This window comes from Indicator indicator, chromosome 18, assembly GCF_027791375.1.
Source record: "Indicator indicator isolate 239-I01 chromosome 18, UM_Iind_1.1, whole genome shotgun sequence".
In the NCBI taxonomy this organism is placed as follows: Eukaryota; Metazoa; Chordata; class Aves; order Piciformes; family Indicatoridae; genus Indicator; species Indicator indicator.
This window is the reverse complement of record NC_072027.1, coordinates 5,736,479-5,846,026: the sequence shown is the minus strand read 5'-3', so window position 1 is coordinate 5,846,026 and position 109,548 is coordinate 5,736,479. Positions and strand designations below refer to the sequence as shown.

General features: G+C 45.3%; 4 protein-coding genes across 7 annotated transcripts; 1 reads left to right on the top strand and 3 right to left on the bottom strand.

The window, feature by feature from the left end:
- Nucleotides 1-627: 627 nt before the first annotated feature.
- Nucleotides 628-8,330, bottom strand: NIPAL4 (NIPA like domain containing 4). The gene is made up of 6 exons (XM_054389137.1): nt 8,294-8,330; nt 6,297-6,545; nt 3,642-3,698; nt 2,555-2,645; nt 1,329-1,489; nt 628-1,232 (listed from the first exon to the last, which is right to left on the bottom strand). Exons 1-6 carry the CDS (start codon nt 8,328-8,330, stop codon nt 628-630), a joined length of 1,200 nt encoding a protein of 399 aa, XP_054245112.1.
- A 9,510-nt stretch (nt 8,331-17,840) lies between these two features.
- Nucleotides 17,841-62,010, bottom strand: CYFIP2 (cytoplasmic FMR1 interacting protein 2). Of its 3 annotated transcripts, none has more exons than XM_054389315.1 (30): nt 61,894-62,010; nt 59,737-59,826; nt 59,579-59,656; nt 56,748-56,849; nt 55,575-55,756; nt 55,148-55,244; nt 54,329-54,457; nt 52,854-52,958; nt 49,743-49,834; nt 46,782-46,899; nt 45,841-45,960; nt 45,214-45,339; nt 44,095-44,261; nt 43,668-43,815; nt 43,217-43,370; nt 42,513-42,669; nt 41,667-41,763; nt 41,033-41,109; nt 40,058-40,166; nt 39,632-39,751; nt 38,779-38,978; nt 38,193-38,280; nt 29,551-29,694; nt 27,915-28,005; nt 27,103-27,233; nt 23,938-24,010; nt 23,330-23,424; nt 19,188-19,426; nt 18,574-18,721; nt 17,841-18,008 (listed from the first exon to the last, which is right to left on the bottom strand). In XM_054389315.1, exons 1-30 carry the CDS (start codon nt 62,008-62,010, stop codon nt 17,841-17,843), a joined length of 3,762 nt encoding a protein of 1,253 aa, XP_054245290.1. The 3 variants fall into 3 exon arrangements, with proteins under 3 accessions (XP_054245290.1, XP_054245291.1, XP_054245292.1); XM_054389316.1 differs by having other exon boundaries at nt 49,743-49,831; XM_054389317.1 differs by lacking the exon at nt 59,579-59,656.
- On the top strand, nt 35,573-37,363 carry FNDC9 (fibronectin type III domain containing 9). Its single transcript, XM_054389318.1, is given in 2 exon segments — nt 35,573-35,736; nt 36,694-37,363. Coding segments are annotated over 2 exon segments (834 nt in total).
- Nucleotides 62,011-74,353: 12,343 nt separating the features above from the next.
- Nucleotides 74,354-100,747, bottom strand: ITK (IL2 inducible T cell kinase). 2 transcript variants are annotated; one of them, XM_054388914.1, is made up of 17 exons: nt 100,577-100,747; nt 90,537-90,641; nt 87,486-87,567; nt 86,036-86,164; nt 85,370-85,410; nt 84,431-84,582; nt 83,905-83,970; nt 83,671-83,725; nt 81,233-81,312; nt 80,459-80,595; nt 79,422-79,496; nt 78,580-78,751; nt 77,642-77,858; nt 76,814-76,878; nt 76,612-76,730; nt 74,944-75,101; nt 74,354-74,425 (listed from the first exon to the last, which is right to left on the bottom strand). In XM_054388914.1, the coding sequence occupies exons 1-17, from the start codon at nt 100,745-100,747 to the stop codon at nt 74,354-74,356; spliced, it is 1,896 nt and encodes a 631-aa protein (XP_054244889.1). The 2 variants fall into 2 exon arrangements, with proteins under 2 accessions (XP_054244889.1, XP_054244890.1); XM_054388915.1 differs by having other exon boundaries at nt 85,361-85,410; nt 100,577-100,714.
- Nucleotides 100,748-109,548: the final 8,801 nt, after the last annotated feature.

Here is a 109,548-nt window from a genome sequence, read left to right as displayed (position 1 = left end):
GAAAAAAAAAAAAAAGACAAAAACTGATCAATTGTTCAGTCAGGGCTTGGAAGTAAACAGATCAATGGCCACCCAGGGGAAGGAGTGCAAGAATAAACATTAGTCCCAAGAATAAGAGATGGGAAGGGGCCTCAGAGAGGGGCTTTGCAACAAGAATATCATACTTCAAGATTTTAGTTTTCAGTGGCTGCATCCCAGTGAGGATTAAATATAAGTATGAGGAAAGATTTTTTTCACATTGAAGGTGATGGAGCGATGGAGCACTGGAACAGGCTACCCAGGGAGGTTGTGGAGTCTCCCTCTCTGGAAATATTCAAACCTCATATGGATGCATTCCTGTGTAGGCTGGTGTAGGTGATCCTGCTCTGGCAGGGGGGTTGGACTAGATGATCTTTTGAGGTCCCTTCTAGCCCCTGAAATTCTGTGATTCTGTGATACTCCTGCTGCTACACTGTGACTATGATCCAATTCTAAAGCCTAGAGAAAGACTTGGCTCGACTCAACCAAGCTTTAGATAAGCCTCTGTTGGTTTTTTTCCCCGCTTTTCCTATTTTAAATTGTTCACTACCATCTGGGATACTGACATCAAGCCTCTGCCCCAACCTCCAGAGCCTTGTGTATAATGTGCTAGGTGTAGATGATAAATACTTTGGGTTTATCCTCCGGGGCAATGCTGGAGTTGTCCACCTCTATCAGGATGTTCTTGTCGTCTCGGGTGGCCGGCACTTGCTGTACACTCTGAAGAACTTGTGGTAGATTCCATAAGCTGACATCCAGGTCTTTGAAGGCATGGAGCAGAAACACCCCCAAAATGATGGTGAGGAAGCCACAAACTGTCCCAATGATGTCAATTACAGTCATGGTGACCCACTCCTTAAAGAGGATGATGGAAGTTGTGATGACGATAGTGGTGAACAGCACATAGTAGATAGGAAACACCAAAGAGGTGTTGAAAATGTCCAGAGACTTATTGAGGTAGTTGATTTGTGTAGTGATGGATGCCACCAGGGTGATGACCAGGATCCATGTCAAAGGGTGCTGCAGAACAGGCTGGCCAGCAAAGAAGCCCTTGATGGCAATACCCAGGCCCTTGACTGAGGACACAGAGAAGGCACCAATAACGGAGCAGATGGTGAGGTAGATGAGGATGTTGCTTTGGCCATAGCGGGGTGCGAGGTAGAAGATCAGGAAGAGGCAAACAGCCAAGAGGATCGCAGCATAAGCAAGGAAACCTGGAAAAAAAAGGGAAGTCAGACAAAACTGAGTAGTGGGCATGGGGAACAGTGTGAACTACCCTGCCCCAGGAGAGAAAAACACGACCTGTGTACCTGGCTCTTTCAGCTTAGATAACATTTCATCCAGAGTGGTGACCTCCTCATCCTCTGGGGCATGTATGACCATCACAGTGCTGCCCACGAGGCTGAGCATGCAGCCCAACTTTCCCAGCAGGTTGAGTCGCTCTCCAAGCAAATATGAAGACAGGATGGCACTGCACAGGACAGAACAGCAGATGATGCTTTAAAGTTCTTTTAAGAAGGGACAGTAGCTAAAATAAGGTAAAAAATGCCTTCTTGTGATACAAGGACACAAATCCGGAGTAAATTTATTGATTCCAGTGTGTTAATACACAAACACATAGCTTCTGCTGACAGCTGAACCTGCAGAGATGCAAGTGTGACCTATAGATCACAGCTCATGTATCAGCAAGGTGAAAGAATGCTGAATGTGTTAGCACATCCTCAGAAATATTTTTAGGGTCTACAGATTCACTCATGAACTGTTGAGCATTGTGAAGCCTTTAGTGCCCGAGGAAGTTACTTCAGGGACCAGTGTAACAGAGGAAAAAACCTCAACCTAACAACAGAAGGACTAAACCACCAGAACTATTAACCCCCAGACAAACTCTGGAGGTACTGGGGGCTCTAGATAGGTCTTCAAAATTATTTAGCTATTGTCCAGAAAGTTTTGGGGCAAGACACCAGAGCAGTCCCAGCTCTCAGTTTGCTTACACATGTCACAATAACAGTCCTTCTATAAAACCTTCAGTACCTGCAGGTACACATATTTTGACAAGAATCTCCTCTTTAAAAATAAAACATATAAAATATGGTTCCAGCCTTTTTGGCAACAGCCAGAAGCATAAAGACACAACATCAGAGCAGCCTAGAAAAGAAAAGGCAAACAAAAGCCAAGTTTAAAAACAAGTCTGAAACGTTTGACTTTTAGATTGTTGGTGCAGTTTAGGAACAAAAACAAACAAAGAAATCAACCTTGGACTGGCTGAAGGGCTGGGAACAATAATTTAACCTGAAGTGTATGTGGCTGCTATCCACATGCAGCACTTCCAGAAGGGCACACTACTTAATCCAGTGCTTTCCAAAGATCCCCCCCAAAGGACAACAACTGTTAGAGTGGGGTTTGGCAAACACTCAGACATTTTTTTCCCCCTTTAGGCAGAATAAATCATACTAGCAGCATTTCCAAGTCTTTCTGTCTCACAAAACAAACAGGCAAACAGACAAAGCAAACTGCAAACTAGAGACACATAAATCACCTTATGAGCACGCTGAGAGCCCCCAGAGGTGTCACAATAGTTGCAGGAGCAAAGGCATAGGCGGCAAAGTTGGCAGCTTCCCCTCCACCCACTAAACAAACACAAGAAAAATAAATACCAGTGAGTTAAAGCATACTTTTTGTGTTTTCTCTTGTGGGCTTGCTAACCAGTAAGATGTCAATTAGAGAGTGGGTTTCATTGTGGGAGTTTCATGCTGCAGCTAAAGGGGGATGGGTAGTGGGTGAAAATCTCTCTAGTAGAAATGAATGCAAGCTGGGAGGCATTCCTGGAGCCCTGCACCCACATGGACAAGGGCTGGGGGTGCTAGGGCTTGGCCATGTCACAGCAGACACAAACAAACTCATTAAACCAGCCCAGCCAAGCAGCTGCAATGTATTTGGGTGATTAGTTGTGGGAGCTGTTGGGAAGTTGCTCCTCACCTACAAAATGTCTCCTTGGGGCTATGGAGTTTCCTTCTGGTTTAGCTGTCCCTGTTTTCTTGAGCAGTGAGTACTTTATGTGTTCTTATGGGCTGTGTTATGGTGGTTGTGGAGCAGGAGCTGCAAGGGCAAAGCAAGTTGGGGGCACCTTGAGCTGCTGCTGCAGCAGTGGGAGCCAGGAAAGGCTTCTCTTTGCCCTGCTCTGAGTCCAGCTTGAGAAGATACTGTACTGCTGCAGCATGGAAAGAAGGTTTGCTCTAAGGCAAAGCAAATTTTTCATAAGAAAGAATCTGCTACCAACATCTCCTTGCTATCTCCTTTGTGCTGCAGCAGTAACCTATCCTGGGGCACAGGAGGGAGGCTGTTTGCCCTGTGCCTGGGCCACAGGCAGAGCCAGCCAGCTGCTTTATTAAAATCTGGCTTTTCATGCTTTTGGTCAGCAAAAATCGAGCTAGCAAGTTCTACCAGGCTGGTGGTGCTGGAGATCCTGTATGGCTCAGTTCCTCCACTCTCCTTAAGGTACCTCTGATGATGAGGGGAAAACTTGCCAGAAAAAAAGACTTTAAGACACAAGATGCTGGACTCATTTCACACCTGACTTACAGGGACAGACCCTGGAAAAGCTGTAAGCCTAAGCTTTTACTTACTGGTTAACAATCCAGCCCACCAGAGCCAATCCTTTAGGTAGCCATGGCCTCCATCTCCTGGGGAAGCAAAGCACAAAGAGTTAACAACCATGGCCTTCAGAGTAAGAGATGAGAGAAGTCCTTTTGGAGAAGGAAAAATTGCAAGGGGAAGAATGTGACAATAAAAACTTCCTGGAAGGACAGAACACACAGATGTGCCATCCTACATGGAAATGACGGTGAGTCAAGGGATTAGCAAAAGCTGGCACTTAGGGCTGCACAATATGGGGAAAAAAAAGGACAAATATAGTGAAACCACTGCCACCCAGGATAAAACAACTGGGAATATCACCCACTGCCCTAAAGCCACAGAAGTTATCATCCTAGGGTGCAGCCTGCCTTGCTACAGCATGGACTGTGGGGCTATCCTTCAGCCCCAAGAGCTGTTCTCACTGGTTCTTCAGGGTGCATGAGCCCCTAAACCCAGCTCACCCCCAGCTGAGCTCCCATGGACTGCTCATATTTCATCTTGCATGCTCGACTTGCCTATTCCCTGTGGGGGGTGCTCCTGGAGCAGAGGGACAAATGATGGCAGAGACTGCTTTGTGCTGGATGCCCCCCATTGAAAGGCTGCTCCTTGGGATACTGCCACCCTGCATCCTGCCTGTGAGGATCCTGTGCTTCACCTAGCATTGAGCCAGCTTGCTGTGGAGTCTTCTGCATGGGTGCTAAGGTAAGGCAGAGAGTTTTTCAAACTCCAGCTGTAGTGGAGGTTGCAGCTGTGAAAGATGAAGTAGGGAGAGTGGTTGGTTGCTCTGTACAGGCACGTGGTGCATTAGTTTGTGTTGCTGTGAGGTTGTGGTGAAGGCTTCCTGTATCCTGTCTCAGAAGGTTCTTCTTTTGCTCCTTTTGTTTCATAGTGGCACATCATAAGGCTTCAACATGAACTGCCAGAAATCCTAATATGGAAACAGTCATTATGTGACTGAGGGTTTCTGATGAAAAATGATTCCTGGTGTGGCAACACTCAATATGTGCATCTAGAAGAGGAAGGATGGATATAGTGCTGGGAATTAATCTGTTAGACTTAAGGAGCCTGAACCGGGTGACACTGTGAACCCTGATTTTACTGGCTCATGTTTTTGATATATCTGCCCTGACTGGAGCTGTCAGCAACAGCAGTGTTTGACCTGCCTTGGAGAAAAGCGATGTGCTCAGATAGCAGGGGTGAAACACTCAGACTCAGTGATTAAAGGTCGAGATAGGGAAAGGGAGAATGAAAAGGTGGCCAGGAATTTGCTAGAATTCATCCTCCTCTGGTTTCTCAAGTTAACAAATGCTTGAGTTCAAATGTCATGCTTTGGCATTCCTCAAGATTGCTGACTTGTTTTGGGTTTGGTTTTGTTTTTGTTTGTTGTTTTTGTTTCTTTGTTGTTTTCTAAGAACCCCTTGTGTCAGCTGCAGTTTTCTGTCATTGATCTCTAATTCCTGGTTAAACATCCTGGAAAAAGAAGGGAGGAGTTTGCTTTTGTTCATTTCCTTGACTCTGTTGTGGGAGGAGTTCATGGAAGGAAGGAGAAAGACATCTACAACTGATGTTTCAGTGTGTACAGAGGGTGAAAAGCAAACCCATGTGAGTTTAGCAGCTGCATGCAGCCAGCTTAATGGCAGAAGATGGACTAGAGGCTGGACTGTGGCTCAGGTGCCTTTGGTAGCATTGCTGCCCAACTGCTGGTTGATTTTGGACAGGCACTTCATTACCTGCATAGTAAAGTAGAGACAGTGATACTGACTTCGTAGAATGATTTAAGAATTGTTCCTAGAGCTGGGAAGCAGAAGGATTTTAATTACCACTATTTTGGTTTGTAGTTATGCAAGTAGATCAGCTACCAGGCTGGATTTACACTGTTGCTAAAGTGAGTGTTTGCAGTGGTGATGGGATGTGTCCAATTCCACAGAGCAATTCTGCTGTAGGCAATGCTCCTCTATCATCTCCCATCCATGTATATGTGCACATAAACACAGGCCTTGCCCTAAGAGCTTGGTGCCAGAGGAAAGTTATCCACAATTGTTGAGCAACATGCCTCAGAAGTATCCTCTGTGCAAACCACAGGCAGGGTTGACACAGATCACCTGCGTGCAGCCCTGCATTAATAACTGGCTCTTACTGATGCAATTAAAGCACACAGGGCCTCATCCTCATCTCACTGACTTGGTGGTAAAGCTGCCTAGTGCATTAGTAAGGGCAAGACTGAGGTCATGGAGCTGTGCCCTTCTGCTCCAGTCTGTGGCACAGGGATCACTTGATCACTTGCATTTTTGTGCAAAGGGGCCAGTTTCAAAGAGCTTCCAACAGTCTCCTGGCCTCACACTTTCCCATGCAAGAGCTGTGACTGGCACAAATTCTTCTGGTGGGTGCACATCTGACCACACACTGCCTGTGGTTCATGATGGGACTGCTGCTTTCAGCTGAGTTCTTCGAATGCAGGGCTCTAAATGAGCTCCCCAGCTCTAGCACATCTTAGCATACATGTGGAAATGGTCTGTCTTACACTGCTGGTAGAAGGCTGATGTGTACCCAGAGGTGTACCCTTGCCATACAGGTGCTGGAGTCTGATTTGTGTGGTTCTGGGAACAGATGGACCTCCTCCCTCTTGCCGCCCACAAAAGCCTTACCTGCCCTAGTGCCTCCCTTCTCCACCAGCCGTAGCAGGCCCTTCTTCTTGAGGATGATGCTGCTTCCGATGAGGAAGCTGGAGAAAACAGCCAAGCCCAGGCCAATGTAGAATCCATAACTGCTTTCCAGCTGAGTTACCCAGAAGTGTTTGGAAGTCCCATTGTCCTGGACAAAGTCAGCTGGGTCAGCATCACCAATCACCTGGCACACAACCCGGTGGGAAAGGCATGAAAGGGTGACCAGAGACCCTGTGAGACCACCATGGAGATAAAACAGCATATTACTGACGTGACTATCAACAGTGCCTCTGTTGCTCTTTTTAGATGTCTCTTTGAATAGCTACCTATGCCGACACCCTAACAGCACATACCCATCAGCTCTCAAAAACTCAGGATACCTCTTTACTCTCATGTGGAAATGGCAAAGTGTTGAGAGATCGATCTGTGGAGCATGGTTCAAGCAGCTCGTTGACACTGAAAATATCTGCCAGTCTTATACACTGAGCTGGAAGGGAGTCACCATCCCTAAAGATGTTCAAAAAACCTGTAGACATGGCACTCTGGACATGGTTTTATGCCCATAGTGGGGTTAGGTTGATGGTTGGACTTGATGATCTTAGAAATCCCTTCCAAATGAAGCAATTGTATGATTTAATTGAAATGAGAACTACTGTAGTAAGTGTAAATTGAATTCCCAAATATCTACTTCAGTCTTTCCACCAAAGTCCAGTGTTATGAGTTTGAATTATGCCTTATCAACACTCAGCCTTGCTGATTCAAAGGCTTTGGTGTTTTCCAACCCTTTCATCTGCCAGCTTGTCTGTAGGTTTAAACTCTGGGTTTAATGTGAAGTGATGCCAGTACTTTGTAACTACATCCAGCTCTGTGTACAGAAGGGTGCCATGAGATTTTGGTGTAGGTTGAGCCTGTTGTCTTACAAGCAGTTTTACAGATGCTTCTGCTGCCTAATGGTTTTATTCTACCTATTTATAGAGTGCATGAATGCCCATAAAATATGCCAAGTCCTGCCAGCATGGAAGGACGAAAAGAAGGCAGAGTTTTCTGCTGTTAAAGGCACCAAGGTGTGCTGCTGTGTGTGGGTGGGAAAATTACTGAGTTTCTTCCTTCCCTCCTGCTTCTACCACACCCAGCACTCCTCCCTGTTGCAATCTTTACTCCAAGTGTAGTAAAGGCAGTGTGACTGCAGCAGTAGGGGATGGAACAGCCAGGTGGAGTGTTACAAAAGTCCCTTTGTACTAAAAGACTTTAATTTTCTGCCTGAAAGCAGGTAGGGATTATGGAGCAAGTGTCTGTGTCTCAGCAGGCAGGGGTATGCACCAGTGAAACTGGTCAGTGATGGTGGCCAGCAGCCTGTCTTTTCCTGAACTGAGAGACCACTTTAGAACTTCTGCAGTGTCCCCTGTGTATGTATCTGAGGATCTGGATCCAAACTTTTCCTAATGGAAAAAAAAAAAAGCAACCAGTGGCTTTCTAGATAAGTTTCCAGTGTTTCCCTAATAAGGTCTCTTTTCTAATGGCCAAACATCCTTGATGTGGAAATAACTCCTGGGGAACAGGGAGGACATACTGCCTCCTCCACTAGATAAAAGCTTCTGCAATGTGTTAGTGGGCACAAGCATAAAGCAGTGAGATTGGGGTGACTGCCCACTGGATTAGTTAATCTTTAACGGAAAAAAAATAGATTCTAGCTTCTCTCTAAGGCTGGCAGAGCCGGCTGTGTGTGTCTTATGGGTGAAGGAAGTTTTCCCATTCCCGTACAGACCTCAGAACTCGGAAAAGAAACGTCAAACCCAGAAAACCAGCAGCAATGGGGAACAGCCCAAAAGCTGGGCGGGGGAATGAGACTGAGGGGGGTTCCAGAGGAGTTAGCCCCGCAGCAGGGAGACCGGGCTGCCGCCTCCCTCCTGGGGACCCTTCCCGCCGGGCTGAGCCCCGGGGCTTGTCCCGCTCCCCTCGCCGTGCCGGGGTGCACCCACCGTTGCTGCAGCTGCTGTTCCCCTCCAGCGGCTCCATCTCGTTCGTCTTCCGGACGGCTCAAAGCATCGCGGCAGGGACCGAGGGCAGAAGCAGCTGCTGGCGGGCTGGGGCCGGGCTGTCCGCACACCTGCCCGCCCGGCTCCTCCTCCTCTGGGCTCGGCGCACGGGCAGCAGATGCCTGTCCAAGCCCTGCACGCTCCCATGAGTAAACCACCTCCCCCTGCGCCCCAGCCCCGGCTGCGGAGCTCCAGCCCCGGCTGCGGAGCTCCAGCCCCCGCTGCAGAGCCCCATTGCTGCCCTGGCCCTGCCCGCTCGGGGGCCGGAGGGGCAGAAGAGGGAGGGTGTGGTGGTAGCAGCAGCAGCGCGGGGTTCAAAACAGCTTTTGCACAGATCCGGGACGAGGCTCCCCTGGCTCAGCCCAGAAATTAATCTCTCTTCTGGAATGGCTTTTTAGACTTGGTGCAGGTGCTGTTGGAGCAGGAGGTTGTGCTTCTGGTTAGGTGGTGTGGGAGCCCAGTTGCAGTAGCTGAGCAGTGGGGTGCTGGATGTATGCTTAGTGTGCTGTGCGCTATGCAAAGCTGTGGACTTTGTATGTACGCAGAGTGTGGTGGAACAGAATTGAAAAGTAAACAAGAGAAATTAAATCTTGAATAGTATTTGTGCTCCTGAAGATATTTCCCCTTGCTCAAGGGGCTGTAACTGCAGTTGTGTAGGAAGGAGACATTTCAGAAAGTGTCCTAATAGGAAGGAAACATTTCAGAAAGTGTCCTATTGCTTCAGGAAGGGGTGTTTATTCTCCACTTAGCATTGTAACTGTGTGCCACAGGATGTAGGACTGAAAAGTCAAGAAACATCGATGTGTCTAAGGAAGATGGATTTATCCTAATGGAAGTGAGATTCCCAGCATCATGTACTTGCTGGACAAAGGCATGGTTCCTGCTGAAGGTTGCACCAAATTTCCCTGCTGATCCTTCCTGACTTTTGAATTGCAGTGGAAAAGGCCAGGCTCCTGGCAAAGGTGCACTTGGAAAAGAAATATCTACAGGAGATGAAAGTGTAATGCCAAGGGCATGCACCATAATATGTTGTGTAACACAGGGATAGAGGTCCAGGACACAATTTTGCCATCAGCACCTGTGGTTTAAAACATAGCTGCATCCATACTGAATTCCAGCCCTGAGAAAGTCAGCTGCAGTCTGTAGGTGCTTCCATCACTTAGACTGATTTTTTTTTATACCCTTTTATTTTGTAACTCTTTGGTTGGCAGGCCTCATCATAGCCCATACTATGGGCTGCAGCCAAAGCCTCTCTTGCTAAGAACAGTGTGTGAATGTTTTGGAGCTTGTTGCACACCAGTGTGCTCTGCCTTTGTCCCTACCCTCCTGTGCCAATGTCCTCCCTTCCTGTGTTTGTGCATGGTGAATGTGTGTATGTAGAAACCTACTGCTGATACAAGCCTGTTCCTCGCTGCAGGAGCCATTAGGCAGATTTTGCTGTAGGTCAGCAGAGATAACAGTAAATCAAATAACTTTGTCAGCAAGCCCATGTTTATAAGTAGAAATGAAATCTGGCATAGCACAATATAGAGGTAAGATCTGCAGGCTCTGAATGTGTCTGAAAATGTACTTCCCCCCCCATAAAATGTAAGCATTGCAGCATTGCTAGCACCATGTGGCTCCTTCACTCAGCACCTGATCCTATCTCTATCCAATTGTTTTCCCAGCAAATGAAATGTTTAAGTGCTTTGAGTCGTTGGATTGTAATCAGGTCTGTTCATCAGTCACAGACCTGTGGGTCACTGCCTGGGAGAGGCTGTGCCAGCCATATCCCATGTCCTCCCCTTTATCCCAGGAGCACTTTTTGGTCAAGCCAAATCATGTGGCAGCAGGTATTGATGCAGGAAATGAGATGTTTGCTAATTTACCAGGGGTCTGGGGGCAAATTTTGCTGCTGTTATATGTTAGGCAGGCAAAAGGCACCCTGAGGAAGACAAACGATGGAAGGATTTGGCCTTTAATTGGTAAATTTACTCACTGATGTTGGTTAAGAGTTACTCATGCAAATGTAAGGCTGATTGCAGAAACTGAAGTGATGGTGGTGGAGTGGGACAAGTGTTTGCAGCTTGCTGGAATTCGTGTCCCCTGTTCCCAGGCTGCTCTGCCTGCTCGCTTTGGTGCTCAGCAGTACTGTGGGGCTCTCCCCTTTGCTGGACCTCCTCCAACACCCCAAAGTCTTGCTTGTAGCTGGAGAATCCTGATGTTGATGTGGTTATTGGCAGCTAAACTGTGTCCAAAATAATTTCCAAGCTTTTGTGTGTGAGTGTTGTTGACATCTGTGCAGACAGCAGTTGTGTACAAAGAAGTGTTAGGGAGGGAGCCAATAGGGACTTGGGGTTAAACAGGTTAAACTTGGGGTTACAGCCACAGGAGAAGGGGTGATGCAGTCAAAAGCAAAAGGCATTTTGAACCACAGCTTTACTTTCATCTATCAGCTTGATTTCTGGAAGGAAAAGGCTAATGTGACCACATATGCTGGTGTTTACATATCCACCTTTATGCACAAAGATTTTTGGCCCCACAGACCACTTTTGCCAAATTTGACAAGGGGTGAGATCTCCAAAAGAAGCTCTCTTCAGTTTTGGGAAGAGTGGAGACATGACTAGAAGGAGGTCCCAAAAGGAGAGGACACTGCAGTGTGAGCTGTCTCTTCAGACACCAGGGCAGGAGCAGTTGTCACCACCGTGGGAGAAGCTTCAGGCAGATCTCACAATCAACCACGGGGTACAAGTGTGTCACGTATTTCTCTCTGGTGCAAGGGCTGTGGGGGTGTGGTGTATAAAATCCCAAAGTCACAGGAGTTGCATTTGATGGGTTTAGCAAGGCTGCATGTGGCAATATGGGAGGTGAAAGCCAGGTAGGATTGGCATGGAATTGCCTGCTATGCTTAGTCAAGGGCAAGTTGAGACTGACAACAATAAAACAGGGATGGAACCAATGCCTCCTTCATTGCTTCATATCCTCATTTTAATGGGAAGGCTGTAATTAAGGGAATTTGGCTCCAAGCTATGACCTCAAGGGTTGATACTGGCATCAGATGTTTCCTTAAAAATAACTCATCAGAAATCAGGGAGTCTTCTTTAGCAGCTCATCTTCTAACAATGTAGTTCCTCCTGAAATACTGGTTTCCAGGCCAAAAAACTTGACTGGAATCCAGGGGGTAGAGCAAGAGAGCTTTGCATGCATATAACCTCCTTAGCAACATCAAAAGGCTTTCCTTTCCCTTGCTCTTTGCTCATCTCTTCTGGTCTGGAAAAAAATGATGGAAAAATACTGGGTATCAATTGTCCAGTGTTACAAATAATGGTGGAAGTATCCTGCCAGTTGGTGATAGGAACGTTTGCCCTTGGATATTTGTTAGGCACCTGTCCTGTGGAAACTGAGGAAAAGTTGCAGTATTCAGCTATGGCTTTGGGTAGTTTGAGGGCTCCAAGGAGATGTTTACCTCTTCAAAGAGAAGGTAAAACTCTCTCTTTCTGACAATGACCTGATTGTGTAGGGGTTAAGGGAACTGCCTCATGTTCAGATGGTTGCAGCACTACATGAAAGGATGCTCAAAGCTTGAAGGGCTGGACTTTGTTGAGCAGACAGCTTTTAATTCAGTCTGTCTCATGGTAACCCTATCTGCAGTGGCTGAGGCTGTCATTTTGTGCTACAGGAGTTTAGACTGACACAGAGTTCCCAAGCCTGTCGCACCTCTGGTGGGTACCCAACCTTGGTGTACTGCCCTCCTTGTGCTAGTGCACATCTGTGGGTCTGTGCTGAGGGGCAGCTGAGTGATCCAAGGTCATTAGGCCATTAAACACACCCCAACTTGTTTCTCCAAAGGGTGGACAAATTTTTATCCAGATCAGTCCAGTGATCCAGGTCACTATGGCTCCATAAACCATGTATATTGGCAGAACAGGAGTGGTGGGTTGGTGATGGATAGGTGGTGTATGTTCAGAGGGCATGGGAGGCCTTAAGGCATCAGAGCAGCAGGGGGTGCCAGTGGAGAAACACAGTTATCAGCAGATCATTTGTTTGCAGACCTCTTATCTGCCAGGTGTTTGCATCAGAACTTTAAATGAAGCAAAACTTCATGTGAAAGGCACTCTTGGCTTGCAGAAGGGGTCACAAAAAAGGGTCATTTTGTTATGATTTTGAAAGAATAAAACAACCATTAATGAACTGCTCTTTGCACGGATGACGTGCCTATAATCTGAAGATGTAAACATATCTTAGAACAGATTGAGTTGGAAGGGACCTTAAAGATCATCTAGCTCCAACCCTCCTGCCATGGGGATGGACACCTCCCAATAGATCAGGTAGCTCAAAGCCTCATCCAGCCTAGTCTTAAACACTTAAACAGAAGCATGAGGAAAAAGAAAGTTGTGGGCCTCTGTTTTTAATGCTGGTCCCTTTGGGTTGGTTGTCAAAATTCAGACTTGGCCACTGATACTCAAAGCAAGTATTGCTGCTGCTGGCTCCAGGTGACACCATATAGCCTGTGAGCACTTGGCACTTCTTAGGGCTGTTTGTACTGGGGTGTCCATGAGTCAGCACATAAATAATTTTAAAAGAAAAAAGAGAAAAAAAAATCTTGACAGAGGAAAGGATGAAAACCAACCTGCCTAGTACCAGTGAGTCAGGGAGAAAAAGCCCTACTCTCCTCTGCTGTTCTGTTGCAGAAGCAGGTTGAAATCAGTCAATATTGGGCAACTTGCAGCCATCAGGCAAGCAGTCAGCCACAGCAGTATGTGGCACACAAAGCTGTTGGCACATCCCATGTCCAGGGACTTCAAGCATGTTGGAAAGAATAATAGAGCTGCCTTGTCATGGAGTAAAGTTCACTTCCAATTTTCTGTGAAGAATCACTGCAATTTCACTTCTTTTAAGCTAAGAAGCTGTTTCCATGAGGAAATCTTGGGAAGAAGCTATGAAAGGGAACATCAGTTACAGTTTTGTCTAGAGCTAATGAAACTTAGGTGGCTCCCACTTCCCTAGATCCATTTATTTCACCCTAATTCCTCAGATCCCCAAAGGTCTTTTTCCCCTTGATTCCCACTGCTCCTTCTGCAGTCAGCAACCATGGCTGCTCCTTCAATGTTCTTAACACAAATCTAAGAATGGTTTCAAATGAAAACTTGGGGGAAAAATAGCAAGGAGAGTCTCCTGGGAAAAAAAAAGTGGAATGGACAAGGCTGTGGTAACAAGAGGAAATTAGCTCCTCAGTTTAGCTTTGTTTTGAGTAGGGCCTGTCAAATGCTACTAAAAAGAACTGTCATTTCCCCTCCCCCAGCCCATTCATACTAAAATAAGCTTGCAAATGAAAATCTGTTGTGGAAGGATGTTTGTCTCCAAAATCAGTAACTTTTTGATAGGGAAATTTTCATTGATTGCTTTGGTGCTGGCCACAAAGCTTCACTTTTTATGTTTTATTTTTGGTTTTGGGGAAAAAATAAAAATAAATCAACAAATGCTGCCATTACTCCTTTTAGCTTTCTCTTTGCCAGATGCAATCAGAGGCTCTTTCCAAATAACAACTGCAATGACAATGACACCACAAGGTGAAGTCTGCCCATTTAATGAATGAGCCCAAGTTTTATTTCTCTTTATCACAAAAGTCATCCCACATTTGTTGTACACATTGTTGGTTGCTGTGTTATGGGACATACCACCATGTATCAGATGCTTTACTCTCACAGAAGCATTTCTAATGGGGATGGAAGCTTCTGTTAGCTAAATTTTTATAGAACAACAGAAAAGGGAAAAAAAAGAAAATCAAAATGTCATCTTCAGCTGCATATATAGCAAATATGGATCAAAAAGGTAACACAAATGTTATCAGCTCACGAGCGTTAAATATACCTCACCATAAATAAAATTCCTTGTACAAAATAACTCAAGCAGCTTTTCATACAAATATGGTACATTTGACAAGAGTTTTGGAGAATATTTTCTTGGTGGTTTTTTTTTTTTTTTTTTACACTTTCTTTTGTTCTCAAACACACATGAACCTACTGGACTGGATGAACGCAGGAGAAAAAGGACTAACATGTTGTTCAGTGCTAATAAGTGCTGTCAAGAGTTTAAAAGGAACACCACTGAAGTGCTGAGCTTCCCCTTTCTGTTGTATCATTGAAAATCAAGTGCAGCATCGTCCACCAAAGGCATGTTCTCTGCCAATAGTCACGTTTTATAATGTCAAAGCCAGAGGGAATGTGAAAATAACCTTGTCTTGACTTCATCCATGACACAGGCCATCCTTTCTCCCCCATGCAGTTCCTGCATTGAGCCAACAACTTGTCTTTGAAGTAGACATTCCAAGTGGTGGCTGGTGACTCCTGGGGGTTTTGGCAGACTACTTCAGAGTAAGCAGAAAAATAAGCAAGCCTGCTGCCAGTGGACTTAAAGTATCCAGAGAGGGGTCCACATTTCCCTAGGGAAAACTGTTAGGGAGCTGCGGATTGTAAAAGGCTGTAAAAATACAAGATTAAAGCATATCTGCAAGAAAGACACCCAAACTTGGCAGAAGGTCTGCAAGTGTGGAGAATATGCCTGACCCTGTGTCAATCTGTACTATTTAGCTCTACTATTACAAATTTGCTCCCTATTCCCATTAACATTTAAAAAAAGAGAAAAGGGGAAGAAAAAAAATCCTGTTTTCATGGACTTAAAGACCTAAGCCTGGACCTCTTTCTCATACACAGCCAAGGAGGGTTAGAGAACTGAAGCTAAAGACTATTTGTATCCTTTAGATAATAAAAGGACAAGAACATCAAATCTCAGAAATTAAGACCAGAAGATTATTCCTAGCTGATAATCTCATACTACTTGAGCAACAAGGCAAGACATCTGCATACACTCTACAGGCAAATGCATTTTCTTCATGCACTTTGGACGTTTTGCTTAAAACATTTCAGCCCTTGGAAACTGAAGGGATTTAACTTTTTCTCCCCCCCCCCCCCCGGCTCCCCCCCAGCAATTCTGAGGGCAACAAACAAAGATTTCATCTACTTGTTCTTTTGTGGGCATGCAACTGTGTTTTGCAGGCTTTCAGAGGCAAAATTACAGCAAAAGAATGCAGAGTGATATTCATGTTTAGGTAAAACATTCCATGATTCACTCCAGACTTAAACAGATGAAAAGAGGCATTTAAATTCACCTGATTATATCCTGTTTTGTCTAGGCAGCTAAGACTGGGCCATGTGGTACAGTTCATTCTTTTGTAGTAACTTCTTGCTCGTGCTGGTTTCTGAGAAGACTCCAACATCCCACAACATGTCAGACGCAGCAGGACATTTAATTTGTGCTGTGCCCAGAGGTGGCTCTGAGAGCCAGACAGGGACTTGTGCCACCTTTTCAGCAACCCTTTCATACCAAAATAACAAGCACTTACTATTTAGGTCAGGAAAAATAGGATCTTGGCTGGATCTATCTTCCTCATATCTTGTTTTACACAAAAAATAAAGTGCTTGATTCTCCTCTTCCTTTTAAAAAATATATATTTTTAGATACCCTCACTCCAGGAGTGTAGAAGTGTTGGAACATGATGGAAAAACAGAACTGATATCCTTAGTGTAAGAATAAATAGTGAGCAAGAGCCCTGCAGTGCCATTGAGTCCCAGATGCTCTTCTGCTGCTCTTTCTCATGCCATGAGGAAAAAAACTTGCCTTACCAGGCTGGGTCCTTCCTTGCTACTCAAAGATTTCATCCAGACTTCCTGAGATTTCATCTTACTTTCAGATTACTGTGCTGCACAATTTCCTCCCTGCAGTTTAAATGCCTGTCTTGGTAATTAAAGGAAACTCAAGGTGTGAAAACGTCCAGCACTTTTCACGTGTGGGGGATTCATTGATTATCAAGGGAGTAGGTGGGGAGTCTCTGGGAAATCTCTTGCTAACAGTAGGTTGCTGGCTGTTGTTTTCTGAGACAAAATACTTCAGCTGGGGCACTTCTACTAATTAAATAATGTGTTCCTTCTGAGAGAACAAATGCCCAGGCTCTGCCTTTTAAACATCTGTAACAGCAAGCAGTTTACAAGCATGATGAAATGCATGGAAGGGAAATATATATATTATCACATCTGTATATGGAACAGCAATTATCTGCTGGGACCTGGCTAAAGCTGAGAAATTACAATATTGCTAGTGGTGAGACTAGCATGATTTTCTCTTGGAGCATGAGGTTTGATCTGCTTTAACTTCAAGTACAAGCATTACTGTCACTTCAGTGACACAGCTGAGGGGAAGCAGGGAACACCGTGGGTTATGAAATCCTCCTTGAAGTTCTGACTGTGATTATTCTCATTATCATGGGATCTTAGGCTAGCTGAGTGGGAAAAGGAAACAAGAGTCTGAATGCTTTTAAACCTGGAAAACTGTGTATTTTTAAATGCTTATCCTGTATTTTACTTCTTCTAAACAGTATCAATCTCTGAGTTATGGGAAGTTTCCTAAGCCATGCTAAGAGGCACCATGCTCTAAAGAAAGATATTTGGTCACTGTGCCACTAGGAAATTGTCTAGAACAAGGGAAATTAACATCCCAGAACAGACGAAAATTACATAGCCAGCTCCTGTCCTTAGCTAACCATCAATTATGTCCAAGGTAACTACCCTTGCCTCCTGTCAGGAGCAATGATTCTTTCCACCCAAATTAATATATTGAAGAGCACATTCACATGAATGCAGCCTCTTCCCTAGTCCATCATAAACCTTGTTTAGTCCATAGAAGATGTGTCTTCAGGGGAGAACCCTTTGCATTAAAGTGGATGTCCTACAGCAGGGAAAAGCCAAGCCATTTTCTTTTTCTCCACCTCTCTGAAGTGCTGAGCATTTGGTGACTGCATCATTACAATTCTGAAACCCACGTGCCAAAGGTCCCCTTAACAGATGCTAGAAAGTCCAACGACATGGCAGAGAGCATGAAGCTAGCTCCAGCCTAGGCATGCAGCCATCCAAGACAAGCCCAACACGGCTCCTCTGTACCCATCACTTGATCCTCAAGCTGCTGGCACAGGAGTCATTTTGCCTTCATTCTTTCTTCCACCAGAAGAGTGAATCAGGGGCTGGGCTTCAGATCCTCCCGCTGGGTGGCTGGTGGCACATGTCACTGGGGGTGTTGATTTGCCCCATTGCTTTGTGTGGTGGGAGTGCATCCTCCACCAGGCCCCCCACGTTTGGGGCTGCAATATGGCTTCAGAGTGACGTGTTCAGTTGGATGAATCACAGGGACAAACCGGACCGCTGCATGGAAGAAAAGCACATTTCACCCACCCACGCCCACCCACCCCCAAGTCTGAAAGCTACAAGTACAACCGATCACAGGGATGGCACAGAAGAACATGCACTCAAACAGGGCCGGGTGGGAAGATGTGTCCTTGGGTGGAGTAGGCATACCCAGGCTTGCTCTGCTGCCAGGTTTCACACCATTGAGTTTACCCCTCCCAGCTGTTCTGGGTTCAGTCCCTTCTGCCTTCCCAACCCATGCAGGGTCAGTGTCCACACTAGCAGGTGGTGGCCAGCGACTGGTGGATTGGGGGCTGGAAGCAGCGCACGTGCTCCACCGTGGAACTGTCTGTTTCCACTGACTTCATGTACTTGTTCAGGATGGCAAAAATCTCGTTGTTTAGGATCTGATACTTCCTGATCCTGTCAGCCATCTTCTTCAAGGGCTGGAGGGATGGTGAAGGAGAAAAACAACAGATGAAGAGAGTTTTATATCACCTGATCAGCTAGAAAGTACCAGTGCCTCTGTCCTGCTGCTGGAAACCTCTGCTAAAGAAAAGCAGCTTTAACACGTGTTACAGATCCATTTAGTACCTCCCAGGGACCTGTGACTCACCTCATTGTAGGGTTTGATGATTCAAGATGGAGCATTAACAAGGTTAGTGAGTGGTCCTAAGTTAACCATTCTAAAGTCTAGACTCCCAGCTACTTATTGATAAAAGCCACTGAGATCACAGGATGGGTGCTGGAAATACCAGCTTCTCAGATCTAGCTGCCCAACCCCAGGAAGAAGGGAAAAGCTTTGGGAGGAAAAAAAGATTTGATTGTCAAGTCAATTAAAACTTTGGCCTCTCTGCTGAGACTGAAGATGGAAATCTCACAGTGAATGAGTTCAGTCTGGGTAAGATTTAACACCAGGCATGGTTGCCACTTACGAGATTGGTCAAAGCAAGACAGAAAACAGAGAAGTGTGCTTGTCTGAGCCCTTTGGGTTCTCATCCTTCAACTTACCACGTTTTTAATGATCTCATCCTTCCCATCCTGCCTCTGCACCTTCAGCAGGTGGTAGCAGAAGTCAAAGAGGTCAAAGCGCCGTTGCTGTCCAAGGAGAACAATGATAGAACAACCTGCCCAGTTCAGACCATCTCCAAAGCACTGCCTGGAAGGAGGACAAGGTGATGTGGTGGGGAGAGATGGGGAGAGGATAGAGTTAAGTAAGAGAAGTCCTACCAGAGCACCAGGAACTTTCCTTCATGAATTCCTAGAAAAGGAGTATACACCTAGAGAAAATTAACTTTGAAGCTGAGATGCAGAATTGTGAAGGGTGCACCACAGGGTAAGATGAGTTGAGGACTTAGCCTCTGACTTGGGTTATTGACCCATCTACTCATCTCCTTCTGCGCATCAACCTGGCATGTCCCTTTTCTTTGCTCTTTTCACCAGTTGTTCAGACAGAAGGCGCTCGGGGCATCTCTTTATGTCCATGCACAACCAAGTCCTTTCACCAAGGACCTATGTTCCCCCTCTACACTGGCTGAGGCTATCGCAGCATCCCAGGGGCTGGCTGGCTGGCCCCACAAGCTCGTGAGAAGCACTAACGGCAGGGGCGGCCGAAGGACACTCACTCTGCAGTGAACTCGTTGGTGCCCACGGGGATGCAGTACACAAACTGCATGGCACTCCAGAGCCGGTGGAACTCCACGCACTCGTCCACGTGCATGACGCCGTTGGTCGGGGGTGGCCCGCGCCAGATCGGGTCCTGCAGGTAGCTCCTAATCCGCGTCAGGATCACCTCGAACATGGACAGCCCGCAGCATAAACGCTCCTTGGTCAGCAAGTCACCCTCCCGAGCGATGGCTATTTGCTGAGGAGGAGGAGGAGGAGAACCAAAGAGAGAAGTGATGAAGTCATACAGCCGGATCCTCTCGCTGGACTTAACGCTTCCCAGTCTCCCTGGCTCTTTCAAAGTTCACACAGATCCCGTGCGAGGTCCAACCTTACCTCTGATGGCTGCTCCCATGGCACTCCCCACCAGAGAATACTCATCCCTCAGAGGGAAGAAGCCTTAGTGTTGTGCTCAATTGTATGACACCAAGCTAAGTAACTTTTGAAATAATAGCATGTACTTCAGAACCCAAAAGCTGAAGGCAAAGCTCTGATCAGAAATACTGATCCTTAATTCTGCTAGCACACTGTCCCGTTGGTGCTACTCAGCGTGGACGGGATTCATCTCATCATTTCTGCAGGTTATGAAAATAAGACAGGAGACAACAGGGACATTTTACTTCCCACAACATTGCCATCATCTCTTTGAAATGTAGGTAGTCTACAGCTTGCTTGATTTCTTTTGTAATTAGTATCAAAAAGCTCTGAGGAAGATGAGAAGCCACTGGAACCTTAATACTGGAAAACCTGTGGTTTATAAGAAAGCAGAATCATATATTTTTTTTCCAGATATGGAAGTTTCACGTGTGTGGAGAATTTCTGTGGTATCCCCTCTGAGATTTACACGTACAAATCTGGAGTGGCTCCCTTGGATGAAGCTCATTCAGCTTTTACACTAGAGAAAACTTAAGAGAATTAACTTCATTTCAGCCCCATTGCTCCCCCAGAGGAAAAAAAAAAAAAAAGGACATTTTAAATAAGCACACAGGGCTTCCCCCTGGCATGGAGCACTGACCCCATGCAGCCCACTGAGTGGAGGTGGGCTGTGAGCATGGAGGTTGCTGGCTGCCCTGATATCCTCTTAGCTGCCCCATTTCTCATCATTTCCAGCAGCATTGCTGACTTCTCTGGCAGTGCTGCCAAAAATAACACAGGAAATGGGAGCTGACTGCTGTTAGAGTCGTGCCCGTGGCTGTGGGAGGCTCTGGCTCTGCAGTGCTTGCCCCAGCACCCTGATCTCACAGCCTTCTATCCCTCTCACCACTTTAGCAGAGGCAAGCTTGACATTTACTGAGCCCCTGCCTATTCCAGAGGACTTCCTGGAGCTTTAAGTAGATTTTAAGCATTTGCTCCATTCCCTGTAATGCCTATAAACGTCGCAATTAATCATGATGGGGGCTCAGAGCATCTGCTGTTAACAGGCACACAGGTGTCCTGGATGGATGTTAGAACATGAATTATACTCAGTGTACTTGGGTCATCTTTATTCCCCTGTAAAAAACTGTGAGCATGCCTGCACAGCCCCTTTCCTGGTTGCTAGCTTATGCTGTCAGTAACCTAAAGCAGTTTGAGTTTGGTGGCTATTGAAATTGTGTTACGATTCCTGCTTGTGCCACAATTTTGAGGAAGTTCTGAGAACATTGGATCAGTTAATGTTCAACTAATAGCAAATATCAAGGGAAAGCTGCATTGCTGTACAGTGGCCAGATTAGGTTTGGGATCCCTAGATCTGTTAAACACAAGAACTAGATCACTGCTTTCACGGCACCCACTTGCATGTGATTGCTTAGCAAGTAAATATTTATTTTATCCAGCTTGTATCTATAGCTAAAGGTTGTGCACTTACTTTCTCCTCACCTGCTCCAAGCTCTAATGGGCACAGATTAGCATCTGCACACAGTAGGCTGTGATGGCAAAACAGGGACACAGTAGAAGTAAAGCCATTTCAAATATAGAGTAGGTGTTAGCATTATTGTTTGCTAAGACCTAGTGATAGAACAGATACTTTTCTACTAGTCCAATGACCTCAGTACGCTGTTTCTGAAGAAATCTTAATCTAGGCAGGGAGCTCTCTGTCTTTCTAAGGATTTACTGCATCTATGTGCATTCACAGGCAGACTTTGCTTCAAAATTCATCATCATCCTACCAGTCTTTGATATAGGATTATTGCTGTTGGGTAGATACCTATCATGGTGAAGGCAGCTGGACAGCTGTTAGTTTTGTAGCCAGATCTACCTCACAGTCTGGGGTCCCACTGATTTCTAAAATCAGGAGAGGAAGGGTGCTCTTGAGCTAAGGTGTCAAAAGATGCCACTGTTCTGGCTTAGCTGTTCCCTCTGTCACCCAAAGGGAAGGATCCCATTACTTTCAGTGAAAAAACCCAGACTCACCGAGGGCTTTTGAGAATCCTTACTAAAGAATCCTGTGATTGGCATTAAAAGGGACCAATCTGACTATGAACCACCTATTAAAGAGCTGCTTCTGCATTCCCAGTGTAAACCAATTATTTACAAAAACCACCAACAATTTTCCTGCCGTTGCACAAATCCAGATGTGCCATTCCTCTTTTACAGCTTCTTAACTGGTGAACTTCCAAGAACCATACCCAAAACCTGCAAAGACTGATAGATCCTCACCAACTTCAGCAGCCTCTGGCTCAGCCCTTCACAGCATTGTAGTTATATGAAATGCATAGGGCCACGTTTTGGGGGAGGCATCTAGTTGGCAACTTCTGCTCAGATTCTGGACAGTTGCTAAGAGGCACTTATGTGTTTTGCAGGAAAAAAATCCCATAATATGGCCTGTGTCCAAAACTGCATTTCCAAATGCATGTCCAAAACTGCATAAGGAGCAAGCTTAGAAGCTATGGAAGCACCTATAGAAAGCGACTCTTGTGTTCCTTTACATCTGAGCTCAAACAAGATCTGATACTCAACTGTACCTGTGTGATGAGTATGGGAAAAATTTACAGCAAAATTAACTTCCAGCAGGACATGAAATAACCTTTTGTTTTCATCATCACCATAACCATGGCAGGGATAAGCAACAAGTGGACTCTAATAGCAGATTTCAATGATGATTTTGCATGGAAAGAAGGAGAGAGAGAGACCAACACAAAGACACAAAAACACAGAGGTGAATTCTTTTTCCTCGAGTGTCTCTTTTAAAAAGCAGTCAATGGAAAATGAGAGAACTGTCTACAAAGTAAGACAAAGCCCTCAGTTAACTCAGCCAATTCCTTTGTTTCACATGATTTCAAGTGAAGCAAAGTTCAAAATGTCCTTCATCCATCAGAAAAACAACAACCCCCCCAAATTTCTACATGCCATAGATCTGTCACTTCATACAACTTAGCGTCCATTCCATTCCCTCAGCAGTAGATTACAGAAAAAGGGTGTGGATTCATTCAATGCTTTGAATCATTTTTATCCCAGCAACCCCACTAAGTAGCCAGTGGAAGTTTGGCTATTGACATCAATGGAGATCATATTTTGCCCCTTACATTACATCAGTCTATGGAGGTAATTTTAATGGTAGTCAATTTCTGCAGAGGAGATCTCTTCCAAGCTGATACCCATCTCAAGAAGATACTTAAATGAAGCTGTAATTTTAAGCATGTGCTGAAGCTCTAAGCATGTGCTAGGAGGGAAACCATTCTCAGATGTATTCCCTGACAGGGATGAGCTTCAAAAGGGACCACACTGCAGCCCTAAAATGGGATCACCACAAATGATGGCAACTGATTAAGTCAGGCACAGCCCTTCAAAGTTTCCCTTCAAACCATCCTAGCCATTCTCCAATTTTTTAAAATGGAGAAGGAGAGTTTTTCAGAGCTGGCTTCTAGCACACTTGCCTTGCCTTTCAGCTTCCCTGCCATCCCTCCAGACTGGAGGCACCAAGACACCATCTCTGGACCCGTTCACAAATTTCCCTTCAAAGCATCTGCTAAGGGAAGGATTCTGATTTTCTTGTCTGACTGATGTTTGGGGGAAAAAAAAAAAGGAAAGAAAAAAAAAAAAAGATCACTTTCCCAAGGCCAAAGAGGCCATCTGGGGACTGCTGTGAAGTTCCAAGAGCCATCCCTTTCAATGCAATCCTTACCTGCGGAGTGCCCAGCCTCTCTATTAAGGGAACCAGGTGAAGTGGGGCATACTTGGCTTCGAGACGCTTCATGCGCACCTCCAAGCGTTCTCCTTCTGTCAAGCGAGCAGCAAACAGTGAAATGAGAGGAGGAAGTGGAGACCTGCAATTTCCACCGAGTTTGCTCAGAGCTGCCCCCCAGCAACCGTCCAACCAGACTGGATCAGAGAGCCAAACCGACAGCAAATGAGGGAACCGGTGATGCGGAGAAGGGAGCGATGTGCGATTGCAGTATCAGCAGCAGCTTAATCACACATGTCCAAAAGCATGTTCCTGTTACTGATTGCTCCTGTTGAGATGGACATTTCATGCTGTCATTCTCCAAAGAGGCTGTGAAATGCCTGCAAAACCTTAAGGGAACCCCCAAACTGACTAAGCTTTCAGTCTGTGACTATGCTACAGAAAATGCACATAAATGGCGTTTGTTTCCACCTGATTTTTGGCTGTATCCACTGATCTGTTTCGAGGGGGAAGCAGGGCCAGAACTAATCCTCAACAGAAATGGGAGAGAAACAGCTTCTGGGCAGAGACCTCTGAGTCTGTCCACTGCTTCCCTCTCAGCTTCTTACCTTTGATGTAGACCCTGGGCAAAATATTTTGGAAGGGAGCAGCATGCAGCAAATCACAAACTTCTTCCTGGGACTGAGGCAGGAAGAAAGAAAGATAAAGTAAGTTAAAAAATACCTGTAGGGGGTTGAGTGAATGGCTCAGGGGCCTGGGCAACACTACAACAATTCATGTCTATGGCACCTATTCAAATCCAACCCAGCTTAGTAGTGACTCCAATGGTTTGAAGCTAAATGAAATGCAACTGGAAGAAATACCTCTCAATTTAAACCAGGAAGTTTCCTTAACTCAAGTAAGTTACTTCCTGCCTGTACAAGGCTAGAACTTTGTTTATATTCAGTCTCACTTACTAGCACTGCAAGCCAGAGAGGATAAGCAACATGGAGGTTTCAGTTTCATCTTATCCTGATGACTTCTTGCTGTTTACTTTTACAGTGTCCAGGTGGAAACTACCCTTTGACTTATTTTAGGATGTCTACATGTAAAATATACTGATGCATGGCTCTACTGCAAATAGATACATAACACATTGGTCTGAAATTATTTGGTTGTTCACGTGATGCTCTTAGCCAGGGCTATCACACCAGAATCCCACTAGGGTAGGCACCAGGGAGAATAATACAGAAGTCCAGAGAGGAATAACATCATGAGATGCCACCTGAGAGAACGCATGCTGATGCACTTGAGAAAAAATAATCCCAAACACAGATGCACAAGGAGGAAAAACCTAGAAATAGGTGGAGACTGAGGAGTGATGGCTGACAATACATTGTATACGAGTCTGCAATGGGAAACAGCAGCAAGGAAACCAAAGCTGTTTAACACAGAGGCATTGCGTCACAACAAGGCATTCGTTTGCTCCTACAGAAGTCTGCTCCTAGGACACACTTTCAGTTCTGAGCTTATTGTAGAGATTTAGACACACTTGAAAACAGGGCATGAGAGCGCAGCAAAAGATACTTGGGGGCCAGATGGCATGGGTCAGCTGGGTCTGTTTGGGATGCACAGGTGGGGACCCCACCTTCCAGCCAGGAGGGAGAGGACAGCGTAGCATGGAGCTGCAGGAGGCTGTACTGGCGCATGGATGCTGGAATGAGAGCAAGTTTGTGGGAGTGCAGTTTGTGACACAGTGCTGGAGGGACAGGAGCAGTCTTGGGGGTGCCTCCAAGGGCAGAGAGATGCTGATGCTGACAGAGTGTGCCTGTCACCTTGGTTACTTTGATTGCAAAACACTGTTTGTTCCCAGATTACTGTTCTTTCACTGCTGTTCCCCTCTGATAAGAGTATTTTCACCATCTGCAGCCTGCATTCACCTGGTATCTGTCCCCAAATTAGTCACCTTAGTAACAGATCTCCTCCTCAAGGCCCAGTATCTAGGAGTAAGAATTCTGCTTAGAAATGTACTCCCAATTAACCCCTCATTCCCCAAATGTAAACAATAGAAAGAGGGTAGAATGGAGCAGACCACCCATCTTCACTAGAGCTGTCTCTGCCAGCAAATGCCACCAGCCTTAGATCATTCTGACAGCTATGAAGACAACTGCACTGTAAAAGCAATAGCTCCTGCTGCATAAGAGCCCCATTAGAGGGACAATCTCATTACATGATGGCTCTACACATCCAACATCTTCCAGTGAGTGAGAACCAGTGCCTGCTGTGTGCAAAAAAGCTTTTACCTTCTGAATCTATTTCTGCGTGGAAAACAGGCAGAGAGGGAGAGACTTTGCCTGGCATGGAAAATAGATGTGGACTTTGATGGGCAGCCTTCCTAAAGGGACCCTCAAATTCCCACCATCTTCTTTTATTTTCTGCTATTCTAAATGTACTGCTGATGTACAGCTCCTGGGACTGAATGAACATTTTTGCATTGAAATGCAGGATTTCTATAAGAAATCACCATGGGTCCCTTAAGTGTCTATTTAAAGACGGGTCAGAAAAGGTGAATGCAGTACATCCAGCATAAAATCCAACACTGAGAATAGCAGAAAGCAGTGACAAAGCCACAAAAGGAACAGAAACTGCCAGCATATAGTTGGCAACTTTAGTCATTCTATAAAATAATGCCTAGCTGCTAGGTGATAAACATCTCTTTAGTTTTCTTCATCTTATGCAACTACTGCTCAGTGAATGTGTTTGATGCACTTTATCAGGAACTAAGAGTCTCTGTATCTGAGGTTAAAAGGCAAAGGCAGAAATATCCATTTTGATGACACACAGATTTTCACTTTTCCCTACACTCTGTAGTCAGTACAATTGGGAAGCTTTGAGCTTCCTTCTTGTTTTCTTCTGAACAAAACCTTCTGGCTTTGTTTGGAACTCTTACCTCATGCTAGGGAAGTCTTTCTGAAATATTTCTGCAAAAACTCAAAGAGCCCTCCTAAAACCATGATGACAGGAAACATGCATTTTTAATATAAAATTGTGGTGTTGAACACACCTCAGTTGGCTCCAGGCCAAACTGTGAGATAAATTCATTCAGAAGTAAATCTGTTGTGTGGGAACCTAGAAGCTAAGAAGACGTGTGGCACCGAGCCATAGCTTTTGCCCTATGCCAGAAGGGCATCACATGAGCTGAGAGACTTGTGCATGTGCTAAACACCTGTGTAGGGGGCAATACCAAGTTGTCATTCTAGCTAAGTTTTCAGTGAAGAGAAATCATAGGAAATATATCATCAGCTCTGCTGAGATTTCCTTCCTGTTGGATTGCCTTATCCTTATCACCACTAGAATCAATCAGTGTTTTTTTCATTGCACTGGCACCCCAAAAGAGCAAAGGGCTCAATCTGCTTCTCACTGTACAAATATGTGTATAGAAAAGTGTTGATTCCCGCCCCAGAGAGCTTACAATCTAGAAATAAGCTCCAGATGTTTTTATTTCTGAGAAGGACAAACAAGGGGTAGCTTTGGGTCCATGAATTAAATTTAGATCTTCCAGTATTCAGATTCTCTTTCAGCAATCCCAAATGTCAGTGACCAAGCACCAATGCATACCATCCCCATGGACATGCCCACAGACCTCAACGACACAGCCCCAGAGAGCCCCTGAGCACATGAGAAGCTGGAAAAGAACATTTCCCAAACTCTTCTGCTGGAGAACCCACTTCCACTTCTACTCTTGAGCTGGCAAATTCAAGTACGATCTGTTGGTACGGGGAGTTTTGCCTTACCAAAGCCTGCTCAATAAGGAGGCAGAAGAGAATGGCATTGCCCACTTCTCTCAGGCTCTGGAACACATCAGTCTTCAGCTCTGCATACTCAATGATGTCCTTCAGCTGATGGTGGAAAAACTCCAGGATACCTTAAAAGACAAGGAAGGATAGTCAGAAAAGTGAGAGCAGAATCACCCTCTGATAACTCGGGTGAAGAGAAAATCAGTGCCTGATGTTTCCTTAACTGCAGGCTAAGTGGACAGATGAAGACTGGCTTCGATGACAACCAGCACATGGTGCTTTCAGCAACCCTTGGGAAAAAGGCTGTAATTCATATGAAGTTGTTGATTTCCTCATCAGATGGGTAAAAAGAGATTTAAGACTGTAATGGATGCTTTGGTGGCAGCTCATATATATGTATTTATACCAGCCAGAGTCTCCCCATCCAGCTCAATGGCAGGCTGTAGTCACACTGAAAAAAAAAATCTTTGCATCAGCTGAATAGAGCTTTTGAAAAATATCAGTGAGTTCAAAACAGCAAGAGTTACAAAAATCCTGAAAACAAACCAGGACCTACCAGAAGACATTCCCTTATCAGCCATCTGTGTGTTCAAAGGGAAATTTCCAGCAGGAGAGTTCCTGAAAAAGTTTCCTATAGATGTTCCAGTGTCAACAGCAAAGCAGCTGGAAGTGTGTCTCAGCAAGCCCAGCTGCATGTTGTGCTGTTGTGCCAGGTGACAAACCTTGTTTAATAGCAAGTGCATGCCTGGGCAGATGCTGTACCAACATGGGGGTGAGCTCTTGCTCAAGTAACTATCTGCAGCACCTACCTGGAGAGCCATATTCATGTCTTGGCAAGCGGCATATCTTGGGCATCACTTCGATCAGAGTCTTCACATACTGCAGGATGGTGCCTTGTAGCTGCCAGAGACAAAGGCAGGTTAAACTGGAATGATGGCTTCTCCTGGCACTGGTTTTGAAAGAACCTGGTCATGGTTGGGTCTACATCTGACAGCACAGGGTGAAACATCAGCTGGAATCCAAGAACTTGCTTGATTTGGATTTGACTCAACTGTAAAATTCTGGTCAAGTATATGGAGTTAAGAGTGCTTTTACAGCTTCCTCCCAAATAATAAATCACAGCTGCATGGATTTTTTACTTCAAAATACAGCTTGCTGTGTTTGCATTGTTTGCAGATGAAATCCAAACAAGGCTCAGTCTTAGATCCATCTGGACTTGTGCTCCTAATGCAAAAAGCATTTCACTAGAGCTGCTAAAGGAGTCATTCCCCAGCACAGGAAATGCTGCTTCCACCTGAGGAATGGTCACTAGATACTCCAAGTTTAGAAACGAATTTATGTGCATGTAGTTTCTGCAGATCTGATGTTTTGAACTAATACAGACAAGAGCAAAGTGGATTTCATAGTTAAAAGAGCTCGCTGCCATTTGGTACACCTGCATCCTGTGGATACATTACAGGGGATTAGGCACTAAACACTATGTAGCCAAGCAAGATTTTTGTCTTTGTGCTGCGTGCTGTCTGATCTTGCACACCAGCTACATTTAACTAAGTGGCACAAATTGCATCCTCAGTAGCTATGGTGCTTTACAGCAGGGAAACTGGATGTACACTTGAGATTTTCATTTTAAATTGCTTTGTTGGACAAGTTCAAAATGACATCATCGTGGTCAAACCAGAATTGAAATGTTTATGATGAATGAAAATGATCCTTCCACTAAAGTGAGGGCTTTAATAGAAATGCATGACATGAAAAAATAAATTCTTGCACACTCTCTCCTCCCTTCTTTGTGTCCTTAGGGAGCACATGGGATCATTTTCCTCCGGCCATCATATTTCTCTTCTGAAAAAGGAGCACTAGAAAGCAGATAGGGCTACTGGCAGCCTGGCTTCAGAATACCCAATGGAAATGGACAGCATGGCTTGAATAAGGACTCACCTATAGCATGAGTTTTCTTATAAAGACTCAGAAAGTTGGTTGCATCAGTGTTGCTGCCTACTCTCTAGCTTCCTGCAGCCTTCCAGGGGTGTCACAAGGCGATGAGACACAGTGCTCTTGTGCTACTGCTGAGCAGAAGCACGTCTCCCTGAGGTCTCCCAGATTGCAGCACAGGCAGTGCTGAAGGACTGCAAGTGCCATGTCCCACCCAATCACTTCCCAGTGGCTTTTCACGAAGCTGCATGCCAGCTCCACCACCCCCAGATGTAGGTGGCTGATCACAGTTAACACTTTGAGATGGTGGAAATACTCCGCCATCCCACAGGAACCAGTGGGATTCCTCAGCAACAGTGAAAATTAGACGGTTAACACAAGTGTTTCAGGGTGCTCCAAGGGACTTGCAAGTGCCCTGATGTGAACACCTTGAACCCAAAGCCCAGGCTGACTGTCCAACCTGCATCTCTCAAGGCACGGTTTCTCCACTGCCAAAGTTAGGCTCAGAATTACCAGGCTCTTGACGATCTTCAGCAGCTCTTCCATGACCACCGCAATGCCTTGATAGCCAAGAAGCCTGCAGATCGTCTTGAAATGAGGTGGCCCCACAAAATTGCGGTAGGAGCTATAGATGTGACTGTAGGCAATGTTGAGAGGCTGAGAAATCAAAAGCATGACGACAGTTAGGCAGGAGCTGTAAGTAATTCTCTTTTCCCAGAACCGTGTTCCATCACTTCAGATCATTTTTAAGGAAGAGAAGGAGAAATAATAACACTCATGACCATTCCCATTTCTTTTACTTCTTGTGGCAGAGGAGATTGCTCTTCTTCCTGCCTGGGCAGATACATTCTAATCTCAACACAATCACCTCACAAGGTTTATTATCCTGCTATGCAGCAGCACTGGTTTAATTTCTAAGGTAATTTACTCTCCCATACATTCCCACTAAATGATTTCAGCTGACTGGCCACTTGCCTTTTCAACTCCAAATTCTTCTCTGCTAAAAGAAAAAGCTTTATATACAGGTAACCAGTTAGATTTTTTTAATATGGGCACTTGCTTTAAATGAGGTTTACTAAGAAAAGTAGGAAGAGCAGCATCTGAGCTTGAGGGGATTTGGATGAGGCATAAAAAAATTATCCTTTTTGCATCCTGAAAAGCTCTGCATCAGCCTCTGTACTTAACAGACATTCCCATGGGACTGTGAAAAGGGCAAGAATTCAACCCTGGTCTAGAGAGAACAGAACCCAAGACTCTGCCTCTTCCCCCACATTTTTTGCATCAGAAAACGGAAAGTGATTTTCAGGAATGTATGTTATCAGTGTCATCTTGGAAATGTGGAAACTGCTGCCATGTTTTACCACTGGAACATTTATAGAATCCATTTGGTAATAAGGAAACAGAAGCAGGGGGAATTAACTCACTTGTGGATGCTCAAAAAAAAAACCCCAAAAACTGAACATCAGATTTAGCTGAGACACCACATGCTCAGACTCTGCAACAGAAGTGTTGGCATCATATTTCTGCCCAACAGAGAAGGGCTGGTCTCCCTCCACAGCATCTGTAACTGCAGCCTCAGTAAACAGCAAAAAGGCACAATCTTGAAAAAATTCTGGCATGTAGGGCCCCTTCCAGCAAAACACAGATAAACTCCTGGCTCATGCCTACCAAAGATCTTAAACAAGGATAAAAAAACCAAATTAGACTGTATCCCAAAAGCACCATGCAAGGCTGATGTTGCTTCTTGTGGAATGCTGCGTGCTAGAGGCACCGTGCATCCTCCTGCAGCAGGGACACTGCAGATCCCATGCTCCAGGGGTTCCCTTCCCTGCCCTTAATGGAGCCAAGGGAGCAAAGGGACCAATGCACTGAAGAGCTGAGGGTGAAAGGGTGAAGTGCTGAAGTAGCAGAACAAAAAATAAAATGTTGTCTAGCCTCCATCAGTGCTGCTCCCAGCAGCTACAATGCAGCCAGCTGAAGGCTTCAGTTGTCCTCCAGTTCTGACTCACTTCCTTGAGACTGACTTTAGCACTTCATTTGATTTACTAATGAGTTACAAAGTTAAGTCATTTGCTAAGAACTGGAAAAGTCTTTTGCTCTCAGAGACAGAATTTCAGCAGACTGATGTACTGCTCACTTTCACAGGCTTGTCAGTTGCTTTAATCAATTAATTGCTCCTCCTTTTGCTACATCCCCACTGCTCTGGTTCAGCAGCTTATTGCCTACTGTAATTCCTAGCTACTCTGAAAAAGCAGAAAGAAGACACAGTTAGAAAGTCTTCTGCTTTCTGTGGAATGTGATTTTACCTCCTGGTAGTTGGAAAAAACCCTTTAGCACTATTATGTGCAGAAATGCTATGCCTTGGAGGCTCTGTAGTGCACTCCCAACAAGCATGAACTTTCTGTCCCATCTAAATTAAACTAAACTGGCCCTGAGGAAGTATAGGCCAGAGTTTAAAAATTATTTAGGCAGACAGAAGCCTACCTTTAAAGCTCCTTGGATGCCAACTCCTGTTAAGAGAATGGCATTACAGCATCCTGCTTAGGCTTTTATCTGCACTGTTAGATAACCAGGTCTTTAAATATCTACTTGGTAGAGACTGATCCAGAGTCACTTAGATACACCAACTGACACATGTGAAAAACAGCAATAGTTTATGCTTTGAAAACTATGTCTGTTTAAACACCATGGAGCACCCAAGCTGGAACATCTGCCAAATGGCTGACATGATCAAACCATTCTGTGATTCTATGATTACCCCAGAGGGAAACCACAGCCCAGCCATGCTCCCATGGTGTTTCGTTGCTATAGCTTTTGCAATGTGTTGTTCCAGCCCCAGGTGTCCTCAGGAAACAGGGTGCTACAGGGGTGATCCAGGCAGCTTGCACCTTTCTTCCATGCTTCCCTGAATGCTCCTTTACCCTGTTATTTCTGTTAATTCTTTACCTGTTAATTCTCCATGTTTTAGCACACCGGTGGCTCATTCAGACTGGAGGGAGAACTAAATATCCCCATTTCAGGAGGCTTGTGACTCCACACTCATTTCTGCAAGCTTCTTTGCTACCCCATGGCTAGGTACAGGTCCTCTGTCTGTACATGTGCCATGGTCCCCTGAAATTGGCTACCATCAGTACCCAGCCGTGGAGCAGCTGGGCAGATTTTCCTCATGACAGGGCTGACATTTTGCTGTACAGGCAGTGAATGTCCAGTTCTGCCACGCAGCCACCCACCTGCCATCACTTTCTTACCTCTCAGCAAGATAATGAGGCTAGAGAGCAGCTTTCAAATGGGCTTTTCCCTCATGTAGGGGTCTCAGCAATAAGCCTAATTGGGAGAAGACCCACTTTAGGATGTGCATTGACTGCAGATGAGCAGGGTGATTCATCCCTGCTTGTCTGCAAGATGAGGTAGGTTCATTGAGCTCTCTGCAGAGCCACACGGCACATTAGCAGCAGGCTTGTGTCTAATAATACTGCTCTGCCAGCAATTAAAAATATAACTCCATTTAAGGGTGAGATACACAGCTTGGGGGAAAGACTGTAGGATGTAAAAAATGACACCAGTGGGTATTTTAAGACAAAACAGCTGAAGGTACAAGCTGGCTGCACAGCTCAGCTTGTTCCCCCATGTGGGGCAGTCACTTCCATCCCCTTGGAAAGCCAAAGCAAAGCCCCTGATCTTGCTGCTCTTGGGAGCAGCAGCTGCTGAAGACACTGGGGAGGTTTGCCCCATCTTATGTTTGGGGCTAAATGGCCATGGTTTGGGGCAGTGAGTGCAGGCAGGATGGGATTTGCAGTGCAGGGCAAAGTTCCTGGTGTCTCACAGAGACCAGCTGCCCCACACTGTGCCTAGATTTCAGAGAGAGCCTGCTGTACTTGGGAGCTTGTGGGGAAGACCCCACATTGCTTTGGGAGCTCAGGACGTTACTATGGATGCTATGGAGCAGATTCAGCAACAAATGAAGCAAAACAAAACTCAGATGTCATTTGCTGTTGTTGGCCATCATCCAAACCTGTCTGAGCTCACCTGAGGGAAGGTAGAGACAGTTTAATCTGGTAGGGTATATCAGAGGGACAGGTATATCAGAGGGACAGATAATACTGCCTCTGCTAGAACCCCCTTGGAAAAATGAAGTGCTAATAAAAGAGGACAAAAAAGGACTTGCACACAGCCCAAGCCTACTCCAGGCTCCCTGCCAATCTAACTGCAGCACAACAGCCAAGATGGTGCCTTAGAAAGTTAAAACCAATTCTGACCAGTATGGTCAGAGGAGGATCTCCTAAGTCAAACAGCCTGAATATGGCCTGGTTCCTTCCCCTGCCAGAAGCAACCTTCACTATCCCTATAGAGCTGCTACCATGTTCAGGTACCATCAGCGAGTTGCTAAGATTTTCATGCAAAAATCCCAACAGATTTCCCAGCTGGGGTGGACAGGACAGGTAGAGTGCAGCAGGCATGTTTAAATACTGTATGGGGACTACATAGGCTGTGTCTCAGTATAATGCCTCACTACATCAACTACTGATTTGCAGGGACTGTACACACTACTGTTATGTACAAGAAGCCAGTGGCCACGGCAGGCCAGGTAGCACAGCCCACGCCGTGGAATGGAGGGGATCAGCAGCCCCAACTGCCAATACCTTCTGCAGCAACCACAGCTCCTTAACACCTTTGTGTTGCTGCTGCAGACACAGCAGCAGGGAACAGAGTAGCTCCATCCCATTCACACACCATTACTATTTTTACAAGTGCCAGCAGCGTTCACGGTCCTTCAGGTTACACCTGCCTGCACCCTTGTTAAAACACAGGAAGGAAATTCAACCAGGGAAAGGGAGGCAGGGGGACTTCCAGCAAGTCTAGTGTGACCCTGGGTCCAGCAGTGCCATGAAAAACAGAAGCACTCATGCAAACACATAAATGGAGCCAAGCCTAAAGCATTTAGAGAGCTAAGAAGGGGTTAACAAGCAGTAAGTAGTGGGTTGCTGGTAATTTTGCAGCCTCTTTGTGGGAGACTTGGCAACCTGCTGTGTTTTATATGTGGCTGAATGACAGAAGTGGCTCCATTTCTGCTGGCTGCTGGAGCGCACCTGCTGTTTGCATCCTACAGTGAGGAGTGAAGGGTCCCACAGTCAGGTCCACATAGATACAGTGAACACTGGTGCTGGAGCAGGCTTAGAACTGGCACGGTTTTAGCACCTTCTTATCCTGGGAAATGAGAATTTCAAGCTCAGTCACTAGCATAAAGTGGTACAATCTTGATTTTGGAGCAGGTAATACCAACATCACTGAAAGCTTTGCTTGATTCCTTTTCAGCTAGTGGTATTGATTGTGGTATGCAGAAAGGTCAGCAGCAGCCTTAGCTGGCCCAGTCCAGCTGCTGTTTTTTGCCTCCTTTTCCTCTCTTCCTGCTAACACATTTTATTTGTGAAAAGCTGAAATTTAATTTCAAAGCAACAGTAAACACTGATAAACCCAACAACCCAGACCCTATAAGAAAGCAGTTCTCTCATGAAAATGTTACCACCTTGTATTATCACTTTTCTGAAGCACAGATTTGTATTCTCAGCTGTCTCTGTACAGAGATGTACTTTACTCACAGCATGAGACCAGCTATGAGTTCTCTATCTCCCTGCTCTTGTAAGGTGGACCAAGGCATGTAAAAGGCAGGAAGCCACCTGGGAGCACTTTTGTTTCCATCCCTGCCTATAATTATTTTCAGCTCACTGGCAGCTGCAGCTTACTCAGTGACAGAAGGAAATACAGATCTTGGAAGACAATAACAAAACATCCAGAACTGTAAAACATAAATCAAAAGCAAGGGTCACACATACTCCTCAGGCTTTTTGGATGCAGTTTGTATCATCTCATCACTGTTATTTAGATGATCTGTGAAATGTTGCAAGCACCTTTCCAAGAAAGACATAGAAATTAGTAACTCTAGACTCAGAACCAGTATTTCTTCCTCTCTCCAACATTTTGGTTTCAGAGAGCCACAAGTTGCTTGTTCAGAGCCTATCCTTACAAGGCCCAGTGCCACATCTGTTCCCTCCTTGACACAGACTTGAGCATCTTCCCCAAACACACTGGCCCTGGCTTTGCCCCTCTCCCTCCTGCCCTCTCACCAGACAGGGGACATCCCTGAGTCATCCATAAGGCTGTGACATTCAAAGGAGTACCTGTCTTAACCCCATTGGAATTGAAAACCCAGTTCCCATGCTGCAGCATCAGGGATGAAAATCTCCTGCTCACTTGTGGCTTAAGCCCCTGAGTGATGAAGTATCAATGTGTTCCACAGGGGAGGATCATGGATCTCATATCATATGCCAATGCATCTCTAACCCCAGACCCAGCTGGATAGGGTAAAAAACCCAGAAAACCTCAACCAACCCAAACAAAGCAGCAAACGAAACTACCTGGCTTGTTTTTTCCTCCTTAGAGACACATACTTCTCCAAAGCAGTGGCTTGTAGGGATAACATTCCCAAATCACTCAAAGATGCCTGCCCATCCTTTCTTATTGGTTGCTATGGTGAGAGATGACGGAGCTCCCGACGGGTATAATACAAGGCAGTGTGTGAGGAAGGGATTTAGCAGAGGCAGGAGGGAGGTGAGCAGTGGGAAGAGGGGAAGGCACTGCCTGCTTGCAGCCACGCTGCTCACCAGCACCAACAGGCCACCGCGGACCTGCCTGGGGAGGTAAGCAGCTACCCGCGGCTCTGGGAGGGCTCAGCCATGGGACCATGGGCTGCACTGCTCTTCAGCTAAGCGTGGCTAAAATAGGCAGTGAGATCAGCTGCTTCTTGAGTGGATTAAAGGAAAGTTAGTTGTAGTAAAGGAGAAACGAAGGAGGAGGAAAACAAAGTGGTTCTATTGCATGCAGCTCTTGTGCAGAGCACTTGGCCGGTGGGGAGAGATCACTGCAGTGGGGCTCAGAGAGCACTTGGGGGATCTACAAGGAGTGAGGTACTGAAGAGGCTGTCACTAAATAGTAATTTGTGAGTGGTTAGTGTCTTTTATCTGGAGGAGAACTTTGCACTTCATGTATTTGTATTTCCCTAAAGGCATTGATGTTATACTTCACCAATCTTCAGATTTCACATTTAAGATCCTGATACTACAATGCCGCAGGAACAGAAAGAGTTCAATTAGCAACAAGTAAGGTACAGAAAATGCAGAGACAACTTAAACCAGTGAATTAATCATTATGCAGCTTTTAAAGTAGCATTTAGGTGTAAAATCAAAGTATCTATTGGCACTTTCATCAGGTTAGCTGGAGCTAGTCTAACGATCAGTTTATGTAAGTCCTGTTTGCATGGGAATTTCTACTGCATGGGAAACAAAAAAGCTAATAAAGGTTCCTAGACATTTAGTCAGAAAGAAGAGATTTTCTAAAAATCCAACTAGAGCATGAAGTCTGCCCTGTGTCCCAGTTGTCTCTTTTTTGAAGCAGGGTGACGCAGCAGTCTGGGCACCAGCAGGATTCATCTTTTGTAATTTTATCCATCTAAGACCTAGCATCTAATCTAAGATAGCCAAGCATAGTCCTGAGTCCAGTCTAAGGGCCAGTAAAGCCTGTGGAAAATCTTCACTGATGCCGGCAGCCTCTGAGCCTGTACACAAATAGGGAAACTCAGCCTCTCCCTGCATCTGGTTTCAGGGGCACGATGGACATTGAGGTACACAACATCACTTACACCAGTGCCACTGTCTCCTGGGCCATGGACAACCCCTGTCCAGAGAACTACTACCACGTCATGTACCGCCCCAACTGGAACAGTGTCTTTGCTGGCTACCTACGCCAGAACTTCCACCGCGAGGAGCGAGTTCCTCACCCCCTCAGCTCCCTTGTCCTCCATCAACTCACACCATCCACCATCTACGTCCTCTGCATCACCTGCAAGAACTCTTACCCCTCTAGCAACCACTGCACCACCTTCCACACTCTGGACAAAACGCCTCTGGTTTTTGGTGGCTCTAAGAACGAACCGACCCCCTCCATGTGGATGGTGAGCAGCCTGCTGCTCCTCTGCTTCATTGCTCTCCTGGCCTATGGCTGCCTGCAGTTCTGGTCGGCACGGTGCCACCGGGCTGCAAGGCTGAAGCATCCTGACACCAGCCCTGAAGACATGGGTGAAGGGAGCAGCTCGCCAGAGGGGCCACTGAATGACAGACTGAGAGAGGAGTTTCTGGAAGTCCCCATGACCACTGTGCTAATGAGGAGCTCCAGTTTTATGAGGGAGAGCCCACATAGCTCCCCTCAGTGCTTTTTTTCCTATAAAACCAGTGATGATAAAAGAGCCATCTTGCCACAGCATGGCCTTCAATGAGAACAAAATGAAGGGACACCCTGCTTGGAGGTTTGGTTCATGCTGCTCTTTCCTAACTCTTACCAACAGGACTGCCTGTGTGTTCATGGAGGCTGTTTGTACCAGAACATGCGGCAGGGATGCTGGTTGCAGGGAGAAAGGTTTTTGTCAAGTGGCAAAAAATATTCTCATTTGCTGAGGTTTTGTAAAAAGAAACCAAGTCAGGTCCCTGGGAATGGACAGGCTGGGTTGACTGCAGTGTCACTAGCTAATCTGCATCAGTGCTCTAGGTTCACTCCAGAGTCATCAATCAACATGTACAAAAGATAAACTCCACTCAAGTAGTTTCACAGTTGAGTGATTCTCCATTAGCATCACACCCCAAGCCCTCATAATGCCTGTATGCACAGTCATCATGGCCTGACAAAAGAGCTTTTTCTCAGTAGTAAGTACTCTGTATTTGCACATATGAGTATGTTTGGAATTCCCATTTTGAACTACAAATGAGATGCCTGAAGTGATATCTTCATGGGAAGGAGAGCAGCTTTGGTGCTCAAATTTGCTCTCCTCTCCGGGCATTTAGATTTTTTGCCTTGCTGTCAGGGCCAACACCAAGCAGAGTGGTGTCAGCATCTCCTAGCATAGGCATGTGATGGAGAAGAATATGGGAAAACAGTAACAAAAGCACACTGAATCTGCTTCTTGCATGGCTCTTCCGTTTCAGACAGCAACATGACCCCGCACATTTGCGCCTGCCATTCTGTTAACGTCCTAGTTCTTGCATTTCTTTCTTCCTAAATAAATACTTCCACCATTCACCCCTTCTGGCTGTTGTGGCTCATTTACTGACCTTGGATCCATAGAGGTAATATGGCTGAACATTGGCTGGCTTGTCCCGCTGGGGTTCCTGCGTGAAGGGGATTGCTGTTCTCACAAACCTGTGGTAGGCATGGCAGATGGGGAGGAAAGTGGCAGAGCCCAGTTAATTGTGCTGTGTGCAGGTATGGCACAGACTGGGATAAACTTCAGTTGCAATTAGCATTTCATTACCCAAGCTACATGAACTGGAACGCCAACTCCTGCCCCAGTCTTCTGGTGGTGTAAATAATGTCAGTTTAACCTATCCAAAGCAGAATTTCTTCTCATTTAGGGCAGGCAAGAAACATACAAATGAGTAGCTACCACAACTCTTCGGCACAGTAAACCAACCCTCTTTACTAAACTAGCTCAGTGGCTTGCAATCACTTCCAGCTTTGCTGCCTGAATTTACTACTAACATTTTCAAGACCAATGGGAGCTGGTGGGCTTCACTTTAACTGCAACTTTCGCATTGCACAGGGAGTGAAAGTCTCACCCCAATGCATGTGAATTTTATGTGGCAGGTTTGACATTTTGGAAAGATAAGAAGGTGCCCCTGCCTTGGTTTTTCTCCTCACCTGTTGGTGGATCCATTGTAGCAGTAGTTGGGAAGAAAATCAAAGTTGAGCTCCCAGAAGACATGGAGGGTGATGCGCCCATAGGGCGCGGAGACATTGTGGTTGGCCTCCCGGAACATGGCATCAAAGCTGTCCAAAGTCATGTGCTTGCACAGCAACCTGTGCGTCAGGCGATTAATTTCCAAGAGCCACTCCAGCTCCTGCAGCACATAAAGCAGCAGCACATGCAACATACTACCAAGATGACATGAGAAACAGCTGATTTCATTGCCAGGGGAATGATTTTATATCCACGCCCACACAGAATTTTCCCGTCGAGATGTAACAAATGCTACAGACATCAATTGAAATCAGAGGCCCTATGCCAGTATCACTTCTACTGAAGGGGTCCTGCTCCAGTACCTTCTAAATCTGCACAAAGTAAAATTCATCTGTTCCCCACTGAGCAGTGGCTGGCTTTCACACCAGAATCCTCCAAAGGTGGTAATGCTACTCTACTTGACTCTAGTGCTCCTGTAACGTATCAAAGGCAGCAAATCCTGTACACACACAATGCCTCAGCCATCTCCATCTAACAGGGACAATTAAGTCAAGATTTACTTCTCCCAGGTTACAGAAGTCTCTTGTATGAGCTCTGCTGACTGTCACTTTATGATATATGCAGATACTTAATGGTCCAGTAATAATGCAATTAAAGCTGCATAAACAGAAATAGTAGAGACTTGGCAGCATAAAGGAGAATACATGGCTGGCTGAAACCTACTGTAGATGGGACTTGAGTAGAAGACAGTTGACTGTGTATTCATAGCAGTGTATTTTTCTGTTCACACTTGCAGTCAATAGCAGTTCTTACCACTATGGATGTCAGGTCCTCGCTCTCAAAGCGGCTAATGGCCTGGTCTAATGATTTGTACATCGCTGCTGAGATACGCTGGGTAATGAGCCTGTTCAGGTCGATTGACCTGCCCAGCAACTGGGAAAAGAAGATATTTGCATGTTAGATGCACATGGGGAAAAGGTACTTTATTTTTCTTTTAACAGACACAAACTAAAACCAAGCACCCAAATCTTCTTAAATGTGAAAGTGGTGATGCAAACACCTCAGCTGAGTTTACCATTATGCAAGAGGAAATGTGGAGTGTAACTCATTGTCCCCTGAGTGTGGTGTGTCAGAAACAGATTCACCCTTTCTCATTCCAGCACTGACCTTGACTGAGCCCAGAGCTAGGGGTGCCAGCCACTAACACTAGGATAGTAGATCAAGAACTATGAGTAGTACCTGGACATGCCTCTGCTTGAGCAGTGTTTCGTAGCGGTTGGATGGTGGGTATGGAATAATCACTCCGTAATTCTTACATTCAGCCCGGAAACGTTTGTCCAATAAAACACTGAAAAAATGAAGCAGTGTCAGAAGAAAAGAAACATCCATTATCAGCTTCTCTCTGTATTTTTTTTCCAGAGTTGTTTTCATCCTTTTTTCACAGAATCATAGAACTGTTGAGGTTGGGAGAGACCTTTAAAATCACCCAGTCCAACCGCTTGCCTGGAGCTTGCAATCCCGCCACTATTGCTAAGCCACTACTACTAAACCATGTCATCTTGCTCTAAATGCCAAGAAATTTCCACACACTAATAACTCCAGTTACACCACTATAGCACAGTGGGTGTTATCTGGGAACTGATGTACTGTTGAGCATCATTCTTGGCTTTTACAGATGAAACATTCAGAAAGATAAAAAATAGTGCTGAAAGCTATCAGTAAATGCCAGGTACTGAGGTGTGCTCCTCCTTGAAGATCTGCTGTGGGAACATTTTTTTCCTTCTCTAAGACCAAATGTGGTTTAGAAACAAAACTCCTCAAAGAGTTCCACTGATGCTTTACTAGGGTGAGAAGAAGATTTGTTGAGGTGGGAGGCTTTTATTCATCTGCCTGGTACATGAACAGAAGTCAAGCAAGGATATGTTTTCAACAGCTCAGTTTGCTTTTCTGCTGCTCTCAACAATTGTGCTCAGATAGCGATTTAGGAAGCTAATTATTATGGTTTTTTTCACATTTCACAGTGTCTCCCTGCCACCATTAATTCATTTTCCTGATCTGCACTGGTCTGACATGGACAGCCACCTCTGTGGGACAGGGATGATTCATTTTTTTATGTCTGCTTGCAGGGGCTACTCCCTGAGGAGAACCTTTTGGTTAACAGCAATTTGGATGCAGTAATATCATCAGTCATCATCAGCAGTCAGGTTTTCCTACCTGCCAGCCATTGCTTTATAATAGGCAAAGATCTGATCTGCCAGCTTGTACACAAATTGATCAAAGCACAAGTTGACCTGGGGGAGAAAGACAAGATCTTATGAGGGTGTCACCAGCACAGAGCAGCTCCTTCCTACACAGCCAAGATCAATACAGCTCCTCACAGAGCTCTAATTTAATACACACACATATGTCACACTAGCTAAAACCCACGCTGTAGTTCTCACATGCTAAAGGTAATAAGAAAAATTGCAGTTACATTTCTCATATAGTTTCTGCACGTTCTTGTAGGTCCTGGTTCCACATTCCCAGGCATCCTTCTCTCTCAAGGATCGCCAGTTTCTCTTTTTACTCTGGTATCTCATAACCCTCTTCCCATCAGACAGACTGTTCCATGTTCCCAGTATTTGACAGTTGTTTGGCTTCCACAGTTCCACAGCTAAGCTAAGATCAAGCCCTCAATCAGCAGTCTGTAAGCTCTCTGGAAATTCTGATCTTCTGAAAACTCAGTCTGATAAGATTTTTTTCAGGAAATGCCTATGATGAACTCACTGAACTGCTGGGTTGAGCTGACAAAAAGAACAATGTGACTCCAATGAAGTACTTCCATACAATATATATAAGAAGAACTTACTTCAGCTTCAATTTCATCATACAGGAACTGCTTTTTGAACTTGGTCAAGGCATAGTATGCGCTGTCATTATAGAGGTCCAAGGGGTACAGTACATATCTGAGGGTTAGAGGATAGATCATGTCTTAAATTAATTTTGGAACATATCATCATAAAATGCTGTCAATGCACGTGCCCTGCTTGGTGCAAAAAATGGCTTTTCTCTGACTTCACTCCTATTGCTTCCACTGCCTCCAGCCCCTCACATACTCTCTTTCACTCCCGTCCTGCTGGTAGCAGCTAGAACAGATCTGAACTTGAGCAAACTGTGACTTGTTCAACCAACACCTGCTCCTTTTCTGCCCTTAAAAAAAAGCTCTGATCCAGCCCTCACTCCACAGAGTGCTCTGACAAGGGCTGTAAAATGGAAAACAAAGTTTTCCTAGTGAGGAAGATATTACGAACATAATTACACTTACACAACAGCAATTTCTCTCAGCATTTATTATGTATATATTAAAAAAACCACCAAGAGTTTAGGTGCTTGAGCCAGGGCCCACATCCCTTTGGTTGCACATGCTGGCTGCTGCACGCACACGACAGTACCACAAGGTTGTGCTCACATCAGAGTACAACAGTTAACAACTGCTGGTTTATGACACATAAGCAAGTGCCACTGCCAGGAAGCCACCCATGTGTGTCTGCTAATGAGGTATTCATACAGGACACATTCATGTGACAGCAAGTCAAGAAACATCTATTTTCCCTCCCATGTCAAAAAGACTGCTCACCACCAGCCTAACCTTCCCCAAAACAAGATCCCAAGCCCCAGTGCATACACAGTCCCAACACAGCCCATTGGCTCTTACTCCATCATGGAGGGTTCTTTGGTTTCCAGAATATGGTCTGTGAGGATCCAGGGCATGGACATTTCGATGGGGAACTGGATGCGGCGGCCCATGGTCAGCTCCAGAAAGAATTCCCGGAACCAGAGCTGGGACAGGTCACAGCACTGCTGCAGTGCTTCTGAAACACAGAGGAAATCCCCCCAGCAGGAGGGCACCCATGTTACCCCTACAGGGACAGCAGTGAGGGAAGTGCATAGGAGGCAGCTGCTGCAGCCTCATAGTGAACTGGTTTTGAGCACGGAATATTTTTCTAGTGTGTCTCTCTTTTTAAACCCAGATCATGTCCATGCTGCCTGAGCACTTCATATTGAAAGAAAGAAGGGATCATTCCTTTTGCTCTAAAGCTTCAGGGATAACCTTTCAATGGCTCAAAGTTACTCTGGAAGATTTCTTCCGTGCCCAGTGGCTCAGAATTTTGTCATGGACAGGCAAAAAATTTGAGTCCTAGAAAATAACTACCACACATGGCTGTTTGCTATTGCTGACTCTTTCCTGTTCACATAAAGATTACTACCTAGAAGCATGCAAAAATCAGCAGAAGTAGGGTATCTGTTAAAAATCAGGGAAAATCTTCTACACTGGTCAATAAGGAGAAAAACTGACCTACCTTTGCCTTTCTGTGCATGCAAGAGTTGGATTCAAGCCTCCCCCTGCTATAACCTTACCACTGATGTTGAGAAGGTGGGTGAAGAAGAAGGACTGCTTGTGGAACTCCTCAATGGCCAAGACTATTGGCCCATCCAAGCTGCTCCTCAGAGTCTTCTTTGAGCCACTCTTGTCTGCTATGAGGGATTCCAGCATGGTCCGCACCATGTAAAGCTTTGGAAGAAAGTTGACCTGCAGTTACTGCTCTCCAGTGAAACACACAACACACAGCCATCATGCTCTGCAACAAAAAGTAACTTCTCCCAGGTGGCTGCTGCTCTCTGCACCCATAAGCCATTCTCTCTCTGAGCTAGAAATAATTACAGGGTTTAGAAGCTATACAACAAATTAGGCAGCAAAGCAACATGTAACAGACAACAGAACATGGAAACAGCTAATTCACAGGGTTGGAGATGCCTATATGGCCCTAAGACCCTTAATTCCCTATCTAGGAGGCAAACATTTACATACCTGTGTACTTGATGGTCCTACTGCTCGTCGTGGGACTTTAATATCAAATCCACCTTTAGGATCCTTCTCTCCTCTCAGGCAAGGATCATTTGGAGGCTCTCGCCCTCCCTCCCAGTCACAGATTGTCTTCCGAATTGCCTGAAGGACACTGGAGTGGGTGGGAAAGCGGTGCTTAAGCTTGATTCTACTTCAAGATGAAAATATTCACTGCTGTGCAGATACAGGAGGAAAAGTATTTGAGGTGGGGACACACACTGTTGTCACTGGGGGAGTCATGCCCATAAGCTACCCTGGAAAGAGCTCCTGGCCAGGGTTTGTTGGTTAGTCATATACCCCCAAGGTATATGCAGGGCTGTGTGCTTATATAGTACCAAGGTGTCAAATAAATACATGGGCTTTGCATTCCATCCAGGAAGGACAGACTAACCTGATGAGAACATTCTTCTTCTTCCTGACTGCCTGCCTGAGTGGCTCTCGCAGGGTCACCTGGGCAAAGTCCTGCAGGGCTGCGTAAATAGTGTTGCGGATGGCTTGGTTAAAGACGCTCTCCATCCGGCCCATCAGCACTTGCAGACCTTTGATCATGGCAATTACCTGAAGCAAAAATGAAAACCTGATGTATTTGCTCTTTTCCCACTCTATGAAAAGGTCTGTAAATCCAACAGTAAGAGAATTTGGGCCTAAATGAATTCTAGGTCCCAGAATTAGGTGGCTGATATCTTTTTATGTTAGCTGCTTTGCAGATCACAACAAGACGAAGAGGGCATTTGCACCACTTGTTTCTTGCAAATGGCCTCTGTCCCTTGTTAGGCTCTGTTTCCCCTCCTGATCTCTTGATATCTGTAATAACACACAATTCCAGGAATATGCATGTGCTCCACAGGTGGGTGCATCTCCACGGCTTGCACAGACCTCCATCCACACCATGGCACAGCTTTCCTTGTACAGGAGCACAGTGACAGTTCACAGGAAGGAGTGAGCTGCAAAATTAAGGCAATGTTCAAACCACCTTGGACTGTGTAAAAGATGAAGGTGTGAAGATCTCCCACAGCCTGGCTTGGAGGACTATTCTCACTGTTCACAGGCAGTCAGACCAAGGTTTGATGGGTCCTGGGACTAAGGATCCCTGGTTGAGGATCCCTTGTGTTTGCACAGCCCCTGAGCATAGCTTCTGATCTTGCTCCAGATCACACTGCTCTGCAAGCCCACACCCTTCTGTTTGTTTCAGGAGCCCTGAATACCCTTCTCAGGCTTAATATCTCAATATTAAGAGAACATAGAGGTTCACTTCTGTCCTTCTCCAGCACACAACCATAGCCTAAGAGCAGGATTAGGAAATTAGAGGAAAATTGCATTGCTGCAGTGTTTCTATGCCAGCAGCTCTTAGTTCTGGTTAAATTAAGAGCCACAGGAATCTGGGAACCCTTACCACAGTGGACCACAGGGATGAAGAACTGGCTGAGATGCCCTTCCCTCCTTTTCACCTGGCTTAAGGAACATGAACAGGAAACCAGCCCTGGCTTACTCTAGTGCAGTTGGCACCTACCTCCACAAAGGCAAATTTCTCTTCACTGGTGTAGTTGTACCGGGTGGCTCTCTCATACTCTTCTGCTGTTCCTGGGCAATCCTTGTTACAAAATTTATCTGTGGGGTGAACCAGCTTCCAGGAGTACTAGAAGATGGAAGGAGACACTGTCAACATGGCAATGAGTAAGAATACAGGCTGGAAAGACTGAAGAGGGTCCTATGTCAGCCCTATGTCCCTAGACATCACTACAGTTGTTTGGCATTCTTTTAGGAGCACAATCTGTGCTTATTCCTGGCCTTATTATCACTGCACCAAATACTGTGTCTGTTTACTTGGGAGATTGCCAGTCACAGTGGACTTTTGACATCCATGGACTTGTGACAACTGGAAATTTTATAAATTAAGAACTTCCATCAATCATCTGAATTACAGTTTTAGTTGCTCAAGACCCAGACTCATCCCAAACAGCTTTCAGTACTTAACCAAAGTGTTCTGGTTAGGAGAACAGTCACTCAGACCTGCTCTAACACTGGTGGGGACACTTCAGCACCTCAAAGGGTGGTTCAGGTCCAGGGTGAGATGATAAAGCTCTCTTTCTCCATTTAGTACAGAGGATACTCAGGGTCATTAACTGCCTGATCTTACCACTTCCATGACATGGGCACTCCACTTGGACAGCAGCTGCAGTCCCCGTAAAGCGAGATCAAAGAGCTCTCTGTACTCTTCATCTGATTTCTGGCTGTCCAGTCCTGAGCCAGTGACCACCTGGAGAACATTGCATCACATCAGGGCTAGATTCAGCAACTTGCTGCTGAGGCTTTACTAAGCCAAACAGCAGGTAGAGATCTCTCTCTCAAATCCCAGATGAAATGAATTCCATGTGACCTACAATCAAGTTAAAGTTGAGCACTGCACGTATTATCCCTCAGGAAAAGGGGTTTAGCTTGGCAGGGCCTTTTTCAATCAAGCAGTCAATTTATTTCTAGCAGAAAAATGAATTTGACATGTCACCTCAGAGAAAACAACTGACTGGTTTAACTTTACTTTCCCATTCTTTTTTTGATGGATGGTACTACTGAAATCTTTACTGATTTGAAGTTCAAATCATTAAAAGGCCAAAATCTCCCAAAAGCCCAAAAGGAAAGGGCTTAGAATGCTAACAATTCATTAAACCAACACTGGTGAATGAGGATCACACATTTGCAAAAACCAGTCACAGTGACATCAGAGAGGGCACTGACATTCAGTAGTGAAAAGAACAGAGATGCCCTCATGAACTTCCTTCAAAGCCCTGACCAGAAAAGACCTAATGCACGTCATGACTGTTCTGCCATATGGCTAATAAAAATTTAGTTGCAATTTTTTTCCCCTGTTGCAGTGACTCTTCTGCAGCACAGGATTTTGCACCTGCAGGGGCCTCTCATCAATCACTAGACACTGCCGGGTTCAGAAGTGGTTTCTTTCACCTCTGTCCCTCTTCCCTTCCCATTGTACATCCTTGGCAGACCATACACCTGCTACACTTGTCCTCTCCCAGCCTTGTCCATCCAATGATCCTGGTTATGGTGCCTGTCCTCTGAGCTTACCTCACTGTTGCTGTAGCGAGCGAGCTCTGAGATGAAGCGGATGTGATCGTCTCGGATCTGGACCATCTGCTCGCAGATGTTGTACTGGGGACTTATGCTGCTCTGAGTGCATGTCCACCTGGACAAAAGAGCAACGGTTTCAAAGACAGGACACTCAGACATCCCCAGGGACAAAGCCTTGCTCTCAACTTCTCTCTTCCCTTCAATGTGCTCAAGATATGCCACCTTCAGGACAAATAAGACAACCACTGAAACAGGCTGCCATCTCATGTCCCCTGGTGTGTGGAGTCTTCAGAAGTGGTCTCACACAGCATAATGTGGACATTTGCCTCACCTTTCAGCCTGAAGAGTTATACCCCATCCACTTTGAAGGCTGCTCTCCATGTTGGGCTCACTTATTGTAATGGGCAGAGATGGCTATTTCCCAAGACAGTGTTGAACAAGCTTTCAGGGAAGGATGAACCGCAAAAACTCCTTATCTCTTGCATCCTTTCTGCTAAACCTCCCATGACAAACATCCCCTTAGAGGTTACCCCTCCAGGTCTGAAATGGCTGGCTCATGGAAAGAGTGCAAGGGACCAGCAAGGGAATATCCCTCCCACTCCATTTTTGGTTCTGGCTCACACTACCAGTGAACAAATCATGAGCAGAATATGATTAAATGAACTAGATTTTCATTTGCATTGAAACACATGCACTGTGTAACAGTGTAATGGCATCCTAAAAGAAGGCAGTGCTCCCCTTCCAAAGGCACAGTCACGTGAAGAAATGGTGCAGATCAGGTTTGTTTAACCTAACATCTCCTTTCTCCCCAACCTGTATTGGCCACAGAGAACCAAAATGGCTCCATCAAAGCACTCTGTGAAAGCAAATTTCTGTCATTGAGACTCTCATGGCTTACTGTGATCACAACATACATGTTCAGAACCCCCTGAACACCTGTCCAACTTAAGACAGATAGTTTAGTTGAGGATGACCCTGCTTATTGCAGAGGGGGGTGGACTAGATGACTTTTGGAGGTCCTTTCCAACCCAGATCATTCTGGGATTCTGTGATCTTCTCTAATCTAGATTGGCTGTACAAAAGGAAGGTGAGAAACCTGCCTGATAGGGACACAGGCATGAAGACATATTCCTGCAGTTAACTGAAGCACCTGTTGCCAGTATTTGTGGTGCTGGAAAGTCCTGGAAGTGCTGGACCATGTCATCCCTTGTGAAATCCATCCTCCCACAGTCCCATCACTCAACTCTTACCCGTTCCAATGTCCTGTGCTGCCCACCAGACAATGGGCAGGTTAGCAGGGAATGGCCAGGGCTGCACCAGCCCTCCCTGCCACACACAGCCTGGGCCACAGTGCGGAAACAAAGTGCCATGCAGGGAAAACACCAAGTAACTCCACTTTCATGGAGACGGGGGGGAAAGAAAGTGACAAAAACAGTATTAGTAAGAAATGGGGTTAACATGGAACCACCTTGGCAGAGTTAGTGCTGGGAGTCCCATGCAATTTGCTGGGAAAGCAAGTGAGTGAGGAAGGAATGCTGGTTAGCACGGCACGGCACACAGACCTGGTGAGACAGAGTTCGAGACAGACATTAAAGTTGTGCACAGGTGAACAGCCCATGAGCTACCTTGGTTTTGAGATGAGAAAATGAACGCAGCTGACACAGGTTTCGTTGAAATGTGCTTTCTGAAGGATTTAGGACCAAAATATGCACAGGTTTTATAGACTTTACATTTACATTTTGTGAGATTTTATTGCCCAATTCTAGGTGAAAACCTTTTGCTCAGGAATTTTTGCCACCTTGTCTTCAAATTTCTCAGGAACAATTAATCTGCACTTTTCAACCAGCCTTTGGGGAAGGCTGTTCTTGGGTGAGTGACATGGTGAGCAGGAAAGCCGGCCCCTGCGAGGTGGAAGGGGATGAGCAAACAGAAGCAGAGACACAAGACTGCAGGTTAGTTCCTGCCCTGCTGAAGAGCCAACTCAGCTAGGCTGCTTCTCACAGTTGCTGGAGAAATCTGACTTCCACACGACATGGTCCCATGGGTGAAAGGCCACTCACTGGTGAAAGCTGGACTCGAAGATCGCCAGAGGTGCCTTCCAACCCCTAACATCCTCTGCTCCTGTGATTACAGCCAGACGCAGCTCACATGGGCTTTGCTTACATGTGGCTGCAAACACCATTCCAAGGATATCCAAACCCAACACGTCTGGTATGATCTGAAACAACACCTGCAGATTCGTCTGGTGGGAGCAGTGAACTGCCTGTGAAGACAGGCTGGGAAGCAGTGCTTTACTTCCACACTACTCCTGAGCTTTCCTATAAACACTCCATTTCTGCCCTTCTCCCACAGTATTCCTTCACCTCCAGTACATTTGGGTCCCTAGGTCACTCTTCATTCCTGCTGCCTTTCCTTATGAACCCTGCCTGAGCTAGGAGGAGATGCCCTGGCTACTGCAAAAAGGTCAACTACTGTGTTCATGCTCTGGAGGATTTTGTCCCTGAGATGAAAAATGTGGATTAAAATCTCTCCAGAGCAGGGACACACTCTGCTCACACTCACACTGGGCGCGCACACCTCACAAGCACTCAGCGGCTGCCCCAAACCATGCACCAGCCTCCTGCCCTTCTTCCTACCTCACTGCCAGCCATCGAGCACCCTCCCAGCCCCTGCCAGTGGGTGCTGAGGTACAGACGTGCCCTCTCCCCTGCCGGCACCCAGGGGTATGGCTACACATTGGTTAAGAGCTGGCTGCACACAGACAGAGTCAGGGGCTGATGAGGACATCTTCCCATGCAGGGCCAAGGAGGGACACACAGAGCTGGCACACCAGGACTCACACCTCACAGGGACGCACACAGGTACCTGTGCACAGACCTCACACACGCTGGGGAGTTATAGCTCCCACAGCTTTTGGGACACACACAGAAGCCAAGAGACATTACGGCAGGCACTCACTTGGATTTGTTCTCCTCATAGTGAGCACTGGTCTTAATGTATCTGGCCAGTTCTATCTGCATATCGCCGAATAAAGGAACCACCTGCAGCTGCTGGAAAAGAAAACAAAAGATGGTTGAAACACAGCGGAGAGCGAGCCTGTGGCCCTGGTCCAACACAAGGGCTACGAAACTGCATCCTGTGTCTCTGAGGCTGTTTAAAGCAAGGTGCAAACCTGGACCTAGGAAGTGGCTGAAAACGATCACAAGGCTTTCTGTGTGAGGAAAATCAGATCCTTGCAAGTACTCTGGTGCCCTGGACTCACCAACACCAGGCCAGGATAGTTCAGTGCTGTAACTGCCCAGAGGAAAGGCTCTTTTTACAACAGACACAGAAGCGTGTTCCTGAGCAGGGCTTATTGCCTCCCACCATAACCCTCCAAGAGAAGAGAAGGATAAAAGCCAGCACACTGCTTTTTTGGCAGCGAGGTGCTGCAGCTCCCTTCAGAAGGGAGCTATAGGTTGCTTTGCTGGCTGGATTCCCAGGCATGTGGCGTCTTTCTCCACGGACTCAGCCTATAATTTGGCACTTTGGCTGTGTGTGATGTGCCTTAAAACTTCTCTACAAAGACACAGGCAATACATCACGGCTTTGCCCACCCTTTGCATCTCAGGAGTATTTGGACGAGAAATAAATTCACAGTGCACCAGAAGTACCACTAAGCTTTCAACTGCAGCTGAAGTTCAACCAAAAGCTACTGACATTGCTTCAATAAAACATGAAGCTTCTACTTCACCCAGCTATAAAAGCCTTGCCCTGTAATTCAGGGAAGGTGGTGGCAAATTTCTTGTCCTGTTATCACAGGCTTCTCTTCTCAGGCTGACTCCTGTGGAGGATGTGTAATGCTGTCACCAGGGATTCCCAGTGGCGCTATCATAAAAGGTTTAAATGAAGGGGTAGTTCATTTTCACTACTCAAATTCCTGCGCAATCCGCTAGAAATTTAATCAGAGGACAGTAAGCAGATGTAGTAAGAGGAGCAGCTGGCCTTTTCTGATTGAGATCTGATAGTCTGGAGTGGTACTTAACTGATTAGGTGAGACCACAGCATATGTTGGAGAAGAGAAGATGGAAAAAAAAAGCTGGAAAGAAGAAAGTTATTTCATGCAATGAAACATTTTACCTGATTCTCTATGGCCCACAGCACTTTGCAATGAACAGCAAATCTATCTGAATGCATTGAGATGACCACACTCTGGTTACACTGAGAGCTTGATTTAAACTGAGACTAAATTAGCAAAGCCAAGCCAGGGAAAACTCAGAGGATTCCAAGTGGTGCCATGATAAATCACCTTTGCAGAGCTGCATGCCTTAGAAGTCTCCCCAGTGGCATCCACGAGGACACTCTGGTCATGCCACTAGGGTGTCCTCTGTAGTCTCCTGTGCAGGCATTTCAGCCCTGCTCTCAGAGCTGTTCCCAGGAGATGATGCAAATTGGGGTAAGTAGGTCCTCCCTCACTGAGGGTGAGATGCAGCAGGTGGTACACCAATCTTTCAGCTACCTGGGCTCACCTGTTCCCTCCCCTTGCACAGACCCAGCACATCATCTATAAACTGCAAGTCAGGAGTAGGCAGGGAAGTATCCTCTACTGTCATCACAACTGACCTCTTCTTTCTGGCTCTTAGCTGCTCTCTGGGTAAAGCTGCATAAAGAATCCACTTTGTTGAAAGAGTAACGGGGAAGAAGTGCTCTGTGCCCCCTTCAAAATCATCACCTTCTCATTTTCCCTGATGTGAAGCAAATGCTGATAACAAAACCTCATCTTTTCATCTCAGGAGAAAGATTAATACAGAGGAAGCAAAAGGACTCTGGAAGGACTGCTCAAGGTCAGTAGGTCTGAAAGAAAACTAATTGCTCCATCTGGGAAGTTATTCTGCTGTCCTCCTGCTACACTTATTTTTTGCTGCCAATACATTTGTTCCTTGCCAGATCTCACCATGCCTCCTAGAGCTGACCTGCTCCACACCTAAAATGCTTCCCAGACCCAGCCTGTGTGCAGAAGCAATGGAGAGAAGGTGTCACTTCCCACAGTGAATGGTGCTGTGTGGGGTCTCAGCCCCTCTCTCCATATGCCACGTGTGACAGGTGGCTTGCACACACCAGATTTTGGTGAGGAGCAACAGGGTTATTATGGGATATCTTGTGCTGAGTGGCCCCAGGGCAAAACAGCCTGGCCTCCAGCTGCGGACCAACCTATGGCTGGACTCAGCTGCACATGTGATTGGGCAGAGGAGGGCTGCACAGCTGCTTCCCACCCTGTCACTGGGTGCATCCACTTCTCATGGGTCTTTCCCCAAAACCCACATCTCAGACAAGACAAAAATGGTTCATCAAACCAACAGGTGGGCCCTATGAGAAAGTCGTTCAGCACCTTGAGTCTCAGCTGACACAAGCTCTCCAAGGAACTTTTTCTGTCTTGCCAGAGCACAGTTTACGCCTGAAGTAAGACTGCTAGATCACACATTGGCTGGCCAGCTGCACCCTCAGCAGCTTCATGAGGGAAAGAGGAGTGCAACCATCACCCACACAGATCTCAACAAACCAGCCAGGTTTGCTGGTGGCCTGAAATCACAGTGATCCTCCAGAGACTGCAAAGCTGTCTCAGAAATGTGCAGACACAGAAGTGATCCCAGTCTGGCACACCCTGCATCCACAAAGCAGATAACCAATGTGCTGTTCCCATCCTTTGCCATTTGGCAGGATGCAGGCAGCGCTGCACTGGCACCTGGCTGCCTAGCATGGGTGTAGGGTCCTCAGATCCCACCAGCTTCCCAGCCCCAGTGCCACAGCAGCAGAGCCAGCCCCAGCCACTGCTCACCCATCCACAGCTCTGCTGGCACCAAGGCTGGCATCGCTTGTCTCACCCATGCTGCAGCTCTGTGCCCATGCACATTTACAGCAATCCCATTCCTCATCCTTTGGCCTAGATAATTTCTATACCTGTTGGACTTTTTGGACCTGAAGATGATTCCTGTGATTTGGGGTATTTTGGTAGCACAGGCAATGGTACTAATGGTACAGTAATTCATTGGCCTGCAATAAACCTCAACCTAACCCAGGGAGGTCACTGACCTTGAAGAATTTGTCTATTTTGCTAAGGTTGATTCTCTTCTTGGCATCCAACTTGTAAATGTTGCTGACATTCCCATCCATGAGATACAGGCCGAACCCCATCACCTGGAGAAGACAGAAAGGTTGCATTTCATTAGTGTGAAGTAGCACAAGTCAAGTTTTCCATCACTTAGCATAAGGAAGGACCATTTCAGCTCCTGTCCCACCTGACACTCATCACAAGACTGTATAAAACCTGCCCAGATCTGTAAGGATGTACATGGTAGACAGAGGACATGTGATGGATTGCTTCTGGTTTCTGTGCATACATGATGCTCACTTTGATAATTTTTTTCCTCCTCCTTCCCAAATAACAACAACTCAACAACTCCACCCAAAGGCAAACATTTACTCCTGAAGAAGAATTGAAATGATTTAAAATATTCTTTTGGATTCATTTTCCCCCCCTATAATTCAGTACAAGTCATTAGAGATATTCAAGCTACCCACACTATGCTGCAAAGAACCTTAGCTGACTCATACCATGGTAATGAAGTTCTTCTGGTAGCAGTGACTGCAATTAGTGTACTGACTGATTGAAAAGAAGGACAAATAAACAAAACAAGCAGATACCTTGGGATGTTCACCTTGAGGGCTCTTTAGAGTTGGGAAACTAAACCTGGAATAACTGCCTTCTGCAGAGAATTATTGTTGGGAAGGGGTATCAAGAAGGAAATTCAGAGTTCCGAAGTTGGTTGTGATTTTGGCATGTCCTATACAGTTACCCAGGTCAAGATCACGATCCTGCACATCCATGCACAACAAAAATCTCCTTCCAGCTTTGAAGAGCACAGGGCACCCACCAATGCTCTCATCCACTAGCTGGAGACCACCACAATGCATGTGCTTAGTCCCAGGCAGGCAGAGCTGCTGGAAGCCTTGGGAAAGATTGGAAGAAAAGACAGAAGGAGAGATGGGGAAGAGCAGGGGAAACGGAGAGAGGAAGGAAGATTTTTGTATGTGAATATGGGAGAAAGCCAAAAAGGACAGCAGAGAAATGGTGGGAGAAGGTCCAAGTTACAGCAGGAACAGAGGCAGCTCATGGCACTGCCAGAGGTGCCACTTCAGAACACTGGGGTTGGACATCTCTGAGCCACAGCCACATCTAGTCTGTTGAGCTACAAAGAAGGGGTAAAAGGGGGAGAAAAGGAGACGATTGAGATATCACAGCAGAAGACACAAAGTAACAGAGATCAGAAGGGAAACAGGAAGAGGAAGAAGGGAGCTTTGCTGCCTCATGCAGAGAGCCTTCCCATCTCATAGCAACTCGTGCGTCCGGAGGATGCTGGCTCTGCAGGGAAGGGCTGCATGGAAACCCAAAGCAGGGGAAAATCAAGAAAATGAAGAGAAAAGCGTCCTGGGAGGGAATTTCATTTTACTGAAACAGAAGTGAAACTATGCAAGCACCCAGCCCCATAAACATAGCTGAACCTCACCTTTAGGAGCATGTGTTTCTCACTGGGAGTGAGGTACATCTTGTTTTCATAGTAATCCACACAGATGTTGACAATATCAGCCAGCAGTTCCTCATAGCCAGGGATAACCTCTAGTTGTTGGTGCAGACACTGAAACATCAACAGGGGCCACATTATCCACACAGACAGAGGAACAGCAGAAACCAGGGAAGAAACATATTTGAAGGATTAAGGGTAGAATGAGAAGGTTTCTTCAAATCTTGTTTGTGCACTTTTCTTATGTCACTGGCAGAAGACTGACCTCATGGTACCACCTATAATGAACAACTTTCCGTCTGCAGGACAGCTCTCCCCTTCAGACTGATCACAACAGCCAAACATCAGAGAGTGAGATGTGAAGCAAGATGCCTTAGAAGCAGACTTGCTGACTTTCTCAAGTCTCTGCAATATTTAACCTAATTAGTAGAAGCTATAGAGCCTGTGGAGTGTGGAGGGCCATAGGAGCTGATCTGTGGTCCCCATGCAGTCACAGAGAGGGACTGGATGGACTTCCTGAGAAAAACAGGGGAAAAGGTTCTGGCAGAATGTCCTCCTCCAACAGCTCTTCCTACCTCTTTTAGACTTTCATCTTTGTCTTGACAAAGATCTTCAAAGACACCCAAAATGACCCATGAGAAGACACTGCTAGAATTAAGTGGCCTGACCAAAAGGCCATCAGTTAGAGTCAATGACCCAACAGCTATCATCACAATCTGGTCTGAAGTGCTGTCAGCCTTGAAGAGATCATTGTCTCTCTCTACACATGGAAGAGTTAAGTAGTTTGGATACAAAAGGACCTGCCTGTGTGATGCGATTATGGTTTGCCAGGAACATGGAGAGGTTCTGGGACTCCTGGATAGACTGAGGGTCTGCCATCTTCCGTAGAAACTGGGCAGCTCTGGAAGGGAGAAATCCAACATCATCAAGGATCACTCGCCACCCACCCTGCCTGTCTGACCTGCAGCCACAATGCAGCAGCCCCAGACCCCTCTGCAGTACAGCTCTGCTCTGCGTTTTACCAACAAGGAACTGAAACACAACAGGGCTCAGAGATTTGCCTAAACTCAAAGAGAACCTCCAGCAGCACAAAACCCCAACCTCCAGCAGCATAAAACCCCAACCTCCAGCCTCCTGATGTCCTCCTGACCTTGCTACAGGAGAGACCAGGCACTCCCTTGCACAGCAGGCACAGTCCTGTCCCCATTCCTGCTGCTTTGCCCCCTCTCACCTTTTGTAGGCAGAATGGTCATTTTTGACGCTGCACTTCATGTTCTTCAGCTCATCCAGGACAGCAAACATGTTAATGAACTTGCCCAGGGTGAGGAGATAGGCTTCAGAGACAAAGTCCTTCCTGCGCTCGGCGTGGCACAGGCGCTTCACCTCGCTGCAGAACCGCTCGATAGCCTTGCGCTGGAAGGCAGCAGGACAGGGTCATCCCAGCACTGCCTCATGCATGGGCACTGTACCACCACTGGGACTCCCCTGCACCCACCCACCACTGCCTTCCTTAACAAAAGTGTTCTTCTCTTGGGGATGGAGGGTCTTGGGTCCCTCTCCGCTGTCACCATGAAACTCAGCAGCGTTACAGACAACTGCAGGCAAACATCCTCACTGCTGGAGGTCAGAAAGGGACTTGAAGCCTCTATGATTGCCTGCTCAGAGAGCAGCACATTCTGCAAGATCAGGCTTCAGCTTTTTTAGATGGGGCATAATGACCTCATAGGATGTAAAACCTAAAAATGATGAAACTCAACTGCAGCCAGTTATGAACACAAGCAGTGATGGGGAGAGGTCCCTGGAGCCCACAGCAGTTCAGTGTTTTCCACATGGTCATTGCTCTGTTGGGATCTAAGTGCATTATTTCGTCAAGTGCCTTAAGTGTAGCAACTGCTAAATTTAAGCTTCAGTGCTCTTTACCAGCTGACTGATGAGTTCAGGGGACTGTGAGCACATCCCTGTTCTGGCTGGCACAGCAGGAGGGTGTCCAGATGCATGGCTGCACCCCACCCCAGGCACCAGCTGCATCATCAGCCCTCAGCTCTTCCTGGCTTTACTTCAGAGGTAAGAGCAGAAGACTGAATTGTGCTGGCACCAGTGGAGAAACAGCAACTCACATCCACCAGCCAACACCCCAGAAAAAAAAGGAGCTTGTGCCACCCATTAGCTCCACACAGTGGGGGGGCTCTGGTCCTCCCTGAACTTCGAGGGCTGATATGTGCTTATTCCCAACTTGCATACAAAATTTTGGGGATGAGCAACGTTCTCCTAGCTGCAAGAGACCTATGAGGGGCCTCAGGGGCTCTCCAAGCTGGCCTGGCAGCTTAAGGATAGCATAGGCCTGTGCAGGGTAAGTTAAGACCACAGTAATAAATTCTTGGTGCCATTATCCTTGACCACTTACTTGAAAATACATGAACTTCATAAGCTTGGTGACCTCTGGCTCCAGGACTTCCACTGTCTTCTCATAGATCTCCACTCGGTTTGGCTGCTCATTACATTTTACCTGTGTTGCAAAGACAAGTCACCTCTGTCAGCATCACTCTCCAGCAGAGCTGTGGACTGCAACAGCCACCATCTTCTGCTGAAGAACAAGCCCTATGAAGAGCAGCTGAGGGAACTGGGGTTGTTTAGCCTGGAGATAAGGAGGCTCAGGGGAGACCTTATTGCCATCTACAACTACTTGAAGGGAGGTTGTAGCCAGGTGGGGGTTGGTCTTTTCTCCTGGGCAATCAGCAACAGAACAAGAGGACACAGTCTCAAGCTGTGCAAGGGGAAGTTTAGGCTTGGTCTTAGAAATAAGTTCTTCACAGCAAGAGAGATTATCCATTGGAATGGGCTGCCCAGGGAGGTGGGGGGGTCAACATCCCTGGAGGTGTTTAAGAAAAGCCTGGGTGAGGCACTTAGTGCCATGGTCTAGTTGATTAGATAGGGTCGGGTGATCAGTTGGTCTTGATGATATTGGAGGTCTCTTCCAACCTGGCTGATTCTGTGATTCTGAGAGGAAGCTTGTAGGTGTTAGCAGAAAGGACTGTTTCTCACATGTGAAACTCTCTCCATGCATTGTAAGCAGACACAGTCCTGACTCTGAGACAGCAAAGTCTCCTAATGCATTTGTCTGAGGTAGAACACATGCAATACGGAGCCTGGACTTGCTACACAGCATGGGAATCTTATATCACAAAGTTAGCTGAGACTCTGTGTGGCAAAGTCCCATGGACACACAGGTACCAGGCTATGGCTCTGCTGTTGCCTCACTGGGATAATTTTGGTTCTGTTGCTGACCTGTTAGAAGTTGATCAGATTGCATGCAGCTAGCAAGCAATGAAGTGAATCACCTTCACTGCAATCCTAGGAAGCTAAACTTAAGGACTTAGTTGCCATTCTTCTCATTTCCAAACAGTTACTCAGAGTCATTACCAAACTTCCAGGGAAAAACCCAGCTGCCCAAGGCAATGCATCCTGCTGTCCTCCTCTGGTTTTGTTTCCAGTTGTTGTTGACACAAGGCTGTGACGGGGCTGACAGCTCTGGTGCAAATTTAGTAACCCAGCAGCTGATGTACAGTGCATGAGGGGACAAATCAGCTGGCTCTCCATCTGGGAAGATGTAAAAGTAGCTTTGCCTTTTCTGTAGCGGGGAATCTAATGCCCCTGCCCTGGTATTTCATATTGCAGTCAGGCAATACTGACAGGCCATGAGGATGCAGCTTGCAGTAGAGAGGAGTGGTGCATATTTAGGCATAGGCTCTGTTCTTCCTCTGTGAAACCACAGCCTCTGATGTAGCACAGGCAGGTGTCCATGACCAAGCAGCCAGGCTGGGGGGCTGAGAACAGGCTGCAGCCATGTGCCCCATGGCAAAGCTCAGGGGCCACTGCAAGATCAGATCTGGTGAATCTGTAAATGAACCCTCTGCCATGGTGCTGTCTGCTCACACACAGCCACAGCACTGCCTGCCTGGGGCCCAGGATGGGGCAGACAGCAGGGACCCCACCAGCTGTGCTTGAAGAGGTACAAACCATGGGATTGACTGGGATGGGAGAACACTAAAATGCCAAAACAGATTATCTCTAGCACTGTCTTGCCTTCTGCTAGTGTAGCCAGGAGAGGCAATAACAGCACACCGTCAAATGTAAATGGGAGATAAGCAAATACCCAATCAGCAGCAGAAATCTCCCTACGGCTGGGTCTCATGAGACCATCAAGAGAGAACAACCTGAGGGGAAGTGAGGTTTGACCTTTCCCAGGGAATCACAAACATGGGCATTGCCAGCCATGTGGAAATATTTTTTCCTGGCTGCATAGAAGCACTGGTTCATGGAAGCACGTTGCACTTGCCCCAGTGCATTGTCAGTCAGCGTTTTTGCAATGAACCAGCATGTGTTCATACTGCAGAAGATGAGCTCTGAGCTGGAGGCTGAATAGTAATCACTGGGCCACATGGGCAACCTTATTCATGTCTGGAGGTGTTTGCAGGGTAAAGCCACCAAAATTCAGGTTGGAGAGACAAGGCTAGAAGACAGTGGAAGCAGAACTAGCAGTAGATGAGGAGAATGATTAAATGGTGAGGGAAGACCAGGATCCTCGGGTTATCAGCAGCAAAAAGGGCATTTGGAGAAATGTTTCTGGCATATCAAAGTGCTCCTCCATGCATCCTCACACAACATCTACAATTCTTGGGCTTCCATGGAAGCAGAGAGAGTATCTGAGAGAATGGGCAGCCATTTGGGATGCTGAAACCTGCCCCAGCTGTCTAATCTGCTCTCTGCAAGTCAGGGAGAGCAAGTACAGCACTGGTGTGCTCAGCTGTGTTCTGTTAGCAGGGTAGGGCAAAGAAGCTGGTGTTGCATGGATGGAGTAACTTCAGGAGCAATTGGTTTTGGGGAACAGGGGAAGGGCTGCTGAAATCAGGAACTGTAAAGGCAGTTGGCCTGTGGTGAGTGTGACTGAGCTATGAGGCACTGCTAGGAGGTGTCAGGGCTTTTATACCTGTGAGGGTACTCAGCAGATGGCCTTTGGTAGGGCAGCAGTACAGATCTGCTTCTGGAATGGCTACCAGCTGCTGAGATCAGTGGTTGAGACTTTGGTGGGGAGAGGACAACTTGAAGTCAGTGGTTTCTCTTTTCAACCCTTCTACCTACTTCAGCGTCATCTGCGTTTTGTTCCCTTGTCTCCAGTACAAACAAACTCACACTAAAGACAAAACCAAGTGGGTGTTCTGGGAAGGGCTGGAGTACCTGAGGGATGGCTCGTGAGCAGCTCCTCCATGTGTAAAGCATCACAGCATACTCATGGCCTTCCTCCAGCATTTCATTCTGAAAGACAGAGAGGTGTTGCTGGGGCAGGGCACACACCAAAGGCTCAGCATCGCTGGGGCAGCGTCCAGGGGACTCACCATGCTGGAGTGCACTGTTGCCTGCTCGATGTACCTGGCAATGCCAGTCACAAAGGCATTTCTGTCTTCAAAGTTGGTGTCAAAATTAGCCTGTGGGTGAAATGGAGAGATGGGGATTAAAATACAGCTAGCTGTTTGCTCATCTCATACAGTCCAGCATGGGATGTGCTAGCACAAAGCAGAATCAGTAGGGCTCCTGGGGCACAAGAGCAGCTTGTGTACAATCTGAGGTGCTGCACCTCTAGGTCTGAAGTAGATTAGTGCAGCCTGAGATGTTTCTGAACCACATGTATTCATTAGAGGAAATCCTGTGGATTTTATGTGTGAAAATATGGCAATCAAGGTTGACAAACTGTTGTAGAATTACGCCAGACTCAGGTGGGGGATCAGCCACAGGGAACTGCAGCCACACCAGAGAGCAAACCTAATTTCTAAGGATTGTAGCTGGGTAACTCAAAGACAGATGCAGCCTCATTAATTTCTATTTGTACCCTGGCTGCTAGGGGAAGACCACATCCTGTCAGCAGGAATTGCAAAGAATAAACACACAGAAAGGGCAAGGAACGAGATGTCTGGAAAACATAAATATGAAAGTCAGCATTCATCCACATGCTATTATCAGTGCTAGTGTTGCTCTTGCAAGCAAATGCTTTGGGATGAACAGTTGTTTTGAAAGTTGAGCTACTGCTTTGGGTTAGGACAAGGGAGCAAGAAAGTGCAAAGCAGGGCAGGGGATGAAAAGCAGCTTCTCAGCCTTTCTGCACTGAGTTCCTGTTCACACGCTCTACGCCTGGGTAATTTCCTCCACGAAGGCTGGCTGATGGTATCTGCTGAAGGGCAAAGCATACACAAGTCCCAGGTATCCAGAGCTGCTCTTTGCAATGACATTAGCATTGCAGCAGCCATGTACACCTCAACTGATTTTATGAGTAGGAAAGCCAGGGGCATGGACCCATGGCCGCAGGGCTACTCTTTTCAGTGCCTCCAGGACATGACATATGACAAGAAAAGCTAAGACTGCATATGCATTTCTGGCTACCAAGGGAGAAAGCCACACAAAATCAAGTATGACAAGGAAACAGGCTTGGTCAGTAGCTCTAGATCCAGTTTAGATGATTTTTTTCAGGCCTGGCACTGTGTACACACTCATGGCCCTGAAAGGAATCAGTGCTGTAAGGCTGGACCCTGAGCCCCTCACAGTACACATGCCAGCAAAGAGTAAAAATGATTTAAAGAAAAGGTCAGCAAAAATTACGTGAAGATTTTCCAGAGAGAGTTGATACTTCAACAGCCTAGAAATGCCTTTGGGTCTGATAACCCATAGAGGTATCAACACTCCTGAAGGAGCTACTGAAGCTACTGCAGGAGCCTGCAGCCTGACCTGCTGAAAGAGATACTGTAATTTCAGACCCCTGGTACGTGGCACAGCAATCACTGCATGGCTGCATTTAAACACTGCTGTGGGTAAGCCATGAATTCAAGAGTGACAGGATGGTGAAAGTAACCCCATATTATATTTAACTCTGGGTGTGTGCTATAGGGCAGGGTGTGGTGTAGTGGCCAGGAAGCTGAGGCACCCCTCTGCAGACCCAAAAGCAGTGAGTTTGAGCCTTGCCCTGGGCTCATGCCAAGCTCTGCTTGGTCAGTGCAGCTGCAGCTAACTGTGGTTGTTCAAGGCAGAGGAGTGATTGTGGCAACTGCCTTCCCTTGCATGGCATCAGCTCCCCAAACCAACAGCTGTGCTTGAGACAGGCTGGCCAAAGTCAGGCAGAGCTTTGGTTCTGACCTACTTAGATGCATGCACTACCATAAAAAGGAAGCACAGAAATATGTGTATAACAAAACATTGCTGAGAACTTTCTGCTATTATCACAAATCCTGTCTCCTGCTTCTTACTAGTTCATGCACTCTAGTCCTTATTTTTTTAAGGTCTCTGTGTCTTTCTCAGCCTCAAAGATCCTTTTCACCAATCTTTAGCGCTTCCCTTCTAAAGCCTTTGGGAACTGATTTGTGGCTAGATCTGTTCTGAAGATTTCCTTAAACACAGTGTACCCAGGATGTTTTCAGCTACTTCTCACAGCACCATGTGCCCCAGTGTTTTGCATAAGCTACAATAACAACCCCCCTAGTCCCACCACTTCTGGGAGCTGAAGGTACCTGGTACATGATGGAGGATGGAGGTGGTTCGATGCATGGCTGCTGGTCTGGAAGAGGCAGCTCCTCCAGCAAGTCCACGTTGGACAAGGCATCCTCTAAGGTGACGTGAGTCGTCATGGTTCTGGATGTTCAGTATGCACACTAAATCCAAAGGAAAAGAGAGACTGATAGACAGACAGATAGCAGAAACAAGACTGAGTGGGAAAGTACCAAAGGACAGAACCACAACTGCAGGGCACTTCAGGAGACTCGGATCTTGGTTTATCTTCTTCTACTTTTCTTGCGTATTTAACCCTCATCTCTCTCTATGTCATCCCTCCTTCTGTGAATCAACAGCAGAGTGGGAATGCAGAATAAGAGGAACATAACTACCCACCCAGGCCCTTCTCTGCTTAACTCTATGCAAACTGCTTCAGTCAGACACAGCTGGGTGCTGCAGTGCAGCTTTAGCAGGGCTGAGTGAGAGCGTGTGCTCTGAAATGCAGAGCTGTGCCATCAAAACTCTCTCTCAAAACAGCATGATTATAAAAGTATGACCAATGCTGACACTCACATGCTCTCCTCCTCATACACATGAATGGTGCTGGAAACTGTAAATAACAAGCTGCACTCTCAAAGGTGAACTGGGAAGGACTGAGTGCTGCACAGGCAGGCTGTGGCACTGCAAGCAGCAAAAAAAGAAGTTAAAAATTTTCTGGTTTTGCCACATATGAGGTGTCCCCTGCCCAGTCCCAACCTGCTGTGGAGCTCCTAATGGTACCAGGTGCACACAAAAGTAAAGGGAAATGTTTCTGAAAGCTCCCTGGCACTTACCTTAATGGGAGCCTCAAGACAAACCTATGTCCCTTAGATCCTCTTCATTCACCTTGGCTGTAAGCGCACAAGTATGGAGGGAGGGCTGCTGTCACCCAGGCTGAGCACTTGTATAATCACAGCCACAGGGCTTCCCCAGTTAATACCTAATCCATGTGCAATAGCTGTGGCTGACCTAGAGCATGTGTCTCCTAGAAAAACACCCTGCTGCATTTCCACATTTGCAGAGAGAGAATTCCCTTTAAATATTGACATGTCATTCGATTAGCAAATCACTTCCCCAGTGACTTTGTCCTCACTTGGAGCCTGTCCAGTTACAAATGTGAGCCACGGAGTTTCAACACTCCAATCTGAAAGGCAGTAGAGCTCTCTGCTATCAAAGCTCCCATCCAAACTCTCACACCTTTCACTGAAACACTCAGCAACCTTCACTTTGGCCCAGGCAAGCGGGCTGAGCTCGTTGCCTGCCTTGTTAAAGAGCACATTTTCCAATCCCTTAATCACCTCTTTGCTTTTTCTCCAAGTCTAATCCAGTTTTGCAACTTTTTTTTTTTGCTGAAGTACAGACACTGGAACAGGACATGGGGCTCCAGCAGCACCTGTGAACACCAGATACAACAGCTAGGTAACCTTCCTCCTTGTGTGCAATCACACCACTTACTCTGGTCACATAATATTCAGCTGATCATCTGCTGCAAATCCCTTCGGTCCCTTTTTCCTTTTCGATTGAATCACTGTTTCCAAGAATATATATCTGCTTTTCATTCCCAGCACTGGGAGCACAGGAAGACAATGGCTTTGGGACACCCATAGACAGGCACACATGCTCTCAGCAAGGGCTACAGCCAAGGGGGAGGCATGATGTGTGCAGTCCTGGAGTGCCTTCATGTTGGGTGACAAGAGGGATGAGTCTGTGCTGTGCCTCTTGCCATAGTTGCTGCCTGCACACATGGGCTGCAGGAATATGTATGAGGCTGGTAAAACCCATTCCACCTCCACAAATACCTCCCCAAGGTATTAAGCAGCTGAGAAACAGGCTTGGTTATGCCTGCAGCTGAAGCACCATGAAATAAGTGCCTGGAAAAAAGTCTCAAGCAGCCCTTTCCCTACATGCTCAACTTTGTGTTTCCTCCTTCATCTCTTTTTGTTAAAATGGTTTCCTGTTACAAATTGTAGCAACTGTCAAACCCAGACATTACAGTGCTGGCAGCCACAGGCAGAAGCAGCTTCCTCCCTGCCTGCAAGCACCCTGTACTCCTACCTGCCAGACAGGCAGCTCCACTTGCCCAGTCCCATGGACCTCCTTAGCTGCTCACCACCATTCTCCTGTCTACCCACCATCCTCCAGTGCCTGAAGACTTACCTCTGGGCTCCCAGAAGGACACCTCTCGTAGTTTCACTTGCTCCATTACCTACTTATGGCTTGGGAAGACAAAACCCTTTCATTTTACAGCTTTGAGAGCTCTGACTATTTATTCAGGCTAACTTCTCATTCTTCTGTAAGTCACAGAATCATACAGAATGATAGGGGTTAGAAGGGACCTCTGAAGATCATCTACTCCATCCCCCCTGCCAGAGCAAGGTTGCACAGGATGGCATCCAGGTGGGCTTTGAATGACTGCAGAGATGGGAGACTCCACCACCTCTCTGGGCAGCCTGTTCCAGTGCTCCAACACTATCAAAGTAAAGAAGTTCCTCCTCATGTTAGATGGAACATCCTGTATTCAAGCTTGTTCCCATAACCTCATCCTGTCACTGGGCACCACTGCAAAAAGACTGACCCCATCCTCCTGACACCCACCCTTTAAGTAATTACAAGCATTGATAACATCCCTCCTCAGTTTTCTCTTCAAACTCTGTGACCACTTATGCAATGTGCTGACAGTTTGCTGTAACCAAAAATGCTTCCCCAGTAACTCTGTGACATGCAAAAAAGCTCAGCAATTCAAGGGACAAAATTATTGCTCTTGTTTGGGTCATACCAGAAATGAACAGTCACAGATATAACATCTGGTTCCTGCTATGCTGGGCAGTGCACGAACCTGCAAGACTAAGCCAGTCCCTGTCCCAAAGATCTTGCACTCCAACAGAGGAACAGAGGCAGTGTGTGGAGATAAAAGAACAGAAAAGGAAGTGCCAAGCCATAGAGAGTGTGTGGTGCAATCAGCTGTTGGCCCACCTGGGTCTTTGCCATGACTGAGCAGAGTGCAAGAATCTGGGTGCAGATGGAAAAACTACACAGACTTTGTGGTTTTAACAGATGACTCCTCACATGGACTCCAAATTTCTGTTCTGCACTTTCTTAAGCCCTGTAACAAAACCAGCAGGGGCTACAGGCAAAATTGTGGTCTGTCAGGACTTCCCCTGGGTCTCATAGCTGTAGCACCCTGTGACAGACAGCAACCTCACAGCTGGAGCACATGATGAAGGGGCTCATTCCACCAGGGCTGGATCCTCATCCCAGACCATCCATGGAGGAGCAGCCTTGAGTGATCTCTGTCAGATGCCTGTGCCCTGGTCCCTCACTTGCTTCTTGGGTGGCTGCAGGGCAGGCGAGGTCCCTGTTCTTGGCTGAGGTCTACTGCCCATCTAGCAGTTAGAGGGGTTGAGGACTGGTACAAAGGCTCTGAAGGCATCAGTGATTGCTTGGCCCAGTCCATGGGGTACTGAGTGGTGTTTCTCCATCATGGGGGCTGCCCAGGAGACAAATGGGGAAATACTACAGCCACCAACCCCTCCCTCACCTTGTTGCAACGAGGCTTCTAACACGAATGTGCTAGGGCTGCCCTGGCAAATCCAGCATCATCCCCTCGGTCCAGTGACAAGGGAACAGCTGTTAGGTAATGTGGCAGCAACCAAGCGGCTCCAACCCAGGGAAGACAAAGATCCCTGGGGACACTCATCAAAAAGTCTTTATTAAGCCTTAACCACCATCCACCACCTGGGCCCCAGGGCAGAGGCAGCCACACTGGGAAGAGGCCAGTCAGCCTGAGCTTGTGGCTTGATGCTGCCACTCTGGCACAGATGGCCATGGGGCTGGGGACAGCACTGCCTGGGGAACAGTGCAGCAGCCTACCCAGGAATGAGGCTTTTTTGATGCTCTAACATGTGCTCATTAGGTCAAGGCTTTCCCTTGCACACAGGAAGCCATGTCCTGCCTGCGCTGACTCAGACACAGCCATGCAGGCTGCTGGGAGCTGTCTCACAAAGCTATGTTCTTCACCATATCCTGCTCCTGGTCTGAGAGATTAAAGTCCCTTGAGTCCTACATGTTTTGGCAAAACTAACTGTGAACCTGGAAAGAGCCAACTCCACCTCAACAAAACTCTGGAAAGGGATGAAGCCACCAGGCTGATTACCTCTTCTGCTAATGAGCGTCAGTGCTAACGAGTGCAGTGCTGCCCACACTTTCTGCCCATCTGCTGCAGAAACTTCCTCTCCCCATCTCATCTCTCAGTTGCAAACCCTTTGGCCATCTCTTACAGCTTCTAAAACTGAAGGACCACATTGAGGCAATGGGACTTCTGGACACCACCGGGAACTGGCCGCATGGGGTCCATGCATCGGGCACAGCCCCACCACCCCAAAATGGAAAGGAAGAGTTCCTGACACTGTGACTCTGTTGTGGCAGGGGCCTGGGAGCCAGATTTAACAGACAGCATAGGAAGGCTTTGAGAAGGAGTGACAATGGACATTCCAGGGCAGATCCTCCTTTCCCCACCAAAATGCTTGTCTAGAAGTATTGATGCAGTATCATTCTCTTCGCAGTGAGAGGAACAAAGATTACTTTATTGATTGAGCAGCTTGGGGGAACAAAGAAAGAGTTTCAAAAGCAGGGCCACAATGAGTATGCTGCATGCATGTAAGCTCTTCTCTGAAGCTGAGAGATCTGGGGAAGTGGCACAGGCTGTTTCAGCTTTTCAGCTCACCTGCTCCTACAGCATACATTCATGCTGGAGCTGCAGTAGCTACCAAGAAAAGGAAAGAAGGCAAGAAAGAACGGGAAATGCCCTGGAGATTTGCAGTAAGACAAAGTCCAAGCCCTGCAAGCCAGGGGTGAGATGAGCAGTAAAATTACTGTTGCTGGGGAAATGGCAATGTAGAGAAGGAGAACAAACTTCTCCCAGTCACTTCCTCTGGATCTAGGATTCCTCTACAGTCCCTGGGTAACCTGGGAAAGTCAATTTATTCTTGAAACTGTGACAATGCTTCTCCCTCTTATTTTAAAATAGCTTTTAACCAGTGGTCAGGAACCATCCCAACCCATTAAGTAGTGCAGCAGACTGATGTCTCCAGTGCATAAAAGCAGAGTGTTTCTGGTACCCACAGCCTCACAGCAATAGGAGGATAAATGCTCCTGGCCACCAATGTACTTTTAGTCAAGGAGATTAACTTCAGGGTGCAAAAGTTTAACCCTTGCCTAAAATGCACAGGATTAAAGTTCTCTGTGTTTTAGGATCCATGTCATCGACCCCTTCTCTTGTACTCTAAGAATTGCTGGTAATTGCAACCACCACAGAGAGGAGGTTCTTTGCAGGAGGAAATAAACAGAGCCAGGATGAGCAAGCCTGGCAGAGCTGGGCTCCTGCCCTACACAGACACAGATGTTAATAACCATGAAATTACCCTTCTCATAGAAAGGGAAGCCAAACAGCGTGACTGCTGAAGCTGTTTTTCTGTATATGCACTCTATCTTTTCTGCTGTTCCACTAGGACTGAGCTCCAGTCATTGTCTCTCAGCAAAAAAAATTATACAGGAATTTATTTCTTTTAGAATAATTTCATCATTTTTTTTCTAAGAAAAAAAAGAGGCTGAAGGAAGGAGGCAGGTACAGGAAGCTGTATTTCCAATGTAGTTGAGAAACACAAAGCAGGTTTACATGCAGCTCCACTACCGACAGTTACAGAGCTTCTTGGGAAACTAAATGATAAAGGGCAGCGCTGTTAATAGTTGGCCAATTACTGATCTTCCAAAATCAGTCTTATTATTTTTCATGCAAAGATGCTAACTGTTTGTTAGTAAGATTATTACAATGAAACCAGAAAAGTCTGCTTTGCTTGAGAGACCCTGGCCAGAAAACAGAAGAATTTTCCATATTCCTCAGACTTCATTAATAACAATTAAGAAGGAGAAAAGGAGAAAAGAATTATCCTTTGCAGAGATTTACCCTAGAATTCTATAGCTGTGACAGCCACAAAAACACTAGGCTAGTCACCCATCTCAGTGACCAACCCCAGACAACTGTCATCATGCACAACATGAGGGTGCTTTTTCTCGGTGTCTGTACAGGGCAGCAGGGGTGCAGAGGGTTTAGCGACTCGGGCTAATGCTTTGAGACCGTTGTGATTTAAACCCCTTAGTCAGTAACCCCAACCCCCCGTGGAAGGCGGCAGATGGCGAAGGCGGACAAGCTCTACTGCTGGCTGTGTCCTTTGACAGCACACACAACTGCCACCCTTCCCCCTTCTCCAAAACAGCCATGAGCGTGCAGGGAGCTTTTAGTATGTGCCTCTTTTCCTTCTCATTCCTTCCCGGGCCTTCCGATTCACGGAAATTTACACCCGAATCCATCTACTCCTCCCCAGGTGGGATGCGGCTGGCACCACGCATTTCCAGCGTCCTCGGGTGGCAAATCCAATACAAAGGAACGCTGCCCGGGGCGCACCTTGCTCCTGAGCGGTCTCACGCACGGCAAACGCGGCGCTTTGGGAAAGGAACCGTTTTGCCGACTCCTACCGACGCCAAAGCACGAACCTGCGGCCGCAGCTCCCAACCCCGGCTCATACCCCATCGCTTCCTCCTTCCCCCGCCTCCCCCAGGGACACCATGTTTTCACGCCAGGGTGATGCGGGCGCTGGTCTGGAGCACCCGCCGGGGCCACCTTCGGCCCCAAGCCCGGCGCTGCCGCTCCTCCATCGCCTCCATTCCTCTCTGCGCCGAGCATCGCCGCGAACCCGGCTGGGGTTTGCGCTGCCGCTGCTGCCCGCCCGACCAGGGCCTGCAGCGTCCGCCGGGCCCGGGGCTCGGTCCTTCCTCCCGGTCCCTGGGGGCGCGGAGCCGGGATGCGGCGGGGGCTGGGAGAAGAGGATTTGCGCTATTTTCTTCCCCCGGCGCCTTGCAGCGGCTGCGGGGAGGCTGAAGGCTGCAGGTAGCTCTAAGCATTGTGGGATACATCCCCGCACATCCCGGCCCGCCCGGGCCTCCCGTTCCCGCTCTGCCCCGGGGCGGCAGCACCTGCCCCGCCGCTGCCCCCCGCCGCCCGCGCAGAGTCCGCCTGGGGCAGCACCAGGCTCGGCGGCGGCCACAGCTCCGCGCAGCCCCGGGTGCATGGAGGGGTGAGGCCGCGCAGTCCCTGCGCAGCCTCCGCGCCCACCCCCGCTCCGCTCACCTGGCGCTCTGCGGGGTGCGATGCTCCGCTCCGCGCCGCGGGATGCTCCGCGCTCGCCCGCACAAAGAGCAGGAAATGGCTGCAGCAAGTGCACTTCCGCGGCTCTCCGCCGGCCCCTCCGCACGGCGGCGGGGGGAGCCCCAGCCCCCGCCGCGGGAAGGGGCTGGAGCCGCACGGGCGGCTCCTCCCCCGGGCAGCGCTGGGGGATGCGCGGCGGGGCTGGGGGCTGCATCCCTCGTGCGGCGCCGGCTTTCTGTCGGGCAGGCGGGGGTGTCGCCGAGGAGGGGGAAGGGGAAGGCCACCGCTTCCCTCCCCTGGTGCGCGGAGGGGACAGGGCCGGGGGCGGCTGCTGCGGTCCTCCGGAGGCCCGACGCTGGGTGAGCACGTTCGTGGTCCCTTGAGAAGGGAGAATCCGGCTGGGATTCCCGGCTCCCCGCTGCTGAGCTGGCTGGGTCTCAGATATTCAGTCTCTTCCCCGCAGAGGACAGGTACCATCCTTGTGTTGCACCTACCAGTTTAATGAAAGCCCCGCTTACAGAATACATAGAAAACCTTGGATCACTGAGCATGTTAGGCACCAAAATCAGAAGGCAGTGCCTTTGCTCACAGCTCCAAGCATCTTCTGAGTCAGCACCACATCCAAAAGATCTTCGTTTTGGCATTTTTGGCATCTGGCATTTCTTCAGGGACAAGTTTCCAGTCCTTCTGCTCATGCTTCTTTTTATAGCTCCAGTACAGCTATTCAGACCTACTGTAAAATCCAAACTGGGCCTCTTACAGCTTTCAGAAGAAATCACCTCATGTTGATTGACATAAACCTGTATGAAGCCTGCCTTCATTTTACTGCAGCCCTGTCAGTTTCTGATGCAGCTGTCTGTTGAAAGACATTGGTGGATAACCAAGGACTGTTGAAAGTCTAGATACATTTCTTTGGTGGTCCTGGCAGTGTCCCTTTCCTGTGCTAAACAAACACTGCCATGTGGCCCCTTGTGGGCTAGAGTGACACTCCTGATTGCTTAGATATTAGTGCTCTGTTGTCCATGCTAGTGTGGTGCTGAGCTTGCTGCTCATGGGTATATCTTGGTTCTGCAGGAAACATTGGACACCAGCTTTGCACTGTGGTTCTGCTACTCTAAGTTGAAGGATGCTGTGGGCTGAAGGCACGAGGGTCTGCAAACTATAATCAGCAAGACACTCTTAGGAGCTATCTTTGTTTTAATAGCCTGGACCACACCTGAAAAAACATCTATTAGTATCATCTCTGGGTTTAGGCTCCTTCTCCCCTGCTTAGCATTCTATCTCACCTTTACCTGGAAGATTTTGTAGGCATCATTCCTCTTTACTATTTATTGCTTGTCAGAATAAACTTAGTAAGCATTGTTACCACAGATCCAAAAGATTTAACAGCTAATACTGCTCTTAGGCTTTGGGTGAAACAAGGTCAGCTCAAGACAACTCTGGCAGAGAAAAATGCTTCCATTATCAGTCAGGCTCAGGGGGATGCAAATTCCATGGATGTTATGATATTGTTTTAATTTTCTACTCAGCGTTATCTTACAGAATAATAGAACAAACCTCTGCAGCTGTTCTGCAGATCTCTCTGCAGGCTGGCAAGACTGGCAGTGAGGGGCAGGCCCCATGCAGGTACAGACACAGGAGTGTGTGCATCAGCTGGTTGTGTGTGGAGGGGAGAGATAACATGGTGAGGTGACCAGGAGAATGTACACAAATTTGAAGTGCCTGCCAAGTGAGATTTAGCTGAGCCATCCACCTGAATCCTGCCATGCTGACAAGTACAGCATTCGGAGAGGACAAAGCCAAACATCACATAGAAACAACTTCATTAAAAAATGTTTCAGGAATTTTTTGGGACAAGCACCAATAACACCCACTTCCCAACACATGCCCAGCAAAGAGCTTTTCAACGCTGATGTTGCTGCACTCCCACCCCTGGTCTCAACTGAGAGGCATCAGCTGCTCTTTCTAGATGAGGTTGCTGCTTGAGTGCCTTTTCCTAACTGGGACACCAGCCTGGCTGTGCCAGTCCCCAGCCATCACAGCAGCAGGTTGAGGACATGCTGGGACAGTGCTGTGTGCCTTGGCTCCAGCCAAATATGCCACATAGGCAGAGCTATGTATCCATCGTCTCTGATAACCAGCAAAAGCAGGGACAACCACAACCTCCCCCTTCCCTGAAATGCTGCCAAGCAAAGAAGATCACACTGGCAAAGGGGTAATGGTTTAAACATTCAGCACACTGCAAACACTTTCCAAGGAAATAGGGAAGGGGTATGCAGCAAAGAATTATCCACTTCATGGTGGGAGACTGATATTCTCACATCTGCTTTGCAGGGAATGTATCTGGTTAAGGTACACGAAGGGCACAGGCCTGAACTAGCCATAGAAGCTGGGATGGTAGAAGAAGACTGTATTAATATCAAGCAGTTATCTCAGTACAGCACTGGCCTCTGGAGACTCTTGAAGTCCCCTGTCAATAATTGTGGGGAAACACCCTTTGGCAGCACTCAGAGACTACTGCCTCTTTTTTTATGAAGATTCAGAGAATTTAAAGCCACCACAAAGGATGGACTTACAAATCCATGTGTCCATGTGATAAATTACCCAATTTGCAGGGAGTCTGAACACTTCCTACCCCCATAAGCCCAGCACATAATCCACCTCTGAAACAGACATCGTTCTGGGGAACAGAAGCATTTCAGGAAGGCAAAGGCAGCCTCTTTGCTTCTTGCTGAGGAGAATTTGGAGGAAGAGCAAGCTGTATGATTGTAAGTGAGGATGGTTTTTGCATTTTTGCTACCATATAGTGAAAGCCACAGTAGGGCCTCGACATTTTATTGTTTGTTAAAACACGTATGGTTTACATAGAAGTACTGCAAAAGAGAACTGAACACAAAACATCACAATATTATTTTGTGCCACACTCTCTAGCTAATAAATATTACACATCCAAATATAAATACAATCTCAGAAACATTACCTAGCAGAGCAATATTGCTGCTACTTAATAGCAACCTCTTCAAGAGCTACAGATCCCTGGTTCCTCCAAGGATGGAGGGGGCAGCAAGCCAGAAGTGTCTGCAGATATCTCTGCCACAGTGTCTGTGCTTAGGGAAGAATAATTTCAGAGTATCCTGTGGTTGTATGGACTAAGTGCAATCAAGAGGGGGAGAAAATAAGGTTTATGGCCAGCTGTCCTCAAATGTAGCTGGCTGTCCTCAAACTTCTCTGGCTAAATGCCAAATTTAACATCATCAGGCTGTGACAAGAGGCTAACTCAGACTGAAGGATAAGAGGGACAAAGATAAACAGCTTAAATTCACTGTAGGCAGAACTTCAGAATCTGTTTATAGATGCTCATATTCCACTTACTGGTTAGAACTACCAAGGGATTTTGGCAGCAATCCTGATGTGAAGGTAGCACTCTGGTCCTGCATTTAGGATTATTGACAACCTTCAATCTGAGTGATAGGATTCTCCTTGTCTGGGAGAGTTGTTCTGCATGGTATTTATAGGAGCAAACCAAAGAAAATAATGTGGAATCAAAGTGAAATGTGAGGACACATAAGGCAAGAACTAATGCCTTGCCTGTACCCATGTACCTGAAAAGATATTCTGGCTCCTAAAAGCTACCCTAGAACCATGGGTCTGAAAAATACAGAAAAACCTGAGCTTCCTTCTATGAAGAAGTATTTTTACACACAGTATGTGAGATCATGGGATTACATTATTTCCTTGTTCCATTTTTGTTGGCAAACATATCTGAACCTGACTTCTGTGATGATGGGAGAGATTTCTGCTGGAAGCTTGCACCTCACAGTGTTTTGTAGACTGCTGTCACCTGAGGTCTACTCATGTTCTCACCTGCCCAAACACAGAAGCATCAAAAATACATACTGCATACCACCTGTGAGTCCTCTTGACTTCTCTAGTTTTTGTTAATACTTAGCAGAAAGGTCTGGTCTTACTTACATGCTCTGCAGCACACCAACACCCATGCTTTTGGTTTTGAGATCAGTTGTGTCAAGTCAGTCTTTGTTTTGCTGTGAAAATACAGATTTTCATTGAAATACCAGGAGATGGATATTGTTTGTACCTTGTTCTGCTGTCACCACATAATGTGGAACTCCTCATGGAGTAAATACCCTTGCAGTCCATTTGCATAAGACTTTTTCTTTGATCAGTCCCTTTGTTAACAGAAGAGATGGAAAAGTCTTTACTTGTGATGATTCAGTTGCTCTTTGAAGTATGAGGAAACTCTTCTCATTATCATTGGTGCACTGAGCACATACTCTGCATGTTTTCTCCTCATGGCTACTCTTCTGAGCCCCCTGGCTCCTTCCTTCCAAATACACCAGTTCAGGAATAGGTTCCTGTCTTGTCCTGGACTGCAAACACATAGCACTCTGTACTGCTCAGTCCTCCATGCTCCATTCAGAGAAATTGGATGGAGGTCATGGTATTTATCTTCTAATGTAGCAAGACTGAAGAAAAAAATAATTAGAAAGTTTCAGCTTTGACTTTCCCCCTCCAAGAATGTCTCCATTTTCATTAGTCTCATTTGCCCACTCAATTTCAAGACTCCTTGTCAAGACTTCACTTTTTGTCATCCCTCCTTACAAACTTGCATGCACACACAGACCACTCTTCAGCTTACTGGGTGACAGAATCCTGTTCTGGTTATGCCACAATCTGAGAGAAAATCATGCAAAGGAAGAACAAAATAATCTCAAAATATCAGCATTAGAAATGTAGTCCCATGTATTCCAGACTTATTCCTGTTCAGAGCTTTCAGGTCAAGCCCTTTCTGAATTAGAGAGCCAAGGAAGTGTCTAAACACTCCTCCTCAGTTAAAGACAGGTTTGGTTTTTTTCCCCAGGGAAGACCTTCATTTGGGAATGAACAGAACTGGAATAGCAATGTCAGATCTCTTAGTTTTGAGACTGTATCTTCAGGAGAAATGCACTTGATGGATTGTGTGGTTCCAGACTTCTCAGATGCTGCTTCTGCTTGCAAGATGCAAACCACATTCTTAGCCAAAGCCTGTGTCTGTCTAGGCTCTGGAAAGACCTGGGGCTATCTTGTCTGTCTGCAAATAACAGACTCTGCCCTCTCCTTCTCTTCAGGCATATGGCAAGTGTCTATGATGAGAGGATTCCTGGTAATGCTTTGTGTAGGGAAAATCCAGCCATCTGCCCTCTCAGGACTCTCTTAGCTTCACTTAGTGGAGGCTGCCATGATTACAGATCAAACTCAGAGATTTCACTCAGCTGATACAGCAGAACAGAAAAGGAGGGTCGGTCATCTTTCCTCTGAGGAGGGAGAGAAGAGAGAAAGAGTACATTAATGTCAGCTTGAGAGGAATGGCAAGGTTAGGGAGGAAAATCTTGTGAAGAAACTGAGTACTAACAAAAATATAATCTATTGTTATATAGAAAATGCCAGCAGAAGAATGAGCTTCCTTCTGTGCAATGGCTTCTTTCCTACCAGCAGTGAATTTTGCCTAGTGAACACTAAGTACCTTGTGACGGGTTGACTGTCACTTTTACCATCACTATCAAAACTCAGCCTTCTTGAAGCAAGCTAGAGTTAGGTGCACTACACAGACTTCTTGGTGATGCAAACACACTCTATAGAACTAGCAGCTTAAATAAAAGGCAAGAGCCTAGAGTTGTCTTGCTAGTGCAGATGAAAGCTACAGATTGCTTCACGTCAAGGATTTTACTTTGTGTTAGCATGTGATATGTATAACTCTCTATCTCCTCCTGAAAACCAAGAGGAAGAAAGCTCTCGTGTTTCAGAGCCAAAGTTCTTCCATGACAATACTAACCATCTTCCAGCAGTGGCTCATGACCTCATAAATTGCCTTGGAGGCCAGCTTGGGTTTGTAGAGTCGAAATCCTGCATTGATTTCTTCCACCACTTCTCCATTGGTACGGTTCTCATAGGGGATTTTACCTTCACTGAAGACCTCCCACATCAGCACTCCTAAAGCAAACAAATGAGAAAAGCCACAAAGAAGCAAATAAAATCCTCAGCAGGCCCATGGCCACCTTCCACCTTCCTGAACTGGGAATTTCTCACACCCATTTTGTTCTCCTGGGCACAGCAGGATTTCAGGCCTGGCAGAAGAGATGAATGGACTGCAGAGTAGCAGAGCAGAAAGCTTCTCACAGTCATGAGACCATGACATGACAGAGGAATCCTCTTTTGCAAACCCCAGTGGATGGGGAGATAACAGGTCTGACAGATGTACAACACTGCTGTCTGCACATTGCACAAAGGAGGACTGGCCAGTGCAAACAAAGCTCACCGGTATTTCATTCAGCCTGGAGCTGGTGTGAGCCAACTTCATCAGGCTTGGCTTGACTGTAAATCAAACTGAGCACCCTTTTGGAAGCATTTGGCTGGCAGTGCACAGGCCAGTGAAGCAGAGGAACATTCTTATCAAAGTAGCATCTCTCCCCATGTCACTGCTGCTGTGCTGTGAGGTGTGAGAGACAGCTCCACTGGCAAACGTTGTCCCTTGTTAAAATGTGGTGAGTGCTGATAAGCCTCTTCCACGTGCCAGGAGATGTGGAAAGAGGAATGGTGCTCTCTGAAACATCTCCAGGTTTGCAAAGGCACTTGTGTGGGTCTGAGCATCCAGCTCCCACTGTGTTGCTCGTAACCCACCACAGGAACGCACAACTTCAACACAGCAGAAGACAGTAAAGGGAGAGGGGAGCACAGAATTCACAAGTACAGACTAGCAAAGGTTATAATCCTGCATTATTTACTGCTAGGCCCAGGGCTGAGTGGCACCCCATTGACTGTGTGCTGTGCACAGCACACTGCCCTGATTCATTCTGCAGGACCACGATTTGCATGTGAGCTGGAGATGGGCCAGACACATCAGTGTGCCAGATCTAGAGGCCAGGGGACGGCCTTTGTTATCTCCACTGCCAATGGCTTTGGGGAAAAAAATATACAACTGTTTTCTTATCTGTGAGTGTCCAGAAGGGAGACCAAAGAATAGAGGCAAAAAACAATGCATTGGGGAGCAGGAAATGAGGTGAGAAAATGCAAACAGCGAAATAATATTTTTCAGATCGGCATAAAGCAAACAGAGCCAGCAAAGCAAACTCAGGAGGGCAGAGAGTTTGAGTGAAACATGCAGAAAGACAGTGCCTAATTGCCTTTCCTTGCACTATATAATCTTGTTAGTGACTCTTCAACCTTTTTTTGGACACTCTTGCTAGACCTGCATGAAGCAGAGTTCATAATTTGATATTACACAGCATTGTTCAGGTATAATACATTAAATTGGCAGTGTTTGCAGTGTTCCTAAGTAGCTGGGGAGTTTACTATTCTTTTCTTTCTTTCACTTAAATGATTTAGGCTTGCTTTATTCAGGCAAAACACCCTTGGTGCATAGAAGATTTTACTTGAGGTCTGAGCCCCTAGGTTTTCTGAGCTGATGTGTTGATTTTTTTCCATTCTGACAAGAGGCTCTTACCAAATGACCAAACATCAGATTTGGTGCTGTAGTTGCTGTAGGAGAAAACTTCTGGAGCAGACCACTTGACTGGAAACTTGGTACCTGTGGAGCTGGTATACTGATCATCAAGGACAATCCTGGAAAAAAAAAGAGTCTGCTGAGTAACCCACTCCATCTCAGGACAGCCCCACAGGAGCATGTGCAGACTTGTTGCCATTACCTTGACATGCCAAAATCAGACACTTTCACCACATGGGATTCCCCCACCAGGCAATTCCTAGCAGCCTGCAAGACAAGAAGGTGCAAAGGTCAGAGCTGAAAGGTTATCACAGCCACTCAGCTGGTCTTCTACTGGCAGAGCAGACAGTACTTCTAAAAAGGAGGATCAAAGTGACACTGTACCATACAAAGATGATGAAAACTTGAGGTTCCCATGCTTTCAGTACATTTTGCAGCCAGCATGTTCCTATTGCCAAGAAATCTGTTCAGCCATCAGTCTGATTTGCAGGCTTTTGTTGCCCAGAAAGGGCAAAGATCCTAAAATATCCACAGCTACTCACAGTCCTTGCTCCCCTAACAAAACAGCAGCAGTGACTGATGCAGCTTAATTGAACAGCATGCAACTAGAAGTATTCTATCAGCAATGCATGTTTATACACATATTAGAGCAGAGCTTTAGGGCATCTTTGTTGATTTTATAAATGAAAAGTGGTCATGAACAAGAGTCCACTCAGAGAAAGAAGCCAAATTCATGTCCTTGTTTCTTCACTCCCAAACACAATTAAGGGAAACAGATTAATAGTACTCCAGGGAATGTCTTTTTTTTTTTGTGTGTGGGGGTTTTTTGTTGTTGGTTTAGTTTTGTTCTCTTTTTTCTTCTTTTTTTTTTTTTGTAAAGTATTGATGCTGCTTCTGTAATAAGGAGAGATACTGGATCCACTGTCACTAAAGAGGCAGGAGAAATGTGAAAGTTGAAATTAAGGAAGGGAGAAAGTGCAGGAAAAAGCCCATCTGAAGCAGGGAAAAGGTCTGTGTGGGACCAACGTACCAGGTCTCTGTGGATGACAGAATTTTGTTCCAGATAAGCCATTCCTTCACACACATCTTGGCACATCCCCAGCAGGGTTTCCTTTGAAAAACTGCCCCTCTGGCTCCTGAGGTAGTCAGACAAGCAGCCATTCTCCATGAATTCAAACACCAGGCAAAGGGGAGTGTTCTCAAAGCACACACCATAAAGCTGGACTAGCTTGGGGTGAGACAGCTTCCTGTGGGACATGGAGGGAGGTGGAAAAGAGGCTCAGTGCCTTCTATTCTTACAGCAAGTGTGTTATATACAGCTGCCTCTGCCATCCTGCTGCACCCTTCTCTCTTCAAAGTCCAATTATGAAAGCAGGAAGAAGAAAATATGTAGACCAAGTCTAATGTCAAGTAGCAGTAAGCATCATCCCATTTTGATGGTAATGGTTACCAAGAGACTTTTCTGCAAGGAAAATCAGCCAATCAAATAAAAATAAAATCCATTTGTTTCTATGTTAGAGAGATATGTAAAAGACATGAAGTCCATAAAAACCAAAAAGAAATATTTCCAGTTGTACAAAGCAAAAAACCAACCAAACAAAAATTGCTGGTAAGGTTTTTTCAGTAAAATTTCCCTTGAATATTAAGAGATTCTCCATCTAATTGTTTTTGAGAAAAACTGCTCTGTTCTCAAAACACACCATCAGTTAACACTGCCTTTGAGAACAGCAGAGATCTGGAAGATGATTCTGGATATTGATAGACTTAGAAGCACAGTAATGCACCTCCACGTTGATTTGCCTTCCCTTGTAACCCCCAGAGCTTACTGGTCCCTCTCTACTATTCAGATACGCAGTAGATAATCCAAGTTTAGATTCCCCAATCATATTCCTGAACACTGTCACAACATTTTAGTCCAGTCTTATGAATCCTACAGGGTTGTATTTTCTTGGTGAATCTATTACTTACATTAACACTTTAGCCTCCTCAATGAAATCCTCTTCAGACATTGCTCCTTCACGAATAGTCTTTATGGCTACTTTTGTCTTCTCCTGCCAGTAGCCAAGGTAGACTACCCCAAACTGACCACTGCCAATTTCCTGTACACTAGTGAGCTCAGAAGGTTTAATGACCAATTTTCCTGTTGATTGTAAGGGAGAAAGAGTAAGGATCTAGCACTAAAATGTCAAACAGAAAGCTTTTGTGTATTAAACAATGAGACAGAATTCAAAGTGAGACTTTCTGGCTCTCCCTCAAATTGTCTGTCTGACCTTTGGGAGCTCATTTGGCTGGTTCATGCTGCAGGTCATGTTCAAGAGTAGGAACAACAACATCCCTTTTCTTCCCCCCATTTATCTTGTCTATCCAGTTCCTCAGGAAGGGTTGTTTCTACCATGTATATTGTGCACTACCAAGCACAAGAGGGTTTCGGGTTACTTTGATGTCTCCAAGAGACAATGCCAGCAAAATTCTGTAGATGACAATATGCAAAGGGAGGCATCTTTAAAGGTGTGCTCAGCTTTTATGAAGTTATGCTGTGCTCCTACTCCCATCAACATTTGCTCAGTATTGATTTCAGTCTTCAATGCTGACTTTGTGGAGACACTGGAGTTGTCATCACCCTCAAGGCACTGCGTGGTCACTTCATTCAGTTATCAATGGTAATGACAACGAAGACAATCTAGCGAATGGTAGCAGTGATCTCAGGAAAAGTAGTTATTGTGGTAATAGTCACATGAATATTCATCAGTGTCCATGGGGATGGTCAGGATCACCCAGCTAAGCAGTGAGGCTAGGTGAGAGCACCATACCGTAGCTCAGCCCTGCAGTGATCGGGGCCTTTTTTCTCCAAGAGGACACTGCGTACCGCAACCGAGTGACGAGACCTGGGGAAGAGAGGGACAGCTGAGTGCCAGGGACTGTCACAGTCACACAATCTGTCTGTCACTACCCTAGAAGGCAGTCTGGGTACTGGTAGCAGATCTACTGTACTGAGTTCCCAGCTCCACTTGAGGGCAGCTGAACCTCTATTCTGACTGCAATTTCCTGCCCGCTAGAAGGAAGCCTGTTCTGAGCAGTTTCGGCTTATTTCCCATTTTCACTCTGTCAGCAAACGTGAGCTGTGAGTCTCTGTTAGCTTAGCTCTGATGAAATTCCAAATGGTATCTTTTTATTTGTAGGGTATTTTTGAAGCCCAGGCTTCCCCTTGGTACTTCTGGACTGTAGGGATGGGAGTCTTTGAGGGACTCTCATGGTTATGGATCCTAGCCACATCCGTAACTTTGTGTCAAATCAAGGCCCAGGGATATATCACCTCCTGGGCAAGAAGGCTCTGGAGCATAACTGAAACGGGTAGCTTGATCTTCACAGAGTGATTGCCCATTGGAATGGACTGCCCAGGGAGGTGGTGGAGTCGCTGTCCCTGGAGATGTTCAAGAAAAGACTGGTTGAGACACTTAGTGCCATGGTCTGGTTGATTGGATAGGGCTGGGTGATAGGTTGGACTGGATGATCTTGGAGGTCTCTTCCAACCTGGTTAATTCTATGATTCCATGATCTGGCAGTGGTGACATACTTCTATATGCCCCCAGGAATGAAAGGACTCTCTATAGTATATTATTGCGACCCATGGTGGTGAGAGTCAGCTTCAGAAGGAAGGCCAGAGTGATGAAGAAGAGTTGCAAGCTGGCCTGAGATGGTCAGTGCCAGGATAAGTGGAAGAAAAGGTGATGCCATTTAACATTTCGTGGTAAGGGCAGAGGGCTTGGGAGCCTTCCTTCATTCAAAACAGTCACCTGGCTGAATGGTAAACCAGCAGCTTCCCTGGTTGGCCTCAGCCTTCACTCACCTCCTGCATTGTGCTGGTGATAGTTGATGAGTTCAGGGATGCAGTCAAACACATGCTTTTCTGCCAAGTAATATCTCTTGGGAAAGTCAGTTGTCTCGTTGATGTGATAATGCTTTATAACAGGATTGTTGTCCGTGCTGAAAAAGAGGAGGTTTTCTTTGAGAAACCAGGGTGCAGCAAAAGGACAGGAATTTGGAGAGTAAATCAAACAGGAGCAAGTGAGCAAAGGGGAACCTTCCCTATGCAGAACAAATGGGAGCAGGAAATGAGCTGCAATTGCTACTGAACAGTGTACTTCTATGTTCTGCCTCTCACTCATAGATGGTCTCATCTCTAGAAAGGCTGAGATTTCCTGATAAGAGCAGGTTCAGTACTGAGTGTCTCTGCCTCTTCTTTCCGAAACAAAACTGTCTGCCCCATCACTGAAACCCTTTCACTACTCTTGTATTACCCACCTCTGATGAGTCCAGCATATAGCCCACGTGGATGCTGCCAACACTTCAGCTGGAGGGACAATTCCATCAAAATTACAAACCCAATGATTACTAAGAGACTATTTATAGGCACATATTTAGATGAAGGGAGAAGTGGAGCCTTTTATAGGCTGTGTGAATGGCAGCAAAATCTTCTGCCTTTTTTTGGAAGTGTTTTACTCTATCATTTTCATGAGCCTTCTGCTCTTTCTGTGTAATGCCAAAACAACTGAGATCACACTCTGATAGAAGCCATTTCATCGATGTAATTGATGGGAAAAGCTGCTGAGCTCAGCTGTACCTTAATGCTTTGGTGAAAACAGAGACTGTGTACACGCCAGGCTGTCTCGAATCTCTCACCATGAAGGCACCTTCCCTACCCTGTAAGAGGAGCAAAGGAGGGAAAGATGGTTAGAGACATAATGGAGAAAAAGAAGAAAGCTGGGGACAAAGCTCTGCTTGTTCCAGCCCTGTCTGTGCTCAGTCATGAGGATGTGCTATACATGTAGGAAAAAAAGGAGCCATCAGCCAGCCCTGATGGCTGCCCAGGGCCTGCAGGTACACCCAGCTGGTCTCTCTTGGGTGCCATGTATTTTTAGCTCAGTTTCCTGAGGAAATGAGACTTATGCTGAGTATGTGTGGGTGTGGGTACACGAGTGTGTGTCTCTCTGTCCCTCCAAACCTCTCCTCTGGAAATTCTGAACCCATTGGTTGCTTTCAACCTTCTCTGACAAAACACTGGTGTTATTAATTACACACAAGTTCAATGAAATGGACAGCCAAGAGGAAAGGCAAACCTCTTTGAGTGCCTCCATCAAGAAAGCAGCTACAGAACAAGAGTCACAGAGAAATTTATTCAACACCAGGGATTCCATATGGAAGTGTATGAAAGATAAGTTGCCAGTGTACCGCAAATGGGAAAAGATGGTCAAGAGCCTGCCATTGCATAGGTGACCCAGTCATCCAGCTTTTGAACATCAATGTGGAGGAAAGCAGACTTCCTCCACTCTGCACTCATGGAACAGTTTTCCTTTTTAATATTTTTTTTTGCTGTAATTGTTTTCTGCTCATCTGAATTCTAAAGTGTAACATGGGCCACGATCTGGCACTAAAGGAACAGATGTCAGAGAAGATTTAACATCACAGTTTGGATGTGATGTGATGTACCCTGCTGAGATGCACACTGCTAATGAACTGGGAAGACCTTATGGAGGTCTTTCAGTACTTAAAGGGGGTGTATAAGAAAGATGGGGACAGACTTTTTAGCAGAGCCTGTTGTGACAGGACAAAGGATGATGGCTTTAGACTAAAAGAGGGGAGATTTAGATTAGATATAAGGAAGAAATCTTTCATTATAAGGTTGGGGAGACACTGTCCCAGGTTGTCCAGAGAGGTGGTGGATGCCCCAGCCATGGAAATATTCCAGGTCAGGTTGGATAGGGCTCTGAGCAACTTGATCTGGGTAGAGATGTCCTTGCTGACTGCAGAGGGGTTGTACTAGATGACATTCAAAGATCCCTTCCAACTCAAACCATTTTATGATTTTGTGACTTTTATTTGCAGATGCTTCATCTGCCACCTCAAGTGCCTGATTATTTTGTTTTCTCCTCTGCTTTCCATGGTAGATTTCCTCCACTTCCTCAGCTTTCCAGGGTTGTCTCTTCAATGTGTCAGCACAACATCTACCCTATTTGCACTACACGATATCTAGTACAGTGGAGCTCTAAAAACCATCTCCAGATGCTGCTGTAGGGGCATCTGCATTGTGGAAAGTGAGGGCTGTTAGGACTTACCCCCTGGCAGTTTGAGGTTGCTTGCACAAGCAGATAGCATCCTGCCTGAGTTACTTTAAGCACTGCTCTTGCTCTTATGTCTCACTTAACAGCAAACCTGGTCAGATCACTCATGAGCTTGGCCACATTGCTGGAGGAGCTGTGGGGGCTGTGAGATTTTGAACTAGGAGGCCCTGCAGCCACATGGGGGTAGCTGCCACAGAAAAGTTGTGCTAGTAGGACCAAAGGGAAAAAGTGAGATCAATAAACCGTGTGTGGACACGTCCTACAGGAGTTTATGGGAACTAAAAGAATCTCTAAACCCATAGAAAAATGTTTTTGCTTTCATAAAATACTATAATTCCAAGAAACACTTTATTTGGGACTCCTGTTAGTCTAAGAGCTGATTTGAAAATAAGGTTGTGTTATGTTTGTGTGGAAACTTTGAACAAGAATGCTTATTTTCACTGCAGTCTTCACTGGAAAACTCTGGCTCAGCTGAAAAATTAAAGATACATGCTCACATGCACACCCTCACCAAACTGAAAAAACAATCCCCAAACCCCAACCCTTGGCTTTCACCCAAAACATTTCAGCACAAGATTAGTCAGGTTTTTAGAAAACTACTGGCATCCACAGGCCAACTGCAGAGACAGAAGAGATGAGCTAAAATCACAGTTGTCCTTTGACATGGTGTTCTGAAAGAGTTTTCCATCAACCCCAGCTGCTGAGTGTGCTTGAGGAAGGATGTCATAGCTCCCTGCTCGTGTTCAGCTGCCATGGAAGTAAGGGGGGGTGCTAGTGGTTCTTTATCTTGCATCACACACTAAGAAAAGCCAAGGACAGCAACACAGCAGGAACCCAGGGTTCAGCTCTCTCTTACACAAAGCAGCCCTCACAGGCTTCTCCTCATTTGTCATTAATTAATTATTATTGCCCATCCACCCCACATATAACACTGGTTTACCTCATCCCTGAGGAGTGTTTCTGCTCTGCTTCTGCTGATGTTCTTATTGTACCATCTGAAAACATCAAGAGATTCCAATTTAGCATTGCTAGGCTAGTAAAGCTTCTGCTGAAAAGCTTCTGAATTGAGCTCCCAGCAGTAGCAGCAAGAGATTGTGGAGTAGGGACATTTCAGGCTTTGTGGCTTCTAAAACAGAGCATTTGGAGGTGCAAGAAAAACACAGGCACAACTTACTCATATATTTGCAGATTCTCGGGTGATTTTTCCACCAGGTAGCTGCTTGGCACGTAGCCTTCATGCCTGTTAAAACACAACATAGTGAGACAGGCAGGATTTTCTCTGTGTATGTGGAAGTCAGCCCTAAAAGATCTGCCTGCTCTTTGCATAATAAAGATGCTGGTTGTTATGTATTGAGTAGGGTTAATGGAGAAGAAAACAACTGATTGCAGCTCTATTTTTTTTTTTTTTTACTCTAAATATCAGCCTGAGCTAAAGAGTGGTTTGGATTTTTCTTTTGTTTGTTTGTTTGCTTGTTTGTTTGGTTTGGTTTTAAATTACTTCTCAGGTCCTTTTTCTTCAGCTGCCTGAATACCAGCAACATCAAAAGGAAGAAGGTTACCATAAATAACTTCCGTCACCATTTTCCTGTATATCAGAGGATGCTTCACAAAAATCATACTAGAGGCTAGCATATGTATTAATGGAAAAATAAATGTGATTTAGAAATTATTTGTAAATTGGCTGCTGAAAAGGGACTTACCCATTCTTATCTTGAATCAGCCACCAGTGTTCTTCAGAGCTGTCAATCACATAATATTCCTCATTACATTGTAATGTCAGCTCCTGTGGATTCTGAGCTTCATAGTCGTATATGGCCATGACTGTGGCTTCCTTTGGGTCCAGCAACAGTTTCTGCACAAATTAGGAAAATGACTCATCATATTCATATTCATAAAACCCAAAGGCATGCTCTCTAAGATGATATTTCTCTGGCAGAACTCTGGGTTCAAAAGCTTCAAAGCTAGGAAAGCGCTCCAGGGTGTCTAATGAGGTATGGGGGAAACAGGAGAATTTTCAACACCTTCAAACAATGAATTTCATAGGAAAAAAATGTAGTTGCACAGAAAATCGTTTTCTACTCCTTCTTAGAGCAGGATCACCTCTGTCTAATCTGTTCTTCACAGATGTTCCCTAAACTCCTCTTAAAAGCCCCCACTGATAAAATCTTCATGGTTTCCCTGCTGCTCTCCAGTAAGGCACTCACCCCTAACAACCACCCAGCTTCTCCTTTCTAAATAAAATAATAAGCCAATGACATTTTGCACCATCCACAAGTGGGTTTGTAAAATCACTTCTCTGTTCTCATCACAGCAGTTCTTCTCATATCCCTCCTACTTCCCCAGTTTCCCTTTCTATAGACTGAAAAAAAATATACAGTTGAAACTTCATTCACCATTGGAAAGGTATTTGTGAAACCAAGCTGTCCTTGCAGGAGTGAACCTAACTCTAGGGGGATGTCGCTGGTTTATAGCCTACGGAAAAAAATATGGCAAAGGTATTTAGAAAAGCCCAGGTAATGTTATCACAGGTGATATTCTAGGTCACTGCACTGTGGTGAACTTTAATGAAGATATATTCATCTCTGCTAGCTAAGCACACAGGACATTAAGGATAGCTCAGCTTTCCTCACTGCACTCACCCAGTTATCTTCAGGAGTGGGAGGAAGAGGCTTCATTGAGGCTGAAATGAAATAGAGAAAGCTAATTTGAAGTACCTCTGGACAAAAACTGGAGAAACCATCAAGGTAATGAATTAATAAAGGTGATACAAAACCAGTGACTAGAATGCCTTGGTCATTTAGAGCAAGATATGCCAACATCCTGCACCCAACACAATGACTGTAAGCCACACAGCAACACAGCATGGATTCAAAACTGGAGTACAGATTGCTTTAGGAAATATTCAGATACAAGGTAAAAGTGTCTTGGGTGATTGAATGTGATTTTTCAGGAGACAAAGTAAAAATCATGCTTGGCCATTGAAGCCATGGAGGAAGCATGGTTAGGACACAATAGGACACACAGCAAGTATTTCAAGGAAGTTGTTATCATGGCTTATTGACTGACTGCAGCTGATCAGCTTCCTAGTTCTCCATCTCATTCCAAAGACAGCACCAAGCATCACACCAAGCATTCATTCAAAACAGTAAATGATAAACCAGAATATCACAAGAAGCCAGCAATATGTCTTTTAATGGAAGGCTAACATGATATTCTTTGATGTTCTGTATGAGACAGATTTGATACTTTACTTCTGCTAGGAATAATTATTTTCAAGGACAGGATGGTCTTAACAAATCCTATACCATTTTTGCTGGGGTCATACTCCACGCAGCCAGCTGCCATCTTCTCTGTTTGAGCACAGCATCTCCACTTGCCATCTATCCAAAAATCCGGATGACACTTTGAAACCAAACTGTTGTTATTTCTGGTTTCTGGAAAAAGGATGGGAAAGAAAAAGGAGGGGGGAAAGGAATTTATTTGCATTTACATCAGCTTTGAAATACATCTAGAACTGAATGGAAATAATCTGCACTTCAAAGAGGCTTCTTATTCTTGTCAAACTAAGCTGTGGTGAATATTATCAGCGTCCTCCATTGATGTTTTCTTTTTTTCCTGAAAGGAGTGAATGCCATGACTGACATGGAGGAATAGCATTCCTGCTTCTGATGGAGACCGACCTCCTTACTGCAGGAGAACAGAATCCTGTCAAAGGGACTCTCTCTTTAAACTGGTAAACACCAAAACCACACAAGGAAGGTCTCATTAAAAAAACTGGCAGGTCATGTACTGATGGTTCTCATGAAAGACCACAGCTCCACAGTATGTGTATGTGCAGGACATGGACACTTACTGCTTTGGCTCAGTGCTCAGAAGGAGTTGTACAAGCTAGCATTAAGCAGCAATAAACCAGTACTGAATGTCTGCATGAGTGATTAAAGGTCCTTCTTTTTGAAGTTCTCTGCAATAACAGCTTTCCTAAAAGGAGCAAAAAAACTCTGCTGGCCTGTTCCTATTGTGCAAGGGAGGGGACCATCTCAAAATGTTGAAGAAGAGGTGATGAAGTAGAAGCTTGGAGCAGGTGTGCTGCAGAAGGTGAATAACTGGTCACAAGAGTTAAGTGCATGAACTTCCCAGTGTTTCCATTAGGCACAACGTTTTGAGAGTGAACATTACAGCACCTTGCATTATAAAAGAGGAAAAAGCTATGATGGAAGCCTGTTGCAATTTTTATGTAAGTAACACCTTCCTTATATGAAGCATTCTGCTTCGTTTCTGCCTGGGGTGGTTATTGTGTTCACTTCAGAATCATTGCAGCCAACCACAGCACAATTCAGGAGGTGAACGGGAAATGAAAGCTGCCCACAAAGATGTTACTTAATAGTCATGAATCTCTAAACAAACAAAAAATCTATTAATAAGAGCTAAATCTTCTATGCAGAAAATATTTATTCCCAAAAAATTGCCATAGAAATATCTTCATCTCTTCCTGAAAAAGAACCCTCAAATTATGTAACATATTAACAGCTTCTCCTAGAAAGAGGCAAATAAAGCATTCCATGTCCAAAATTTCCACTGCTGCTGAAAAGCACACCCACCAAATGTAAAAGCAATTAAAAAGCCTCATTCCCCATTCCCACTTTTCATGCTTAGATACAACACACTGTCTGCTCCTGCACATTTTCTCTGTATCATGGGAAAACTGCTCTGGGTTAGGTAGCCGCAACAATTTGGTGAGCACAGGGGGTTTGTTACCTTCCTTCAGCGTAAAGACCCATCTCTGCCGGCTCTCACGGTTGGGTGCAAACACATAGAGTATGTAGTTATCGTGGACAATCTGGGTTGGGGAGTAAAGAAGGGAGACAGATATTAGAAGCAGTCCTGGGCACTGAAGGAAAGAGGCAGCAGCCCTCATACCACCAAGTTACGTGCAAAATGAGGATGCGGGGAAGCGGGGTAACAGGGACTGTGCAGAAGCATCTCTTAGACTTCTGGTGATTGAAAACGGAGCAGATATCCTGATCAAGAAAGCAATCCAGACAAGCAGTGTTTTCCATCAACTTTATACCATTAAGACATGCCAGAGAAATCAATGGAGACATAGCAATTTCGATCTGCAGAGGATTCAGCCTGTTACTTGTTGACTGCAGTTTATGCTTCTAAAGCTTCTCTGGGGACACAGCATCTGTTTCTTAGCAGCTTCTTGTAAGATACCTTCACTTAAGATCTAAGAGCCAAATTTAGCTTTTCTTGTGTCTGTATAAATCTCAAGCAACTCCCTGGAGATTCTTTGCATCACTAGTATTCTTCAAAGTTTTCAATAGCTTTCAATGGGATTAGAGGGGGGAAATGAGATGGAGTGGATGAACAACGAGGAGCCAAGATGCTGTTTTCATCAGTTTGGCCTTAATGATGAACAAAAGAAGGAAGAGAAATAAAGAACATTCGGGGAGATCTTGAGATACAAAATGACTCAGAAACTGAAGCATATGACTACATTTGGGCCTAAAATTTGATGTAACACATAATCTGTATTTCTTTTCCAATATTTATCTCTGAAATTTAATTCCAGGTGGGACCTGGCCTCTTTGATGCACAGATGCTTTGAAATATTTGACCACTGTCTTTAAACAGAGGTTTCTATGAGAGAGCAGCTGGTTTTTAAAGTTTCTCCAGGGGCACAGATGAGGCAGTGTTGATTAGTGTTTAAAGAACAGGAAACATTTGCTATCTCTTAGCCTGAAGCCCTTGCAGGCACAGCCTGCCAGCCATGTGACTCAGTTGCTTTGCAGGCTATGGAAAGATAAATTATAACCTCTTTTCCAAAAAATAAAAATAGGGGAGGAATAATTCCCCCTTACTTAAAGCCACTCCTGTTGTTATTATTGTTATGTCTGTATAATGTTTTGACAATCCAAGGCAAATTTTGAAGTATACAGTAAACAGATCTCCAAAAGATGCAGCCATGAGCATGCACAACTGCACAAACCCCACTTGTTTCATGCCTTTCTGCAAGGGGCTCATTTGCCAGAGGAGCCACACAAAACCAAAAAGCCACTGGTGGTTCTACAGAAGATTTACAGCTGAGGTATTTTTTTAAACAATCCAGACACCATAATTGTACAAAACACCACAAAACAGTCTGTGGGAAAAAATTCTGATGTTCTACAAGCCGGAGGCATTACCATGACCTCAGAGCACTGTTCATCATGACTGGTCCACCAATACTGGTCACTGCCTTCACTTTATTTTGCTGTTCCTACAAGCACTGGAGATATGGGGAGACAGATTTGGGAACAAACAGATCTAAGCATTTGTCCTTCTCTAGCCTGTGTTCACTCAAGAGCACTCAAAGTTTCTCACAGTTAGGTGGCTCCTACCCAGCCCCAGTTAAAAAATTTCCTGCCAGGCTGCTCATCAAGAGCCATTTGCAGTCAAAGAAGGCCCCAACAGAGCAACATTTTCTAATATTCTAGGTCAATTTTTATGATCTTGGCTGAGGAACACCACAAGCTGGTGGGAGGGTTTCCTGACCTAACCTAGTTAGGGAAATGATTTCCTCTCCCTTCTCATGTTTGCAAGGTAACACAGAGCATGGTAGATATGTAATTTTACTGCTCCAAGTAAGATTTACAGAGAGCTCTACAAGCTCCTTCGTCATTTGTCAGAATGACAATACCAAGCCAAGCCTGCAAAATGATCATAGAATCAACAAGGTTGGAAAAGACCTCAGAGACCATCAAGTCCAACCTATCAGCCAGCACCTCATGACTAACTAAACCATGGCTCCAAGTGCCACGTCCAATCCGTTTTTAAACACCTCCAGGGACGGTGACTCCACCACCTCCCTGGGCAGCACGTTCCACTGGCAGATCACTCTTTCTGTGAAAAACTTTCTCCTCAAATGATGCTGGCTTTGAGATAACAAGAATGGCAAAATATAAAGAAAGAAAAAGGAAATCTTGCTCTATGGCTGTCTTTTTTGTTTTTTCTTTTTATAAAGTCATCAGTCTTTTCAACATTTATTGTGTTCACGGCTCACAATTATTAGCTTTTACCTGCAAATCTGAGCCCAGATAATTCACTCTTTTAAAGCCATCTATGAACAGAGATAGCCCTGTATTCACTGAAAACCATAGACATAAAGAAAAATACCATCAACAATATCATCAAATTCTGATAAATGGCATCATAGGGAATAAGATAATAAACTGGGAATTTGTGTTGCAGTAACAGCAAATATTCTGTGGCATTTCTGCTTACATGGCAATGTAAATGTATCCTGTATGTATTAATAATTAACACTAGACAATTTGTGCCTCATCCTAGAGCTAGCACTGTCCACCTCTTGTTCATTAAGCCATCTCATCACTGAAAGCGTTCTCTGTTCTTGCCTGGAGCAGTCTCATTCACCAGTTTCTGATGTGAGGGCCACTGAATGTATTTAGTTTCAACACCACACAGGTAAATTGGCCCAAACCCTGGGTGGCTTCCCTGGGTGAAAGACAGGCTTTCTCTGAACATGAGTTAGTGGGATAGCTGAGTGTTGTGTTGAATGTGATAGGGTTAGAAGATCTAATGGTCCTTTCCAATTTAAAACCAAAGAGCATTAAGAGTTTATGACTCTTGCAATAACACTCAGGCTCTGATTCTCCAGTTCATTTCACACCTCAGTCTGCTTTTTCTTCCTTTGTTGCTATTCACCCCCATGTTTGGTTCATGAATGGCTGCACTGTGAGGGAGAATTTTCTTGAAATACCAAATGAAGTGATAATCTCTATCAGTATGTTCAACAGACAGACTCACCTGGAAAGCGTATTTATACTGACAGGGAATGATGATATCACTTTTCACAATTTCCACACATTTAATTCTGGAAACCTCCACAGAACCCTTCAAAGTCCTTTTTTTCTAAAAGACAGAGAAAAGCACTTGGTTAATACTAATGATTGTGGGTTAAGTGAAAAATCAGAGAAGACTGTAATGTCCAGAGGAGATTTCATTTTACTGGAGCAGAAGCAAATTAAATGATAATGTAAGACACTGAAAAGTATAACGAATCATTCTCATACATGGCACCTCAATACAGACTGCACATACACACATCATAGTGAAGCAGTCAAACCTTTTGGTTGGAATTCAGGTTTTACTTTTATCCTCCAGCAAAATTAAATGCTCCTTTAACCAAAAAGGACTATTTTTCATGAAATGTTCAGTTAACTAACACTCCTGTTTCATACTGAAAACCTATGAAACAACAAACATTGTATTAAAGAGAATGTCAAAGCTTTGCATTTCATCTCAAATGTAACATTTGTACTGCCTCTGTTTTCCAGGGAACAAAACACTCCTCTGGTTTCGTTCTGTGTGGGGTTTTAGCTAAGGGAAAAAAATAACAGGAAAATTTGAAATAAAGAATATGCTTCAAAAAACTGCTGACAATTATTTTTCTGGCAGCCTCTGCTGTGCTATTATTCATCATATACCAGATAGCTAGCCAACAGTATGGGTAGTTAGGAAAGGGTAAGAAAAGAACAGGCATCCAAGTGTCCTGGCTACCTCTTTCCTACTAAACGCTCACCCTGCAGCTCCTCAGCTTGTGGCACTCAGTTTTTGCAAGAGCAGGGTGAGGCAGATGCTGGCCCAGGGCAAGCAGGAGCTGAGCTGAGGCTCAGTATCTGGTGCACACTTCTGAAGGATTCGCAGCCTCTTCGGAGGCAAACTGGTTTCCTGTTTTGATTTGTTTTCAGTCGGGATTAGACACTCACTGTCTCCCAGCTCAGCTTTGCAACAGCGTGACGGAAATTGGTAAGATTCAAGAACCCCCAAAACACTGCAGAAGTTCTGGTTTTGAAATGCAGGCAACTGTCAACAGGAGGGTAACAGCATTGTAACTCTCATGGGTTATCACTCCGAGAGAGAGCAAGCTCTCGCCCTTCCTCGTTCTGCCAACCTTTGTGTCCTTCACTCTCCAGCTCCCTTCTTGTCCCTTGTTGCGTATACCACCGTGTCCCTGCAGATCACCTGCCGTCTCCTCTGGCAGCAGCTGTCCCCACCATTGTTCTGACCCCCATGGCTGATCCACTGCTACTTTTCATCGTTACATTTAGCCTGAACAAGGAGAGCAGCTGATGCCACTGGAGATGGGGTGAGGTTTGTCACGGTGTTGTATCAAATAGACTCAACACAGAGAGGCCCCAAGGCTCCTCGAACCTCGTTCTTGCACAAATGGCTATTTTGGCTTTGCATACTTGGACCTAAGTGAAGAGAGGAAAATTAGGACAGTGTGGTCCCACATTGACTCTTACTGGACTTTGCTGGTGTGTTTGGGTTTTGCACTTGTATTTGCTTGCAGTTTAACCAGTGCCCCTGGGTTTACTGCCAGGACTGTCTCCTGTAGACAACATCTGCCTATGCAGCACTATGGCGTGGAGTGGGATTATTTTTGTATCAATAAACCCATGGCCATAAAGCACTCCTACATGTAAATACCAATTAACTACCAAGAGTATTGCCAAGTCTCAGAAGGCTTCACTGCACCCCATTTCCACTGTGCATTTTCTTTGTTTCTTGTCTATTTACGTCTTTCTGCCAGACTCAGCTTCCTCTGTCTCTTCTCCACAATCTCCTCTATCATCTCTTCTGCCACTGGGACTTCTACCCTTTTGAAGAGGCACAAAGCTATTTATTTCCTATAAGAACCTTCAATTTTGCTAGGATTGAACTGCCCTTCATCTTATTCTTTTGAAGTCTAAAGGCTTAACCACATGCAATCCTCCTCTGAGGCTTTAGGAAGTGATGCTGTGCCAGTCATGCTTTGTCCTTTTACCACAGATTGTTTTTTGTTGATGCCACTCTGGACTCTGCTGGAAGAGAGGGTACAGACTTCTCAAGGAGCTTTGTTCAGTGATCCTACAGCTCTCATCACCCAATGATGTAATTTCAGCAACAGCTCCCCATAAGCTCTTGGTGCAATGTCAGGGTGCATCTCGCGGTCAGCGCCCTGCCCGGCAGATCCTCAGCAGATGGGACTTTGCTGATACAAGGCAATTACAGACCCACAGCAGCAGAAACAACTGGAATGGCCACTCACAAACCAGGCATTACCCAGAAACTGGGCTGGAAGCTAAACATATCCCTGCTTTTGAGATGTCTAACAGCACTTTAATCCAACAAAAGCAACTGGGCCATATGGAGGGGAGTGGAGAGGAAAAGCCTCTTAAAAATGGTCTCCAAAAAACCTCAGAGACTTGTTCCTAAAAAGGTGAGACAAAACATGCTGACAGATCTCCATTTGTTGTTGTCAGTCTGCTGGAGTATGATTAAGTAGATGTTTTAGCTGGCCAATCAGAAAAAAACATCAGTGGTCTTATTGTGTAACGTGTGTGGAAAGATAACCAAGGCATGCTGTTGTCCCATGAGAAGTACAGTGTGCTGCTGATCCCTCTGTCCTGGTTTATTTCTTTTGATCCATTATCTACAATATGACAAATCTGGGAAGGAGAGCTAACAGCTCTGAATGGAACCAGGTGCATCACAAGCCCAACTCATTACTGTCTTCATCTCTGGTGTTTCACTCCTCTTGTCATACAGCTTCAGCAGCTCCTCCACTGATTAATCCTTTACTCTGAGTCTACTGCATAAACTAGATGACCACAGTGACTTTTATTTGCCTAAAACACTAGGGCAATTGACTATGAAATCATTCAGATAGCCCTTTCCTGAAACAAAAGAAGGCATCTCATCATGCATGCTTGGGCAATGAGCCACCTGGTATCTGCCATGTGCTAAGACTACATAACCACCAACTCTGATACTCACCCAAATCATGGCAGCGTGGCCACTCAACAAAACAAATAGCTTTTCACTAGCTCACGGTCTGCAGCAGGGGAAGGAACCTTATGTGGAGACCATGGCAAGTGCACAGCAAGCTGTCAGCGATCGCTGCAGGTCACACAGATCTGCACTGTGAGCACACTTCCTGACCATGCGTCTGCAACCTCAGGCTCTGTGGATATCTAAGATCTTATAAGATATGGAGCTGTGCAATCTGAGAAATTTGCTACTTTCTGGCTAGCACTTTGCTGTTTGTGAAGCCCATTCATCAAATGCACTGTACCAAAGTATTTAGGCTGAAAGTCCCACAGTGGATGCTTTAAAAGTTTTGATGAACCTCACTGTATTTACCAAAGGGCTCTGGGTAAAAAAAAAAAAAAAAAAAAAAAAAAAGTATCTGCCAGTTCTGGAAGCAGGAAAGGGAGGGAGGCCAAATACTAGTGAGAGGCAAAGCAGGGGTGGGCAGGGCCTAATCTCAAGGAAGATAGGAGAACAGGCAGCATTGTCTGGCAGGCAGCATTGTCTGGCAGGCAGAAAGGCAGCATGGCATGTTTCACAAAGCCAGCTTGGTTCACAAGTTATATAAGAACTTCTATCTTCTTTATTTTGTGCTGGTGAGGGAAAACCAAGTGATTCAGCTTCATACTGTCCCAAACAACTCAGCAGTGGTCACACCAAGGGCTCTCCACACTGCAGCTGGGATTTCTCTGCCCCATGTAACTGGGTGTTTGTGTTCACCTCCCTACCCCTCTGTACCTCAATCTCCATCACCTGCACATCTCTTTAAAATGCTGTCTGCTTCTCCCAGCCCAGACAGGCACCTTACATCAGAGCGTATGGTCCCCTCTCTAAGCCCACTGTGTCTCCCATTGGGTATGGAGTCCTTCCTCCCACCACAAGGTCCATTTGCTCCCCAGTTGTAGCTGGACATTTTTCCCTTGGTAGGAGGGAAGGGGAAAGCTAATTTATAGCTGCGGTAGAGCAAGGTAGGAAATTCCAGTCCTCAGTAAGATCAACCGCAAAAATATTTCCGTTGCTAAAAGTGTTCGGAGGCCTTCTCCCTAGTGTCAGGGTTTGGGTTTTTTTGTATGAATCTGAGCCAGATTTCATTCCCTGTTTTCACTTATTGTCTTGATTAGCAGGAACCATTCCTAACTGGTGATTAAGTAGATGAGAACTCTTTGCCTTGGCTGTTGGCATGACTCTTCTGTCCTGTGTTAGCTGCTCGCTGTCCATTTGCTTTGGCTGGGCTCAGTGTGCAGCCTGGACAGAGGTAGAAGCTGTATTTGGGGTTACTTTGGGTGGTGACAACAAACCAGGTTATTTTTTTCAGTACTAGATACCCTCAGTAATATGCAGGGGAAATGCAAAAGCAAAAAGGCGAAGTATTTTTAGAGTGGCAATGAGAGGCTGCTGTGCTGGTGAGAGGAGTGCCTTCAATTCTAGCAGGCAGTGGCCTTAGGAGGACTGACATACCTCTGCAGGGGGCTTAGACTGGCACAGTGAGTGGTCTCTAGGTCCTCATCCACAGCTCTTACCAGTGACATGGTGACAAGGTAACCGCACACATTACCAACCAATTGCCAGTAGCAATAATACAACTTAACCATATCACACTGCCTTCACCTGTAGCTTTATCCCACCGGTGTCTGAACTGTGGTACATGTGCACCTTGGATCATATCTCTTTCATATAACCTTTCTTATATGATGGAAATAAGTCTTTTGTATTACATAAAAGCATATAGAACAGCTACTGAATACTACATGAGTTTCTTCAAAACTGTTCTTGAGTCTTGCAAAGACTGGGAAGAATGATTGAAGGATTCGGTGAAACAAGGAAAGCTAAATTAAACCGAACAAAAGACATTACTTTTTAATTAAAAAAAAAAAGCATAAGCTTTAAAGAACACACAAAAAAATCAGTCAGAAATTGTGAAAGATTATAAAGCAACAGGCAGGCACTGCAACAATATCAGCTGCAGTGTGGATTGCAATATAAAGCAAAGGCAGGCACTGGAAGCAAAGATGGCCATAGTAGAAAGGTCAAATAATAACAGCATCTTATTTAAGGTTGTATTGATTTTATTGCATTAAAATTCATTGAAGCAGGTGTGATGCAGACAGATGCCAAGCATGAGTTCTTTGTGGCTGATGTGTGTATTACTAATAAATTAGTTGGAGATATGTATCAGAAGACAGATGGTATTGCAAACTCAGGCAGGCAAACAGAACTTGTTAATAAATACATGACAGGTTATGAAGTATCTACTCAGATACGTATTTATTTGGAAGGTTGTCTTTAAAACCAGAATTAAATTTGCTTCAGATGAGGATTATAACTTTAGGGAAGTGAAGGAATTCAGAATGCACAAACCAATGGGGAATGGTAGGAGTGGTCACTCTAATTAACAGGAACATCAGAACAGAGATGTTCAGAAGAAAAGTCTTAACCTGTTTACAACAGAGTTTTGGGGAAAAAAATAAGTCTTCCCAAGTCAGATACTGTGTAGAATAATCAAGGTAAAATGGACTGTTGGACTGAGGAACAAAGTGTTGCTTTTGTTACTGTGGGTAGCTGAGCTGTTACGAGTAACTCAGCATGTAGATAATGCAACAGAAGCAGCTGAAGTATTTGTAGGAGGCTGATAAAAGGCTTTTCAGCCAAATTTATTCCTTTGTTCTCCTGCAACAAGAGACTGAAAGCAAATTTCAAGACACACTGAAGTGCCATCTTTATATCTGAATATCGAAGATCTGCATGAAAGATCCCAGGACAAGGCTGATTCATGATACGTGACCTCTTGAGCATCTGACTGGTGCAGGAAGAATAGTGCTAATGTAAATGACAAGGGGACTCAGTCCTTTTCCATCTGTGCCTTTCATTCCTGCCTTTATAAGCTGGACTAGCAATAGCCCACAAGTGCACAAAGATACAAAATTTAAAGACATCTATGTGCCTGTACTTCCCAGGTGTTAGGTGTAACTTCCCAGCCCTGCTAACTCCTCAGAAGGTTTGTATGGGGCAAGATGCCTGTTTTTGAAGAAGGCAGGCTGTGGCATACTGACATGGAGTACATCTCTGTAGTTGATACAGACAGCCCCAAGCACTGTGCAGGTCCGAGTCATGCCAAGGTGAGCAGCTCTGATGCAGAGATCATGTAATGGTAAAGCTACCTCATTAGTATGATACCAGCCCTGAAGACAGTGGTCTATTCACTAAGCATGGCATCGGCCTCAGACATCTGTGCCACTTTTAGACTCCAGTCAGCTTGAAATACAGGGAGAGAAGCTTGTTTCTGGCTGTCCCCAGGTAGGAACGTGATATGCTGAAGATTGTGTAAGAACCTCTACTTAGTGACTGAAACACTAAACTACCTGTCTTCACTCTCCTGTCTGATGACCTGAAGGATTTACCAACCACCATAAGCCATTAGATGGATGGGATATAGGTAACTCACCAGCTGAAGTGGTTTTGGCAAGTCTAAGTAAGGACATTTGAACCACTGTCCTAGACATCGCTCCACAGGGATCCACTTGGCTGCTTCTTCTGTGGTACTGTAAGTGTACTGGCACCCTGAGAGTATCACATAGTGTCTGCATTATCAGTTATCAAGCTCATTGAAACAGTTAAAATGATTATTCCCATGTGCTCGTTTACTCACATGTACAGTAGCTACAAAAATCAGATGCTGGAAAGGAAGAATTTTTGCCTGTGTAATTGATTAGCATGTTACAATAAAGGCACTTCTGATGTATTTTAGTACAGACGGGGGCTGAATACATGTGCCTGTTATCAGGGCTTTATGTTAAGACAGCCCTGCATTGTGCACTGAGTAACGAATTCTAGAAAACACAGCTTCTTATTGTTGTCAGTTATTGGGGGCTCATTCTCCTAATGTGATATGTAAATATCTTTCATTAACATTAACAACGACTGTGTGCTTGGCCCCTGAGCAGAACAGTGCTTTCTGTCTAGCTGTGGCTGTGATGAGGAAAATGCTGTTACAGTGACTGCAAAAATTTGCCTTTGTTGGTTGTCCAGATAGGTTTTGGTAGAATTCACAGAATCATCCCTGTATCCCCTTGACCTGTTCGTTTCCTTGCTTTGAACTGCTATAAGAAACGTTTAAACATCTTTTTATACCCACAGCATCAAAATGCAGAGAAAGGGACTGGGTGCTAAACTCTGTTAACAGGCAAAACATAAGCCTGGGCTTAACACCTGAGTGTATGCCTGACTTTAAGCCACCCAACTGAAACCAGTGAGACTTCTCAAACCATTCAGCAATTTGTTAATTGTTTTACTTGACTTTATGCACAGACTGGGGACTAGAGAAGTGTGTACTGCACAGCATTGAACACGAAGCCTCTGGATCACTTGGTAATGAATTCTTAAAGAAACTCTCTGAAAACTCTTAGAGCAAACATCCACAGATATTTCTATTGAGAAAAATGTAATTTAAAAGGCAAGGCAGTTGCTGGCCCCATCTGTACAGTGCATTATGCATGTCTGGGGATACTCTCCATCACTGCAGCCAGCAGAGAACAGCAATATCCTTACCGCTTTGCCCTAAACCTCCAGAGCTGGCAAAGGTGATTGCCTGTGCTAACCCCTGCCAGTCCAACATGTTGTCTGTAGAGTCCTTGCAGAGCAAAGCCAAACCTGTGCCAGGGCCTGCACTAGAGAATGAATGCCACAGACCACTGAGTCCAACACGGGCTCACGCTCTCTGGTTCTGGTTCACTCGGTGGCTGGGGGTTCACTCTGTTCTCAGCACAAAACAAGAGGGTGCTTGCACAGGCTGCCCTAAGCTTTCCTGTCCCAATCAGTGATGACCTGACCACACAGAGGTCATACCAGGATGGTCTGATTTTAGGGAAGATTACTGAAGAGGCTGAGGATCAGTTCTGGGAGCATTTCATAGGGCAAACTCTTTTCTCCCCATTTTGTTCTGTTCATGTAACAACTTGATTTTAACAGTTTGTATCAGAAGAAAATTCATCATTTCATGGAAAATCAGCCCTGTAATTACAGGTTTACCCATCATCCCTCAAATGTGTGTAAGGGCCTAAAGGTACATGCGTGTTTATATATACTTGTGTACACACATATAATCACAGAATCACAGAATGTCTCTGGTTGGAAGAGACCTTCAAGACCTTCAAGGTCCAACCTTTGACCCAGCACTGCAAGGTCACCATTAAACCGTGTCACTAAGCACCAGATCCACATGCTGTTTAAACACCTCCAGGGATGGTGATACCATCACTACCATGGGCAGACTATTCCAATGTTTGATAACCCTTTCAGTGAAGAAATATTTCCTAACATCCAGCTTAAATGTGTGCATGTTTGTAACTGATAGCATACGACACGAGGCAGCCAATATACCAAACTCCCATCTCGCCTAACTGACCTTTAGGAAGACTAGGGGATAAAATTTCCAAAGACACTCATATAGCACATGAAATCTATACCCCAGAGAAAGTCACTGAGTTGGATTTTCCAAACTATTTCAGTGCCTGAAGATGCTGACAGACACCTACTGCAAATCAGCAAAAGGATCTAGGCAGAGTGCATGCTGAATTCATCTCAAGTCCACCAAGACACAAAAAGAACCAAAGAAAACGATGTGTAAATATCTTGAAATAAATACAGTAGAATCATTTAAATGCTTTTGAACGTTTTACCCAGAATATTTAGCTGGAATAATTATAATGGAATAAAAAATCTTAATGGCATCTGAAAGCAGTTCAACGAGAGGGTCAAAGCAAATGTAGGCACAGTATGCAGCAATAAATATTTTCCTGTTTAAGGTAAGGTAAGGAAAACATGGAACATAAAATAAAAGCAAGAAGAAACATTTAGTTGGGGCATATTTGAGAGCAGTAACTTGCAAGTAAAAATTACTATTAACCCCTAAAGCTGATATCTAACCTCAATTGTGTTATGATATGAGGGTACATCATACTTTGATTTTTGTGTTGGCTTCAATTTTAACTTAATTTTCTGCAAGTGAGCAAGATCAGATGATCTGAAGTTGCCACTGCTGAACAGCAAGGCAACATGATCCCCAGTAACAGTGGCTAAACATAATGGATTAACAGCATGTTCAGTGACTGCTGGAAAACAAGCAATATTATTTACAGTCGTAATGAGGCTCAGCAAACATCCAGCTAAACAGAAGAGGGAAATGATTCATGCTTCACTAGAACATTTAGCACAATGGGGTGTGCAGAATGACTTCCATTTTTTTTGTCATATTTAACTAATCTGAGAAATGTAAGCTTAGGGAAACAGTGCCTAGTTTGAGCATGCATCTCATCATCATATCCCTTCTGAAGTTAACTCTGAAGACTTAGAGCCGTTACTCATGGCAGCTGAACTCATTTTAAAAATGTAAGACTGGTCTCCTAGCAGCTACCACACTGCTGCTCTGAAGAAAAGAATGAGAGGCTGGAGATTTGTGGATGACTTTCTTTGCAGATGTAATTAGTGTACACTTGTGATCTTCTCAATACAGCACTCCAGCTCACCCCTGTACATGTGAGCTGCCAGGCACACTCTCACACATCTGTTACACAGACCAGTTACACCAGCCTGTGCTAAATGCCTACAACAAAACCGTTCTATATCAGATCCATTCTATATAATAGCAACATGTACAACAAATGCCCACTTATCAGAAGCTATAAATGACCCATGTGGCCACTTTGCAACTTTCAGTGAACGGAGCTACAGCATGGTCCAGAGAAGTTAAGCAAGCAAAATTCAACAAAGGTCACCCTTCCCTCCATTAGCATCCTTCCCATCCCTTAACAAACTTCACCCTTCCTACCATTAGCATCCTTCCCATCCCTTAACAAATTTCGCCCTTCCTACCATTAGCATCCTTCCCATCCCTTAACAAACTTCACCCTTCCTACCATTAGCATCCTTCCCATCCCTTAGCAAACTTCACCCTTCCCTCCACTGCTCTGTTAAGAAAGAGAAGCTGGCTGACGTACCCCATGGCGATGTTCATAGTAAGCCAGCTTGGATTTGGTTAAGACAAAGAAGCGCACTTTGAAATTGGAGGGTGAAGTCCTTCTCTTCTGCTGGGATTTTTTGATCAGCAGTTCCTCCAGGAGCACACAGTTATTCATGGCTGAGCCAAGAATGATTGTGTCCCAGGACATGAGATGCTTGTTCTATGCACTGAGTGTCTGTCCAAGAAAGAGGCAGGAGAAGAAGACAGTTAATTCTTTCTTTTTTTTTTTTTTTTTGTTTTGTTTTTGTTTAAAAGGTGTTCAAAAGGCAGTGCATGTGCTTTGAGCTTTATCTTCCCATCTACAGCAAAGCTTCCTTTCTGCCAAACCATAACCACATCCTCTCTGAAGTCATAAACTGAACAGCACATGTTGAAATACACGCTAAGGTAAATGTTGTGGAAAAAATAACACTTGAGGGGCATTCAGTGAGTCAATGATTAAGGATTGATTAAAGAGGTGTGACATGATTAAGCATCTGTCTCCTACTTGTCTATCAAGTAAATACAGTGATGAGTGCATGAAATGAACATGAATGTACAGGGTAAGTTTCTCTACTGTGCTCTTTAGAAGTAGGTCATACACCCATATTCCTGCTTCGAAGGAATGGTGCCTTCCCCTTTGGAGTATTTAACAGTTCACTGTGACTCCCAGAGATTTCATACATCTTGCTTCAAGGAAGTTTCCCACATAAAATCAAAGTTCCTACTCTGTAAGCAAAAGAAAATTACATTCAGGATATACTTGTGTAAGGACTGATGAATATTTGTAGTTGTTAAATATTTAAACTGAAAGCAAATGGTTGCAATAACTGATAAGTAGTCAACTATCACTGCTAACTATTGACTGCTTCAGGTCCACTCTAATGAGTCTATGGCTGGATGTTCCAGGAGGCACAGGCACAATCAATACCAGTGCAATCAGCAGTGAAGCGAGGACAGTCAGGACTTCAGGGCACCATTCAGGGCAGTCTGCACCTGGATAGATCTAGAATTATAAACAAAGTCATATGTACCCAATGCAGTCAGTACAACAGCACTGTGATATTTAAAAACAAATGCAGTTCTTTTTTTTCCTCTGCTCTTCCATCTTTTAATAGTTTATTTTTTTATTAGTGATGTATAATTGCATTGCTGATGTTATTGAGGACTGCAGAGATGGAGTCTGGTGGAATGGGGGGAAACTGCAAGATAAGTTATTTTCATTAATTAGGTGTTTCTGGAAATTATTTCAATCTAAATAATTTACCAGTCCTTACTTCTGGCTTTAGTTCAATGTAACATCAGAATATAAGGACATGGCTCCCTGGTGCTGGTATATTTTTAGAGTTGTGTTCAATCTCCAGAGAAGTTACTTCACTATATTAAATTCAGTTCAGGAGGAAAAAATATCTGAGCAAATATCAGAATGTCAATCTCTGTTTAAATGAAGACTTGGACTTTACAGGTCAGTTTGTAGACAGACTTAGAAATTACATTTCTCAACAGAATGTATTGGTTATCCCTTCCAAAAAGAGAGGTGGCATATCCTTTCCTTGCTGTTTTGTGTTATATTGTTTAGGCAGCATGTTCCAGGGATCATCAAATGTTCCTTTACCAATTTTGTTCAGTGCTAATTGAGAACATGCATTTGCCACAGGAATGCAATTTAAAGATATCACTTGATGTACAGATCTGTAAGAGAATTTCCTTAAAGCAATGCAGTGGCATGGAACAGAAACAATGACAAAGAAAAGCTGTTTGGCAGTTGAGTCATCTATCTATCTATCTATCTATCTATCTATCTATCTATCTATCTATCTATCTATTTATCTATCAAACAATCTATGTATGTATCTGTCTATATCTGTATCTGTCTATATATATATGCAGTGGTCTTGCTGAAAATGGGATGCAGCATATATTGAAACATTCATCTAGCAAACCCATGTTTCATTTCTTGGCAGAACGACTGAGTTACAAGGAACCTTTGTGGCTGAACAAGACAGATGACAAAAGTCTGTGATCTCCTGAAAAATGATCACTGCTGCCAAGGGGGATTTTATATCTATTAGTAGACTAGGATCTATACGTGGGCCAAATTTCCCCATCCTTCTACAAAACAGCTTGCCTCATGCAAGTCACATGCATAAAAAATGCAGCATCTGCTGCGAGTTTTCTAAAACGGCAGTCTGTGTAAACAGCAATTTGGATGCTTAAGAGACCTTGTTTAGGTGCCTACAGCTCTTAAAAGACAGGACTGCTTTTGCATGTGCACCATTTTCCCCACCCTGGAGAATCTGCTGGTTTAAATCATGCTCTGAGACCCCTTCTTGTAACTAATACACCAAAACACGGAAAGTTGAGGACCCTGACAAACTGTATGGGCTTTACTCAGCTGGCAACAGCCAGTCTCTCCAGGAGGGTTGTTGATCTTAATAGCATTTTGCTTGACTTGTATCAGCACAGATAAATCTATCACCAGTTTGTAACATCATTGCATTTATAGCTATGAACGCTTCTTTAGGACTACGTTACTCTTTCTAGCCTCTCTTTTGCACTAACTACAGCGTGTTAAGGACTTTCTCTGTGGCTTGAGCCAAGGGGGCTTGCCGTCTGCCAAGAGAAGTATACATGTTGTTTTCTCAGAAAACTGAATATAAATAGAAATGCAAGGGTGTGACACTGCAGCTCTGCAGAAAAAGCAAGGCATGCAGCGCAGGAAAGAGATGAGACGCCATCACATAGAGCTCTGAGGGGAGCAATGCTGCTGGAGATGAGAGGACGTGGGGCAAGAAGAGATTAAGCAAGGGTGGTAAGTAGTGGGGGGAGAGCTAAGAAATTATTTGAATGTAGTGACTGGCAGCTTGATTTCTTCATGAGATAAGAGTTAGCAGAGGGATAGGAGTTAGAAGAGCGGAGCGCTTTGATCAGTGTTCAGATAGGGGGCTTGGCAACTGCATGCCATTTGGTGTAAACATGGTATGATGTGATGTGCTCTAGGAGGTCTGATGGGAAGATGCTGTGTGGGTCAAGGCAAGGGAGAAACGAGGAGAAAATGAGGGAGAACTGGACAGGCTGAGCTGCTGTGGAAGAGAAGCTACAGATTTGGTACAACACATGGTGAAAGACACACACAGTTGTAAGAAAACAATCACGGATTTTGCTCTGGAGCAATAAAATTATGCTGGAACTGGAAGGATTTAGCAGGCAAGATCAGCCAGTCTGAGTTTTCCATGTTGAGTTCAAACTGATGATGGGTCACAGTTAAGGTATTAGATAGGGATAAAAGTAAGAATGACCATAAGGAAGGAATTATGGCATTGCAGCTGAATTGGGTCCCACTGATAGAAACACAGGAGCTGATTTCAGTGAGAGCTCTGTTTTGCAATATCTTTATCAACTGGTAACTCTTCACTGTTACACTGGGAAGGGAGGCAGGGACTGACATATTTTAGCATCCACTCTTGCCACAGATCTACGCCTTCATGCTCCTTTTCCAGTTTAATAACCAACCCCATGTGTGGCAAACACACAGATATTTAAGTGTAGCAAGCCCAAATCAGAATATGGATGCTCTCTAAATCTAATGAATACACAGTCAGGATGACATGTATATACAAAAACATGACTGAAGAATTGTCTTTTTATTTGATTACACATTTATGAGAGAGTAACCTGCTTATGTATATTTGACTTTTATTTAATTTCAACAATCATAATTTCTTATCCAGTTTTTAAATGCAATTCTTTCTTACTTTCAAGACATGAACTGTAGACATCAATCATATGTTATCATGCACCTGGATGACTAACAGGTCATAACATTTTTAAACAAAGCCTTAGTCGTTTCAGGACTTCAGGACTCTTCTGCAGTAAAGCAGGAGAGAGAGAGAGATACATAGACAGAGTTAGGTAGAAATACACCACTTGTCTAGGACCAAGTTGGCTGCGGATGACTGGAAGATGTGAGGACAAATCTGTAGAGTTCTATGCACAAACTACATAACCTTCCTGAAAGGGTTCCTTGGGTGGGCTGGAACTTCCCACTAAAATAGTTATCTTATCTCTGGAACTTGACCTTCTGTGGTGGTGCAGTGATGTACTGAACACATGAGCACACTCCTTTTCTTCAAGGCTTTTGGCACCACTATATATTGCATGGTACAGAAATTCTGTATCCTTAATAGGAAAGATTTTAATAAAACTGCCCTAAATATCTTAAAACCACTCTAAGTCTATCCCCCAAGACAAGGAGGCACAGCCTGATGAATTTTTTAGGGATCCTACTTCTTGTCTGCTTTTAAGAGAGTGCTACCATGCATCCTTTGACACTTTACTATCCATATGCAGAAAAATCTGAAATATTGCAAATGTTTCAGATCATAGAATCATAGAATTGTCAGTGTTGAAAGGGACCTCAAGGATCATTTAGTTCCAACCCCCATGCTGTGGGCAGGGACACCTCACACTAGATCAGGTTGCTCAGAACCCCACCCAGCCTGGCCTTAAAAACTTCCAGGGATGGGGCTTCTACCACCTCCTGGGGCAACCTGTTCCAGTGTCTCACCACCCTCATGGTGAAGAACATCTTCCTAACATCCAATCTGAATGTACTCACTTCTAGTTTTACTCCATTCCCCCCAGTCCTATCAGTACCCAACATCCCAAAAAGTCCCTCACCAGCTTTCTTGTAGCCCCCCTTAAGATACTAGAAGGCCACAATTAGGTCTCCTCAGAGCCTTCTTCTCTCCAGATATAAGTTTGAGCTACTCTGTGCACTAAATACTCCTCTGTGCTGGGCAAGGTGAGGTTATAGATAAGGTATTATCAACTGTGGTCTCAGTGTCTTTTAATCACCTTAGTTCTTCCCTTGCTACCTCCTGCAAATTGCTCTATTTCTGCTCTGAAAAACTTTTTTTTTTTTTTTTTTTTTTTTTTTTTTTAGGTGTTGGATTTTTCTCTTAGGGGATTTACCCAAATTATGCAGTTTGCACTTTTATTACTGCAAACTGTGGAAATCTCCCCACCCGCACATCCTGCTCTGATAACAATGCTTATGTCCTGAAGGTGGCAAAGAAATTTATCAAGTTAAATATAGAAAGTTTCGGGGTTTAAAAAAAAAAACAACAAAATCAACAAAACAGACCAGAAGGGCACAACCATACCTTCACCCCATAAAATGACCTGTATACTTCTGCCACATGTAATATTTGGGCCAGGTTTACTGCCTGGCTGCCAGCTCTTTCTTTTCACCACCTGTCCAACATGATGATTGTAATTTAACTTCCAACCTTCCAGAAATCAGCTTGTTTTCTACTTTAGCTTTTTTTTCCAGAGTGTGAGAAACTCTATTTAGGCTATTCAGCTGTCTTGCTTCTTTGGCAGTTCATTTTCACCCCAATAAATGTCTCCCCATTGGACCCAAAAAGCATGACAGAAAGCTGCAGAAATAGGGAAGAATTGCTCTGGTCTTTAAGAGCCAGATTCATTCAGCTTTCTTCTAGGTTTTACAACTGCACCTTTGAATCTGCTCATGCCCATGCTGTTCCCAGTGAGCATGGGAGTTCTCTTGTAGAACCAGAGCAAGATTCTCCTGTGAGCTGTTTGGAAGCTCTAGAAAAGTAGATGCCTTGTTCTGAGCATCTGCTAGGAGGATGCAGTGAATTATCCATAATCTGAATTCCTGAAGTGAATCTATCCCAGGCTTACTGCTGTTGGCAGTAACATAGAGAACATGTTTTATACTGGTGAACTTGCACAGGGTTAGGACGGGCTCTTCTGTGATGAAGGTGCAAATAATCCTTTGCTCAGCTCTTCTCTCTTAGGCAAAAAATACAAAAAGGAAACCTTAGTTTCATTGGGTCATACACAAACTGGGATTTTGTTCCAGCTCCTTTTATTAGTGCCTGCCTATCATGCTGTCTGTTATAATTTCCTTCTGAAGACAAAGGTGTGACTTAACTGCTGGCAAAACTGCAGTGCTGCAAATCTCACCATTTATCCTGGCAACATGACATGTTTGCAGCTACCCAGGTTGCTGATGACTGGATAGGGATTGCTTCTTCATGCCATACAGGCACATTTTTGGAGACATGTTCATTTACAAGTTAGAACAGGCAGTTACTGCAGGCTGGTAAAGACCCAGCAGACCCACTGCAAGTAAAGATCCAGCAGTAATGTCTGGCTTAAAAATCAGGTAAGAGTGTTGCTTCCAGAAACAACATTAAGGCTATGAGCTGGCTAATTCTATCAGAATGTGCCTGGATTTTGAGCATGGCAATTTAAAAACCAGTAGTGAGATACCTGTTTTATTGCTAAATAACCATGCAGGCTCTTTGCTGAGATGTGAATCTATTTGAATTGGCTACCAGGCTGTGTAGCAAGAAACAGTTCAACTGTTGTGTGCTTTGAGGACTGGTGCCCCAGTTTTTACATGATGGGAACATTAAACTTTGTTCCTATATTCACAGGTGCACCAATAGGCAGCAGCTGATAGTTCAGTCTGAGGAGTCAGAAAGAAAAGGCAGCACAGCACTGCACTGCAAATTCATTAACTCCCAAAGCCACAGCAGGGGACAGGGAGATGGAGGCATAAAGCTTGCCTAAGTCCCCTTCACCCCCAACAGGCTCATTTTCTCTTCTCCTCCTCCCCAGTATATCCTGCAACAAAGCCTATGACAATCACCAAAAAAGGAAATTCCTGAGCTGATTGCTGTTCAGATATAACACTCAAGCTAAGCCCAAAAAGAGATTACAACTGAGTTTCATTTTGGGCTTATTTTTTTCAGACAACATGGGAAAAACCCCACCATACTATATAGAGTGCAGTAGCAGTCAAAAATGGAAGAAATATGTTCCAGCACAGAAGACAGCAGCACTGTTCTAAGACTATGCATGGAAATGGGTTTGTATCTACTGTGCTTGTACAATACTTGGATTCAAATTCTGCTAGAATAACTTCTTTTAGCAATAAAATAAGCAATGGCACACACTGTACGCAGTGCTGCTGAATTAATAGAACTGGAATGGCTGGGAATGAAACATGCCAGTTTGCCTAAAATGAGTTATGAAGAAACCCAAAGCAAGAAATTACAATGCTGTGCCTTTGAGGCACAGAATATAATTGTATTCATTCACCATCTGCTGAAGGAGTCTAGGTTCATTCCCATAGTTTGGAGATGCTGTAGGATTTGTGCTGCATTGCTGCTGGAAGGCTTGTACTGGACAGCATCCTTATTTCAGAAAGGAGCTGAAATGTAGTAGAAAGCAAATTGGAGAGTGCTACGCATGACACTCATCACCATTCTTAATTTTTCATTTGGAATAACTGAAAAGAGAAACGTTATCAATTCCCCACAGGCTGTAAAGGGTCATCCCCATGTCTTCTGAGAATCAGACGTACTACCAAGAATGAGACTGAAACACTTTTTTCTTCTTTCATGAATCTGACGTTATATCCCCTATGTCTTGGCCATTGCACACAGACTGGGAAAATGACTCAAGATCACATAAAAAAAACAAGTGCTTGGCCTTCTGCTGTCTTCTACTATTTGAAGTCACAGCATTTTATATCCTTGCTGCACAGTTCACTGAGTGCAAGACACCAGAGAATCAAGCTCAGCTCCTGTTAAATGAATGTGAAAGCAAACCCTGGAAAGTCCACTAAAACCAAAGGTGTGTTAGTAACTCCCAGTACATGTGGTTTCTTGTACACTTTTGGAGGTGTGCTTTTTATTCCTGGCCTGTCTTTCAGGGTGTGATGCAAAAAGATGATATGAGACAAGATAAGAGCCTGCTGTCACAGAAACAAGGAGAACCAGTCCTCTCTCCATCTTCCCGACACCCTCCCTTCCTTCTGTCTATGCGCTCTCCTGTCTTAAAAGCTCACTCTGATGCTCACTGGATAGACAGCTCAGTGACTTAACCTACTAGAAGATCTGAAAACTTCATCCAGAAAAATGACAGTACTGTTTTCTGGGGCATTTGGAGTTGCATCAGTTTACTTTGCAACCCAGTGCCTGACAGAGATGGGACAAGTAGTGAGAAGAAAGCACTGCACAGCCAGAAGTGGGGGGCTGGAGGAGCGGTGAAGGAAGAAATGGCAGTGGGTCCGGGAGGAAAGAGTAGGATAGGAGGGTAAAGGAATCAGACCTCCCATTCCAAAGCAGAAAACTTTGTAGTTGCAGCATTGAACCTTGCTTGTACTTGAAAACCATACTCTCAGTTCCATATTTATGTGTCTTGTCAAGATCTGCATCTCCATCCTGGTGTACTTTTGCTTCTTCAGAACAATAATTTGTACATGTTGAAGTGGTACTTAGAAACAACCACCATGTTACCAAAAAAAAGGGAGAAAAAAAAAAACAAAAAAAAGAAAGATAATTCATCTTGGATACTCCTGGCTGATAGTACAAAATTTTCTGCTCCTGACTGACAGATTCTCAACTGACAAGATCACGGGCTGATGAAAGAAGCAATGTGGTAAGATTATTTTGATTATATAGAATAAAGATTAAAGGTCTCTTAAATCCTCCTGCTGATCCCAAAGGATATTGTGGCTTAATATGGCGAGTCTGAATGACTGCAGCCCATGGCACCAGAGACTACCACAGCCCCAGCTCAATGCCTGCACCCAAAGAGCTCCTTCACTCTGCAGAGACTATGAGTTCTGTATCTGGGGAAGAAAAGCATTAACTGCTGGCAACTTTTTAAATGTCTTAATTCTAAAACACTCCAGTTTGCTTAAGCTGGCTCTCACTAGCAGATAGTGCATTAGCACAACTCCTTCATTTCAAAGGGCTGCTTAGCCCAAGTCCAGTGCTGAAATGCTGATACCTGAACAAACCACCATGGGCAAACCACCTTATCCTGTTAGGTTTCTTCTGCATTGTGCTGCTCACTGTGGCTGCCTGTTAGGAATTTCTGCACAAAGAATAAGAGCTTTCTGTACCCAGGCTCCTGGGTCTGAGC

Excerpts from the sequence above, each read along its gene's own strand:
- NIPAL4 (XM_054389137.1), bottom strand. The coding sequence starts at position 8,330 with ATGGAGCCGCTGGAGGGGAACAGCAGCTGCAGCAACG. Across the intron at positions 1,490-2,554 it reads GCTCTCAGCGTGCTCATAAG|TGCCATCCTGTCTTCATATT; the intron begins GTGATTTATGTG and ends TGTCCTGTGCAG. Across the intron at positions 1,233-1,328 it reads ATCTAAGCTGAAAGAGCCAG|GTTTCCTTGCTTATGCTGCG; the intron begins GTACACAGGTCG and ends TTTTTTTTCCAG.
- CYFIP2 (XM_054389315.1), bottom strand. The coding sequence starts at position 62,010 with ATGACGACTCACGTCACCTTAGAGGATGCCTTGTCCAACGTGGACTTG. Across the intron at positions 55,245-55,574 it reads GACCATTCTGCCTACAAAAG|AGCTGCCCAGTTTCTACGGA; the intron begins GTGAGAGGGGGC and ends TCTCCCTTCCAG. Across the intron at positions 45,340-45,840 it reads GTGCCCATGTCATGGAAGTG|TACTCCTGGAAGCTGGTTCA; the intron begins GTAAGATCAGGC and ends TCCATCTTCTAG.
- ITK (XM_054388914.1), bottom strand. The coding sequence starts at position 100,747 with ATGTCCTGGGACACAATCATTCTTGGCTCAGCCATGAATAACTGTGTG. Across the intron at positions 83,971-84,430 it reads CTGATTCAAGATAAGAATGG|GCATGAAGGCTACGTGCCAA; the intron begins GTAAGTCCCTTT and ends GTGTTTTAACAG. Across the intron at positions 74,426-74,943 it reads TGAGCCACTGCTGGAAGATG|AGGAAAGATGACCGACCCTC; the intron begins GTTAGTATTGTC and ends CTCCCTCCTCAG.